The 144,179-nt window shown below is 42.7% G+C and overlaps 1 protein-coding gene across 1 annotated transcript; it reads right to left on the bottom strand.

Moving 5' to 3' along the window:
* Window positions 1-61,227: 61,227 nt before the first annotated feature.
* Window positions 61,228-141,715, bottom strand: SATB1 (SATB homeobox 1). The gene is made up of 10 exons (XM_075548954.1): window positions 141,505-141,715; window positions 137,562-137,738; window positions 136,600-136,726; window positions 135,699-135,822; window positions 117,212-117,323; window positions 114,464-114,918; window positions 105,706-105,918; window positions 95,751-95,906; window positions 65,759-65,962; window positions 61,228-63,207 (listed from the first exon to the last, which is right to left on the bottom strand). The coding sequence occupies exons 1-10, from the start codon at window positions 141,713-141,715 to the stop codon at window positions 62,695-62,697; spliced, it is 2,292 nt and encodes a 763-aa protein (XP_075405069.1). The 3' UTR covers window positions 61,228-62,694.
* Between the last annotated feature and the right edge of the window lie 2,464 nt (window positions 141,716-144,179).

Genomic DNA, 144,179 nt, shown 5'->3' with positions numbered 1-144,179 from the left:
CTTGGCCATTCAGCTCACCACTTCCTCAGGGGTTAACTGTTTCCTTTTTCTTGCAAGCTAGGAGGGTATTGCAGATTTTCATCATAAGCCCTTTTTCTGTTGTGTCCCAGTCTGTGGGTTCTCTTGTTACTCTCTTAATGAAGTCTTTCAGTGAATACAGGTGTTTTATCCTTAGTATATCCCACTTGTAGATTTCAGGTACACCTGTGTGTGTGCCCTTCCCTATTGCAGTTAGCCTATGTATTGCCTGAGCCAAGCTTCTTAGGTTTGTCTCGATTTCTTTGTTGATGGTCCTGATAGTTTAGGGTTTTATTTCTAGGTCTGTGATCCACCCTGAGTATGTTCTTGTGCATGGGGGGAGTTAGGGATCTTGTTTCACTCTTCTCCAAGTGGAGACCCATTGTTCCAGCACCACTTGTTAAAGGGGCATCCGCCTCCCATTTGATGCTTTGGGGGCCCTTGTCAAAGATCAGCTGTCTCTACGCAGATGGTATTATTTCTGGGTTTTCTCTTCTTTTCCATTGGTCTGAGTATCTGTCATTATTCCAGTACCACAACAGCTTGCGTTTTGAAAACTTTAATAAGAATATGGGGCTTCTTTTAAATCATTTAAGTGACTTTCCAAAGCCCTTAGGTTGTACCAAGAGTTGATATGCTTAGCTGCTCCCTGAAAAGTTGGACTTTTGATCCCATTCACAGAATCCTCGGGATACAGGCTTAGCAATCTACTCAAGACTTCACTATTGAAAATCGCTCTATGAATACAGTTCTTGTCTCGTACTCAGGGGGGGTTTGTATCAGAGTCTAAAAGTATGTTATTTATGTGGTTATTTATTGGTTTGACTGGTGGCTACCATAATGTCTCAACAGCTCTTCGGGACAGAAACCTTTGTCTGATTTGTCTGTTATTTAGCCAATGCTCAGAAAAGTGCCTAATTTGGGCAGTTGATCAGTACTATTTAATTAAAGAATTGGTGAATGGTTGATTTCATGCTGTGGTAAAATATTGGGGTGTGGGCATGGTTCATTCTCAGTGTGGCATGCCTTAGAAGCAGTACACCATGCTTCCAGAAATGCACCCAGACTATATCTTACTTTCCTGTTATCTTTAATTAGCATTCTACGAGAGGAGCCCAATATTATAAATTAAAATTTTGACCATGTTGAAAACATGCTTGATTATTTTGCTGTGTTTGGTTAACCGGTGATACAATTATAGTTTCTCTATCTATGGAGTTATCACACGCAATTAATGAATTAATCAATTTACTTAATTCACAGGCAGAAAGATATTCTATTTTTTAGGGTTGTCTACTCATTATGCAGTAAATCAAGGCTTTGAAGAGTTTCAACAGCCATTCATTTTTTAATGAACTAATCTTTCTTTGGCTTTCTTCTCTAGGGGTGAACAAACAATGCAAACACAGGCCCAAGGATACAGGAAATCCAAATGTGATGGGCATGCCGAAGATATGGCTGAATATTATAAATATATGGACTTTTCAGCTGATGCACTTACGTCGCTGACGTAGACAGGCTCAGCCTATTCCAAGCCTCTGGTGCAAGAACTCCCAAGTATTTGTTCTCCTATAAAATACCTCACTTTCCTAGAAAATGATGTCACGTTAAACATGCTATCCGTTTTTTTAAAAAAAGATGAAAAAGATTATGAAAGTAATATATGTTATAAAATGGGGGAAACAGAATCCATGACAAAAGCAGAACTTTGTCCAATTTGGCATGAATAATGCAAGCATACTGATCACAAATATTACCATAAGGCACCCTGGTGGTGTAGTGGGTTTCAAGTTGGGTTGCTAACCCCAAAGTCAGCCGTTTGAATCTACCAGTCAACCCACAGGAGAACGATGAGGCTATCTAATGCAACAAAGATTGTGCGGCTTGGGAACCCACAGGGCAGTCCTACTCTTTCCTGTGGCATAATGTTCTCGAACGTTTTTGACCGCACCCTCCTGACAATTAAGACCTTTGGCACTCTATCTAGCCCATAATCCAGGATCAAGTGTGGGTATCTGCTTTTGCAGCCTCCTCCCACTGCTGATAACTCAAGTTCCCCCAGGGGATGGCATCAACCATTTGGGGAAACTCTGTTTCACAGGGTTGCCGTAAGTCAGAATCAATTTTATGGCAGTATACAATACACTAGAATAGAAGATAACTACTAAGCGTGGCACAGTGGGTTACATGTGGGTCTGCTAACTGCATGGTCAGCAGTTGGAAACTGCCAGCCCTATGGGAAAAAGATGGTGAAGCTTTCTCCGTGCGTACAGAGCTACAGTCTTGGAAACTCACAGGGGCAGCTCTACTCTGTCCTACAAAGTCATTACGAGTCAGAATCACCCAATGATCATGAGATCAAAGGTGTCACCACTACAGCCATGTTTAAAACTCTTCCACATTCTAAGTGCTGTACTGACTATTTCATAACTCTTCATGCCCAGGTAGAGTTGGTTTTATTTAGTCATCTGGCCAATTCTATTGATGGAATTCTCTATTTTCTAGATGATGACGCACGCTTAGATTAGACTCAAAATTTGTCAGTTGTGGAGTTTCAGGCTGATCCTGTGTAAATCTGATTCCAAAGTTCATGGGCTCTTTCTTTTCTTCCTTCCTTCCTTCCTTCCTTTCATCAGTAAAGTTCAAATTCTAGTATTCTCTGTGACATTCACACATAGACACATGCAGTTTCTAGGCATGTGGAATATGTTATAGCTTTGAGTATGACATTTTTATAAAGTCGTTCCTCTTTTTTGATCCAATTGTCAGTTAATATTCATGGCCTAAATCAAAGGGAAGATATAGCAGTCATAAATAAAGCAAGTTAGAAATTAGATACAGGGTATTATGGAGTGCTGGTACCTTTAACAAAATAAAGAACACATGCCTATTTACAAGCATTTAAGTTTATTTTAAAATGCACTGGATGTACCATCCACTGTCTAGATAAATACATCAAATAGAGCTGAGCTGAACCAACTTACAGCCTTGACAGAATGCTCTACGGGACAAATATAGCAATTGAGTATGGATAAATACAAGTTTATTCTAAGGGATAGTTCTTAATTTCTCTGATTTTACAAACAACTTATATAACATTCACTATGTGCTAGATAAGAAGCCCTGTGGCATAGTGTGCTAAAAGTTGGACTATTATGGAGGGAGGGTGGGGTAGAAAGGGGGAACCGATTACAAGGATCAATATATAACCTCCTCCCTGGCGGGTGGACAACAGAAAAGTGGGTGAAGGGAGACGTTGACATGGCAAGATATGACAAAATAATTTGTAAATTATCAAGGGTTCTTGAGGGAGGGGAGGTGGGGAGGGAGGGAGAAAAATGAGGAGCTGATTCCAGGGGCTTAAGTGGAGAGCAAATGTTTTGAGAATGATGAGGGCAACAAATGTATAAATGTGCTTGACACAATTGATGTATGTATGGATTATGAAAGAGTTGTATGAGCCCCTAATAAAAAAGTTGTACTACTAGCCAGAGGGTTAGCAGTTCAAACCTACTAGCCCCTCTGGGAGAAAGATGAGACTTTCACTTCCTGTAAAGATTTCTATTCTCTAAAAAAAAAAAGATTTATATTCTCTGAAACTCACAGGGGCAGTTCTGTTCTGTCCTACAGAGTAACTCCAGGTCAGAATCAAATCTTTGGCAATGTTTGTTTTGTTTTTTTGGTTTTGTTTTTGAATGTGCTAGATACTGCTATAGGTGATTTGCAAATATTAATTTATTCAGTTCTCCTAAGAATTCTATTCATTATGTGTTATGATAACTTTGTCCATTTTACACAGGGAAACATTGAGACACAGCGAAGTTACATTGGCCACAAAGCTAGTAAGTAGCCAAGCTGGGAACAATCCCTGGTAGCCTAGATCCAGAGCCTATTCTCTTAACCACTGTGCCATGCCAAGGTATGTGAGGTGCACTTTCCCTCCATCTACCTAGCTCATCTATCATCTTTCTTGCCATCCTCAAGGTCAGCAGATCAAAACCACGAAATGCTTCTCGGGGAGAACATGGGGTTGTTTACTCCCATGAGCAGTTACAGTTTCAGAAACCGACAGGGGCAGTCCTGCCCTGTCTTGTCGGGGAGCTGTGAACCAGCATCAACTTGATGGCACTGAGTGTGGATTTTTATCTCACTCTTACCCGAGCCTCTGATTACTATGTTTCTTTCAGAGCTGCTCCAGTGCTTTTGATTTGCTACTTTGATGTAAAGAAGAACCAACATCAGCCCTAGAAATACTTCTGGATTGCCAGAGACATGTCTTCTAACTGTATAGGAGCGATCCCGGGAATGAATTCTTGGATCACTTCAAGATACTATTGAATCTACCAGAAGGTAGAATTGAGTCTAACTTTCCCTAAGTTATTTCTTTTCCCAGTGAACAGTTGTAGGCCACTTTGGGGTAGACCCCCACAGGAAGAAGATAATCAACACCACCAAGGTAACGGCCAAGGTTGTCTTTCAGCAGTTCCCCCATTCTTTGATGGTTGGAATTCACCTGTCAGGGATCTGGTGAGGGGGTGTGAGTCTCTAGTGTGAGGGCTCAAGTTGGACGCTTATTCGTTTGTTTTGTTTATCAAATTAATTATGAAAAACTTGAGGGTGTTGATTATTCATTTACATCTTGGCAAGCCCGTGTGTGAATCAGCATATCCAGAGAAACCCGTGAGTCAGGCTAGACCCCGCATTTTTGCTTATCTCACCAACTTTGGCGCGTATTCTGGTTTGCATACGATCCTTTAGACATGATCTCTTGATCATTGTGAGGATATGCCTACCAACATCTAGTCCTTTCCTCAAGACCTAACCCAACCAACCTCACTGCCATCAAGTTGAGGCCAACTCACAGTGACCCAATAGAACAGGGTAGAACTGTTCCCTGCGAGTTTCTGAGACTGTAGTTGTTTACAGGAGTAGAAAGCGCGTCTTTCTCGCTGGCGGCGGAGCAGGAGGTTTCAAACTACTGACCTCAAGGATTGCAGCCCATCTCACAACTGCTGTACCAACAGGGCATCTCCCTTGCCACAGCTGTAGTTATCTTCAAGGAAGTACCCACGCGAGTCCTTTGCATGGTCGTACCGGAGATCATCTCACAGTCTCTCTAGAAGGACTGAGTGGGCAGACAGAACTTAACGGAGAAAAGGCAGCGGCCCACGACCCTTGTCCTTTCATTTATTCCTCTACAGCTGTGCCTCTCAGATGTGAACATGCATCCGACTGACCTGGAAGACATTGAAATGCAGACGACTGTACGCCAACGAATTTCTGATTCAGATTTAATGCTGTGATAGAAACGAATGTAACCCTTGGGCTTAAGACCCTTTGACCTCTGTTAGGATTCAAACTTAACTCACCCCCGTGACTCAACTTCCAGCCAACTAGTAGTCAGGCCTACGAGATGCTCAGTAATCCTGGGGACACACACCTTCCTCAGACCCATCAACCATACTCAACCCAAAGGCAACGTTTGCCCAGGGATGAACTCAGAAAGCAGACGGGACCGAAAGCAGACATGGAAATGCAGGGAGCATGTGGGAAGTCTGTTATGTTGTAGGGATTGTATTCCAGGACATGGGTCGATATGCGCATGGATTGCTGCCTTTCCTCTGTGAAATTTCACCCAAGTCACAATAAGCTCTTTAAGTAGTTAATGAAAAACTAAGTTTTTGATTCAGTGGGTCTGGAGCGGAATGAGGGGGTCTTCATTTCCAAGAGTTCCCAGGTGACACTGACTTTGGCGGCCCAGGAACCACACTTAGAGAACTACAACGTCTTGTCTCTTTAAGGAAGGGCAAACCCAAACAAGCAACCATTGCTGGGAAATAGATTCCAATTCCCAGTGACGCCTATGAATTAGAGAATGGAACTGACCTATTTCATAGGATATCTAGCTTTTCGAATTAATGGAATGAGGAAAGCATGGGATTTTTGTTAATGTTACCCAGTCTAGAAAGTGTCTTGAAACCAAAGGCGACTAACTGTCTTAGCTAAACACATCTCACGCAGATAGTCTGACGGCGAAATACTATCAAATGATTCAAACCAATCCAAGATTTTTGGTCAAAAAAAAAAAATCAAACAAAACCTGTCATTGAGTTGATTCCAACACAGAAATCCTTTAGGACAGATTACAACTGCCCCATAGAGCTGCCAAGGCTATAGCCTCTTAGGGAAGCTGACTGCCAGTTTTCTCCCACAGAGCATTGGTGGGTTCAAGCCCCACCCTATCAATTGGCATTATAGTTTATAACATGGTGCCATGAGCACTCCTACTTGGTCAAAGAACCTCAAAATTCAGCCCCTTCAACAAACCACATTTACATGATCTACACTAGCAAATTTATGCAATGCTTTGTGGGGATTCTACGCCCAGGCCGTGTTCAGGTCAGATTCTGGACCGAGCCTACACTAAGGACGCAGTTAGCTTTCACTAGCTTTCTCGTGGCAGGCAAGAGCGGAGGAGGAGCGTATTTTCATGAAATGAGGGACTAGTTCATGAGCATTTTTCAGAAGCTGTTGGTGGTTCAGGATATTTCAAGCATTCTCAAGTCTTTCTAGCTATTCGTCTTCCTGTAGTTGGAAATCCAATGAGGACCTTTTGCTGTTATGGTGTACCGGGAGTTAATTCCGACTCATAGCAACCTTAGCGGCACCTAACCTCCAACACGAGTTGAAATCAACTCAGTGACAGTGAGCGTGGTTTGGTGGTTTTGAAACCTTAGCATAAAACACATGAAAGATTTTATGTGGCTGTGAATTCGGCTGACATCGCTGTTCAGCAACCTTGGGACTCTTACTCTGAGTTTTCACTTTGGGTTATCTTAGCGCAGGGGTGCTCATACTTTTTCAGCATGTGAGCTTCTTATGAAATGATCAAGTCAAAATGATCTACCAACTACTAAAATACAAAACATACATTTTAATTAATTAATTTATTTATTCCATTTATTCATAAATACATGGAAAATTCTTTATATGTACAATGTATGTTATGTACCTTGCATAACCGCATGAGTCCATATTGCACAACACAACACAATTAACTATGTACATTTTTTGTCACTAGCTGAGTTTACTCTGATGACTTGCATTGAATGGAATGAGCCAGGGATGCACAGTCCGGACAGTAGCTGCTGACAGTCAGCCTCACGCACACTTCCAAATGACCATCAGTCATGGTGGAACGGCACTTGGACTTAATGATCTTTATGTGGGAAAAGGCTGACTCACATAAATAAGTAGAGCCGAATAAGGCAGTCAAGGAGGTAGCACATTTTCTCATGTTTGGTTGCTTTCCCTATGCGAGTAAGTTCCAGAACAGTCCATGTGCTCTGGACTTTAGCTGAATGTCAGCTTGTAGTGTCAAAATCTCCCATTCCATATGAAAGTGACATGTTTTTGTCTTCTTACTTGGTCCAGCTCCCCCACTCATTTTAATACCCTTTCTTACGTTTAGGAGAAAAACCACAAGCTCTGAAAATTGGCGATCACTTAGCTTGTCAGTTTTGCTGCACTGTGTTTGACACCTAAGATTGCATCTGATTGGCTGCACTGGATATCAATTAAATGACGGGATTGATGATAGGATTACATCTAATTTTTTAATGGCATGCGATCTACCAACACTATCCGTGTGATCGACTAGTAGATGACAATCGATGTATTGCGCACCCCTGTCTCAACCTGTCAAGTTCTGAGTCCTTAGTCTGGCAGGAGCTGGGTGGGTGGGTAGTTCCTGAGAGGTACAGAGGGAGTATGCTTGCCTCCTAACTTAAAGGGCAGTGTTTCAACGGCCCCTCTTCCTACTAGTAGCACTGAGATGAAAAGGTTGGCCATTTGCTTTCACAACCATTACCGCCAAGAAAACCCTGCAGAGCTCAGTTCTGTAATACACGGTGGTCACTGTAAACTGGGGGACTTCACAGAAACCGTTCGCTCTGTATCGTGTTGCTTTGTCTTACTTTTTTCACGAGGCAAGAGATTCTTTCAGCAGTCAAGACAGCCTCTGAATTCATTTGGAGTTTTGAGACAAAAACATACAAATTGCAATTTAGCATCCTTTCACCTTAAAGATGACCAATATTGACTTCATTTAATTCCTTTAATGTGTGTCTCTTAAATTGTTTGAATGAAGCACGTGCCCCAGATTTTTCCCAATGGGCAGTATAATGACCCATATCCAGGAGCAATCGTTTGATTAGTTAGTTTACCAATTTTCCCAGTGTCTTGTTTGAAATGATCAATTTCAAATGTCCCATAGTGTCCTGAATGGGTCAGTTGCCCCAATTCCATATTCTCATTTTTGTACCACACTTTTTGACTTCAATAAAAAAAAATACTAAAAATGAAAAAGGACTGTTCTTACTAAACAACCAGTTCATCGAATTGAAGGCAAAGTTAAAAGACAAGCTTTGAAAGGAATTAGAACCACAAAAGCTCTTGATGGGGAGGGAGCAGAAATCAAAGGACGATCTCTTCAGGTGTATGCTCAGCGAGAACGGTCAGTAAGTCCATTGGTCTCTGACGCTTTATACTCAACACTCACGATCCAGGAAGGAGACCAATGTCTACTGGATCCTGTGCCCACTGATAGACCCGGAGAAATCAGGTCACCCTGGTAAACAATGCCACTAATATTACCCTCAGTTGTGGAGGGGGCACTTCTCAAAATCAGGATGCTTTTTCGGAGGACAGTGGGAAAAGGTCTGGACAAGTAGCGGCGTTCACTCCAATCCCTGTGCACATTAAATAGCTCCCTGGCGTGTGTGAGTGGGTTTTATAAATTGCAACAAATTCACATCTATTTTCACTTTGTGTTTTACTAATATTTCTTCATCTTTGGGTAGAGTTTAGTTTCTGGGCTGCCTTTGTTCTTTATTTTGGCTACTGTAAGTATAAAGTTACACGCTCCTTCTCAATAAAGCACAGCCACTTTTTCAGGACAGCAAATTAGGAAGGACACAAGTGAGTTTTAATATTCAAAAGTGTAATGGTGTAAATATCCCTTTAAACTTAAACCATATGGGTGGAGAGAGCAGTTGAAAATAAGTCTGAAAGGCATTAACAGCCCTGACTAAATAGAACCAGACATCAAGCTAAGCACACAAACAGCCAGAAAACCGGTGGGATGATAGAGATGTACAATAAATACAATCAAAAAGACTCAATCAGATGTAGAATGCAGCACATCAAAGGTAAAACCTTTACCTATTATTAATTATGACAGTAATTTCTATCTCATAACATTTCACATAGCAACTGTAACCAAGAACATCTGCATTTTAAACGGAAGCTGCCTCACCTGCTGCAGCGAAGCCGGATAGAAGCGCTTCTTGCAGGAGCTCGGGAAAATGGATGGCCGTGTCCCCAGCTAGCTTTCATGCAGACGGCCGCTTGGCTCGTTCCAGGGCTGGGAAAGTAGCATTTTCTCTGTTACAAAATGGTGTCTAATTCTAAAGAGAAGTTTTCAAAATAGGGAAAATAGCATCAGCCTCCTAAGTCTCTTTAGTCGAGTACTTTATTTTTTATATTTCAAATACAATTGAAAACTAATATGCTCTGTCCTGAGTTGCATTCAAGGGACAAATATTCTCAAACATTTGTGAATATTGTTATCTAGAAGTAAGTGGACAGGAAAGAGTCCCGAAAGGCAAAGCGTTCTTTGGTAAGTTGAGCTTTATTTCTAATTAAATGTCTCCCGATGTGTCTAATGCCTGTCCCTTCAGAGATGAACACCTTTCTGTTTCTATTGGTCTTATCGATTCCCATGAGTTGAAATTCTCCACACCTGCTCCTCAAGTCCTTAAATATGCTTATGATCCCTATATGCACTGATCCAGTCCTGCTTCTTGATCTCTTAAAAACCAATAGAACCAATATTGTGTGCATCAATGAGAGAGAGCTCTTAGCAATTTAGCTAGTTTCATTGGGCAAATCATCAGTTTGCACTCAGTTTGGGTGGTCAAATCTTCATAGGACAACTACTAATAAAATCTATTCTTGTTCAAGAAGCCCTGGTGGTGTGGGGGCTGTTCGTTGGGCTGCTAATTTTAAGGTTAGCAGTTCAAACCCACCAGTTGCTCTTCAGGAGAAAGATGGAGCTTTCAATTCCCATAAAGACAATCTCAGGAACTCACAAGGAGACTTCGACCCTGTTCTCTAGGGTCTCCCTAAGTCGGTATCCATTCAATGGCAGTGAGTGGTCCTTTCTCAGAACACTTAATATTACAGTGAATATTATGTATTGGTTTAGCTAGACCTTGGTTCTCAGCTGTCTGGCTGGTTTTCCAGAATGTAATATAATGGAATCACCTTCCGTGATGTGATCTGATGTGAGGAGCCAATCGGTTGAAAGGGAAGTTGAATTGGGAACACAACCTGCCTCCATAACATAAGTGGATAATTCTGGAAGAGCACCAGGTCTCTCTTGACTCTTCTCATTTCCTGACTTCCGGTTCCTGCAATGCAAGCCTGTCACTGGCCTACAGATTTTGGATCACCAGCCTCGTCGGTGCCAAGCGGCAGAGATTTCCAGCATGTTACGTAATGTGGGAGTTACTGGTCCTCACAACTTAGTGAACCATTTCCTTAAAGGAAATCAGTCGATAGATAGACAGATAGATAGATAGATGTCAAAAAGTACTGCTGTAAGATCATAGGAATATTTATTAAGCAAAAACATCACAGTGTGAAGCTATGTCCCACCAGAGCCTCCATCTAGGTCTGAGAAGTGTTTTCATCTGTCTAACCCTTTTCTGAATAATGCTACTCTCTTTGATTTACACCACATCAAAACGTAAATTTTAACATCCTCAATAGCTTTAAATCATGTTCCCTTTGAATGTTGTTTTGAGTTTGGGGCCAAAAAAACAATGTGAACGGCTGAGAGCAAGGCAGTAGCATGGATGGCGTAAGGTTTCCCACGGGAATCCTTGTAACACAATCAGCGGCACCGTCCAAGAATGAGGGGGTGCCCTGTCATAATGAAAACAAGTAAGTTCTCAGCACAAATGCCAAGGGCTTTTCTCACCGATGCCCTTTTCACTGTTCTTAAAACGTCTTCCTGATAAGCCGCTGTGATCTTCCTATACACTTCAAAAAATCTTCCAAGATTAACACTTTGGAATCTCACAAAAAGAAAGAAAGAAAGATGTCATACCTTTCTGAATTAATCTCTCTGCCTTGAATTTAATTGGCCCCACAGATTCCCTGAGGAACCACTGTTTTGATTGGACCCTGATCTCTGGATCATATTGGCAAACCCAAGACTCGTCCTCAGTTGCAACTCATTTCCTACAAGCTTCTTAATTAGCTTCAGTCTTGCTGTAAAGATTGATGGAAAGAGTCTGATGGAACAGATTTTCCCTTAACGCTTTGTGCATACAACCACACAGCCAAAAGCTTGCTGAGGCCACAGAGCCCACTTAAAACGGAAAGTTCTAAATTATGTGAGACCCTCACTTTAGTAGCTACCACATCAATGGTAGTTTATGCTCGTCCACCACCAGTCTCTTCATTCATTCAGGTTGATGGTCTTCCCTCTGAGATCTTCTCAACCTTCCTGAAAATGCTTGATCAGTCTCTAAACAATTGCTTCATGGAGCTCATTCCCCATCAAACTTGTTTCAATGAACTTGTTGCAATACTTCAATAATTTGGGAAGATGTCCACTTGAGTTTTGTTAAAATTCAGATATTAGCCCCAACCTCAAAATCATTGTTTTCCCTGGCACCCTTTTTTACTGGGGGCACCCTAATGAGATGAAGACAAGACTATTTTGAAGAAAATTGGTTGCAATAATTCACTGACCACCGAGACTTGTTTTAATGCATAGAAAAAAATTAAACCCGTGCATGTAATAACTGGAAACCTAGTAATGATACTTTTTTTTTTACTTAACCCTTGTAGATAGGGAGATAGATCGACCACTGGTAATGTTCCTCTGGAGAGCCCTGTTTTCATCACCTTCTATACATTTTTAGCACCTACTATTACTTGAGGACCCTGGTATTATTAATGGTTCGTGTTGGGCTGCTAACTGCAAGGTCAGCATTTTGAAACTACCAGGCTTTCTACTCCTGTAAAGAGTCACAGTCTATTAAACCCACCCGGGCAATTCTATTCTCTTCTATGGGGTCACTATGAGTCAGGATTGACTTGATGGCCAACGAGTTGTTTGTTTGTTTGAAGCATTATTTACTCCCATCTATAAGCAAAGGATCTACTGTGGGCATCTATTGTTCTGATCATTGCCTTTCTGTTGCAAACTTGACTTCCTCGGACTCCCTTGCAGCTGGGCAAAGATGTGTCATAAAGTAAACCTAGCCGATCCACCCTCAAACTTCACTCAGAAGCCAGTGAGAGACTTGGCCTGAGTGAAGAGGTGAATGCAAAAGCCCCCATCCACATGAACTCAGCAGGCAGCTGTTGCCTTTGGTCAGTGGTGGCTTCCTGTCCATCTACGTACTCATCTTGGTGAACGGCAATACTCCTTCAGAATTACGCACTTAAACCCACTGCTCCTGTTCACCCATAAGAGAAAAATAATTGAGAGAACTTAAAGGCTGTTTTCCAATTACCATACAGCAAATAAGTGTTGAAGTCAGAGTTGGACTCAGCACTATGGATGCTTTTAAGGCTTCTTCTTTTTGAGGTCTCTACTGAAAACATTCTGAATTATCAGCAACCACATATCCCTCACGATAGATTTGTGACGAATCCTCTCCCTAGTGGCAAGCATTTAGGCCATGAGAACATGGTATGTCGTGAGAAGGGAAAAGAAGTCACATGAGAGAAAGTGCTGTTGTAGGTCTCAGCAGTTAACACGTAGACGCCTGAGACGGAAAGAAAATCAGAAAGGAGTCTTGAAGGGCAAGCAGCGGGGAGACTATGTGGGCAGAGGTGAGTTTCCCAGGTCAAACTCTTCTCAGCTGAACTTCAATTTGAGGGGTATTCATTCTGGCCATGTCTTGGCAGAGCGTTGTCTGAGAAGCCGAGAACAGGTGAGATCAAAACCCCCCAGTACCCGTGTCTTTGTGAAACAGATGTCGGTGTGTGTTTTATGAGAGGGGAGACTTTTAAAAGAATGTGTCCTCTCATTCCTTTCCAGGGTTTTAACACCATTGTCCCTCCTCTCTGCTACTGTTGCTGTGTCCACTCTCAGAACACCCCGCCCTGCCCATTGTGAGGGGTGCTTCTGGCTCTTGTCGCTAGTGAAGTTTTGGGGTCCCTTCTTTCTCATCTCCTCTGCATATTATTTGTAGTTATAGAACTCTCTAGAAACTGTTTTGTTGTCTGTCATTTGACTTTGAACTTAGCCTATTCTCCCGCATCAGTGGAACGAGTCCTGAGAGGTTCATGTTCTTTGAATAGGCAAACATTCTTGGTTTCTAAGAAAGTTATTTTTGTTTGCTGCTCTGGGCTGAATCACTTCCCATTGAAAAACCTTCTGTTGCCCTTCCTGTTCTTTTATTAATTAGATACTTAAATGGGGCTCTTAAAAACTAAGCTTCCCATTATTATATTTAAATCACGCTTTCATTACTATTATGTGTGAATTATCCATCATTCTTCAACTTCAATTACTTCTTTCAATGGAGACTATGCACTGCATAGAACGCTTGAAGAGAGTGTGGGCCAATGAGTGGAGATGGATTTTCTCTTTCTTAGAGCAGATGACTCTCTAATGACCGTGGGCACCCCGGAATTCAAATGTAAAAGTTCCCAAGCTGATAACTCCCAGGGTATTGTAACCCTCACGATCTGCTCAGGATGAGAGAACTCACCGTGGAAGTTTGAGAAGAGGGAAGCTTATTTTAGGAAATAATCCCCAAGGGCAGGCCAGAGATTGGCGATCGCAGGCGGTCTCTTCGGTGGGGCTAGGGAGACAAATGAAACAGGCAGTGTGACTAGAGCCGGGGTACGGGGTTTGCCTCCAGAGAGTCTCCACTGCTGGAGCCATGGCCAATAGCAAGAAAGAGAGGAAGAAATGTGCTGCTTGTCTTCTCCCACGTCCAGTTTCCTGCCAGGACTTCCCAGTGGCAGAGACCAACGCCTTGGGGCTGTCCTTCTCTGCCCACTGGGTCACAGAGCAGAGCAAGGAATGGTGGAAATGGATCCAAGAGCAAACTGACAGAGGATGGCGGTAGCAACCTATGGACAAGTTGGAAACAAGAACACGGTTATGTCTAAATCTGCTTCCCCTTATTCTTCTGCACATACATTATTTAACAGGGTTTCCTATAGGCAACTGGCCTCCCTTAGTGTATGTACATATGTTATTTCTTTAAAAAGCTGTTCTGATAATACATGCAAACCATCCTCTTATGTCATCAGACTAGAGTTATTTCTTTAAAAATTCCTTTAGTTGCCTTGCCTTAGGATGCGCGATTTATTTTTTCTTCTATATATAGAACCCAAGATAGTATCAGTGCTAATGAAGTCTTATAATAACAATTATTATTAGCATGCTCTTATCCCATAAACTGGCAAGTTTCCGGTATTCCTTCAACTCTATTCCCATTATTATAATCATGTAATGTCTAGCAGGAGCACTGCATTAAAATTTTAAAGAATTTTCCTGCCTTGCCCGAGAAAAGAAAAGCCTCCTTGTTTACAGTTTACAGGGTCTATTTTTAGTCAATAAGATCAGGGAGCTATCAGGAATTTTCTGGATGATTTGGGTCAAATAGTATTGAAGGATCATGCTGAGGGATGGCCAGAGACCAAGGCAGGTCCAGACAAAGGGGGAGAAGGTGGAGGAGGCTGAGTGGAAGACGCAGCAGGTGACAGGGAGCTCGGAAGGGCATCGGCTGGCACTGAAGTGCGAGGGGGTGGGCGCTTCAGTTGTTCCACAAATATTTAACGAGCACCTACCACAGGCCAGGCACTGTTCCAGCCTTTGGCAATCGCGTGGAGGGCATAACAGCCATGCTCGATGCTTTCATAGATCTTTTATCACGAGTGCAATACTGTGAACATTTCAGGTAGCGACGTGATAAAGGGAAGCCAATGTTGGATAAGTGGGTAACCGATGAGGGTAGCCAGGCAGTTCCTCTCTGAGATGGTGACTTTGGTAGAGAGACCTGAATGATGACCTCTGGGGAGAGAAGAAGCATTCTAGACAGGCTGTGGTGCTCCCAGATGCCAGAGCAAACTTGGCGCGCGCGCGCGCGCGCGTGTGTGTGTGTGTGTGTGTGTGTGTAATCAATAGGCTGCTGCGTGGCTAGGACCTAGTGAGGGAGGGAGAGATACAGTGGGTTGGCTGTTGCAGCAGCTGCATTTTATTAAACCCACAAATTAGGGTAGCGCCATTATTCCAGGGTGACTGTTAAACAAATAACACTGGGATTATAAAGAAGGGATGCCTGTCTGTGCGGCATTGTGCTAGGTGCTTAAAGGATGCAAAGATGAATGAGGCATCATCCCTGCCTCAGGGGAGGCCCAGGCAAGTGAGACCAGAGTCAAACATGACTCACAACGAGAGCAATACATATGCAAGTCATGGAGAAGAAAACATATAGGTAAGGTAGCAAGTCACAAAATAAGACATTCTTTCCTGAAGAAAGGGAGGGAGGCTTCAAGTAGATAATTCGGGACAATATTAAAATTCAGTAGCCATCAAGGCCACTCCGATGCCTCCCTCTCCCCATGTCGATCCAAGTAGAACTGTGCTCCATGTGGTTTTCAAGGGCTGATTTCCCAAAATATGGCAGAACGCCAAGCTGTGCTGCCCAGGTGCCTCTGGGTGGACTTGAACCTCTAAAAAGCTTTTCGTTAACAACCAAGCACTTAACCATGTGCACCACCTAAGGAAGAATCATTTTGTACATCCTAGTCTCAGCTAAAGAGCAGTGACTAAGCCACAATTTGGATCACAGAGTTTTTGGAGCTAAAAGGGACCTCAGTTACTACTAAGTTCAAACTCTTCATTTTTCTAAATAGGGAAAAATAAATTAAAAAGGAAAAGATTAGACGCGAACTGAGTAGCTGACTTGCTCAAGCTTAATAAACTGCCACCCTGTCTGTGATTCTTTCTAGAACATTTCTTCCTCATTTCAGTCAGAGTGGACACACACGACCACACTATTATATGCAAAAAGAAAAATGAAACATCGACATACTATTGAACACTTTATGCTAATCATTACCATCTGAGACTATTACCCACTCCCTTGGAGTGAATTCAGACTCATAGTGACCTTAGGATAGAATCGAACTGGCCCATGGTCAACCCATTATTTTGCTGAAGCTGACTGACACCTATTTCTCCTACAGAGCAGCTGGTGGGCTCAAACCACCAACCTCATGGTTAGCTGCCACGTACTTAACCACTGCACCACCAATCCTACTGTGGGGTCGGGGGGAGGGAAGGAGGTGGATGCCCAACAAGCCAAAAACTTAGAGTTGTTATTTTCCCCTAGCCAAATGCAATGGAAAGCAAGAAGTCGTTATTATAAGCAGAACTATAATTTTCCGCAAGCATGGCAGTAATTTTGGTCTTCACGTCTATAAATAGGTTGGTCCACTTGAAATGGACCTCATTGCACTTCTTTAAATCACAATTACTAAGTAACCATCCGCAGACAGCTGATGCTGGAATTGCATGATCGAGATGAACAAACTTCATACTAAGACAGTTAAAGATATGTCTGCGGGATGACTAACAGCCTATAAGGAAAGTGAAAGACTCAGCTGCTCAGAATTCTTAGCAGGTCTCTGAATTCTGTCTAAAAATATTGGCAGCAACATCTGCCCTCATTGTCGACGCATGCTGCGAAGGCTTTCATGTTTACCCAGAACAGGTAGTCTCTGGGCTTTCAGGGAGCGGAATAAAGACCTAGCAATCTCTGTAGATTACATTTAAACTCCTGGAAGATACTGAAAAGTGCTGAAGATTTAAATTTGCCTTTCAAGAAGATTGGTACTTCTTAAAGAACTCATTCATCGGGCGTCAAGAGATGGATTCTAGCATCACCTGTGCTGTCAACAAGCTCCTGCCCTTGACTGGCCCCCTGCTGATCCTCTGGGTGCTAGTCCCCGTGCTCGGTGGACCCTCGGTGGCTTTTATTCTATAGCCCCAAGGCCTTTCCTCAAAAGGGTCCTGATGATTAAGAGCTCGGCCATAACCCAAAGGCCAGCAGTTCAAAACTCACCAGCCGATCCGCCAGAGAAGGTGTGGCAGCCTGCTTCCATACTGATTGACAGCCGTGGAAACACCGGGCAGCAGTCCTGCTCCACCCTTGCGGGTTTCTCTGAGTCACGCTGGTAGCACAGCAGTGGGTTTGCTTTCTTGATCTTCGCTCATGCTGTTCCCTCTGTCTAGAGGGCCCTTCCCTGGCTTCTGTGCCCCAAAGCAAACGAAACAACAACTTGGTCATCTACTGAGACCTAGCTCAAAATTTGTTTCCAAATTTTATCAAAAAATAAAAAGCACAGAACTCTTCAGTAGTCTATAACTTGATCACTCACAAGTCATTTGTTTTATAGGTATTTATTTACTTTAATATTTGCAACTATTTTCCTTCATTTATAATAGAGGGGAATGAGAGCAAAAGTCAAGTTTCTGGCAATAAATAGAGCTGAGATTTAAATCCATGACCATCTAAGCGGAAGAGACAGTGGCTTAATGATTTTATCTTTATCTGGTCTGTAATGGTCAAGTACATTGTAACTATGCCTGCAGCTCTCTCAGGATGCATCATGGAAGCGAATTCTTTGAAGGCAAAGACCAAAATCAAGTGGAATCGGGGTTGGAGGAAAGAGGTCTACAAACTTGAGCTTCGTGTTCTACCATGTTGGCAACAAGATTGAAATACTATATCATTAATAAGGATTAATTTAGCAGGCTTTTTTAACCAGGAGGTGCTGTTTGCAATGGGCACCAAAATATTGATGCCTCGATTCCGTAGGGTGTCTGTAGCCAGTCCAAACAAGAAACATGCCATTATGGGTCACTCTGCAGCAGGTCCGTGAATGATTCCCTCCCACTTTCTCGGGTGTATTAATGCATCCCCCAGCTCCCTGCGAGAAAGATGGGGTTTGCTACTACCATCAAGAATTACTCTCAGAAACTCCCAGGAGCAGTTCTGCGACACTACGAGTCAGCATCAAGCCGATGGCACTGGGTTTGGTTTGGGTCGTGTTCTATTCATTTATCCCACAAAGGCTTGTTGGACACCTGTTATGGACAGGGCACTATGGGAGTTCAATAGCTAAGCGAAGTATAACCCATGTCCTCAGAGGAAACGCAGGGTAGCACATGAGTTCAGACATGTACGTACGCCTGTAACTAAGACAGAGCTAGGAGCAAGACCATTTACATTTCATTAATTCCCGATTCACGGTTTCAAAAAATATCAGTTGGCAGTACATTTGCACTCTCATGTGTAAGGGGAAGTGAGTGGAAAGTGTAGGGAACAGGCAATAAAAGGGTGCAGACAGAGCCCAGACAGAGCCCAGACAGAGCCCAGACAGAGCCCAGAAGGGATGCTAATGTATATGCAGAAAAAGCAGGCAGGAGACACCAGGATAGCTTTGAATAAATGTCTCAGAAGCTCATTTTCACTTTTGTTGAAAATGACAAGTTCTAAGTCGGAATAGCTAATATCAGATGGTTCACCATCGAAAACACCCCACCCCACCCCGGTGGGAACGATATAAATTCATCACGTTGCCGCTTCCCACCTACCTACACAACCACAGCCGACACGTCTGTCATAGTTGAGGTCCTCTAGTCTCACCAGCTCGGGAGCTGTGTCTGTTCCTATGGTCCCCACTCTCATTTCCCTGGGCAAACACGCAGAGCTCCATCAAAATGCATCCTTAATTCATAAGCAGATAATACTTTGAGCTGGCAAGGCTCCTCGCTATGTACAGGCCTGGCATCCATGCCTTATCCAACACACCAGCAACTGCTCCCTAGCCAAATCCCCTGTTAAGTCCTTCACCGCACTGTTTACATCTCCTCTGGCATCCCCCAAACATATAGTCTGGGTATCTCATTTTTACCAGCCCAAAGAATAGAAGGCTGACAATATTGGGTAGGAAAAACAGCAGAGATTTGATGTCATCTTCATTGTCAGGTTCTGTTGGCACCCATTTTCAACACATCGTGACTCCGTGGGACAGAGCAGAATCCCCCAGAAGGTTTACTGAGTTACAATCTTTAGGGAACACATTTCCAGGTCTTTCCCTGGAAAAGCTGTGAGAGACCATTGTTGAGTGAAGTCCCAAATGGTCGTTTCCGCACCAGCAGTCACAGAATACAAAAAAATGAGACTTCTTTTCAGTATTTTTTAAAAGAAATTGATAAGGGAAGAACTGTAATTTCATGAAGGCTTCACTGTGTTTCTTTCTTGATGGTGCATGGCAGCATAGATTAGAAATGCTGATGATAGGAAATGTATGCATCTGACCATCAGGCCCCGGGGAGACTCACACCAAGCTTCCAGAAGGAGCGCCCGGAAAATCTCTTTTGAACCCACCTATCAGGTTGTTCAGGCTACAAGGGGAAATCTGCTCACAACCTTACCTGAGTTTAGGGGGGAAACTTGTGGCTTTTAAAGAACTTGGGCAGTGTGACCAGAAATATGTGGAATCCATTTGGGAGAGGTTTTTGTTTTGTTTTGTTTACGACGAGTCCCAAATTCATGAGAAATCCTCTATGCCCACTACTCAGTATAGGCGCCCTCCCGCTGCTATGGATTTTACCCAGTCTGAACACTTGCCTAAGACGTTGGTGCTTGGTGACTATCAGTATTAAAAACAAACAAAGAAACACACGCACTCACGGTGGAGAAGGCTGCAGCTTCATTCCCTCTCCTGGTCGCAGGGCCCTTGACCTTGTACCCACTTTCTTCCCAGTCTGGTGATTAAGGGCATGCTTTAAAGTTAACCTGTTCTGCCCAACGCATGACAAAGGCGGAGCGATAGAGCCACTGCGCAGGGTGGAGACGGGACGCTGTCTGCGGTTCCTTTCATGGTCACTTAGCAGCCAGAGGAGTACGTTTCCCCTGTGGCCCCCTTCAACTTGGGTGTCATTTTTCAGAGGTGAAACTTCCGTCAGCAGACAGCAGCTTCTCCCACAGACGAGAGAGGTGCTGCCGCTTTAAATTTTCAGCAGGCAACTGGCATTTTATTATTTACGTATTTCATGTCATTATGTTGGATCATATAACAAATGATGCAATCAGCTCCACAGGAAATTTAAAGTGGTGTACACCTGTTCTCACCTGGGAGAGGAGCAACAGCTCATGCACAACTTCCCCAGCTGAGACCAGCAGCACACAAAGCCGGCGCCCCCAGACTGACAAATAGGCCGCATTGGGGAACATGAAATAAATTCCTGTAGCCCTTCCTTGAGCTTCTGACTTCCCCTTTTTTAAATGACCCTCGCCTTTGATTGAAAACACCTGGGGAAGAGGGTTAGCAAAACCAGGAAAACTCCAAAGGTAATTTACCACCGTTTTTCGGAGCGCCTAGCTGACTTTTGACTGGCTGGCTGTTGTAGTCAAGCTGTTACTTGTGTTTTGAAATCACGGGCAGCCAAGGCCAAATCACTGTGTTTTCTGCCTTCAGTGTGGACCAGGCATGTATATTTCTCAACAGATATTAGTGATGGGACGTACAAAAGAATTAAGATCCTAACCCCTCCCCGTCTTTTTCACTTCTTTGAGAAACGTGGCAACTCTCCATGCAGTCGACCAGGTGTGGAGATGCTTGCTCTCTGTCGGTCGTATTGAGACCGCAGTTGGATGTCAGAGCTGCAGGAACATGGAGTACCCAAACTGTTAAGTCAATCCACCGATCACCAGACCAGATTCTCCATGGAGGATGGACGTTCTACTGTAAGTCTTCTTTTAACTGTAAAGCTTTTCTCCTTTCAGAAGCTAACAGAGCCCAGGTGGGGTAATGGGTAACACACTGGGCGGCTAACCACAAGGTCAGCAGTTTGAAACCACCAGCTGCTCCACGGGAGAAAGATGGGCTCTCTAATTAAGGAGTGACAGTCTCTGAGGCCTACAAGGGGGGTTTTACCCCATCCCACAGGGAAGCTAGGAGTCAGAATCCACTCAGTGGCGGTGAGAGTAAAAACACTGCTAGGTCAAAATACAGGATGGGGAGTTGAATTTGAATCTTAACGTTTTGGGTTTTTTTTAGTGTAAATATATCTCAAATACTGCATGCTAGACATATAGGGTATAACCCATGGAACGCCACCACCACCACACACAATCACAACCCCTCCAACTGACTGAGGAAAAGTATGTAGATATGCAAAACACTTCAAAACGTCCCTGGAAACTTTCCATCCTTATCTTTTAATTCCATTTTTTTCCAAGAATTGTTAAAGCCCCTTTATATTAGAAGAAAGTGAAAGTAGAAAGAGCCAAGCTGCTCAGGGTCTCCGATCTCCGTTACTTTCCCTTGTCCTTAGTGTTGTCTTCCGACATGGGAATCCCACTGTGCATACCGTTGTGTTCCATTTCTACCAAATGATACATCATGGGCATTTTCCAATGCCATTAAAAATGCTTCAGCAACGGGATTTCTGAAGACTACAAAGTGTTCCTTCACAAAGATGTGGCATCATTTATTTGTTTGTCCCTCGTTGTTCGGGCATTTGAAATATTACCCTCCGCCATACCCAATATAAGTAATGCCACGAGAGTTCTCCAGGTTAAAATGTCGTCTCGGATGGTTGCCACGACACAACTCCATCGACTCTCCCACTAAGATAATGGAAAATACATGAAAACTCACAGTCATTCTAAAAACTTTGATTTATGAATAATTTAATGCCAGAATCTGGAACTAACACTAAGAAAACTAGAACTGAGATAGAAATTGCTGAGTCGGCACGGTTCAATGGTGGTGGGGGGGGGTGGTGCAGTTTTACAGTCCGACAGTCCCTGCTTTCACTCCCATGAAGTGACAAGCATGTGAGAGAAAGACATGTCATGTTTTTCCACTGCCCGTCCCTTACTCGGGACCCCAAATCTTCACCGACCAGAAACTGGAAGCTGTCACTTGCTATGTGGCTGTAGCATGTTACAATGATCACAACACCCTTTCGATCATTCCCTCATTATCCTAAACCTTTACAGAAACAGGACTCTCCAGAAGGCAGCCAAATACTGGGTCAAAGGGAAAATCCAGTTCTGGGCTGCCAATGACTAACTTTGAAAACAAGGTGATAAGAACTTGTAAGATTAAACATTAGAAGGACAGGTGAAAGTATACTTAAGAAATACTAGACAAAGCAAACAAAGGAAGCAATGTTGTTCACATCAATATTAGAGGTCATTGAAATCAATGTGCTTATTCAACCTGTATGCTAAGCAAATACGCAGAGGGAGTGGACTCTCTGAAGAAGAATGTGGAATCAAGAGTGGGGAAACCTTATTAATAACCTGTGATACGCAGATGACACGACCGAGTTTGATAGACGCAGAGAGAACTTGAAATACTTAATGATAAAGATCGATGACTACAGTCTTTAGTACTGACTACAACTCACTGTAGAAAAAACTAAAATCCTCAAAACTAGACCAGTAAGCAACATTATGAAAAATGGGAAACGATCTAACTTGTCAAGGATTTCATTTTACTTGGATCCACTATTATCTCTCATAAAATCTCTAAACTTACTGCTAGCAAGTCAATTCTGACTCGAAACACACCTGTGGCAGTTACGTAATCTGGTGTCAATTTGGGACTAGAAAGGATTAAGAGTGAAGGGGTGGAATCTAGTCTGTCAATCAGGTCATAGCCAATGAGGCCTCTGTGTGGGCGTGGCCTTCTCCTAAGGATTCTGGGAACTCCTGTATTTCCTCTTTGGAGGCAGGAGACACACTCTCTCTCTGCTCACTCCCTGTGAGACATCCCTGTGGAGAAGACACATGGAGAGAGGCCAATGGAGCCAGACCTCTGGTGCCAGAGAAGCCACATGGAAACTCCTGCCAGCACTGAGATGCTTACAATGTCACTGGATCCACAAGACTTCCCACCCACTGACCTGTGATCTTCCTGCATTCAGCATCATTGCATGTGTTTCGTGAGTCTGAAGAGGAAGTTAAAATCAGATTTATGGACAATCTGGACTGGGCTGGGATTTTTTTTAAATGTACAATTCCTCTTGTTTATGAAGTTCTTTCTTATACACATAGGCATGCTTATGAATTTGTTTCATTACTCTCTCCTGACTAACACAACACCTATCAGACAGAGTAGAACTGGCCCCTGTTTGCTTCCAAGGCTGCACATCTATAACCAAAGCACAAAACAGATTTCTCTGGTGTAGCAGCTGGTGAGTTTGAACTGCTGACCTTTCAGTTAGCAGCCAAACTCTCACCTACTCTGTTACCAGGGTTCGTGGAAGCAAGAGCCAAGAAAACCATGACATTATTGGACAAATCCACCACAAATGATCTCTTTAAAGTATTGAAGAGCCAAAAAATCACTTTGATGACTAAGGTGCCTGGCTCAAGTCGTGGTATTTTCAGTTGCCTCATCTGCATGTGAAAACAGGACAATGAATAAGGAAGACTTGAGAAATATTGATGCACTTAAATTCATGTGTTTGAAAAGAATATTGAAAATACCATGAACTACAAGAGAATGAACAAAGCTGTCTTGGAACAAGTACAACCAGAATGTTTCTTAGAAGTAAAGAAGGCCAGGCTTTATCTCAGGGGCTCTGGACATGTCATCAAGAGGACCGATACCAGGAAGAGGACACCCTGTTCATTAGGTAGAAGGTGAGAAAGAAAAAGAAAAAGAGGAGAACCCTCAATGAAATGGATTAGCATAGTGAGCACAACAATGAGCTTTAAGATTTAAAAATATTTCTGTGTGAAAGGCTGGTACAGGACACACCATTATTTCTTTCAGCAGTACATAGTGTCGCTCAGAGGACTCCCTTCCCCCCAAACAACAACTAGTTGTAATGCAGCAAAGAATGTGATCCTTGAATAGGAAAGTCATTTTTATTCAGAAAGGATTTATTTGACCCCCCCAAAAAAGGAAATTATTATAAATAAAATTTGGATTTCAGGTATATCGAGTACAAATATTATACACCTTCTCTAAAGATGATCAATTAATGTGAAAGAAAATTAAGGAAAATATAGTTTAATTTTGAATTTCACAATAATGAGATACCTGGACACCGAGAAAATAACAAGAGAAAGAATTGACTTCTTGAAGATAAATCTTTGTATGAAAAAATACACAGTGGGCAAACTGACAAACTGTATAAAAGGTTGGAGTATATTTGACAACTGAAAAGCGTCCTACAAATTGAAATCTCAGAGATGAACATATCAATGATAAATGTATAAAAATAAGGAAAAACATATGCAGGCAATTAATTACAAGAAATATAAAGTAAAATAGTCAGGAAGTTCATTCGAACACTTTTGCTCAGTAAAATAGAAGACTTAAGTGCTCAATGAGTGTGAACTAAGAGGAGAAGTTTTATTTGCAAACACAGAAAGTCCATTACAGAGTTTAGGCTCTGGGGAGTAAGTTTCAGGGAAAGGAGATGAGCTGGGTCTTCCACGGGGAGGACATTGCACAAGTCTCTGACAGAGATTAAAAATGCAGTCTCTGAGTGTTGTCAGTTGACTACAAAGTGGACTTGGTCATATAAACACGGCTGGCTGAAGATGGTCTGAAGCACATGGATGCCCTGTAGGGATTACAGCATCCAGCTGCTTCTATTTCCTACTGAAAACACATACGGCCCCTTTTGAATTGGTTTTCTCTGACCCAGGAAGTAGGCGCGGAGATGGGAGATGTTTCTTGGGGCTTCTAACCCACTTGAGATCTCACAGCGTGAAGTCAACGTCACTGTGGACCCATGAAAGAAGAAGCTGATTAACTCAAACGAAACGTTTCCAAATCAAGGTATGAGTGTGCATCAAGGAAAAAAAGCTTAAAGAAAAAACACTGGACCTGAAATGTACATTGAACAGGAAATCCAGTATGACCCCAGCCTGGGTGCTAGTGCTCCACTAAACACAGATACACTGCGTGTGGCAGAAGGTTTATTGTACTAACTATATTCTCTCTCCTTGGTCACCACCCCACTTCGACTGATGACCAAGAAGCAGACCAAGAACACCCCATGTGTGTCCAGGTATCGCTGTGTTCCATTCGATTTTCCAAAGTGGAGTTTTTGAAAGTAATGTAACAGGTCTTTCATGTGAACTGCTTTCACCACCTGTTGTTATTGCTAGGTGCCTAACGTTGGTACTGGCTACGATTCCCATAATGATGCATTGCCCAGGGGTGTGCCATCTTTACAATCCTGCCTGAGTCCATTGTTGCCATCCCCGTATTGATCCATCCCTTTGGGAGTCTTCCCCTTTTTGGTAGACTCTCTATATGACTGGGCCCGCCTAATAACATATCCAAAGTGCATGCTCACTTCTAAGGCACATTCTAGCTACGCTTATTCCAATGTAGACTTTTTCCTTCTTCTCGCAGTCCCAGGCACATTTAATATTCTTTGCCAGTCCAATAATTCATGCATCAATTCTTCTTCAGTCGTCCTTCTTGATTGGCCAGCTTTCCCACGAATATGAAGCTTTGGAAATATTTCATAGCTTTGGTCAGGCACACTTTCGCCTTCAAAGTGATATATGTGCTGGGCTTGTTTTGCATTTAGATAGAACAAAAGGTAGAACGTAATAGGGATAGAGGTGTAAGACTGTGGTAACACTGGATTCTTGTTCAAAATATGTTGCTCTTCTCTATGGTCATATAATGCGTTCTCATTCGATTGAACTGCGCATGAGACATCAGAGAGTAGAAGACAAGCATGCCACCTCTGGACAGAGCTTGTAAGAGCCAAGTAGGTTCTTTCTCACTCGTTTTCTTCATGCTGTGAGCAGTCTCCCTAAGGTCCAACGCCTTCCGCCTGAATACTGTGGTGAAGGCAGCCAACGCTTGAGGAACATATGAAATTATTTCAAAAGCAATCGTTCTTAGTATGTATCAGTATTATCCTTGAGTCACTTGCTACTTCAATGTATCTTCACCTCAACTAATACAGGATGCAAGGCGAATAGTTTATGATAAAAAGTATTTAAGATAATTGATTCTTATACTCAAGTCACTAAATCCTGGAAAGTAACTTTTAGGCATGTTTTTTCTTTTGTAACATTCTCTCTTATTGAAAAATGAAAGTCTATCAATTTTACTCTGTCGATACCTTTGACTGCAATGCATGCTTACTAAGTTGTAGATACATGTTTGTCAAATTGTCACCAAGTGTTATTAACATTTTTCCTATCCATATTTTGTATTTGTCCATAAGTCCAGCAGTTTAGTTTTACCCTTCTTTGAGTAATTAGTCCTTTAAATTTTCATTTAAAATATGAACTTTTATTTTCTCTGTATTAAGGTCAGGGCCAACATAAATTTAGCTGTGGGGAACTAGTGGCATTCCTTGACAAATAGATGTTGTGCATGGTCTATAGCTGCTTAACTGATGTACTTTCTGAAATGACCCTAAACTGAACCACATAGAGCCTTGACTCTATTCATATAGAAATGAAATACAAATAGATATTCTCTGCATTCTTATTTGTCCACATTGCTGATAAACACAGAATAGACTAAGCAATTTAGTAAAATGGTGGTTTGTATATTATTTCTCATATTCTGAAGAGCTTTGCTCTCTTTATGTCGATGCAAAATTGTTCAATAATAGTATTCACACTAGTGATACCTGCTATTTCTTCAATATTATCAAAATATTAGGTATTGTGTTTTACATGAATTATCTTGTTTAATTTTTCGCAATTCAGTGAAAGTTATTCAATATATTTCCACTTTACACATGAGGACGTATGAAAATGTCCCCAATAAAGCAAACCTGTTGTTGTCAGCTGCCATCTGGCCAGTTGTGACTCATAACACCACCTTGTTCAGCAGAATGAAATGCTGCCCGATCCTGCACTCGCCTCAGAATTGTTCTTACGTTTGAATCCAATGTTGCAGCCATTGTGTCAACCATCTCCTTGAGAGCCATCCTCTGTCACGCTCCCCCTCAACTTTGGGCATGATGTCTTTCTCCCAGGATTGGTCTCTCCTGACACCATATCCAAAATATGTGAGACAAAGTCTCACTATCCTTCCCTCTAAAGAACATTCTGGCTCTGCTTCTTCCAAGGCAGATTTGGTTGTTTGTTTGTTTGACAGTCCATAGTACATTCAATATTCTTCACCAGCACTATAATTCAAATGCCTTGAAACTGGTCAAAACTTGTAGAAGCAGGGCGAGACTGTGAAAAGTTCATAAAAGTTAAGACCATAGAGGAACATTCGGCCATATATACAATCCTAACATATTTATGATGCTTAAATAGACACCCCTCTGAACAAGTGTGGGAGGGCGAGTGGAAGTTTACCAACGAATATATGTTTGACGAAAGACATTTTTATTATATTTGTATTTACCTTTGCTGCAGACAAATGAATGTGGTGGAACATAAATATGAAAACTCCTTAGATATAACTAAAAACCTTGAGAAAATGAGTCACTAGGCAGGTGTCATTGTTGCCCTGGAGACACTAAAGTCAATTAGTGTGGTAGTTACATAATCTGGTGTTAACTTGCAAAGGGGTGGAGTCTAGCTTGTCAATTAGGTCGCAGCTCAATGACCTCATTTGGGAGGCGCAAACGGAGACAGCTCACTGGAGGCCAGATATACACTCACTCCCTGCGATACATTCCTGTTGGCAAGTCACACGGAGCTACGGTGATGGAGCCAGATCCCTGGACCTGGAGGAGCCTAGTGGAGACCCACGCCACTGCTAAGATGCTTCCGAATCCACCACCATTGGATCCACAAGAATTTCCACCCACTGGTCAGTGATCTCCCTGCATTCAGCATCATGGTGTGTGTTCTGTGAGTCTGAAAAGGAATTTATAGATTGGTATCAGGCATATGGGCTAATATCAGACTGATGGACTTGACCTGGACTAGGATGTTTTCATAATATACAATTAGTCTTTATACAAAGCCCTTTCTTATCCATGTGTGAGTGTCTCTGGATTTGTTTCTGTGGGCAACCCGGATTAACAATGAGCATAACATAATTCACAAAGCTATTGTTCTACATACTAAATTGATGAATAAGCCCTAGAGTTTTAAAAGCTTGTGATTGACCATCTAAGCTACAACTATTGGTCTCTTCCCATGAGTAATAAAAAAAGAAGAAACATAGAAACAATCAGTCCAAACATCATTTTCCATAATCTGAAACCAGCAGAACTAGAGCTACTAGAGCAGAACTAGAACTACTCCTAACAAATGCTCTGAAAAGGATCACATTAGAACGTCCTGGATAGAGTGGGAGAAAAGCAAGGAACCAGACTCTAAATCAGAAAAGAGCCCAGGCATACTGGTCATATAGGGACTGAAGATGGAATTGCCAAGACCACGGTCCTCAGTCAGTTCAGTCCATCCTTTTGTTAGAAAAATCAACCATTTAGGGTCAAAGAGTAAAAGGGAGAGGCAAAACAAAATAAGAAATTAAAAATGATGAGGAAATTGAAAATGTTTGCGAATTTCTACAGTCGAAAATTGATGAAACATGTCATCGGGATAATAATTACTGGTGATTGGAATGTGAACGTTGGACACAAAGGAAGAACCCTAAAACGCCCCACACGCACATCTCTGAGTGGATTGCAACACATCGTGACTTTATAGGACAGAGTAGAACTGCTCCCTAGGGTGTCAGAGACAGTACATTCATACAGGGAGAGAGGCTAATACTTCTCCAGTGGAGTACCTGGTTAGTTTGAACAATTGAACTTGCAGTTCGCAGCTCAACACTTACCCCACTATGGAACCAGGGCTTGTTAAAGAGGATTGAAACCAAACCTAATGTCCTTGAGTAGATGCTGAGTCATAGCCCCCCTCCAGCAGGTTCCGAAGTTCTCAATCTGTGCAGAAGCAGATAACCTCAACTTTCACCCTCGGAGTCTCTGGAAGATGGCAGTTAGCAAGCCAACACTTACTCAATAGCACCACGAGAGTTTTGAACAAAGGATGGGCAGTTTGAAAATAATAGCAGTAGTAATAGATATGTTAGAATTGTATGCGTTACAGATACATTTTTCTATAAAACAAATAATATTCATGATCCCGGCTGGATGGAAGATGCAGATATCAAATGGACTACATCTAGGGGAAAAGATGATGGAGAAAGAAGCTCAATATCATCAGTCAGAACAAGGCCACGGACAAAGGTGGGACAGATAATGCTCATATGCAAATTAAGGTGGAGACTGAATGAAGAAAATTAAGACAAGTCCATGGGAGTCAAAATACGACCTTGAGTATGTCCCAGCAGAATTTATAAACTAGCTCAAAGACAGATTGGATGCACGGTATTGAGTCCAATGACCAAACACCGTATGGGTTGTGGGATCATGTAAAAGACATCATATCTGAATAAAGTCAAAGTTAATTTACAAGACAGAAAATAAAGGAAAAATTAAATCAATGGCAGATTTCAACATTTTCTCTTGAACCTGGAAGAGTTAAAGTCATGCACGAGATGATGTAGTCAAAGTGCTGAGCAGAAACTTCCAAGGATGACGAGAGACAACAAAGTGAACTCTTATAATGACATGCACAAAGACTTAGAGTTGGAAAATCAAAAGGGAAGAATGTGCTCCGTGTTTCTCAAATGGAAAGAAAGTGGAGGATTCTATGGGCACAATATTAAGGAATATAGAATACATCAAATGAAGCTGTAAAGAACACAGAGAGTCGCTGACACAAAGTGACAGTCAACCCTTTCAGGAGACAGTATGCAATCATGAAATGATGGTGTTGAAAGCAGAGGTCTATGTTGCACAGAATGCGCTGGAGGGAAATGGGGATCTGGGAATTGACAGAATGCCAGTCGAAATGTTTTAACCAACTGGTGCAACATTGGAAGTGCTTAATCCTCTTTGCCAAAACATTTGGAAAGCAGCTACTTGACCAATTGACTGGAAGAGATCCATATTCCAAGGAAAAGTGATCTAACAGAATGCAAAATTTACCAAACAATATCAGCAATATTATACACAAGCAAAATTATGCTGAAGATATTTTTTAAATGATTGAAGCAGTACACAGACAAGGAATTCTCAGAAATTCAAGCCAGACTCAGAAGAAGTACAATAAGGTATATCATTGCTGATATCAGATGAATGTTAGCTGAAAGCAGAGCATATAAGAAAGAACCCTGTGTTTCATTTACTATGCAAAGGCAACGGGTGTGCACATCATAACAAACTATGGATAACATTGCAAAGAATAAGGATTTAAGAACATTTTATTGTGTTCATGCAGAACTGTACAAAGACCAAGAAGCAGTTGTTTGAACCGAAAAAGGGAGTAGTGAAAGGTTAAAAATAAGAAAATGAGCTAGATGTGGTGAAGAAAGCTGATGGCGCCGAGCTATTAAAAGATATAGCATCTGGGGTCTTAAAAGTTTGACGGTAAATAAGCATCCATCTAGCTCAGAAGCAACAAGGCCCACATGGAAGAACACACCACCTGTGCGATCTTGAGGTGCCAAATGGATCAGTTATCAGGCATCAAAGAACAAAAAAATTATATCATTGGGAGCACACCTCCATGATACGATCACTATAGATAAATGGGTACATAAGCAAATGTGGCAAAGAAAGCTGATGGTGCCCGGCTATCAAAAGGTATAGTGTCTGGGGTCTTAAAGGCTTGAAGGTATACAAACAGCTATCTAGCTCAGAAGCAACAAAGCCCACATGGAGGAAGCACACCAGTCTGTGCGATCACGAGGTTTTGAAGGCATCAGGTATCAGGCATCATCAGTACAAAAAAATTTTACCATAGTGAATGAAGGGGGAAGTACAGAGTGGAGACCCAAAGCCCATTTGTCAGCCACTAGAGATCCCCTTGCAGAGGGGTCTCGGGGAGGAGACGAGCCAGACAGGGTGCGATGTAGCAACGATGAAAAATATAACTTTCCCTTAGTTCCTAAATGCTTCCCCACCACCACCCACTATCATGATCCGAATTCCACCTTGTTAAGTCTGGCTAGACCAGAATATGTACACTGGTACAGATAGGAACTGGAAACACAGGGAATCCAGGACAAATGATCCCTTCAGGACCAGTGGTGAGATAGCAATACTGGGAGGATCGAGGGAGGGTGGGTTCAAAAGGGGGAACTGATTACAAGGATCTACATGTGACCTCCTCCCTGGGGGATGGACAACAGAAAAGTGGGCGAAGGGAGACGTTGGACAGGGCAAGATATGACAAAATAATAATTTCTAAATTATCAAGGACTCATGAGGAAAAGGGAAGCGGGGAGGGAGGGGAAAAATGAGGACCTGATGCCAGGGGCTTAAGTGGAGAGCAAATGTTTTGAGAATGATGAGGGCAATCAATGTACAGGTGTGCTTTGCACAATTGATGTATATATGGATTGCGATAAGAGTTCTATGTGCCCCTATTAAAATGATTTTTAAAAAATAAGAAAATGTGTCTAACAGAGTTGTATCCTTTCACCACGTTTATTCAGTGTGAATGCTGAGTAAATAAGAATAGTACATCAGGATTGGAGGAAGGCTCATGAACAACTTATGGTATGCAGATGAAACAACTTTGCTTGCTGAAATGGAAGAGAACTTGAAGCAATTAAAGTTCTAAGACTCCATGCAGCCTTTTATAGTCTCAACTTCAACTTAAATAAATCATATATCCTCATAACTGGTTCAATAAGCAACATCATGAAAACATCTATATTTATCATATGTGGTTAAAATTGAAAGTAAAATCTTGAATATATACACAATCATATATAGATATACTCAAGATTTTTCATTTTAATTGGTTTCATAATCAGTGTTCATGGCAGTAGCAATCATGAGATAAAAAATGACGTATTTCATTAGGCAAACCTGCTGCACAAGACCACTTTAAAGTATTAAAATAAATAAATAAAAAGACGTTACTTTGAAGGCTAAGGTGAGCCTGACCCAAGTCGTGGTATTTTCAATCATCTCCCAGCCATGTGAAAAATGGGCAGTGAATAAGGAAGACTGCAGACTTAAAGTCTAAGAATATGAAATCTATTCTAGAATGCCAGAAGAAGGTACAAACCTGTGTGGGAGGAAGTACAGCCAGAAATTTCCTCAGGAGTGAAAATGGCAAGGCTTTGTTTCATGAACTTTGGACGTGTTATTGGGAGGGACCAGTCCCCGAAAAAGGATATCATTCTTGTTATAAGGTCAGTGAAGATGGGGAAGGCCCTCAACAAAACGGATTGACACGGTGGCCCCAATTATGGACTCAAATCATGGGAATAATTCCGAGAATGCTACAGGAGCAGACAGGGTTTAATTGTGTTGTGCACAAGGTCACTCGGAATTACAACCAGCTAGAACAGAACCTACCACCGATGCTGCATACTCTAATATAATTTGTAGTTCTTTTTTTTGTGAAATAGTGAATCAACAATGATAATTTCTAGAATGCATGGTGTTCAATCAACTTTACAACTTAAGTCTTGTTTAACATACCATTCCTAATTTACTTTTTCCTTTGGCCAGTATAACGTGCTGGTGGGAGCTACAATTCTGTGATAAAGTGGTCACTATAAAAAGAAATTGGTGCACAGAGGAGCAGATTTCTCCTCTCTTTTATCAGCAAAATTGTGTGTCAATGAGGTGGGATACAGAGTAGGAATGAGTGATTCCTTATACCTACCCACACTTTTCTTCCTTGGAAATTCACTCAAACTTTTAATATTGAAACTTTCTCCCAGTATCTGCCTATCTTTGATCAATTTACTGCAATTAATTGCAGTAAAATTCTGATCATGATGTATTTATTTTTGAGGGAAGAAGTTTTTCAGGAGCATTTCAATATATAACTGAGGATCAAATGGAATTTTACCTTCATAACCCCAGAGGTTAGAAAATAATTTAAACAAACAAAAGAAATATTCACTATCAATATTAGGAATAACAATAAACAACAGCAACATGTATCATTTGCTGAGTACTGGTTAATATGCTAAGAAGTTTTCATAATTATGTTCTGTAATCATTGTATCCAAGCAAGACAAAATCCTTGACAACTTCAACCTTCTCTCCATTTACCATGATGTTACCTACTGGTCCAATTGTGAGGATTTTGGTCTTATTTACTTTAATCCATAATCCATACTAAATGTTGCGATCCTCCGACAGCAAATGCTTCAAGTCTTCCCCCCTCCTGGAAGCTGCATAAGACCCTTTAGGGTACCGATAAGCCAGGATGCTGCTTCGAGAACAAAGGTGTGCCTGGCCCGAGCCATGGTATCTCCAGTTGCCTCATATGCATGTGAAAGTTGATCATTAAATCAGGAAGACCGAAGAAGAAGCAAAGCATGTGATTGGTGCTGAAGAAGACTATTGAAAGGACCATGGACTGCTAATAGGGTGAACAAACCTGTCTTGCAAGAAATCTGGCCAGGCAACAAATGTACATATGTTCTTGACACAACGGATGTATATATAGATTGTGATAAGAATTGTATAGGCCCCCAATAAAATGATAAGAAAAAAAAAGGAAATATGGCCAGAGTGTTCCTTAGAGGCAACGATGACAAGACTATGACTTGAATATTTGGGGTATGTTGTCAGGAGAGACCAGTCCCTGGAGAAGGACATCATGCTGGGGCAGCAAAAAGAAGGAGGCCTTCAGGGGATGGACGGACACAGTGGCTGCACCAATGGGCTCAAGCACAGGGACCATCCTGAGGATGGTGCAGGACCAGTCAGTGTTGCATCCTGCTGTGCAACCGACCCAATGGCACCTAACAACAACGACGGCAACAGCATCCATCACAGCAACTCTGTAATGTTAATGTGATCATCTCTACTTTCAAACGAGGAAAATGAGGCTCAGAAAGTTAGGGGTGTTTCCGCAAATCATGCACTATTAAGAGATTGCAGCAGGATTTGTACCAACATGTATATTACTTTTAGACAAGTGGTTTTAAGGCACTGAGCATCTATATTGAAAATACTGTATGACCTTGGCTGGGGGAAATTTAAGTAGCTGTGTTGTCATTATTTAAAGTGATGCATGACTGATGTGTCTAACCTAGAGGCCTCCGGAAGAAAATCTTACAGATTTATAATTCATCTTTATATGAACTGTTTCATAAAAATTACAGTTTTTTGTGAACTAGAATGACTAATGTGTATAACGCTCTCGGTGGCTCTCTAAGTACAAAACTTAAACATTCTTTCCTGAATCCTTTACCCAGCATTTTACCACCTGGTGGAACCACCAGCTCCTGAGTGAATATTCCTAGTTTTCACATGTGTGAGAATAACGTTAAAACGTTGGTGTAGTTGCTCATCTTGTTGTGCATCCCCCGCCCCACCTGCACTCACTTATCTTCCAGAAATAAATCTGAATTAAAAAGAAGATGATGATTTCCCCCTTTATTTATTTGGTAAGCTGTTTCACTACAAGGGTTTCACTTCAATCTTGTTGCCAAAAATAGATTTCCTTCCAGATTCTTCAAAATCCACGACATTGAAGTGCTGCCTACATGTGTCGCCATCAATGTCACCTTGCCTGCCCGTAAATCTAAAGGTTATTCCTCTTGCACTGGGGTCCCAGGATATTCGATGTGTGTCTCTGCTGACACAGCATTTCAGAAGACGATGTAAAACATAGTTCAGTATGATGTACCAGCAGAAATGGGTTCAACTTCCATGAACAGCTTACTACTCGCGGCTATCGAGTTGAGGGCACCTCATGGTGATCCTATCGGACAAAGTAGAACTGTCCCGTTAGGTTTGCAAGATCTTTATGGGAGCAGACCGCCTCATCTCTTTCCCTTGGAGCCACTGGTGGGTTTGAGCTACTGACCTTGGGGTTAGGAGCTCCATTTGTGGCCCACTGTGTTTGCAAGACTCCCATTCATAAACAGAGGCCCCCTCAAAGAAGTGGTTTAAACATTTGGGGATTTTAATTTTATTTTTCTCAATCACTTGATGCTTCAAGCTACCAGCAGCTCTGCTTCACGCAGAGGTCAGATACTCTCTTCAATCGTTTTTGCCTTCAGCAGCGTAGTCCATGGTTCACATTATCTCAGCGGAAAGAAGGTATAAGAAAAGGAGGCGCCCTCTTTTCAAGGGCACAACACGAAGGCAGAGCAAGTTTGCTGTCTTCTCACATGTCACTGTTCAGTCCTAGCTGCCAGGAAGTCTGGAAACGTAGATTTATTTTGGGTGGCCATGTGCCTAGCCAAATATCGCAGCCTTAGTGAGAGTCCTTTTACCATTAAAGAGAAGGAGGGAATAAATATTGTAGAAGGGATTCTCTTCTGTATTTAGTGTCTTTCACTCTATGTGGACTGTTTACCGAAAAACTGAATTTATTGGCAGAATACAGAGGAAACTGAAGATCAAGTGGCACAAGGAAACTCAGGAGAACTGTATGAAAGATCCACTGCGCCTCTCGGCTCACACTCCAAGTCCAGCCTTTTCCACACCGTGAGAAGCTCACACAACTGTTCTCCACTTTCTTGCCGCTTACCATCCAATCGAAAGTCAGAGCTGAGTCGCTGCCATTGTCCCAGTCTAGATCTGGATCAATCCAGAGCAGACGGAGGAGAGCCACAGCCGCTTCCCTTGGAAGAAGTCAGCAATGTGTCTTACCAGCACATGCTCAATGAAGGAAAGGAGCCAGGGGAGATGGGTGCCTGGCCGTCAAAGGCACCTTGCCCACTCTTCCTTCTCTTTACTGAAAATGCTCTCAGCGCACCTTTCAACACACCATTGCTCCCGACGGTGGCTTTTCAACGGTGGCCGAGTAGGTTCTAAGTCATGGGGACGATATGTGTGTACAGCAGAAAGACATATGCACTGTAGGGTTTTCTAGGCTGCGACCTTTCAGATGCGGATCTCCAGGCCTATCTTCAGCTTTGCCCTTGAACCTCTTTCCCTGACCCTGTACTCCGGGAGTTCACCAGGCTCATCCCAAAGTGGGGCCTTTTCTTTGTCAGTGTATTCTCAGATCTATCCTCACTATTTCAACGTCTGATTCTGACGATGACCCCCACATCTTCATCAGCTGCCGGACTTCTCTTGCAGTCTCGATGCCTATAGAGAACTGTCTACTAGCTCCACAACATCGTAGACTGATGATGTCCATCAGCGGAGCCTCAGCTTTCCTCCACTTTATGCTCCTTTGGTTTTGTTCCCTGGTCTTGGTAATTGGTATTCCGATCCACCCTGTGTTCAAGGATACAAACGAACAAGTAAACACACAAAGCGGGAATTAGCAGGAGAGGGATTTTTTCCTTTCACCATTATCCATATCCCTTTAATCACCAAGTCTATGGACACCACCCCCCTGAGTTATTCCCTGAATCCATCACTTGTCTTCTATCCACATGCTTCTGTTTTACAGGCAGTCTTTGCAATCTGTAGGAACGCGTTGACGTTACCTTCCGGGAGTCCTGCAGCCAATCCTCTAGAGTGTTGTTATCAACTTTCCTAAACTATGTGGTCATTGGGCTATTCCTTCCTTTAAAGCGCTTCTATTCCTCTAGGAGTAATGGAAACATTTGGAAAGCGTAATGAACATTTGATACGTGAAGGATGCTGAAATGGTGGTTGTTTGTGACATACATACCACGAGTCAAAAACAGAGAAAAGCACAAACTTTCATAGCTTCATAGTCTTTACACCATGGCATCCAATGTCACTGACTTACACATGTTAAAAATAGTGAAATGACACATTTTCTTACATATATGAGTATGCATGCATTTACCAAATTAAAACTTTTTTTTTAGAATTGTAACAAATACAGTTCTCCGTGGTCTAGACCAGCAGTTCTCAACCTTTGAGTCACGACCCCTTTGGGGTTGCTTAATTCATAACAGTAGCAAAATTACAGTGATGAAGTAGCAATGAAAACAATTTTATGGTTGGGGGGTCACCACAATATGAGGAACTGTATGAAAGGGGCACAGCATTAGGAAGGTTGAGGACCACTGATCTCGACTCTCCCCTAGATTTGTGCTGGATCCCTTACTTAGCACCGAGTGTAGTTTCTCTAGCACCGTGTAGTTCTCCATTATTGCCTCTCATTGTATTGCAATTGTTTACACATTTTCTGTGTCCACTGGCTTATGGGATCCTTTGGCACATCTTCTTATGGGATCCTTTGGCATCTTCTCATTAGCTGCCTTCACTCTGTGGAAAATACATGTGGAAGAAATAGAGTCACTTCTTGAAAGCTTGGTCCCAACAATGGTACTTCTTACATTCTAATAAGGATTGATCTGGTGGCCAAAGGGATCTGGGAAACAGAGCACAGTTTGTGCCCAAGAAGAAAAGACCAGATTTTGGTGAGCAGTCTCTGCCAGATCCAAGGAAACAGAATCCAGGGTTCAAATATTCTTAGCAGGAATGCCACCTTTCTTTCTCAATGGCCATGGCACTGGGCTTGCTCACAGACCCAGAAAACTTCTGACAGCGATGCTCAACAGGCTGTCAGCCCCAAACCATAGTAAATCTGAGCATAACTGCATTCACGTTCTCTTGTACATATTTATATAAAAACAATTCCTTACCAGGATTTTTATTAAGTCCTTGGGAGCTGTCAAAGGTTAACAAGCTCGGTAAGGCACCAAAGGTTTGCAATTCGAGTCCACTTAGTGGTGCCTTGGGAGAGAAGCCTGTGAGGATCAAAAACAAAAAAACAAAACAAAAACTACAGATGGGATTTTTGAAGGCTATAAGTCTTGATGGGAGCAGACAACCTCACCTTTCTCCTGTGAAGTAACTGGAAAGTTTGAACCACCAACCTTGCATTTATGAGTCCAATGCTTACCTACCAGAGCCACCGGAGCTCCTTGGTGGATGAGCTCCTTCTGGACCATAATCCATAGAACTCCCCTGGAGCACAGTTCTACTGTGACATCTATGGTGTCACCTTGAATTGTAGTTGACTCAACAGCAACTGACAACTGGTTTAGAATGCTTGTATGGTGATTTCTTCCTCGGTCTTTATGTTCAAAAGTTGAAGTGTAGCTAAGACAATATGACCACTCCACTACCATGACTTACCCAGATCTCTCTGGTCTGATCAGGTACATTCAGAAAAATGTGGTAGAATGGGGAAACCTCAACTTCGGGGTAGACTATTTGAGCTCTAATCCTGGCTTGGTAACCCTGAGTCCTTTGTTTTCTCAGATCCTTTGTTTTTTCTTCCATGAAATAACGCCCGACTCGAGGAGTAAAGGAATGACAAGCTTTTAAAAATCATACTACTGCCCACCTTTGACCCCAAACCAGCGGGTGGTTTTCAGAAAGCATGGCTTCATTGTAGTAATGTGCACCTATTGGAGCAAGACTTGAAATCAAAACAGAGATGATTGCTGCTTATAAAAGAAAAGATTTTGGAGCTGCCACCTAACATGAGTTCATATTGAAAAAATTCCCAACATAAAGTAAAATTATTTACTATATTACATGTGATGCTTTAGTTTTTGAGTAGTTAACATGGTGGCTCCAGAGAAGCAAGAACAAAGGTTACATTAGATGACCCAATTTTGTTGATCCATTGATTCAATATGCGAAATCAATTTTGGATTATTACCATTTTCAACTCTTGTAAATGGCCCATCTCTATTGATTGAGATTACACAACCAAGTTGAAAGACCACATCACACATTTCTGGCTGTTTAAAATAAATTTGGGGGGAATCAAATGGAAGCAGCGTCATTAAAGTTGCCACCTGATCATGGCAGTTCAACCATCAGCGTTTCCATTCTTTTACAGAATTCATGCTTTAAAACTGGAAACAGAAGTCAAATTATTGTTCAGTTCTACGTCTAGACATGTGAATCTCAGATTCATGTCACTTAAAAATAAAAGGACATAAGACAGCGGTGCCTTTTTGCCTATGTGGAATTAAGAAGGAGAAGTTACTAAGAAGGACGTCCTTTCCTGAGAGGGAAAGAAGATCTATGTTGTCAACAGGCTAAGCTTTCAATAAATATCCAAGAAGCAGCTATTTCAATATAAATGCTCCAGATGGCTGCATCTCAGCTTTCCCACCCTTCTGCACTCTCCCTTGTTACTTATGCAAATCTTTTTCTATAGACTACCAAGCACTTTTATCCCACTGAGGGATGATTCTTGTTAATAAGTATAAAAAGACATTCTTCTTACTTGACTTGGGATCCAGGTGGAACTGGTGAAACTAACTACTCCCACCCAACCCACCGCTACCAGCAGGTGGCATTCACAGGAATGTTGGTTTTGTGATTCGTCGAGAAGGCAGAGTCCATAAACTGTGGAGAGGAAAGGGGGGCTCTAGACAAGATAGTGAAACATCTAGGATTTGCACAGCTCTTTAGCCTGGCCGTCAGTCTATCTGGTTGAGTTTGCGGATCACACGCTGATAGGACTACTTTCATGGGACCTTAATCTGCATACAAACAAGCCAGCTTCAGGTGGAAGATGGCAAGAGATGGAATGGGTTTGTGGGAAGAATCCGTCTCCTTTTCTTGGCACAGTTCCCCGGGGCTCATCAGGGCAGTTTCAGGAGCACAGGACTTCTTCCCAAGGCACTTCCCTGATTACAGATTGAATAAAACTGGAGAGCAGATTTCTGAGCGACCAGTAGCTCCCCCAGGAAGTAACCAGGAGAAGGAATAGAGAACCACAGTTATCCACAGCACCTCCCCAACTTTATCAGCGAACACAGGCATGACTCATCAAATATTTTAACTCCGGTACAACGTGACATTGGAGCCCTGGAGTGGTGTAAACAACTACTCCACTCAGCTGCTCATTGAAAGGTTGAAGGCGCATATCCATCCAGAGCTCCTCAGCAAAAGGCCTGGCACCTACTTTCAAAAAAACCAGCTGTTGAAAACCTTATGGAGCACATTTGTACTCTGATGCCGAGGGGGTTGCCATGCCTCAGAACCCGCTTGAATGTAACTGGTAGTTGGTACCACAGGACACTGGCCAACCTTGCTCGCTAATGTTCAACAGGTTCCAACTGCTGAGCCCAGCAGCTGTGGCAGCATAATGAGTTCTATGTGTTGGGCTGCTAATCCCACTGTCAGCAGTTTGAAACTACTAGGTCGTCCGTGAGAGAGAGATGAGAGATTCTATTCCCATAAAGATTTACCTTCTCAGAAATCTCGAGGGGACAGGGAGTTGTGAGTCAAATTTGACTCAATGGCAGAGAGTTTGGTTGTTAGGAGCCCCGGTGGGTTATGCATTGGATTGCTACCCACTAGGTAAGCAGTTCAAAACCACCGGCTGCTCCGTGGAAGAAAGAGGAGGCTTTCTATTCCTGTGAAGAGTCGCAGTCTCAGAAACCCACCTGGACAGTTCGACTCCGTCCAGAGGTTTGTAAACCGTCAGAATGGGCTGGATAACAGTGAGTCTGATAAAGATCCATACTTTCAGGATGACCCAGACATTTTTTATTAGAGGAACTTATTAAAATCAGAGCAGATTTCTATTTGGGCAGAGATGAGGACAAGAACTTTGGGCTCTTGAAAATTCATTTGTATATATAAGCCAATGAGTTCTGTTATATTGGAACTGCATATGGAGCAAGTCTTAAATTGAAATACAAATTTCCCTTGAGGATATCAGATGCTGTCTTGAGAAGGAGGAGGATAATTTTTCCTTTTTTATAAGCAGAAGTAATCCTTAATCCATATCATGTATGGGTAGTGCCAAGGCATTATAATAAACGTACCCCTTAAATAACTATAGCATGTGTGATGTTAGAATACTTACTGAAGAGCTATGTGTGATACCAAGAATATAGCAGGATTTCATCAACCAGTTCTGGCAAGCAGACCACATATTTTGCTCCGCGTCAGAATCCTAAGAAGACACGAGATGACAAAAAGCCTTTATTTCACTAGGGAAGTTCTCTTCCTTGTGAGATATTGTATATAACAAAATTTTTCAGTAACTTATCTCTTAGAATATTTTGAAATGACAGCAACCTTGTTTTTTTCCTCACCAAGTTTTAAGTGTAATATCTCAATAATCATCTTGTTTTCCCCGTCTTCTGGCAAAAAACTAGGACTACCCTCCCTAGCTCTTCAGGTATCACTTAGTCAATATCTATCCTGAGATTAGTTGTCCAGACCTGGTCTTTTCTCTAAGGTACAAAAGTAAAGTTCTGTAGGTAATGTTTTCTCAACAGGCCACTATGAGATTGAATATGTTCATGAAGTTGTCAATTGCTGAGAATTTTGGGGGTGATGTAAGTCTTTTTCAAACAAAATGGTAAAGGAGATTTTGATAGAAGTTTTATATTTCTAAGGAATTTTTGGATTCTGGCGTGGGCTTTGTCATAACTTGGTTGTGTAACCTTGAATCTTAATTAATCTCTCTGAGTAAAACTTCACTATCATTTCTAAGGTACAGATTAAGCGATGCCTTTAAAACCTAAATGATGTGAAACACAAATCCTACGACAGGCTCCTTCAGAAGAGGTCTGCAAAGATACAGGTTTGAAAAATAAGCCACATCAACTCCTATTCAGCATACTTAATCACAGGATCCCCTTTTTCAGGTTAACACCTACCAAATTCCACAGAAAACACTACAAGGAAGCTTGAATTAGGTGAGCCACAGGGCTGTTTCCAGTTATAAAAATTCTTTTAAAAATATTATTTTAAGCCTATGAAAAATTGCTAAGCAACAAAAGCATAAAACAAAATGATGAGCAGAATAAGATTTCAACAATGTAAATAAAAATTTATTTTACTGACCAGTAGTGAAGAATCCACGAAATGAATAACAATAGTTGGATAATAACTTACATTTTTATCTTCCAAAACACTTTTTGTTAACATGTTTTTTTAATTAAAAATAATTTTGGCATAGAAATGAACATTCCCCCCTTGTCTCTAGAAAATGTCATTTTCTTAACTTCTAAGTCATTCCTTCGTCACCAAAAAATGAACTATTTCTTGATAGATTGTAACTAATATAAACAAATGGGTATTTCAAACTTTCAGTGACAATTGCTTCCAAAAGTAGTCATATGCGTGTAGTTGGAAACCATCACAGACACACACACACACACACACGCATGCATGTGTGTTTCATGCACTTGTACCAACTTCCTTGGAATATCGGATCAAATCATTCAACCACTTTTTGGCTTTGTCCACTGAACTAGGACAAAACACTATTGATGCTATCGTTGTGACCTAGCTTTCACAATCTGTTCTGACTTGCATGGCCAAATTTATTTGTGCACCCACACAGAAGAGCTAATATAATCTGAATGACTCCTCTCTGTTTTTGAAATTTTCAGATTGAATTATGGGCTCAAGACTGTCTTTCAGTACAATTTGTTGGAAAATGAAGATATAATTTACCTCGTGTTCATTTGTTTTAAATGATAATAAGAAATATCTTTAGATGAAGTCTGGGCTCTTTGTTGGATGGTCCTTAGAAGAACACTGATCTATGGTTAAAGAGAATAATAAGAAGGAAGGTAGTGGTCTCTATGAACCAAGAAGTAGTTTTCCCAAATGAAGGAATAATTCTTTGCTGAATTAAATATAAGAGGCTTCTATCAAGGAAATTGCTCACACATTTGGAAAGGCAGGTACATTCTAAGTCCACTCATCAGATGTCAGGCTGGAGGCTTCTCCTGACTCATATAAGGACTAATGAACCCAAACTCAGCAGGTCAGACAGCAGGCTTCTGACTGGAGGGCTGAATGAGTCCGAGGCTAGCAAATAAGATGTCAGACTACCAATGACTTCTAGAATTGGCAGGCAATCTAGCAAGCTGGTGGCTCAAGTCCAAAGAGCTGGAGGTCAGATGACAAGCCCAGTGCAAGGTCCAGACTCAGAAAAAGATAGCTAGTTTTTCCACAGTGTCCACGTACATTGGAATTGGGCCACAGCAATGCAGAAATTTCCTCCCAACTGATTGGCTGCTCGTTGCGGATCTCATTCTGGAGTAGATTACAATATGTTTACTCTCATGATGGGGGAATCCCTATGTTTTAACTGCCAAACCACCGAGAAGCCTGATCTCCCGAGTTGATACAAAACCTTAACAATGATATATCATAACTATATTCCAAATATTGCACACACCCCGCCCCTTTTAAAGCAAGAACTAAAATGTGAGACTGTGGCCAAAGTGCCCCAGAGGAGAACTCCGTTCTCATTTTCCTTCATGTTAGTGATGAGTACAAATCTAATATTAAGTGGGCGTGCTGCCTTGATTTTCGTCTTCGCTTTTAGGACAGGTCAAGCAGCATGGCCATCATTTTCCGTGCCATAAGTGGATTTTGATGCAAAATGCCGTTTTTTTTCTGACCAATGACTACCTTTGCCTCCAAATGTTCTCTTTTCCCTTGTGATGGTTGCCTAGCTCAAGAGCTTTTCTTTCTGCCAGCAGTGCTGCTGCCAACAGTCTGTCCACCATGTTTTTGTGTTCAATTTGAGCTTGCTGCACGCTTGCATGGACAGATCTCATTTATGTTTTCAGCCAGTTGGCTGCATATGTTTTCGTCACACTGAACTTCCAGTGTGCTAGCAAACGCCATGTTTTATTTTAGGGCGTGGTAGTTATATCATCTCTTATCAATTTGAAGATTAAGAATATAGGGGTGGAGTCTAGCCTGTCAATCAGATCATAGCCAATGAAGCCTCTCTGTGGGCACAGCCTGCTCCTGAGACTTCTGGGAAATCTGGTATTCCTTCTTGGAGGGAGGAGATACTACCTCTGTCTGCTGACTCCCTTCAAGACATCCATGAGGAGAAGCCACATGGACCTACCCTGATGCAGGCTTGGAAGCTGGAGAAGCCACCCCTATCTCTGCTGAGATGCTTACACTCCACTGGATCCAAAGACTTTCTACCCACTGGCCTGTGATCGGCCTGCACTTGGCATCATTGCATATGTTTTCTGAGTCTGAAGTGGACTTTACAGCTCGGGCATATGAGTTAATATACTTATGGGCTTGGACTGGACTGGACTGGGTTGGGATGCTTTCTTAATGTACAATTACCCTTTATATAAAACCCTCTCATACACATATGAGTTTCTGTGGATTTGCTTCTCTGATCTACCCAGGTGAGCACCGAGGGTATTATCTGATAGGGGCTGATTTCCGTCTTATTTTAGGGGTGCTCAAGTGCCTTTAGCTTGAAGATCACTTAAAAAAAAAAAGAAAAGATGATTCTAAGTCAGCTGATTGGTAGATGAGAACAATGACCAGTAGTTATCTTTTTTGTTTGCTATCTGAATGAAGAGTAAGGAGCTAAGACATAGATAAATTAAAATGTGTCAATTCTAAGTGAAATTAGTTGAAGGAGTCTCGACAAATTTGTTTTTTGGTGTATCCAATGCCACCATCATAGAACAGCTCCATCACGCCACTCAAAATATTCCTTCATGTCCATTGCGGTTAACTGCTACCAAACTTTAAACTTCCAACCTCTAATCTCCTCTAGACTTAGAGATAGAATTAGGGAGAAGTCATACAACCTACACTCTTTTATGTCTAGCTTCACCTACCCAGTTAAATGATTTTGGAATTCCTCCATGCTATGATATAGATCAGTCTACATCCCATTAAGCACAGATATATTACAGTTTGTTTATCCATTCACCTGTTGGTGGACATTTAGTTATTTTGCAGTTTGGAGCCACTATGAATAAAGCTACTATGACTACTGGCGTACATGTGTTCCTGTGGATGGAGCATCTCTTTTAGGTGAATGTCTACAGGTAAGATGACGGGACCACATGGTTCATGCATGGAAACAGTAAGTGACTACTTCCTAATCATTGGGTTTTATTCTGTTTTACATTATCCACTGAGCTGCTTCAGCTAACCAAAAGGTATCTATCTGTCCTCAAAGAACATGAAGATGTCTGTCTGAGGAAAGGAGAAGGGAAGCAAAGCCCACGTTTACTCCATCAGCAGCTTTTGTCTGCTTGCACCCGATTTGTCTGGTCCAGAGAAAGCCCCCTAATGTCTCAAAAAGCCCCTACCGATCTCCTCTACTTGTTACTCAGTACAGCAAGCCAATCCCCTTTTCATGCTTTCGACTACCTTAGCTCCCAAGCTTCTTGACCCTTGAGGGCAGGAAGATTACTGAGTTTATGTTCTCCCCAGTCATAAAAAACCCTTCTTATCTTCCACAGTGAAGTGCCGTCTATTTCATAAATAGTGTCATGATCTCCTCTGATCATAAGTGGAAACAGGTCCAGACTCTGGGATTTTCTTGTGAAAATGCCCTGCCTCTACTATAGCTTGTTGGATCAATTTTTTAAAATGAGAAATAAATTCACCATGTCCCAACATTCATACTACAGATTTTAAACCAATAAAGGATACCATAATAATTAAAAACACCTATGTGATAATTTTTGTGTGTATAAACTTTAAAAGCCAATAGCAAATGTTGACCCATGATTGTACATTGACTAACTCAGTAATGATAGAATGGGTCTTTTAACTTTTGCTTTAATTATAAAGTATGAGTAAGTTAATTTGGTGTGAATACTTCTAAGACTTGTAGGTTTCAAGTTGGTGCATTGTGGTGGACAGACTCAGGGAAGAGTTTAAAATAAATGGTCTTTATCACTACTTTACTTTGAAATTCTCACTTCATGGAAATGAAGAATGTTGACCTTTTCACCTCATTTGAAATCATTTCACAGTAAGTCAAAGTAAATGTGACGTTTTGGGAACAGACCCAGGATACAAGGAGATTTTATAAATACTTACAGACCTGTAAAGCACTGAGTGGTTGGTTTTTACAGACGGTCGTTGTGGATATTCAAGTTCATAATCAGAAGCCACCGGTTTGTATTTGTTCAACATAGGAAAAACTGTAGAACATAAGTTTTCCATGGTGATCAGAGCAACCAGACCTTCACGGAAATCTTCCTCATCTTTTGCTTTTTAACTTGTTTACATGTTAAATTATCATACAGTAAAATTAATTTTACATATAAAGATTCATTTCGCCACTACCATCATCAAGATACCATGACCCAAAACACTTGTAGTAGCAAGTTTTTGTTATTTCATCTGCCCACACCCCACTAAACTGCTCATCTATTTGCTATCCCTATACTTGTGAATTTTTCAAACTTTCAAATAAATGGAATCATACAGAATGTAACCTTTAGAGACTGACCTGATTTTTTTTAACTCAACATAAAGCCTTTCGATGTATCAAGTTTTTCTAAATATCAATAGTTGGGCATTGTATGGTTTTACCCCTCTTTGTTGATCCATTTGTTTGATGATTGTTTTTACACTTGGTGTTTTGTTTTGTTTTACATTATTAATAGAGTCACTATAAATATTGTGCATGGTTTTTAGGTGAAAATAGAGTTTCCTTAATTAGGTTAGATAGCCAGTAATAGGGTTGGTAGGTCATGAAGTTGTAAGAAAGCGATGAATCATTTTCCAGAGTAGCCTGGTGTTTTGCATTTCCATCAGCAATGTAGGAGAGTTGCAGTTGTTTGACATCGCATCAGCTCTGGTTATCGTCAATATTTTTTTATTTCCACCATTCTAACAGGTGGTGGAGTCTGAGTGGTGCAGTGGTTACACAGGGACTGCTGAACACAGGGTCAGCAGTTCAAGATCACCAGCAACTCCTTGGGAGTAAGACAAGGCTTTCAACTGGTGTAAGGAGTTACAATCCCAGACCGACAGGGGCAGTTCTACCCTGTTTTGTGGGGTCACGATGAGTTGGAATAGACTTAATGAGAGTGAGTTTGGTTTTGCAGTTTGATCAGTGGTACCATCATGGGTCTGGATTATCTTTACTCTAAAGGACTAAGGCCACCGCGAGACTGCTAACCAAAAAGGTCAGTGGTTGGCCGTCTCCCTTACAGAGTCCAAACTCAACCCTACTTCCAGGGCCATCTAGTCAGCTATGACTCAGCGAGACCCCATAGAACAGAATCAAATGTCCATAGGATCTCCAAGGGGGTACAGTTCACGGAAGTGACTGCTGTACATTTCCCCCACTGAGCTGCTTGTGGGCTCAAATAGGCAACGTTCTGAACCCTGAACCTTGCTCCACCTGGACGCCTCTGTAAAGATTCAACCAAACTAAATAAACTATCACCAAGCCAATGCTAACACTTCGTGACCTTAGAGGGCAGAACAAAACTGCTCCATAGGCTTGCCAAGGCTATAAAGATTTACAAAAGCAGCCTGCCTCCTCTTCCGCCCATCAAGAAGCTGGTGTATGCTAATCAGTGACTTTTCAATTAGCAGTCCTGACCTATAGTCCATTAATACAACCCTGCCAGCCATAATTTCTTACGTGCTACGTGACAAGTCTGAACTCGATATGTTCGTTCTCTATTATGTGAATGGACAGGATTGAGGTGGGATTTAGTAGAGGGTGTGAATCAACCCACACCCTTCTCCTTGGGCGTCTGGTGGGCTGAAAGGCAAATCACAACTCCATCAAAACCAGAGAGAAAAACCCAGGAGCATTGGGAAAAGTGTGTCCAAGATCTCTGTCTGATTTGGTGGGCGGGGGGTGGGGAGGACAACTGAGTCTCAGATGTATGAGACTGGTACAGAGATACAGAGGAAGAAGGTCCAAACCATGTGGCACCTTTTCCTCATCTGGCCTGAGCCTACGGGACTGGGAAGTAGAGTGACGGGCTGACTTCCCAGCCATGGAGGCAAAGGCCAAGGGCCCACGCGGCTGCAAGACTGCCCATGGGAGAGAGACGTGTCTGGCTGCTGGCTGAAGAGAGGTGTTGCTCTGGTCCATTGACTGCATCCGACCATATGGCTCCAAGCCTGAAGACCAAGGAGAGCCTTGGCTGCTGGCTGAGGAGATGTGTAGCTGAGACCAAGAACTGTATCCTTGCTGTTTGTTGATCCTGACTTGCAGCAACCTATTAGTTTTCCTAATAACCCCCCTCACTTGTGAGCATAGTCTGTTAGTTCAGTGTGGCCATTGCAATGAATTGTCCAACCTACCAGAGATGTAGAGCTGCGTGGACGGACTGCTTGGTGTCAGACTAGGTAAGGAAGGATGGAGCATGGAGTGTGGAGGCATGTCTGACTCCGACCTCATGGCCACTGGGAAGCCAGAGGAGGTCATATATGTACCCTCCCTTGCCATTACTGCCAGCCAATGCTTATCCAGCAGCACACCGGGGTCCTTCCATAAAGATTGCAGCCTAAGAAATCCCATGAGGCAGTCCTACCCTGTTCTAAAGGGTCATTGAAGTGGCACTGAGTTGAAGCAACTTTGTGTGTTTCTAATGTACAAACATACCATTATTTATATTTTGTTATTAATGGTCAATATAAATATATATATATATATTTAATATATGTACCTCTATTGTCTTTTTTTATTTCTCTCAATTCATGCTGATCCCATAGAAACTCATGATTACATAGACGTCTCTGAACAGACACATTCTAGTTTACATTCCTGGCAAGGGTGAGCTTACACTAACACTACTAGGACTATGGTCAAGGGGGTACAAAATTCTGCTCAATAAAATATTCTCCAGTTTCACTTTGGTGTGGCTCAGAGAGAACTGTGTCTTTCCACCTGCGATCTGTACCATCCAGGTGCTTGTTCCATGGAGGGCATTGTTCTCCCAGAACCAGATGCCAGGTTGATGGTCTGGGGTGATGTGAAAATAACGACTGTGGTGGACAAAGCATGTGGGCATTCTTAAAATAGGTTTTTATACTACACCTCACCTTCTTACATTTCCCCCAATATTTGAATCCAGGGGGTATTGTGATTGGTGCATTTTTAGCAAATATGAAATAAACAACTAAGTAAAATGAAAATAAACATTGGGTCTGATCCAGACAGAACTGGACTCTGCAGCTGTTTTCTCTGAGACGCCCTGACAACATGCCTCAGCGTCAGTGAAGAACTGAGAGGGAGTGAGGCACAATCCTCTACTCCTGAATTCCCCGCTGAGAAATGTCCAAGAGACTATTTCTCTAGCGCATGGCACCCAACCACTAGGTCTACAGAAATGGTATTAAAAAAATGATAGAGGTTCTCTGTGTAAAAGGAAATCCTTTACATCCCTCTGGTCTTGGTTGACTTCAACACAACTCTCCCTAGACTGCACTATTTCCCTGAGGGCCATTAAGCCCAAGTGCCAATTTACACTCAGTTCCTCAGAGGAAACACTTGCAGTTGTCGGTGGTGTGTCCTCCTCAAGACAGAAATAAGACCGAGCTAGCTTTTTGCCGGGCCAGGAAGCATTGATTGCAGGAGAGAGCAAATGCTCTCACAGTCTAATCAATCTCACGGAGCAGATGGATGCAGCAATTAGTGCAAAAACAATTTTGCCAAGAATATTAACACTTCTAGAGTTTATCAAGAAGGGGTGAAGTTACTAGACAATGATATTTCAAATTTATACAATATTTACTGGTGGGCAACAGGCTAGAGGAACTCTGCTCCTGTGCTCTTGTGTGTACCCCAATGAGGTAATTAGCAGAAACTAAAGAATTAAGGTCTCCATGCACATCAAATGTACTGTGGAATTGGAAACAAAACAGATTTTTTCTGAAGGATATTGAAATAGTTATTTTTCTTTGACAAAAATTATCCAAATAATTGCTTCAATGATTTAGTTGCACAGATCTAGGCATAGGTCAATGATCTGGGCTACGGGTCAGCAAATATTTCCTATAAGGGACAAGGCATTGAGGGCTGTGGGACCTCTTACACAAGCGCTCAGTTCTGTAACACAAAAGCAGACATAGAAAATGCATAAATGAATAGATGAAGCTATGTTTCACTCGATCTTAACGAACAGGCCGAGAAGCAATGGAGCTATGTTTCAATAAAACTTTATTTACCAAAACAGGTGAGGAACCAGATTTAGTTTGCTGACCCTTGATCTGGGGCATTAGGACTTTCATTTGTTGTCCTTTACTTTTTGTTTCAAAGAATTCATAGAAACATGATGTGATGATTAGAGATTATCTGAACTAGACACTCCTGGGTAAGGATAGGGGCAGAGCTCAATCTGTCGATTGGGTTGCAGCCGGAAGACATCTCCTTAGTGTCATAAAGCCTTTTTGTATAAGAGAGAGACTCAAATCAAGTCGAACCAAATGAAGTCCAATCTTCATCGGCCCTTTGTCTTCTGCCTGGGCTAGAACTTGCCTCAATCTCCTCTTGCACCAAGGAATCATCCGTACACTACTAATGGTGGATTCATTTGGCCAAATTCTGACTTCTGTATCCACCAGCCTGTGGCCTCCCGCCCCCCACTGTCTCTGCTTTGTTGTTCTGCTTCCTGTTCATCAGCTTAAACCAGGCTGGACTTACCTGTTTCTACAACGATGTAAGCCATTTCTTGATATAAAATTTTCTTCTGTACAACACATAAAAGCATCAGCAGTTTGTCTAGAGAACCCAATCTAATGCACACGAAATTAGAATTTTCCCACAAATGTTCCGAAGCCCTCTCATATGTAGAGCTACTGTATTTTCCTCAAATCAAGACTCTTATTTGCAGCACCGAACTTTTGATATGTAAGTTTCTAAAGCCATAAAATGCGGCTCATTTGCTCATAGCTCAGATAACGGTATTGCATTCAGAATGTGGGGCTATGTTTGCTCTTAAATAACCTCACATGCGAGTCAAAGCTTTCCTATACCCTTCCCAACATTTCCATTTTCCTTCTCTCCCTTGTCCTCGCTCTCTCCTCTTCCCCACTTAGTTTTCTTCCATCACACAATCTTCCTCCTCCTTCCCCCACCTCCATAGTTCAGCTTCATTTTGTTCAAATAAATTTGTTATTTTCTACTCTGAGTTGGGTGTTAAACTATATCCATGAAGGGAGATAGAGAAAAGGGTCGAAATACCAGTGAACAACAACAACGTCTTCAGGTATTCACTTCACACGGTTGGTGCCTAAACGAAGTGACTCCTTTCAGGGTAAATAAAGTAGTATTGCTACGGGGATTCCAAGGCATACCTGAAACAGGTTTATTGCAAGTGAAGTATGTCTAAATGGTATCGTTGCCATCAATGGATGGCTGCAGACATGTTCTCTTTGCTTATAGACTCGTCTTAGTCTCGCTAGGAAGCTTAGAACAAAAGATGCAATCAGTGGTTTCCAAGGGGATCTTCTGGGTCAGTTTAGAGTCACGGCGACATGTTTGAGGGACTACAGCAGTATAATCTTGATCTATTGTCTCCAAGGGCATAGGGGGATCGTGGGGCTGGTCAGGGAGAAGTTTTAAGGAAATTCAAAACTGCGTTAGGGAGATAAAGGTCAAGAAGGTTGGACCAAGGCTTCCCCTCTCCCCCAGCCCCTCAATCAACACAATGCCCCCGCTCAGTGTTTTGGTGGTAGTAAGGGCTGTCCTAGGAGAAATTCTTTGGGAATATTTTCCTCATTTACTTCTCCCTACAACCCTGCCATTGCCCCTTCAGCCCTCTTTTTGTTCACCAAACTCAAAGAACACTTAGAGGAACACAATCTGAATCGCACAAGGAGGCCCAAGCCCACGTTGTGACACGGGGCAGATCGAAGAGTGCAGGCTTCTTCCAGGAAGGGCTCGCCCTCTCACTCATGCCCTTCCAGCGTACAGTGGCCGGGTAAAGGGTGTTTGCAAGGGAGCAGCGAGCCTCATGGTTCTCCCAGGAAGGAACTGGTAGGTTTATAATGTCAACACTGCGGGCAGCAGACCAGCACCTCACCCTCCGTGTCATCAGGACTTGGAGAGGAGTTGCCGAGAAAGGTCACCTTCAAAAGCATCTAGACCTAGATGGAAGATAGGCTGACCACCGGGAGAGTCACATGTTGATATTTTTGTCTCACACATGTTTCTAGGAGTTTGAAGCAGTACTTACTTTTCTATGTGCTCTCTTACTTTGCAAGGATGTGGAGCAGTCCAAGGCTGTAAAAAAAAAAATCACTAGGTGGTAGGATGAGTTTATTGTTTTGTTTAGCCTATAAACAATTCAGAATTAAAGCCGCACCCATCAGGGTCTACTCCTTATAAAACTATATGCAAACTAGAAGCAGAAGGGAGCATCTTCAGTCTGATGCTGAACATCTGCCTCTGTGTCCCGACATCCCCAAAGGTTACATCCTGGATGCTTTTTTGATGTGCTGAGGAACAAAGAAAAGATACCTGCTTTCACCGCGTCTACTTAATGTTGTACTAGAAAACAATATAAAATAAAATAAATTAAGAAGACACTTAGACTGTAGAGAAGAAATAAACAAAATTGTCTCTATTTGTAGATGATAGAATTACCTAGGTGGAAATGTTATGGGCTCTATGAAGCAGCTACAAGAATTATTAAGTGATTTTGGGATAGTTTGAAAGGTAACAGATCAACACACAAAACATTCCATTGTATTTCTGGATAATAGCAGCAAACAGTTGGAAACTGAATGGAATTAAATAGATGAATTAATTTAGGAATACATTTCACTAAAAAATATGCTAGAAAAAAATGTGCTAGAGCCGCTCTCTTAAGTACAAAACATCGCTGAGATTAATTAAAGACTTTAATAAATAGAAAGCATAAAGCATTCATAGACCAGACGGCTCAAAATTTTCAAATATCCATTCTATCTTGTAATAATCAATTAAATCGAAGCAATGTTGGCAACCTGTAAACTTTTTGAAACTGACAAGATGAATCTACAGTTCATGGGAACATCAACAATATTGGAATATTCAAGGCAACTTTGAAAAACAAGTTAGAAGACAGGTTTCAGCTGGGGACACATAGAGTTATAGTACCCGAGTCTGTGAGCTCAGTGCACAAAACCAATGAGGCAAAGTGGAGTCCATAAGGACAAACAATGTACATGACCAACTGATTTTTGAGAAAGTTGTAAAGGCAATTGCCATGGAGAGGGGGGAGAAAAAGGCCTTTTTAATAGATGGTACTGGAGTTGGAGATGAATATGTGAAAAAGAAGAGGGAGGAAAGAAAAATAATGGGAAATAAAAATAATTAACTGGATTTTTGCCATATTTAAAGATGAACTCACGTGGATCATAAACTTAAATGTCAGTCCTAAAGCTGTCACATTTTAAAAACAAAACAGAAAAGTTTGGGGATCTTGGATTAGGCAAATACTACTTATATATGACAGAGATAGCAGCAGTTTTAAAAGAAAAATACTTGACAAATTAGATATCACAAAAATGAAAACTCCTTGCTCTTCTGTGGACCTGGTTAAGATAACAAAAAAAGACTAGATTGGAGGTAATATTTGCAAATAACATCTCTGTTAAAGAACTTGTAACCAGATTACGTCATGAACTCTCAAGACTTAATCAGAAAACAACCCCATTTTAAAATAGGCAAAAGACTTGCTTCAGGTTTGCAAGGAAACCATATGAACATACATTTAATTATGGAAACGACATTCAGTTGGGAAAGCAAGTTTAACCAATAATGAGATACCTCTATATGCCTATTGTTTTCAGCTTCCTTCTGTCAGTCTGGGACTCACAGTAATTCCATCTGTTACAATGTAGAATGGTTCAGTGGAGTTTTCTTGGCTGTACCCTTCACAGAAGCTGACCCACAGGCCTTTCTTCCGCGGAGCTGCTGAGGGGTTCCAACCCACCGACCGTTAGGTTATTTGTCATTCACAACAAGCTGTGCCCCTCAGGCTCCTAGGCAACTATTAGAACATCTTGCAGCTAGCAGATCACTCATCACGCCCTAAAAAGGTTGTCCCCACCATGGGTCAACACCCCATGTGGAGCCACAGGCCCGCTCTGCCTCAGTCGGTGGGAATGTACAGTAGGGCAGTTTCTAAAACCGTGCATCCGCTACAATAGGAGAAGTTGCTGTACTTCTAGGAATTTACCCAAGCGAAATGAAAGTCTATGTCAACGGGCATATACAATGTTCGTAATATAGTCCAAAATTGGAAACAACCCAAATATACATCAACAGGTTAGTGGATAAACACATGAAACAATGTCCACCAATGGGAAGACCGTGCAGGAAGGAAAAGGGACCCACTTGACCAGACTTTAAATGAATTAATCTGGTGGAAAGAAGCCAGATGATGTGAAAATATGTGAACGACACAACTGATATCAAACTCTAATAAAAAATAGAGGCCCCAGAGGCCAGATTAGGAGTGTGTACTAAACAGCAATGGAGGTGGATAAATCTGACCACCTCTGCTTGTTCTGTTTTCACAAGAGTCCGCCATGCCTCCTCTCCATCCGTCTTGACCGACCTCACGCCAACCATTCCTCCTTTCACCTCATTCTTTTTTTTTATGTTGGATGAGAAAAGTCGTTGCCATGGCCACTCAGAACTCATAGATAATATTACTATTCGCAATTAAGAGGGTTTATTAGGGAAGTGAATAGGTGACCACAAGTCAGGACAGCCATTTGTCCACAGCAACACATCTCTTCTACCAACCGCCAAGTCTATCTCCAGACTTCAGTCTCTCAGCCACGTGTGGGTCTCTTGGACTTTGCCTCCACAGGCCAGGAAATCTGCCAGCCTGTCACTCTGTCTCACGGTTCCAGTCTCAGGCCAGATGGGGAGCAGGTATCCCACAGTCTCAGCCCTGCTCATTGGAGCCTCCATGCCAGTCTCTGGGACATCTGGTCTTGGTGCCCTCGGTCACTTCCCATAGAGGTCTTGTATGTGTTCGTCCAAATAATCCTACAGTTTTTCTCGGCATCCAAAGCGGCTCTTATATACTGAGGAATGGCTTAGGTGGGTGTTTGGTTTGTCTTTTCGCTGACCACAGGGAAACAAACAATGATGTCTTATGTCTCACACTCAAGTAGTCTTGAAAATGTCCCCAAGTCTTGGTCCATGACCTCTGCTAAGGTCACTTAACCCCATGTAATCCTGGGATAGAGAACTCCCCCCAAAACGGGATAATACCCGCAGGCATAGAATGCAGAAGTATAATATAACACATAAGGAATTATGACGAGAAAGACCATAGGAACGGCAGGACAATATCTCATGCCTTTGGTTTCAAAGGCAGTAATCTATATGGGAGTAGAAAGTCTCAGATTTCCCTGCTGGCTATTTCAAACTGCTGACCTTGGTGTTAGGAGCACACCTCATCACTCACTACACTACCAGAACTCCCGATGAAACATTCTAGAAAATGCCAACTAATCTAAGTGACGGAAAGCAGCAGTGGAGGTGGCTTGATGGGGATGGTGGCAGGTGGGAGTGGGAAGGGCAGGAAGGAGATGCTACAAAGGGACACGAGGAAATTTGGGGAATGATGGGTATTTTCATCAGTCCCATGTGTGTTGAAAACTTATCAAATTTTTCAACTTAAATACGTGTGGTTTATTGTATGTCAATCGGCAAATAGATACCATGGAAGTGTTAATTTTGTTGTTGTTCCAGCTAAAGAATTCCATAAAGTTTTACGGTGTGCATTTCTGAATGTCAACTTTAACTTTTAAATTATGTATTTTCTCTCCAAATTGGGCATTGGTCCTGTTTTCTTGTTTTCTTTTGTATCATGCATTGTTGAAATACATATACATGAGTCGTACCAAATGATTTTTTATAACAAGAGGAGCTAAAAAACACACAAATACAGTAATGTCATATTTTTAACAGGGACATGAGATGTGATACTTAAAAATTAACCAAAAAGCCTCGGTACATATGTCAAGATAAAATGCAGCACGGAGAGGACTGTTCACAGGGTATGGATGCTCTTTGAAGGAAACAAGTCCTTTCACCCCGTACCATATGTTCAGCATTTCTTTTAGAGTATCTGATCTCATTCATTCATCAAACATATATTTCTCTGCCAAGATCTGAGCGATATAAGTACGTGATATTGGATTCACTTGGCCTCCTATGATTGATTATAGCTGTAGCTTAAATATCACATGAAAATCTGTAGACACTAGATAGAAAGACTCAATGATGTTAGATGCATTTCCTCTGACAGCGTTTTCTTCTTAGCTTATTTTCGGAATCACCTTCACATGTTCTCCTATCGGAGGAGCTTGATTTACTTGAGATATTACCTTTTTTTAAAAAAATAATAGGGTGCATGCCAGATGCCTCTATTAATGGCAATGATCAGATCACAGAAATATTCATTAATTTTAGTTTTCTACTTGAAAAGTAAGTTCGCTCACTGGACTCGATCAAATGGAGTGTGAATTAACTTAATGAAAATAGGGATTGTCAAGGAAACTAACTTTTTAGTTATGTTATCTCTGTTTCTTGAAGCTCCTGAAGCTGTTCGGTGATTGCTTTCTCCCCTCGCTTAGAAAGATCCTGTCCTTTCAAATTCAGCCTTCGTGGGCATGCTGCAAATATTCCATCTTGGTCTGTTTCTTCAGCCTATTGTAGTGGAGCCAATTCTTCATTTTCTTTGCCTCTCACCTGTTTCTGTCTATTTATTTGTGTATAAGATGTCAAAGGAAAATGAAAAGTAACACCTCAAAATACCACCTTGAAAAAGAAAATGCCAACAAATTCTTTTCTGCACCTGAAGTTTTTAATTCTTTAATCCACCATGGAATGTTGCTTAATTACATATTTTATTATGCATAACTGAAAATTATGTACTTTAGATTCAACAATGATATGAAAGAACGTATTGTTTATAAATAAAGAGAGGCTGGCTTGTCTCTCTTTTTTTAATGTAACAAATATTTGTGGAATTCTCACAGGCTCTCCTTCTAAAATTTGGCTTTTTAAATATTCTCAGAGAGCCTTCAAAAACAAAACAAAAAATCTCCAAACCCCTTCTTTTTGAGTTTTAATGTCCTCTCTAGAAACCAAAAAATTCCTTCCTTTGCAAAAAACATGATGTCAGAACATCACAATGGACAAAGGTCCATCCGCTATTAGGATACGTTGGTAGTCGTTTCATCTTAGGTTCAATGTTTCGTAAAGCATTTATCTATCTATCTATCTATCTATCTACCTACCTATATATTTAGGGATTCGTACAGATGTCAAATCATTCCATAGTTCAATCATGCCCAGCAGAATTGGACATTGGTTATCACAAATAAATCCCGTTGTTGACGCTGGGTGATAATTTCATGACAGTCCACTCAAGCCTTCTCTCAACTCTTTTTGAAAGCTGTAATTTCCCACGAGTACAGTGATTTTTTAAAAGGTATTTATCTTTCTGGATCTTCTACCCATGGAAAAGCTTTGGGGGTAACATGTTATGATGAAACAGTCTATTAATTTGTTTTGTTTCTTATTAGCATATTAAAAGATTGTTATACAACTGAAATATTTGAATGGCGGTGGATTTTCCCCCTGCAGGATCTGCATTTGCTGACGGCATCATTTAGGAGAAAAGAGAAGATGGAGACTTGAAGACAGAAGGATAAGGTTTGAGACCAAAGCGGCTATTAACAAGTGAATCAAAGAGTTGACTTGTTTGAGTTCCCTTCCCGTCTTTGAAGTGAGCGACCTCAGTCTCTTCTAAGCACCTCAGAGTGGAAATGACAGGTTTAAATGATTGCTTATAACACTCTTGTAAAACGCGTTCTACACATATTATTTCTATTGCCATTTTACATAGGTCTGTGGTCGGTGCAAAGGAGGGGGCCTCTGGGAAGTGTGAGTCCTTTGCTGCTCTATGCGGTCCAGCAGATATTTAAGAATGAAAGTAGGTGTCAAAGAAGGAGTTGGCAAACGTGTCTCCATCCTAAGATGTCTTTTTACAAGTTTGTGCTTACGTTGCATCTCATTGCCACAATTTAGTGAATTCACGGGTTGGTGATGTGTTGGGCTGAGAACCTCAAGGTCATCAGTTCAAAAGCACCAGCTGCTCCTCGGGATGGAGAGGAGGCTTTCTACTCCCCCAGCAAGTTGCGGTCATGGAAACCCACAGAGATGGTCCTACGCTGCCCTGTAGGGTCACCATGGCCTGGCTTTGATTTGAGGGCAGTGTGAAGGGTTGTTTGCGAGAAAGATGAGACTGTCTACTCCTGAAAACAGATGTCTCAGAAACCACAGGGACCGTTCTACCCTGTCTTCCAGGCTCGCTAGGAATTGGAATCCACTGGATGGCAGTGAACTTGAGTTCGAAACGTCACATTCTCATTGAGCAAGCACCGTCTGTTTTTTGGGGGGGTGGAAATCAGGGCGGCAGAGGAGGAGACATTTCTTTCTGAGGGCAGGGGATGAAAGGGTGGGTCAAAGGTCTGAAGGAGCCTGATTGGCACAATGGTTGAAGTGCCCGGTTACTAACCAAAGCGACTCCACGAGAGAAAGGTCCAGCAACCAGCTTCCGGAGAGATGTCCCGTCTTGGCAAGCCTACCGGGCAGCTCTCCTCTGCCCACCTCGGGTTGCTATGAGTCGAGTCAGCAGGATAGCAACGGTGTCTGCTCGATCCAGGGCCTGAAGGAAGCGACCATTGTCGTTGTTTTGCGACTGTCTTCCTGGTCGACCAAGGGTAACGAAATAAATGGTCAACACTGAACTTGGTGGAAAATAAGGGACTTGAGTGTTTTTCTGCACGTGCAGACACCTGTCATGAAATGCTCCGCGATGGTCCTTCCTCCACCGCTCTCTTCAAAGCACACGGCGCCAAGACATGCGCCTTAGATCACAAAGGAGCAGCGGAAATAACTGGCAGAAGAGGGCGACTTGCTGCACCAGTTTGGGGCCGAATGTTGGCGTTCGTTCAGTAAACTTAACGTGGAAGATGTACCGAGCTGATCCACATTAAGTATGGTGAGGTAAGAAAGGTGTAAAAAGGCTGCCCCTCCTTTAACTAGTAATTCCAAAGTATTTTTATTGAACACTTGGTATTGTTGAACAAGTAGGCGAGACAAACACCTCCCACCACATTTCTTTATGGGGGGTACTGTATAGCTTAGGCAAAATGTGCATGTTAACAGACCAGTGGATCCTGTCAAAAGACACGCAAGCATCTCGTATGTACACTAAAAGGATTGCCCTGGAAGGAATCCGGAGGCCCACCGTATTCCTCTTTCAAAAATATTTTCAAGGTACACTATTATGGTGTCGATATGTTCCTGTTTTAGATGAGTATTCTGGGGCCTCTGCTGGTTTCTAGTCTCTCATGCAAATTTCTGGCTTGCTTGAATACTGCTGGTTTGACTAACTCCATGACAAAATGTATGTACATTTTAAGTGCTCTTCTTGAAAGTATCACCAGGCAGTTCAGAACATTTCACTTACTGAGAATATTACTGTGTAGCAACCAAGGATCTTAATATCAGCCAGATGTTCACCAGAGGCAAAAGGGCAGAAGTCCTGGGTGGGAAATGGTTTGCCCTTACCCTGCTATCTTGGCCCATTGGAAAATGTGTTGTATTCAATCTATGTACTTTAAATAAGCACAATTAGATATCAAATCACTAGTCGAGGGAGCCCCCAACGGTTTCACGCCTCTTAATTCTTTAGAACTTAATGTTAACCCATACACACTTTATACATAAAACACACTTTATCAGCCGGTGACACACAACTAGGGCACACATATTAGTTACCTTGGTTTTCAACGGTTATGTGTCAACTCTGCATAGTGTGTGCCAAGATGATACTCTCAACGTTAACCGCATAACGTGCAAGTATTATATGGCCACAGGGTGTAATGCAAATTAGCAGCAAAGCGATGAGTGAAGGCACCTTTGGCAGATTCAGATGCACAAGGTTGGACGTGACCTGACTCGGCCGAAGGTGTTGACACCACCACAAAGGGCTCTGTCATGCCCAGCTTCTCAGAGTTATCTGAAATACTGTGAACTTTGTGGGGTTTCTTTAAAGCCACTGGCAACAAGAGGATTGTCAAAATGGTAAATGACATTGGGGAGCAACATGGAAGATTACAGGACAATCCATTTCCATCTTCCTTGAATGCAAGTCTTGCTCTGCTATCATGACCATCATTTATTAATGTGGATCCTTTTTTTTAAATAACAAATTGGTCAAGTCATACTGAAACAAACGGAAGGGCCTAGGAATTATATTCCCTCTGATAACTTCCAACACATTCATCAGCATTAAAAATGTTGATTTCAAAGATTCTAACCACAACCAATTTCTCCTTCCAGATTTTAAAAATTAAGTTTCATATCTACTTGACATATTAAATTTTGGACAAGTACAAAAAAAGAAAAATCAACTGTACTCATCTCGAGCCTTTTTCCTTAAATGTGGGGAAAAGAAGCAGGAAAATGTTAAGGCTATGGCAAGACTAGGGTCTACCTATTTCCCATTCATTTTTCCAACATGTGGAATCTAGTTCCTATTTTCTGAATTTAAATTCCTCTGGTGAGCAAGAATGCTTTAAAGTTATTTTCTCATTACAAAAAGGAAAACTTGTTCGATACAATTTTTTCCCCTTTTTCCTCAATACAATTTTAAGGGCAGCAAACCAGCCGCCTTCAGAACAGCTCAGCTAGACTTCAAAATTCAATGGTACTTTAAGGCTGCATTGGAATTTCTCAATGCTCCCAATTTCGTTTCATAAGTTCAAGATGAAAGCTGCCCAGTTGCCTACCAATGAGAACATTGGGGTCTGGGAAAATGGTAGGTGGAAAGAAAACTGGCGATCGTAGGAACCCAGAGACCCCTCCTAACTACATCCAGGAAACCTTAAAAAGCAGAGGCAAAGTTCAAAGCGACTACAAAACCCAAACCAAACAACTCCCCAGCACGGGCTCAATGCTTCCCCAGAGTGAGCACACCTCTTTGTACCTTGGTTCCCACTAAAGTCTAGGCTGTGTGAGCTACTGCCGTTCGAAGAATAATTGCATTTAGATTCCAGGTATGTTATTCTTAGTCTTTGTGTGGTTCCTCTAGTTATGACACACACAGCCGAACGAGCTTAGAGAGACTGACGTTCACTTACTATTTGCAAAATCCAAACCATTGCTTGTTAAAGGGTTTTTATACAGAAGATCCATCCCTGCCCCCCACCCCCTACTGATTTCATGTTCCTAGGAATGGCCGTTACGACTATTTATACATTCGCCGAAGGAAGAGTGCTGGGCAACTGAAGTTATTAAAATAAAAACACATGGATCTATTTTGAGTGCATCGCTTCCAGAGACAGGAATTATGATTTTTTTTGTTGGAGAGTCTTTTGACCATCCTGCTGTTTATTAAGCCAAATGTTCACCAGAAACAGATGATCACCTCCGCTGCTGACCTTACAGAGCGGGCATGGGCTTGGGACTTACATTTACAGGGTGACCGCCAAGTTCCCTTTGAAAAATCAGGGAAATCGCATCAAGGAAATACTACATGCACTTAAATGGGAAGGCCGTCTTTTGACTCTAAATTACTTCACACAAGCAGACAAGCCCTCCCGTGTCATACCATACAAACAAGTTTAATTGTGTAGTTACAGTCAATAACCACGCCTAAGCAGGACATTTCTGCATAAAGAAAATTGTGATACACTTATAAAAACAGCCAGCTGTAACAAAATAGCTGGTGTTTTCATAGCCATAAACTCATAAAAAAAGAAATACACCTTTATACAGAAATTTTATACAGATGTAGCTTTAAAATTGATTGTAAACCAAAGGAAGACACATTGCAAACATCGATTATTTTCACATTAATTGCATAATTTTCTAAGGTGACCTATTAGTTTTATTTACCTAAGCTTATTTGCATGATAGTAAAAATTGCATCCAACAGTAAGAGTGAAGCTTATAGTATGAATTGCTTGGATAACATAGAGCACTTTTTATAGGCAACTGTGTAAAGCACATTTTCTCTATTTAAAACTTTTAAGACACTTTGTTTTACTGCCCATCAAAATACATTTATAAATAGAAAAAACAAATCAGTATGGGTAACAAGAGAAGCAACAGTACACTTAACGGAAACTTCCAAAAAATTAATTACAACCTGATGCTGCAGGATCTACAAATAAATAATGAGGACTAAATCGTGTTTCACATTTTCTTTTCGTTTCCTTTTTTTTAAAATTGTTTAACGATGAGAATGGAAAAAAAATTACAGTGACCTGTTATTTCCAAAATAAAAACAAATTTGAATTACGGCAGAGCCATAGAACACAAGGCATTTGTTGGCATATGTCATTTTTAAACTGCATTCCAGTCTATAGTTCTTTTGTAACATACAATAGAGTAACAAACTCTTTTTTTTTTCCTTTTTTGTTTTTGTTTTTTTTTTTTAAATAGGGGGCGAGTTTCCAAAGATCAGTGTGGCGTGTGACAGAATTAAAGGAAAGGAAATAATCATCACAGAAGTTATAATGCTTGTTTGAAGGCTCCAGAATTAAAAAATAAAATAACGTATGAGAAAAACCATAGAATCACTGGGGTCATGCTTACGAGGCACACGCCGTGGTGCCTCCCGTGAGCACAATGTTGATACCAAACAATCCTGGATGCTTCACCCGGGCTGACCGGCAGTTTGTCCAACAGCCAGAGACACCGAGTCCAGTCTGTACTAGCCTTTCCCAGCTGTCCTGTTTGTGCAAGTTGCTCCAGAGTCATTGGCCAAACCAGGAGCCACCAAGGTTTTCGGAGAGAATACAGGGTGGCCTTTTCACGCTGTCCGGAAACACCAGTGGCACTGTCGAATGAAAAGGATACGGGGATCTCAGTCCTTCAAGTCCGCGTTACTGTCTGTGTTGCCTTCCACCGAGAGCTCCTCTTCCAGTTTCACGGAGAAAAGGGTGTTCGCGTTTTTATCTGGGATGCTCTCTTCCAAATCCTTCAGCAGCTCCTCTTCTTTGTACTCGGCCACATCCACCTCCAAGCCGGAGTGGTCCTTCAGCTTCCCGTGGTGCTTGAGATAATAGCGCTGGTTCTGAAAGAACTTGATGAGCGTGTACTTGGGCAGGTCGAGCTGCGCCGACAGCGTCTGGATGGCCTCCTCGTCGGGATACAGGCCCACGTCTTGGATGAAGCTCTGCAGGATGCCCAGCGCCTCCACGGAGATCTTGGTGCGCGGCCGGGCCTTCGGCCGGTTCTCCTCCTCGGCCTCGGCGGGCGAGGCCACCGGGGGCTGCCGCGGGGGCAGCCGCGGGCCGGCCTGCTGCGGGGGCTGCGGCGGCGGCGGGGGCGCTTGCGGCGGCTGCTGCTGCTGCTGCGGGGGCTGCGGCTGCTGCGGCTGCAAAGAAACCAGGAGACCATCAGCAGTCTGCTGCCTCGTCCTGTGACACTGAGCCGCCTAGGGTGGGGGAGCCCCACCCAGCTACTTGGAGAGGGACACCCATCGAGTGGGCACAGCCTCCGGGAAAAGAACTCGAAAGGCAATGAGCTAACAACACAGCCGCTGCACCCACGGACCAAGAGCTCGGGAGAGCCTCTCCGGACCAGATTCTGCAAACCGGAGCAGCACGCTGCGCCAGAGAGGGCAAGGGCGCATCAAAGGGAAGACAGCAGGGCAGACCGCCATGTAAGTAAGTAACTGAGCCTTCATGGGAAGATCCAGAAAAGTCAGGATTTCAAAGCTTAGAAAGGGGAGCAGCAGGGCCCGGTTTGCCCCACGGCGTCGGATGGCTACAACATGGTGCAAGAACAGGAAGGGAATCAAGTGCAAATTCCGAACAGAACCGCTATGCATCTGCTCTGATTCAGCATTTTCTGAGTCCAACGGATTGCTGAGATTGCCCGGTTGGTGCATTTCCCAGCAGGAAGTTTAACTAACACTAACACTAACACACACACACACACACACACACACACACACACACACACACACACACACAATTTCGAGATTGCCCGGTTGGTGCATTTCCCAGCAGGAAGTTTCGGTCTCTCTCTCTCTCTCTCTCTCTTTCTCACACACTCACACACACACACACACACACACACACACACAATTTCTTACCAAAATACACGAAGCAGATGCTTTCTTTACCCAAAAAAGAATGGTTCGACCCAGCCCAGGCAGGCTAGCAAATGGTTTTGTCTATAGGAAACTCAGATATGACTAGGATTTAAATTTAGTGCACACCGATGTTTTTTCCATAATTAGTATCTGAATATGCACTGTAATTGCCATACACAATTAGACTTAACAAATGTGACACACGCATGTACCGTACACGCTAGGTCCCAAATTCCTATCAGCAAAGCAACCTGAGTGTGTGGCAAAAGAGAAAGCTTACACTGTGTCTGAACACGCCTCTTTATCCCTCTAAGAAGTGATTTTATTAAAAACAATTTACATTTTCAAACAAGTACTACTTTTATTACTTAACATATATCTTTCTCTTTTTTGTTTGTGCTAAACAGTAAGTTTTTCAGGCGTTCATGATTATTTTAGTGCTTGATATCCTCAGGGATTCTCTTTTTCAATTTGCTTTATCTTTAATATACACTCAAGGATTTTTCCCCCTGCTGAATGGTAACTCTATTATTGTTTTTAACTATATCTATATATCTATATCTATATTATTTTTCCCCGTAACAGTATCAAGAAACAATGTAGGTGGTGCAAAGAGGAAAAAAAGACATTAAAATTTTAGGATTATGAAAGGCAATAGCATTTTTCCCTTAAGGAAGAAAAAACATTGCCATAGATTTAGCAGAAACAAGTTCTAGGGGGTGGGCTTCAGGAAGTTCGGGGGAGGGAGGTGAACGGAGTTAAAAAATTATATAGCATTTCCTCACAAACCGTTTGAAGTCCCTTCATATAGCACATGTTTAATTAAAACACCCTTCCTAAGCAGGCAGGGCCACCAGGCCACCAACAAATAACTTCATCCCAGAATTTTCCTCCAGTTAAAATTCCTTTCCCTGGGTAGATGCGTGGCGAGGCATGTGCCACGACAAGCTATGCATAAGATGGGAACTGCTGGCCCAGGAGTATCTGGTTAGATGGTTAGTTCTCTCAAATACGTAGCTTCTCAGCAAGGGAGCAGAGCAGGACTTTAAGCCACCCCATCTCCCTGTCTTTCTAGTATAGGTAACTTGTGCCCGCTCACCTGGGGAGCAGCACCGAGCCATGGTGCGGGGGTCGGCAGGCCTGGTAAGAAAGCGCCTCTAGACTCTCCTTTCCCCAGGGTGGTGGGAGAGGGGCTCTAAAGGAAAGACAAACAGACATGACTCACCCCTAACTTGTGTTCAGTGCGGGTACTGGGGGACGGGAGGGGGCGCTGAAGGGCTGCGCACCAGGAAATAAGATTCATGTAGGTTTCCCTCCCCTCCTCTTTGTGGGCAGAATTTAAGATGCAGGGAATATAATATATACATATATACATATATACATATACACATATACACATATATACATATATATAGATGTGATTCTACAAATTTCCTCTACAGAAACAGTCATTCTTCTACTTGGGGGGATAGCATTCATTGAGAAGAAGATGGTGTTTTCAATTCAGATTAAAAAAAAAAAAAAGAAGCTCTCAGACTGCACCAGGCCATGTTAACAAAGGCACACAAGGAGTGTTCGACAGGGGTCCTGCCCTGCTGTGGGAGAGCACGCGAGGGCGATGGAACTCATCTCTCATCTCTCAATACAAGCACTCAACAGTCAGTGAGGTTGGCTCCTCCCCTCGAGCCCCTGAGCAAGATGGCAGGGGAGGCTTGTCTCTTGCTAAAAAGCTTCTGTTTAGACTGGCAAGAAGAAGAGGAACATTTCCCTGCTAAGTTGAAAGCTTCATTTACATGGTGCTGCACTGAGTTGGCCAAGGTAAACGAACCTGAATCTGCTCTGCTGGAACATGGATGATGTGGGGCGGCCTGTCGCCATGGTGATGCACCGCGTTGCTCTCCTGTTCATAAATGGCATCACGCTCTGGCTGAGGAAGGCTGAGGAACCTTCGGATCATGGAGAGGTTCTCCCACAGAGTCCTGTTCTCTGGAGAAGGGTCTTCCTTCCAGCGTAACAGCTCACACAACCATCCCTAAGAGACAAAGGCATCACAGGTCAGCTCACGCCTGCCTACGGGGGATGGGCACCACACTGCTCCATTGGGAGCTTAGACGGGAGAGACCCCTTGCAGTTAATTTTCCATAAGCTTCAGAACGCTTCCCATTGCTTTGTTTTTACCTGTTACAAAAGGACAGGTGGTGCTGCCAGGGTGGCAGATTCTATTCCTAATAAAACTTCCGATTTCTCCCTTAAAGGAGGGACATTATTGTTCAGAATTCACACGGGCAAGAGAGCACACATCATGAACTTTGAATTATGTGGGATGGGGGAGAGCCAACGTGACTACCCTTCTGATCATTTCTGCTAAGAGGCCAACTGAGGAAGCAGCAGGGTATTTTTAAAGGCAGATTTTGTTTTCCTTTAGAAGGAATCAAAGCTTAATTTTTTATATGAGAACGTAAAATAAATATGAATGTATGATCCTGAAAAAGAGAGAAAGAGCAAGTTCGACGGGACGAACAAAAATGCTAGGCAAGGTAAGATGCACACTGGGGATTAAAAGACTTCTCCAAGGAAGAACTTTTCTTAAAACAAAAACACCCCAAAAATTTAAAACATACAACATTTCAGAGTCTTCATTTTTCTGCTCACTGCTGTGTGCATATACGACTTGCCAGGCAAGCATTTTCATAAAGGAAAGAAAAGGACATGCCCAACACATGCTAAAGCCTGAACCAATTTGGCTCCTCCGGAGGCCCAGTTTTTGGTCCTGGGATAATTTATCAAGGGCTGAGCGATCCAGCAGAGTACCTCTTCCAATCTCAAATCCTCCTCACCTTGACGGTCAGAAAGGTCACTAAGCAAAAGGGTGCAGGTGTCCCACCTGGATTCCCTTTCACCAACTTCCATGCCTCAGCCACCAAGACAGCTGCAAACTAACAACTCCATGGGAAGATGCCTTGAGGCCATCTTAGCCTGGAAAGGCTGGAGAGGTTACTCCACTGCTTTACTGACACCCTGAGCCCAGGGGGAGGCGCAAGGACCAAACCATTGTCAAAGGCTCTGCCCACTTGTCTCCAGGGACACTCTCATTTACGCTCCACCTTCTTTCCCTTCCCCTAGTCCACAGTCAGCCTGCCAGAGACAAGGAAAGGCTGTGTTCTTACCAGAGCCCTTCCCTCGCCCACGAGGCCTCAAACAAACAAAAATTAAAATAAATTAAAAAATTAATCACAAGCTCCTGATTCCCCATTTTAGACCCTCTTTTTTTTTGTTGTTAAATCTGACCTCGGACAATGAGCTCTCTTGGAAATGTCAATGACACTAGTTGGAAGGAAACACAAAGATCACGGTTTTATTCTATTTGAGTTGGGGGGAGTCCCCAAGAGAAGGCTTTTTTTTTCTTATTAATTTTATTAGGGGCTCATAGAACTCTTATCAGAATCCATACATACATCAATTGTGTAAAGCACATCTGTACATTCATTGCCCTCATCATTCTCAAAACATTTGCTCTCCACTTAAGCCGTTGGCATCAGGTCCTCATTTTTCCCCTCCCTCCCTGCTCTCCCTCCCCCATGAACCCTTGATAATTTATAAATTATTATTTTGTCACATCTTTCCCTGCCCGACGTCTCCCTTCACCCCCTTCTCTGTTGTCCGTCCCCCAGGGAGGAGGTCACATGTAGATCCTTGTAATCGGTTCCCTCTTTCCAACCCACTCACCCTCTACCCTCCTCCCAGTATCGCCACTCACGCGGCCGTACCTGGAAGGGTTTTATGTAGCTCCGCGTGACACCAGAAAATGCCATGACTTTTGACCCTTCTTTACAAATTGACCCACTGGAACCTTATCCTTTCTTGACCAGCCAAGGGTGAAAGCTGCGAAGCCGGACAAGATCCTCCGCTCTGGTTTCTCTTAAAGGGAGTTTCAATTCTCTAACTCAACCCCCAAACCAAACGCACTCTCCGCAGCTCAATCCTAGAAACCCACCCGCTGCCATTGAGTTGATGTTGACTCAGAGGGTTTCTGAGCTTTATCAATTTTTACAGGAGCAGGCGGTACAGCTGAAGGGCTTGAACGGCCAACCTTGCAGTTAGCAATCCAATCCCTCCCCCCAACAGTGCCACCAGGGTTCCCCCCTTAGTGACCTCAGAAGACACAGTCAACTGCTCCCTATGGTTTTTGAGGCTGTAAATCTTTATAAGAACTGCCTCATCTTTCTCCCATTGAGCTAGCTGCCAGTGGATTTGAACTATAGATCTTGCGGTTAGTGACCCAATACCTAACATACCAGGCTCCCCTTTTCTCCCAGTCCTTTATTTAAAACAAATAGATAGATATATTTGGGCCAATCACAGAGCCATTTGATGCCACTAAGTATGTAATTCAAGCTTAAAGAGCCAATTTTATATTATTAAGTGATGTCATTGTTAAATAATAACATATTACTAAATTATTATTATAAAATGATAATAGCAATAAATTAGTTGTGATTACATGGTCACTAAATACATTTCTTTTCAGACTACAGTGAGGGTGTGTATTTCAGCCCCATTCATATGAACTTTATAGCTGAACATCCGGGCAGTATTTGTGGTTCACTTGTACACAATGTCTTAGAGATGTTTATTTGGTACTTACAGTATTTTATCTTCCTACATCTAAGCTATTTCTTTATACTTTAACTTGGTCTCGCGGCCATGCTAGTTTTAGAGGGAAATCTCCCCGTAGGCTGGACTACGAACCGTGGTTGAAATCAGTCCCCTTCCGTCTGGGCTTTGGTCTGTTGTGGCAATTGACAGGCCCCCTGGACCCAAACCCAGCAAACCCAACCATTTGATTTACTTGCAAGAGGATTTAAGAAGTTTCATAAAGAACAGTGAGGGGTTTTTTTTTTCCTAAAAAAAAAAACACGTTGTAAGTATTCTACTAGAACAAGTAGAGCTAAAACATTTGAGTATCTAAAAAATTATTTTAGAAATAAATGCTTGGAACTAAAAATTGTTAAAAGTTAAATTACAAATGATTAGAGCGAGCCTAAAATTTGCAATGATTTTTCAAATCCTTTAGAAACTTAAAAAGTAACACAGAGATCAGTTAGCACTTGGATATATGTGGGGAAAAAAACATGTGGATCACAGATGTTCTTTGGAAACGAAAATCATTAGTTCTTTTAAAATGGCTAATAATGATCGCTAATTCCTAAACAATCACACTCATGCTGGTTTAACAAATATTTCAGCAAAAGAGCCCTGACTCATTCAACAAATATTTTGCTCATATTGTCCCTTCTGTGTCTCTGTACTTACGAGACAGATCCTTATTTTTATTAATTGCCCATGACTAACATAACATTTCCAGTAGTTTGCTATTAACCTCTGCCCTTAAATAATACTTCTAATTCCTTATCTAAAAATAATCTGATGAATTATAAGTTGAAGCATGTCTCCGCTAGCCTTTCAAGACACACGATGATTTTTAAGAGACTGAAATCAGATGCTTCTTAGAAAAATCTTTGATGGTGCAGCTGGGAACTGTTAGCTCTAGCAGGGTATTCCAAAAAAACAAAAAGGGGGAGTGTGTTCTTTTCTTGATGTGCGTATCTCAGAAAAAAAATAATGGGAAACAGACAGTTTGACACAGCAGGTCTTTGTCGGCAGAGAAGTAAATTGGCCTGTTCCCAATTTACAATGGCAAAAATAAGGTTAATTTATTCAAGGGCTATTTAAATACTTTGTACTATCTTGGCTATTGAAAATTCGATCAACTGAGCCCACTGGTAATGGCGGTGAGCCGATCTCTGCTTTGCAGGAAGCAACCAGGGGAGTCAACTGCTTGTAAGTTCCTGCTACCTTCGCCGGGTCAGTTTTCGTGTGTGTTATTGGGAGAGCAAAGAAACTTGGGAAGGAACGGAACGTGTCGGCCTACTGGCGACTCTTTGACAAAAATATTGCTCTCCCAAGAGCTGGGCGGTTTTGAAAGGATCAAGGCGAGCATTGCCTTAGGAGACACGAAGTGAGCGACAGCATGCAGCAAGGTGTCGCAAAACGTGAACAGAATTCCCTCTTTAGGCACAATGTCTGGAACTTGAAATATTATAAAACCATATGCAGCGAGTGGGGGAGGTCGACTCTCTTCATTAGATCGCAACTTTTCTGGACAGTCGAAGAGACGCACGACTGTCGTGAGCTCAAGAGGCGGATCCATTCTCAGTTTAGTTAAAATGGCACAAGCAACCACCAACACTGTAAACGGAGTAAGTTTGCCAAGCAACATGACGCTGCATATAAAGAGGGCAAAATATAAACAGTAGCCACATGTAAATAAATTAGTCAAACTTTCAGGATGTTACTACTTTTCAAACTGACAAAGTTTAATTTGTCACCTTCTGTTCTAAACCTTTTGTTTCTATTCAAAATCACGCCTTGAGCTGTTGCCATCAATCACAGTGCTCCCCCTATTACTTAAAGAAAAGAAAAAAAACTGGCATGGACCCCGAATAAGCTGAAAATGCCATGCAGATGAATTCTGAGATAATATGTTCAGACCTGTTATATACAACACAAATCCTGTAAAGTTATGTATTGTAAACCTACATTTATTGAGAACTAAAAGTCTTAAATCCATCTGCTACAAAGGAAATACCGTTATGTACTTTATAGTAACCAAGAGCCATCAGCAAATGCCTTGCTATGGTAAGCAGGAAAACGGTGCAAAGATGCTAAACCTGAGGCTGTATGAAAGGACATTCTTTTGACTGCTTTGGGTTAGGGAGTCTGCTAAAGAAACACACACTATTGGTGGGGAGAACGGGGCAGAAAGGAGAGTAAATACCGAATGACTGCCAAACCCGTACTGAAAAAAGGGGGGTGCATGGGGGAACAAATGCAATGGCAATACAATAGCAATTTATTAAGGCCTATGAAACACATGACGGTATGCTCATTTAAAAGGAAAAACTAGCTGTTCTAAACTCAACATTCTAACGACGTGCTTTAGTGACAGAATCTTGCTGTTCCACATTTAAATAAAAATCCTGGCACCTCCATCTCTCAGCTACTAATTTCCAACCAAACTCAATCTCTGATTTCCACTCCACTCTTTTTAGAGCAGTTCATTCATGTCAATTCACTTCTAACATTTTAATGGATTAAGGGGGGGGGCACACAATGATTTTAATTGAATCAGGAAACTAACCTCCCTTCAAGAAGGAATTGATTGCACCTCCAAAGCCCCGAGCACAAAACAAGGGGATTCTTACAGGGCCTGGTTTGTGGCAAAGCTGGGTGCATTTAACACAACTGGTCTGCCAGAGCAGCGAAGACTTCTGTCTTACTGGAGAAAAAAGTCATTGAATGCTATATACATACATGTATATATTATCATTAAGCGTACACATTTTAAAACCAAGAGCTTTAAAAAAAGAAGGGAAATGGCAAATAAGTCTTGCTGCAACGAAGATGGAAAAACACATTTTTAAAAAAAGCAGAATGGTAATTTGAATTCTAAAAAGCAAAACATCTTATAGTCTGCATGTTATTCCGCCTCATCCCTCATCTTTTATGTGTTATTTGCAGGAGTATTTTGTTCCAATCTCTGGGGCATATAGTAGAATATATGATATTAAAAGAAATCAATCTAAATAGGGGGTGTTTGATACAAACATTTTAGTCAAAAGCATGAATTACATTTTAGCAACTAGTAGGAACAAGGATTAAGTACATAATCCATTAAATAGTACTTCTACCACAAAAAATTCACTATTGCAGACTAAACTACACCAGGCATTTTGAATGAGTACATTTTCAACAGCAACTAGCGATAAAGCTAGCAATTTATCATTCATCAAATAATTTTCTACTTTTAAAAGAATCTGTAAGTGTTACTTATGCTAATGAAGACAGTTTTTAATCTGCCCACAAACATGCTAACAGAGGACAAGTTTCATATTTTTTATTTATTTTAATGCAAAGCTGCCAGCGCTCGAGGGTCATTTCATGTCAGTGTTCTATGAGCCACGGGGGAGGGGGACGTGAGTTCGAATCATCAGCGCTCCCCAAACCTTCACCCTCAGCACAACATTTTTGAAGGCAGCCCATAAAAATGCCCAGTGACTCACAATGTGTTAAAGCACCCCTTTAAACATTCCGGAGGGGTTCCGTTTTCCTTCCTTTGATGATGCTCCATCCACACTGAGCCTCAAATACAGCTATTAAAACACATGACATCTTGGGGAGCCTTAACACAGGCACACACAAAACTGAGGAGGGGAGGTACGACCCAGCTACCAGGTGTCAGGCATGCAAGTGTGTTTCAGACACCGGCTTCCAGCCTTTCTTTTGGGAAGAATCGTAGCACTTTCGAACAGTGAGAAACAAACCAGTAGCAAAGCAATACCGAAAGCATTTTAAATTATTTACTAGGTTAAGAGGGTGAAACGATACTTTAAATACATCCAATTTCATCATCTAGGCCATTTTTTGGTGGCAAAGTGGTATTGATCCTTCTAAATGCTTAAAATTAACTATTTTCCACAAGGTCATTATTTGATTAAAGGCATTAAAGTTGAGGGCAAGAAGAGAAGCAGTTTTTCTTCTTCCTCGTTCAAATCATCAGATAATTTAATCAAAACCATCCCATCATGTCCTGTAATAAAAACGCTTGTCTTAAGATATTGTTCTTTACCTAACATATCAACCTTTAAATGTTATGAAGTTCTTTAGAAGCAAACCTTTGCTAAAGCAGATTATTCCATAAGATAATGAGAGGCCCCCGCCACTAACATTCATAAAGATACATGTTCTCCTGTATGGAATTAGTAGAAACTGGATTAATCTTTCTCCCGAGTTTAATAACATCTACTTTGTATAAAGTAAAAAGAATCTGAGGCACTGTGAGTACCTTTTCCTGCTAAGTTAACATTCGTCTTATTAAAGAAAATATGGAAAATGAATTTGAACACGAGCATACCATTAAATTCACTTTCTATTTTAAAAGTAGCACATTATACCCACTTTATTTAAATAGTTTTAAATAAATAATACGTGTTTTATATATATATTAAATGGCATATATAGGTATATGAATGTATAAGTAGATATATATCTCCCTGTCTCTATTCATGCTCAATATATGTATTTTCTAGATGTGATTTCTGATGGGTATTCTGCTTAAAAGATATAATCACAATAACCTTTTAAATTGTTACTATTTTTAAGCTCCCAAATGGTTGCTGTTTTTAAATTCTCTCCAGACTCTACAGTTTAAGGAGCTTAGCCAAAAATCAGTGGGTTTCCATATTGTACAAACAATGGTTACCCAGAAATTTCTCACTTGAGCAAATTTCTGTTACTTTTCCTAGCAAAGCTAAACAAACAGTTTCTGGACATTTCTTCCTGGCAAAAATGTTTATAATGCTTCTGAGGAATGTTTATATAACTTGAGGAAGAGCTGCCAGTAAAGCTTAGTGAATCTAGAAGGAATATTCAAAATCACTAGCATACTGTTTTCATTTTTCGATTTTGCTTAGAATTTAATCATGTAAAAAGTGATCATTTGTTTCCTGTAATTTTTAAGTGCACGTCATTTCGGCCTTCTCGAATCCATTGATTTAGGATGCCCATAAATATGATAGTTTTTCTCCTTTGCTAGAGACTGTTTGGTTCCTAAAATCTGGGGGAGTTGAGAAAAACAGTTCCCACTTTAAAAGGTTTTCAAATAAGGAAAATTCAGATATTAAATATTTGTTAAAGGGGAAGAACAACGTAAGAAAGGATAGGAGAAGAAAGTACAAGCATGAAGTCCTTCAGAAGTCATTAAACTAGCCAGCACGAAGGTCATCTCTTAATATGATGGGTATAGATAACTGCCAAAGAAATTTTATTTAAAAAAAAATTAGATTTGGGAGACATCTAATTTAAAAAAATTATACTTCACAACAGACAGAGAAATAATTTTCATTAATCTCTCTCGAATTCCTTTAACCACCTTTGAGATGCTGTTGGGAAAGGGTTGCTAGGGTGAGAATCTATGCCCGAGGGTCCCAGTGCCCAACCCTATACTGCCCCAGTATCCACGCTAGTGAGGAGCCGCTTCCACCCCCGAGGGGCAGTCGAACAGGGTAGAACTGCTCAGCCCGTGAATCTTTATCAAAGTAAATAAACTGATATTCGGGTGGGCTTATACCCGAGTATGTAACCGCACTGCCTGCACTCATTTTCAAACCACCCATCCTCCACTCATACTAACCTTCCCTGCCTCTCCAATACAGACAGAGTAAGGTCATGCTCCCTAGGGGCAGCATCAAGACTCCTCCCAAATCCACCACCCCAGGGCTATCACGCGTTGCCCACCACTGCCCCGTATTCCGCTCTCTATGCCTCCTGCCATTCTCAAGCCGGTCCTCTCGCGTTTGTTCTGCCCAGTTTAACACAACTTCTCTTTCAAGCCAAGTTTAAGCACCTATATATAGCACTAAAAATTGACATCCTATCTGGGCATTTATCTATGTGAACTTGAGCCTCGGATTCCTCCTCTACAAAATGCGGAGGATAGCAGTATGAATCTCACAGACTTGAGCTGAATCACATGGAATAGCACATAGTAAAGGCCAGTACATGAGCCATGATATCTTCAAACGCCTGATGGGCTTACCTGAAATGATTGGTCTTAAATGGCTCAGCGTGTGCTTGGGAAGATGGGGCACTCGAACGTAACGATTAATGTAAGGCAGCGAGTGCTAGAACAGGTCAATGCTGGGCCACGGCCAAGTGCAGGAGGAGGAGTTGCGTTGGCTGGTAAGGAAGTCATCCGTGATGAAGACTTATTGGGGCTTGACTCTGGAGGATGAGCAATATTTAAAGAGGGGAGGAAGCGGGAGTGAGAGGAACTTAAGAGCGCGCTGGGAAGAACAGATAGACCAGCTGCTTCCAGGGTGGCCACAACTGCGACCCTTTTGTTAGTGCTGTGCCTTTAATATACTTTCTTACAACCAGCCTAGTAATTAGCGGGCAAGGTCTCAGTCTATTCACCGCAGGTGAGTCAGAATGGACGGCACAGCAGGTAACGATCTGACGCATTTACTCTCTACTGTACTTCTGAGAGCTAGATAGTCAGAAATTTCATCCACTCAAATCCCTAGTCTATCTCTTACTTGTGGTGGGCGGGGCATGCTACTGAAGTTCTGCAGAACACAGTTTTCTCCTCTATAAAATGGTACCACTTTTAGCACCCGATTCATGGGATATAATACGTCAGGGTGTGAGAATTAAACGAGACTGAGAGCAGATACAAGAACAGTACGACTAGTATCAACAATTACTAATCTTTTTGTTATTGTTTTCATAATCACACTTGTGTCCTCAGAAATTATCTATGGAGCTGGTGAAAATAATTAATTTTCCAGATCCCAATCCAAATTCGGTGTCTTCTCCCCAAACTAGGTTCTCCTGGAGCTTAAACTCACTTAATAGCATTACCCATGCACCCGGCTCCGGAAGCCGAAATACTGTTAATCAACGCATAAATTGGGATACTCTTTCTGAGAGGCAATGTAACACTTCTACCAACAGGCTTTGACACACACCTCTTTTTTGATTCATAACTTTACTTCTGGGTAATCCCAAGGACATGGTCATCAAGGATGAGTACAAAGACTCAACCATTCACATCAGCACTTGTGTATGATGGCAGACGCTGAACAGCACCTAAATACCCTGGGACAGGGAATTAGTTTAGCAAACTTGAAAATTATGAGACACTCATAATGGTGTGCTATGGAAAAGTGTATGATAAATGGGAAACAAAAAAAATCCCAGCGGGTTAATAAATTGCATGGGCAGCATTAAACTGAATGCAAGGTGAATACACACACACACATGCATAGCTAAGGGAGCGTCCAAACATTCCTGAAAAAATTCCCAAACCTTTCAATTCCACTTGTCCATGAATGTTTGGGGGTTCCCTCGTGTGCATATAGACATGAGTCTGACCATAAAGAGCCTAAAGCTGAGTGTTACAAGGCTCCATCTCTGGGGTGCCTGGGGGTATGAGCACTCTGTTTCTCTCTGCTTACGGTATCTGGGTTTCCTATGATGGCCACTTGTGGCTTTGTAATAAAAAAAGCAAAGCACATTTAAAGTCTCATTTCTCTGATCTGCTGCCTCCACAACCAAGCTATCAAAAATTCCTATCGAGCACACCACCACAAATGTCTCTTGAATGTGCTCCTTCCTTCCCGGACCCACCGCTCGGGCCCAGCCCTCCCGGCATTGCCACCGGGCCCCACGCTGGCAGACAGCTCACTCGGGTCCATGCCCCTCCCGGCCGAGGTAAGTTTACCACAAACACAGGTCAAGGTGCCAATCCCTTTGGCAAACCTTTGACTTTTCTTCCCCTGAGGGAGCCTGGAGACAACCGGCAGGCTCACACCGACGTGAATGAGTGTAGGCAGGATGCAAGGGATTCTCTCCCACACACCGAAATGGCAGTACATTGGGAGGGCAGAGACCGCTTACAGAAGTGGCATAAACGGGGCCATTTAGCTAGTGGCAAAAAATACAAAGCCCAAACGACACATCTCTGTAACTCCTGAGGGCATCATGTTTCCTAGCAAAGGCAATAATTAACCATCACCATGGCCTTGCTGCGTTGTAAAGAAAAAGTGAAATTAAGCATGGTATAGGAGGTTATCTGATGGACAGCAAAATGCCATCACAGGTCTTGGTCAATGGCAAGTAAACATATTTGGCTGAGTTGGGAAAATTCACTATTCCCATTTGGTTCAACCAAAATAAATATGCTCTTGTGCTGTTATGTAATGAAGTAAATGTCATACCAGGTCACTTCCTAAAGTCACGAGCTTAAGTTTACCTGTTTATTTTCCTAGTCAAGATGATAAAGATCATTAACAAATAAGTTTTTTTTAAGATGGCACAGCCAAAGCAAGCAAGCAAATAAATAAGTTCCAAAATAAAAACTTGTAAAAAGTCTCAACTCACATCTAATCAATCATTTTCAGGTAGGTGACAACCTGATGGGCGAGCTTGCGTGCTTGACAAACTGACTACCAGGTTGTTTTAAATAACCATCTTTGCCACTGCATCTTTAATTGAGATCTATCACACTTTTCAGGGCTGCGGATCTCTCCTCAAATGAGATCTACTCCCCATTATGCATATTTAGGAGCTGGGAATTAAAAATTTAAATCTTCTCTCTCTGGTGTTCTAGGAGAGATGACAAAAGAATTTGTAAGACCAAGGGAAGGCAATTTGGATGGCAGAAGTTATGGGAATCATGTCCTAAGAGGAACCATCAAGCTGCCAGGGTCATTATGAGCTCCCAACTTGCTTGTGATTTTGCAGATAAAGTAACACCCGTTTTCGTGGCCAAAACCACATCATTTTATCCATTATGCAAACCTACTAGTCAGAAGCTGGCTTAATGTGGGGGACTCTGATCTTGTGATTCACAAGTAGGCATTAAGGGAAAAAAAAAAAGATGGCCTAAAGAGTTCCCGATCATCATGGGGGGGCATCAAGGGGGGGCCCAGTGAGATGGGTTGGAGACTCTGGACAATCAATCGCTGGGCTATCACTCTGCCAATGAAAGCAGGTGAGGAGGCTGCTGGTCCTGCGTGGGGCCCACTGAGTTACCTCTCGCAGCTCCTCATGCAGCTTCAACCAGTTTCTGCGGCGTCATTTCCAACTCAGGGAGACCGCCCTGTGTTTTAGAGCTGAAGCGTGCACCCCGGGGTCTTTAAGGTCTTTCAGACGTCAATCTCCAGGTCTCTTGTCCTAAGTGGCCTTGGAGCTGGTTTGAACCACCAACCTTTTGCACCACCCCATAGGCGCTCACGGAGGGGAGGACCACCTCCCCGGGGGGCAAGAAGAAGGACAAGAGTGGAATGGGACCCAGCTCTGTCTCCGGTGCACAGCCCCACACTGGCCCCCTCCGGGAACCCACTGGCTTCTGCAAAGACGGTATCACCAGCAGGTACAAATTTGCTTCTGATTCCTGTCACCCTTCCACATCCAGGGCCAGCTATTACGCAGGTTAAGGGGAGGTGTGGGGGCAGATAAAACGGGAGATCAATTCTCAAAACCCTGACCAGCGAGGCACGACTCAAAACATCCGCATTTTCACATTTCAAGCTGCATGCATAGGGTCCACCGGCAAACAATGTCTGGTCCAGGAAGAACGCCCCCCTCTCTCACCTGCTTTGGCTTAACACAAGGCCCAACACGGGATGATGGTCACGACTACTGGAGAGGAAAGGCTGTCAGGGTGGTTTTTGTTTTTGCTGTTGTTTTACATGTTACCGCAAAGCACACAGTCCAGGGAACTTGGAAAATAAGCTACTGATAACGTTACCAAGAGGCCATTGAAGAACAAATACATGTTTCCTAGGTAAATCCCAAAATTCCTCGGCTACCATATTAAAAATATGATTTTTTTTCTTGTTCTGTGTACAGTGTAATCATTCATTTCGGCTTTCTTTTGTACCATAAACTCTTCTGGAAATCTGGTGAAGCCTTCAGAATCATGTAATTAGATGCCTGAAATCAAATCCAAAGGATTACAAAGAAGCCCCACTGCTCTCATGTGCATGTCCTTCCTGATGAAGACACAACATAGACATCTAACTGCTACTACTATAATTCAGAGTGATGAACAAAAGTGATTAACTGGAGCCATTTCTAACACCTTCCTGTGATAGGAATATTATTGATTCACAGATGACAAAGTCATACAATACTAATACTATTCTTGGGATTTTTTTTTGCCTCAATTGACCACTGAACAAAATGCCAAATTTCATGAAGAGTTAAATTAAAAGTAACGATGTGTACCCTCCCTCCCCCCCTGGTTACATATCCTTGACCGTGAAGCCTCACAAGCACGCATGTGAGAACATACGCGGGCTCCTGCTGTGGTGGTGGCTGGTGGGTGTCCGTGTCCGTGAGTTGGTTCGGACCCACAGCTACCTTATGCACAAAAGAAGGACACACTGCGTGGTCCTGTGGCATCCTCACAACTGAGCTCACGCTTGAGCTCACTGCTGCAGCTGTGTGTGTGTGTGTGTGTGTGTGTGTGTGTGCGTGTGTGTGCTGTCTATGTAAGACAGACGATGCTAGTGCTTATGGATTCATGAAACAAATGTCCTATCTTAACCACTACAAGATCAAGTCTCTTAGAGACGAGTTGGAGGAAAACAGCTCATCCTCCATCTACTGGCTCCCAGATTGTGTTCTGAGGAGCCTCAGGTTTCTGAAGACTCTGGCAGTACGCTGGCTGAGTGGGGATGAGCGTGTGGGTCTGTGAGCTTATGGTGTGCAACAGTGTAGTCAACTGAACCTGAGGAAGGTTTCTACCTGATGTACACATTTCACTTATAGATGAGAGTTCATTTATAAAGCAATGGTCCTACTGCATCAAAGAGATTGACCATTGGATTGCTTCCTAAAGATCTTAGGATGTCTTCCCAGTCCTGTTACAAATGTAGAGAATGAATATATATTGTTTAAATAACACACCCATATTCCAACTCTGAGTCCCAGAGTGTATTCATTTCTCCCATCCACATATATGCACCACTTCCCAGGTTAATAAGTATCTCTGTATAGCTGCCTGGGAGATGCAAATGGTTATGGTGCTCAGCTGCCAACTGGTGTTGAAGATTCAAGTCCACTAAGAGGCACCTTGAGAGAAAAGTCTGGTGATTTCTCCTAGACTACAGACTACCTACAGACTACAGTTCCACTCGGATGCACACACAGGGCCACCACAAGTTAGGGGATCACTGGACAGAAACAGGTTTTCAACTGGTTTGTTCTTAAGCTTCATTATTAACCTAGTTACTATGAAGAAAAACAAAATCAGCAGAGCATCCTTTAAGAAAGGCTTTAGCCCAGCTATCAAAAAATATAGCATCTGGGGTCTTAAAGGCTTGAAGGTAAACAAGCGGCCATCTAGCTCAGAAGCAACAAAGTCCACAAGGAAGAATCACACCAGCCTGTGCCATCAAGAGGTGTCAAAGGGATCAGGTATCAGGCATCATCAGACGAACCACATCATTGTGAATAAGGTGGGGAGTGCTGAGTGGGGGCCCAAAGCCCATTTGTCGGCCACTGGAGATCCCCTTACAGAAGGGTCTCAGGGAGGAGAAAAGCCAGTCAGGGTGCGATGTAGCAACAATGAAACATATAACTTTCCTCTAGTTCCTAAATGCTTCCTCCCACCCCCTACTATCATGATCTAAAATCTACCTTAAAAATATGGCTAGACCAGAGGATGGACACTGGTACAGATAGGAACTGGAAACACGGGGAATCCAGGGTGGATGATCCCTTCAGGACCAGTGGTGAGAGTGGCAATACAAGGAGGGTGGAGGGTGAGTGAATTAGAAAGGGGGAACCGGTAACAAGGGATCTACACATAACCACTTCCCTGGGGGACAGACAACAGAAAAGTGGGTGAAGTGAGACGTTGTACGGTCTAAGACATGAAAAAATAATTATTTATTTATAAATTATTAAGGGTTCATGGGGGAGGGGGAAGCGGGGAGGGAGGGCAAAATGAGGAGCTAATACCAAGGGCTCAAGTAGAAAGCAAATCATTTTGAGAAGGATGAGGGCAACAAATGTACAAAAGTACTTGACACCATGGATGTACGTGTGGATTGTGATAGTTGTACAAGCCCCAATAATATGATTTTAATTATTCTTTTAAAAAGGGACATTCCTTGCTCTCACCACCATGTCTTAAGGAGAAAAGAGCTGTAAATTATTTGTCTTTCAGACGTGAAGACAAGCAGAAGGACACTGATCAGAGGGAGCATAAAAAAGTGAGCGCATGAGACTAGGGGGAAGGGGACACAGATATACGAATGCAAACTTTCTGACTAGAAATTAGATCGATGGATAAGTCCTGAGACCTAATGGCTCTATTATGATCTCTAGTCTCTCTAATCAAAATAGTAAAATAAAAGTAGTACCTTTTAGGCTATTAACCTTCCCCGTCATCTCCAAATATGCAAGCAAAAATTAGCTGCAGGCCAGGAAGTACAACAGTCAATTCAGACAGGAACAACTTGGCATGGACTGAACGGGAGTTCCTAATGGCATTTGTCTATTTGTAAATTTGTCTATCTGTAAATGTATGTTTTATTTACAGCCTTCACTTCTCTGACCTTATGGGAAGTAATTTATTCCTTCTTAATCTGCATCTCATTTAAACCGCCAAAGAGGTCAGCAACGAACCTCCCCACCCACCAAGCAATGACAAGCAGCTCATGCGCTGGTACCACTGAAAGGGGACTCTGGGGAAGGAATGTTCTCGGTCGCTATTAGATGCTATGAACTTGTAAATATTTGTCGCAAGGTAGCCCCTCAAACAGGATGGCACTCTCTGACTCCTACTTTGTGTTGATTCCCCTTTTCAGTTACCCTTACCACCTATCTGGGGTTTGCCCTCTTTCGTGTGCTACCTTTTTAGCAGAATGTAGAGCAATACAAAAATCTTAAAAAGGTAATGCCTCTCTTTCAGGTATCGGTTAAAAAACACAAGAAAAGGTGTACGCTTCAAGCAGGAGGTCCTTGCTTTCTGTTGGTGTCAGTTACCACTGAGCTGAATCCAAGGAAGGGCACCACCCTCTCCCGAAGCACTTGCAGGGAGATTCAAACCAGTGACCGTTTGGGAAGTTCAAAACCACACCCACCACCTTCCCATCAATTCTGACAGTGTTGATGCTGCTGTCCGGGTCCGGTTCAGTCAGTTCCGGCTCAGAGACCTTCTGTACAAAAGAAAAAAGTTACCCGTCCCCATAACTGTCCTTATGTTCAGGCCCGTTGTTACGGCCACCGCGTCAAGGCATCTCATTGCAGGCCTTCCTCTTTTTTGGCTACCTGTCCACTCTACCAAGCATGATGTCCTTCTAGAGGGGCTGCTATCTGTCTCCTAGTAATATGCCCAAAGACGGTGAGCCAGTCTCACCATCCTTCCCCTGAGGAGCATTCTGGCTGTACGTCTTCCAGCAAAGACCTGTCTGTGCTTTTGGCATCCGTGGCACTTTCAATAGCAGCTGCCCACCCCAAGGCCTGGAGTTTTCATTGGTCTTCCTTATTCAATGCCCAACTTTCATGGGCATCTGAGGCGACTGAAAATGCCATGACCTGGGCCGGGTGCACTTTGGTCCTCCAAGTTAATAGCCTTGCTTTTCAACACGTTAAGGCGGTCTCGTGATGCACATTCACGTCACGCAGGGTCCTTTGTGCTTCTGACCGCTGCACCGTGGGCACTGATCTTCTGACGCACGGCAGTCCTCAATAAGCTTCGGAGACTGTGGCTCTTTCTGAGAGCCGCTGGCCCCATCTTCCACCCACAAGCGGGCGAGGCAGGTAGGCTTGAACCGCTGACCTTGTGGTGCCACCAGAGCCTGAGTACTTTACCATTTGTGCTAATCAGAGACTGGAGACCGTGGTGCCCTTCAAACTGAACCACGAAGGCAACCATCGCTCTACCTGCATGTAAGCCGAAGCAGACGGCGTTCTTCTCACGCTCTATCCACTCCTGACTCTGCTGGTTCTGGGTGGCGTAGTGCGTTACAGACACACTGGGTCCCTAACCACCAGCCGCTCTGAGGGAGACAGAGAAAGCTCTCTTGTCTCATAAAGAGCTCTCTATAGTCTCAGGAACCCACCGAGCAGTTCCAGTCTGCCCTACTGCTGGCAGTTGTGCTGTGTCCTATGGGGTGTATGTGACTGGGGCTTGAATCCATGGCAGTACGTTTGGTGGTGGTGGTGGTGTTTTTTGTTTTAAGCTTGCTGGATGATAAAGGGAGATCTCCATGCATCCATTAACAGGCACAGATGGAGAGTGTATCAATCTTGAGCTTACCTCAAAGCACACGGAATACATACTCTGGATTCCCAATCATCAATTCTACGCACTAGATGCCACTCATAAATAATCCTTTTTGGCTACAGTTCCAAGAATAGCACCTTTCTCCCACAAATTAAACCCTTCCATTATTCAAAACCGTACCTCTCTGTGACTCATTCCCAGACGAATACACCTGTCGGCAGTGCCTTCAATCAAAATAGCTTCCTCTTTCACACTTGTGCACCTGTCTCAGTCACAAACTCACAGAAAACTCTAATACTGACTGCCAATACATAATCTGACCCAACTTATCTCCCTTTCCTCCAGGCCTGAGACATTAAGTGGCTTATCTAAGGCTACCATCGTGTCAGCTAGGGCACTGAGACCCTCGCACTTTGCAATTCTAAGTGAGAAGTTCTATGTGTGTTGTTACATACGCCATCTGTGAGTCTGCATATCCCAGAACCACATCCCTGGATTCCTTTCACAACATAGATGGCGCACTGTATTGACAATTTCAACGATGGTGATGGAGGCTGGAGTTGAAAGTGAGAGTGAAGTCTCCCTTTTTTGCTTTCCTGCGGATCTGAGAGTTCTGGGGACGCACCTGGTCAGAAGTGCCTGAGGACGGTGAACAAACTGCTAGAGCCGAGCTCGGAGAATGCAGCTGTTGATCTTCCATGTTACAAGGCCCATGGAAACAGTCCTCTGATTACAGGGTCCGAGCAGGGTCAATCAGGGAACCGTTACAATATTTCCTGAGAAGGGCTTTTCTGTGGTCTTCTACCATGTCATACAGAAAAGCGTGCTCTTCGATCGTACCACCCAAAATGAAACATTCTCCAACTCCCTGCGCACCATAGGATTTCTATATGTTTTCACTCTCTTTTTAACCCTTCATGCTTAAAAAAAAAAAGAAAGATAGAAAACCCAGGACCCAAAAAGAAACTTTTGTGACAGGCCTTCAATACCAGGGGATGCTCTCTCCCCCTCCAGATCGGGAGAGGCATCTTTCATTTGCACTGAAACCAGCTAAGGAGCCTGTATCTAGAAGCTCCACCAGTGATGGCAAAAACGGATTCAGTGTGCAGGCTGGTTTATCCTGAACACAACCTCAGGTAGGTCCAAAAAATGTTTTCATTATTAAAACAGGAATAGTAGTAATGAAATCCCTGGTATAATATGTTTACATCCTTTTTTTTTTTTTTAACGGCTTGAACCTTCCCCTACACAACTAAGCTATGGATAGCAAACGCCTTCACACGGGCCATCACATGCGCGTGACTGCGCCGTCTCACTGTGTCGCTGCCAGGTGCCTTCACCTCTGGAGGAGGGAAGAGTGTGAAACTATCACCAGGGATCGACCAGGGATGTAGGTACTGCACCCCCTCTTCGACATGTACTGGCTGCATCATAATCGGTGGAAGAATACGATTAAGATTTAGGTTTCAATGTGCAAAGAAAATTATGCTCGTGCTTGGACATTCATACGTGAGCGTGCTAGGTGCTGAGATGGTCCAGCGGTTCCACGTCTGTGGAAGATCGCTTTCTTTTCCTCCGAGGTAACATTTGGGTCGGAAGAACGGACGAGTTGGGAGAAGGTCAGAGATGTCAAAGCAGAAAGACATCAGGGTGCACACACCAAAGAGGACAAAGCCAAGTGAACAGGAAAAGAAAGTTCCAGAGGAAAATTGGGAAGTGAAGATTAAAAGAAAAAAGGAAATAACTGAGAGAGAAAATGGTTTTAAAAAAAATAAGGGAACAAAGCAGGGGAAGTATTCTTATGGGAAAATGAACCTCTTATTATTCAGATAACAAGAAGTTAGCACAGAATCCTGAGAAGCTTCTACAGCAGGTTCGTAACTGAAGTAGTAAAACAAAAATAAAGATAAAAAGAAAGAGGGTGTATTTTATTTGGCATTAAAAGACATTTAACTAGGCGATGTCTACGTTTAAAATGTTCTCTAAAGTGGATTGTTGTAAACCTTCTCTGGAGGTATAAATTCTAAATCACCCCTGACCTCTTCCTTCCTCTTCTGTAGTTTTCCACCCGCTATTTGCCGCCTTCTGTCTGGCTCCACGACTTTAATTCTTTGATGGCTGGAGTCTTTAGACCAGTGGTTCTCATCCCTCCTTCCTACTGACGCAGCCCTTTCATACAGTTCCTCATGTTGTGGTGAGCCCCCAACCATAACATTACTTTTGTTGTTACTTCATCACTGTTATTTTGCTACTGGGATGAATCGGCGACCCCTGTGAAAGGGTCGCTCGACCCCCCCCCCAAAGGGGTCGTGACCCACAGGCTGAGAACCACGGCTTACGACCCTGGTGATCACTCTGCCCTACGTGGTTACCTTCCCCACCTACTCATTCTACCAAGCAGTCCCAACGGTTCTTTAAAAAAAAGGCTAGTTTTCGGATTTCCTTTTCAAAATGATGCTGTTAATTCTGCAAACCCACAAGCATCTCCCATGACATAAAGTGCTAACTGGGGCCATGTTTGGTTTTTGATTCTTTAGGACCTGAGGAGGCGGGTCTGGTGGTGCAGTGGGCTTTGTGTTGGGCTGCTAACCCGAAAGTTTGCAATTCAAGGCCACCAGCCACTCCAGGAGAGAAAGAGAAGGCTCCTCCCCAGTAAAGATTTCCTGTCGCGGAGGCTCAGAGGGGCGTTGGCCACTAGGAGTTGGAATGAACTCAATGGCAGCAAGTTGCTGCTGGGTTTTTGGAGTGGGGGGGGGGGGGGGGTAGAGGTAGGGGGCGGGGTGATGGTCTGACCCGAGAGTAGTAAGTTTTCATTAAAAAAAAAAAGATTCTTCATAAAACCACAGATGCCCAATCCTAGAAATTCTTTCAGAATTTATATTCAAATAAAAAGTAGACCCTGAAGAGATAAACAGGTACAGACCAAACGGATCATCTTCCTCTCGTATTCGCCCCTCTCAATCTGCCCCCCCCCTCAAAAAACATTCCTACACTATCAAATGGAGAGCCCAATAGAAAAAGCTGTCTTTCCCTCATCTGAGTTTTGGTGAGAGTAGTAGGATGGGATTTGAAGGTTTGGACATAATCAGTCTGGAAAAGAATTAGGCAATGCCTCTAGTTCTTCTAGATACTTAACTTCTTCTGCTTGTATTTTATTTTTAAGCACATCTGAAACACACATGCACACATACATACCCCAACCCTTAAAAAAAAAAAAGGCCTGAAATTTTAGTTACACCACATGTGGTTTTCATTTGTGAAAAATGAACAAGCTGTTTGTGGTTAAACTGTCTAATCGCCTGTTATCAATCTAGCACTGCATTCAAGATTTACAGGATACATCAGCTTCTGTGCCACATTAGCTGTGAGGGGGGGGGCCGAGGGGGGGAGCAAAGAGGAGGAGGAGGGAGTTTATCCTGAGGAATAATATTTCCAATGCAGCCACACTCGCACTACATCTGGTGGTGCTGGTAGCGGCAGTTAAATTGAAATATTTCACAGCGTGTGTCAGAAACATGCAGAATGGTAATTATGACAGATCTGATTAAGCCGGAGTGCCACAAGCTCCCTGGCCAGCGCCGGTTGTGCAGGTGTGACCTTGTGCGTGCCTGCGTGTGTAAATAAAATTAATTACAAGCGAGAGGGTGAAGGCTTCGGTGACATCACAAAGCGGAGAAACTCCCAAGGGGGAGACCTAATGGAATATTTTCCCTCAGTCTAATAATACAGTTCATATTGACTTGAGGTAATTAGTGGGATCATTAAAGCAGTTTTCCCGGCGTATTTGGCTGCCTGATCAGATTAGTGAAAATGTTCTTCAGAACAAGCCCTGTGTGGTCTGCCAGAGAGGAGGAAATAAAAAGCAACAAAGCATATTTTGGAATGATAAGCAGCGCTGGACTTTTCACTCCAGCAAGAACAAAAACCAACAACAACAAAATCCCCACTCTCTCTCCCTCTGGAGTTCACGGATCGCACGGTCCTGTCCGTTCTAATTCTTCGATTCCACTTGCCTAACCCCGTTCGCACGCTCACTCTTTCCGCACCCCCACCCACCCCCACCGCTTGCTCCTCCGTTCAATCACACTGCTTTCCAAAGAGCAGCCTTCCCCAGCTCCCCAACAAATTTTCTTTTAAATAAGACAAATTTAAAATTGGGGGGAGAGGGTTTTCGATGACAGCTCTCCCTGCTAACTGACAATCTGGGACACTTGGAAGACGGGCGGGGGAGAAATGCCACTTAAAATTCACCTGCTAAACAAAAGAGCCCTTCCTCTCCCAGGGAGCATGCAGCAGAGCTTTGCCTGTCTATTCCCACTTGGATGGCCGAACGGGCTCTGCGGAGGACCACGTTGGGGCAAACACTCTTCCCAACTGAATGGAACACAGAGCCCTCGTCAAGAGAAGGGCCGTTTGTTTGAAAATACCCTATTGAGCAGGCGCTACCTTTGCCGCTGGAATACGCCAAGCGCTGTCACAGATGGCAGGCTCTGACAGTTCCCATCCGTAGTGTCGATAGTCGACAGTTCAGCACAAGATCAGTGACATTCTGTCTCATTAGAACCATGCTAATTATCACAGCTAGTTTCAGGGGAGACCATGTGTTGCAATGGTCAATTTGAAGGAGTCTGCGCATCAACAAACTGGTAATAAGGATCAGACACCTTATTATATGACAGCATGTTGCCTATGATCTGATTTACAGAATCAGAGGCACCGAGGCGGCCGAGGAGGCTGGCAGTTTATGAAAACAGTGTGTTTAAACCCAATTCCTGAAGCATACCGGTGGAAAGGGGAATTGTTTAAAAGAAAAATGGACAGAAGCAACTGGAATTGTTGAATCAAGAAATCAAAGGAGAATAGCTTTTTTGTTAACAAACACAGAAGCAGATCACGATTCACAATTCAGACAACTCTGCCCATTTGGCCATTGAAGGTCAACCCCACGAGCCCTTCAAAGGCTGTATATCTGCAAGGTAATTAATGATAAATTATAGATGGTTTATTTCTACTAAGCGCGCCCTCTCTCATACACACACAGAGCTTCCCACAAACTTTCGTAAGGTCCTCATGCAGAAGTGAATGTGCGTATGGACATTTTATGTTTAAGTGGGTGGTCTGCTATTTGGTTATGTCAGTGTGTCGTGCAAAAGACTTGACTGTGTAAAAGCATTAACAACTATATACTGAGACCTTTAAGAAACCGAAGGCACTCTTTTTTGGCAAGGCAGGAAACATCTACATTAGGTTCATATGATCAATCTAAGCTCTTCCCTTCCTTTCTTCACGCCTTCCATTGATGTGAAATTTTAATGGTGCCGTTTCTTTCAGAGATATTTTTCTATTGTCATTTTACACAAATGCATTTTCATAGCTCATTCATTTCACAGTGCCTTTATTTTCATTTCTCATACGAGGGGAAAAGAAGATAAAAGCTAAAATAAAGCCCACCTTCACAATCAAAACCAGAAAAGACAACTTGAGATACCTGAGAAAACACTGCCTTTCGCATGGTAGCTTGTTAAAGCTGCCACTGTTATCTGATAACTGAATGGCATTCAGCTTTAAGAGAAATCCTGCAAGGGTTAAACGCCACTGCTTTCTCCTCTCCCTACTCCCATTTCCGTACTTCTGATCAGGGTTGTGCAGTGGCTGAGTGCTGGGCTGCCAACATCAAGGTCAGCAGATCAAACCCAGGAGCCACCCCTCAGGAGGCACAGGCTGCTGTCTGCTTCCAAGAAGATTCACAGCCTCAGAAACCCAGGACGCAGTTCTACTCGGTCCCGATGAGTTGGCATCGACCCAACAGCAATGGTTTGGCTTGGATCCTGTCCCTGAAGAAGCCATCCATCAACTGTCAGAGTGGCTTAGAGAGGAGCGTAAAAAAAGAGGAACTCTTCTTAGTCCACACCTTTGAACTTCTACTACGATCTTTGAGGCAGAGGTGGCCTCAGATGAAGGTAGACTCTAAAAATATTTCATTCACTGAGCCTTGCCCTTCAGGTAATGCACACTGAACCACTTTCAAGGGGACCGCTGCTGCAGAAGCAACCTTGCTCGTCCATGCTCACCTGCCGTGACGCTCAGACTTAGTCTAATACGCACCAGTTAGTTCTCTTTCAATCTGGTCTCCAATTTTTGTTGAGGATGAACAAACTAAACTGGCTTTACTGAATTATAGCTGTACTTATGAAGTTGTGTCTACATGACTTTTGGTTAATTGACGTTAAATTTAGGGAGAAAGGGGGTAATTGGAAGCTGTTTGAAAGTATCAGTGAGACAAGCGAGGGAGCTTCTGTTCAATTCCTTATCGGAATTAGCACCGAGTATCTACACACTTCTTTATATGACCTCCTTTTTAGTGGAAACCACATGATTGGCTTAAGGAAGTGCTCTCCTTAATAACTGTGAACATCCTTGACCAAACTCTACCAGCACTGACAGAGAGGGTTGTTTTGATCACGCTGAATGTGAAATGGGTGCATCTCCAGATTTATTCATTTGACAAGCCCTTCAAAGACAGCATTATACTAGCAATCATGTGCCCCGAAACAGTTTGAGCATATTTCTGACTTTGAGACACTCACGGCACAGTGCTATGGAATCATTAGTTGACTAGATACATAAAGGATGGGGGGGCATCGTTTGTAAAAGAATTCACTGTGGGTTCCCCACGTAGAAGCCCAGTGAGCGCCACATCCTCCTCACTCAGCGCCGCGGCACGGCCTCCACACACGTGTACGAAACCGAACACGGGCAGGTGGCCGAGACGTGTGGGCCACTCACTGGCTGTCTGACTTGTCTCCCTGCCTTCCCTACAAGCGTTCCTCTTACCAACCGCTTCCCTCGGACTAACCGAGTTCCGGGTAACCTCGACTCTGATCTTCGAGCCAAGGTCCATCCTACCCAGCAAACAAGCATGGACCAGGCAGGGAATGAGAGAAGAGATGGTTGTCTGCTCTCCTCACGGCTGCAGAAAATTCAGCTGGGCCCAGAGAAGGGGCTGCAGGGGACCAATGGCCTGGATCTTGCCAGATTGCTAGAGAAGTGTGTGGCGCCAGCAAGGACACAAACTGGGACGCGCTCTGCACGCAGGCAACCGAGGCCACGCAGGTCAAACGCTGTTGCAGCCACATCTGTGACATGAACATGCCAGGTGACGGGCTGTCCTCTCTGGGAAGCGTAATGGAGCGCTAACCAAGTCAAAAGGACACTCGCTACACGTCGATGACAGCACCCAGGATGCGGTCTCGTGGCCTCCATCCTCTTATCCCTGGGCCCAGCCTTGAAAATGACATTTTTAGCCCGACTCCTAGCCCTTTGCACTTCATGTCTTACTTGTATTGGACATAATCTAAGAATTTCCAAATCGAAAGGTCAAAAGGATGTTTTTTGCTTTCCATCTGAGAACCAAAGGCAACGAAAGCCACCTCGCTTTGCCCTCCCCTCACCGCTCCCTCTCCTGCTATCTTATCCTCCAGGTCGTGGATCTCAATGACAAAAGTCCGTCAAGAGTCAGCGAAGAAAACTAGAGGTCTCAGATGGGTTGGTGTGTCCTACTGGCGGAGCCCTCTCACAGGGGCCAACCTTGTCTTTTCTTGGGTAGGGGCTAAAGACGCTCATGGCTCTACAGGACTGCTGGGTGAAGGTGGTAGAAGATGACAGAGAAAGCACATTCAAACAGAATTCTCACTGTCTGGCTGCTTTACTTGAAAGACACACCTTGCTCAATAAAGCACTGGAGAGAAATAATTTTCTAAACACAAGTGGTGAGAGACACTGCTCGGTAAAAGCCCTTTCCTCGCTCCCTGCCCCGCTGTATCCGCAAACCCCACCTCTGCAAACATCAAAATCAATGTAACCACTCGATGTTCAGGCGAGGCCTTCGGCGCTGCTAATGTCCCCTTGCTGGACATACACCTTTAAGTCTCAGAGCTCTCAAGGGGTTTGCTGTGGAATGAAATTAGATTCCAACATCTGCCACCATTAAGGAAAAAATTCCATTTCCATCTCCCATATGAAAACACTATAACCAATGAACAGTAACTGAACCTTGATACCGTAATGGTTATTGCCCAAATCAACTATTTTTTTTTCCAAACAGTAAAATTAGCAAATTCTGCTCTCATAATTATTTGAATGGTATCAGACTAAATGTCTGATAAAATTCCAATGTGATGCTCTTCGAAAAAACTGCTGCTTATTTGAATACGTAGGATATAAAGTGTGTTCGCTTGTGGCGATTCCCATTACGTTGAAAGCACATCATCTTTTTTCAAGTTTGCAGTTGCCCGCTTTCCTACCCAAGCACAAAAAAGCAGCCTACCTCCTGGGTTGGCTGGCATAGCTCATGCAGACATTACAGCTAGAAACAATCTCCTGTCTGCGGCTCAAAGAGGAGGGGGATCGAATGCACGTGAAATGGGGGACTCTCCATGAGTTGGTCCCTGATACTGGACAGAGTTGGTGCATCAGTCCCTGCAGAGGGCAGCTGTGACGTGCCTGGGCCCACTGAAGTCCCGGCCTGGAATAATTTTAAAACAAGCATGCGGTCTTCCACGCAGGGCGCTACCCAACACTGAACCTTCCGACATGAGAGGCACAAAGAACTCTTGATCACTGTAAGGGGCGAAGACTCTTGAGGAGTCCTGTTGGGGTCAAGGTTACTTGCTGAGCTGTGATCCTGCCAGGCCGGCAGCTTGAAACCCTGAGCCACTCTCCACTGGAGAGATGGGGTTCTCTACTCCTATAAAGAGTTAGTCTCGGAACCTCACCGGGCAGTGCCACCCTGTCATCCAGAGTGGGAATCGCCTGGTTTGGGAGTGGGAAGTCTTTTAGGTAGTGCCTCATAATACCTTGACCACCTGTGTATTAAAACAAACAAAACAGACCCACTGCCACTGGCTTGCGCTGACTCAGCGCTCAGTGACCCTGGAGGGTGAAGCAGAACTCCTCCTTTGGGTTTCCCAGGCGGTCACTGTTTATGGGCGCAGGCAACCTCAGGTTTCTCGGTGAGTGGCTAGCAGCTCCCCCACCTTGCTGTTAGCAGCCCAGTGAGCGCCCCGCTATGGCCCCAGGGCTCCCATCTGGAAAATCTACCGAAGCCCTTTGCATACAGGATCAACTGTAACCTCCTCCCAGTGAAAACGAGCACTGCCTCCGAAAGGTTAAACAGAATCCCCAACATGATGGGACGCAGGACCCAGTCTATCCCATCACCTCCCTTGCCCTCCTCCACGGCGAGGCCCGCCCCCCTCCCGCCCCCAGGCCATTCAGAAAGAAGGTGGATTCCAAAGATCCTACAATGGTGACTGTGGAGGAATACGCTTTAGAAGGAAAGCCCTCACTGGTTCTCCGTGCATGATCCAGCAGCTCGATCTCCCTAATTCCTCTTTCTGGAGCAGGGGGTAACTTCAGTCCCGAACGCATTACCCATGTACCCCGAGGAGATCTTAAAATACTGGGAGAGAGGCGGAGGAGCCGGGGTTAGCTATTTATCAGGTATAGGACCCCGTGCAAAATGAGGAATGCTGGCTCACGGGGTCCCCCCCCGAGAACTGAATGTGGACAGTCTATCATGTAAGACGGGGTGTAGCACAGAAGAGGTGATGGATGTCCGTTTCCAGCCAACCCAGAGATAAAGGTGGGAACCGGAAACAGATGGGCCCAGACAGAAGCGACGCCGTGCTTCCCCGTGTGCGCAGTTCATCTGGGGACCCCTGCCTCCTCTGAGAAGCCTTGGCATGCACCACTGAGGCAAAATAACTCGTTGGAAAGTTAAAAACTGCAATCATGGACCAGGTCAGTCTGCTTGGACGGTTTGAGGTGCTTATGTTTATCATTTTTGTTTCCTTTGCGCGCGCGCGCACACACACACACACACACACACACCATTCCTAGAACAGAATTCAGGTAATCAACTACCACACACACACACACACACACACACACACACACACACACACACACACACACACACCATTCCTAGAACAGAATTCAGGTAATCAACTACCTTTCTTTGCACTGAAGTAATTCACTGCTGTTCCTTGCTAAGTCCAATCGTCCTGACAGAAACCGTTTGGAACTGTCCTACTTCAGGAGTCTTTTGTCTTTGCACCTGCATTCGTACAAAGGGGAACAGGGCCAAGGAAAGGAACAATTCGGGGAGAGCGACAGAGATCGGCCTCCAGAGGAAATCCCTAGCTCTGAACGTGAGCACGTTGCTTGACCCTAGCCAGGTGTTGCTGGCCCCTTGGGCTCCCTCCCAACCAGCAGTGGGGTTAGCCAGGCCCAGGAGACGCAGCACAGTACCCCATGGGCAGGGACTCACAGAAGTTGCCAACTGACATGGCTGAAACAGATTCGAGGGGTCAAGAGAAAGGCCTTTAAAAAATTCCCCCAAAGAGCTCACGGCACACGGAATCCAGGTCAGATACACCCCTCAGGAACAGAAATGGGAGTAGCTATCCCAGGAGGGTAGGGTGGGGATCTATCGCAATGATCCACATATAACCACACCCCACCACCCATGAAGGGGATGAACTACAGAAACCATGGGGGAAGGGAGACAGCGGTTGGTGAAAGATATAAAAATAATGTATCATTTACCACGGGGTCACGAGGGTGGGAGGAGGGCAGGGAGGGAAGAGAGAGGAGCTGATACCAAGGGCTCTGATAGAAAGTAAATGTTTAGAAAATAATGATGGCGACACAGGTACAATATGCTTGACAGAGCTGATCAATTGATGTATGGATTGACAAGGGAAAAACATGGGACCCCAAATGGTAGAGAAGGGGGAGTGGCAGGCCTGGTGGGAAACGATCAAGGGTAAGGTTGCTTAGAGAAGAGGTATACTCTAGCCTAGGTGGCGACCAAGCATGGTAGTAGGGCAGGAGGAAAGTCAAGGGAGATGGAGGAAAGAGCTAGGGGTCAAAGGGCATTCTTGATGCATGGATTGTTGTAAGAGCTGTAAGAGCCCCCTCTAAAATGATCTCAAAACAAAAAAAAAGTTCCTCAAATATTACTCACATGCTACACTCGGAAAAGTAGCCCTGTCCCTGGGGGAGAGGTTGGCATGTCACTCTTTAAAATGGGAGGCAGAGTACGGTAGTAAGGGGCCTGCGAAACACAGGGAGCTTTGCAATAGTTGGGAGAGGAAGCCGGGACCGAGAAGAGCGGTGGGTCAAATGGAAGAGCACAGGCCCCAAGTGAGCGCAGCTCAAGGTTGTAGCGTTTGGTCCGGTTGGTTCTGTTTTCCAGCTGGTCCTTAATAGCGATACCGCCGGTCTAGCTTCTCTCCTATTCTGTTTTGGAGATTTGGGGGAAGCATTGGCGCTGTCAAGCATACCAGTCTGTTAGGCTTGGTAATTTAATTGTGCAGGTCAGAAAAAAAGACGTGGGATCAGTAAGAAAGGCGAGATAATATACATTTAAATCTGAGATCCTCATCGTAATTAGGCTAAATAGCCCAAACAAGACTGTGCAGGGCGGGTGGGTGAGGGGCAAAGTGAGAACAGGACATTTCTCCTTAATGCATCGTCTTGGCGTGTAAATGAAGACATCTGAAGGAACACACAGGTTTGAAGCGGCTCTAACATTCTATCATAATTAGAAACATTTCAAGAGCCCTGTAATTTCCAATCAAAATTACAGTAATTTCCGATATACAAGCCATGATTCATGACAGAATTTTACATTCCATGAGAGATTACAGTGGCCTGATGTATGACACGCTGGGTACAGCACTAACATAAACAATTCAGTTTAATGTTTAAACAGCACTTGATGTTTAGAATCTCACAATAAAAGAAACATATTATTGCAGAAATTATCACTTTGACAGTGATTGAAGGGTAGATAGGCATGTGGCCTATAAAGCTGTAATTTTTACAGTCCACAGCTTGAGTTTTATCATCTTTACAGCACAGCTCCAAGATACCCCTTAAGTATTTCGTCCAGCCTATGACTTAGACTACCACCTTTCCTAAGGCAAAACTTGCAGCAAGTCCCATGACTGATGTTGATAGAGTGTAACACTTTCAGAGAAACGGAAACGATACATTGTAACATCAAAAGATGAAGACTGAGGGCGGTGTCGATTGTTAATAGCCTGGCTGTTTTACATAGGGCTGGGTATTAGTGGTCATGGGTGTTTTAAAAGGCCAGGGTGTTAAAATTCTCACCTCCAGGGCCCAACTTGCCTGTAAGTTTCACTTCCGTAGTGTCCTCAAATGCTTCCGCTCAGTTTTCTTCTGGGCTTTTAAACATACCCATGGATTCAAGGACAACATCCTAGGCAGTTCTGAGTTTGTTCACATACAACCATTCTACTTTGGATGAACGTGCGCTATCGATATAGTCAGACGATCAAATCCGCGCTGGGTTTTGACCTTTTTTTGTTATCAATGTATAACCTTTCCAATTTAATTCTATTCATTTATACTTTATCTGGTTTGGATCACTTTTCCCATTGTAATTCAATTTGTGCGCTCTGGAAATGTGTATAGAAAAGCTAAAATCATTAATATGCACAGATATATGGGTGCTGACGCGTGAACTTGCCCGCGCCAGTTTGTTTCCAAGTGTATACAATCCTTGTACAGGCCTAAGTTAGGAGAATCCATGGAACATGTGTAGCACTCCAGGGTGGAAATCAAGGCCAGATTAAGTTATAATGAAAGGACAGTTATGCAAGTTATTTTTCTCACTAAAATAAGCCGCAGAGAGAAGATTCCCATGCGTGACTCTATTCTTGTGGCCACTGCCATTCACTGAGCCAAGATTCACGGGGGAAGGCTGTTGGGGAAAACGAAGCCACGTGTCTTTGACACGAATCTGAACCTTGGGCTTCACCCTCGGTGATGCAAGTCCGCCCTGAAAGCAGACAGCTCTTCTTCATGAACATTCTACAAGCCTCGCGGGCCACCACGCGCAGTGTCCAACGGAAGCTCTTACCTGGCTTTTGGTTGCCGCCACCTTTGCAAACAGTGCTTGGGACACTTTCGCGCGCTTCATTTCCTGCTGAATCTCGTCATAAATGGAAGCATTAATGTTCATGGTATTGTTCTCTGGTTTCCCATTCCTCTCCGTCGCAATAGTGGCTGTTTTCACCTAGAAAACATTTTGAACACGACTGTCAGCTTTCATTCATCAAATGATTTTGAAGCTTTCCAGGCTCCGCATCCAAGCTGGACATGGTTGCTCCTTTGGACAATCTAGGTGGTCAACAGTGCAGTCATTCGGCATTAGTGATACCCTCCAGATCAGACTGCTGAAGTTAAGGAAGACACAGCGTCACGGCATCTCTAATACAGCAGCCGCTGCCAGCTGACAACCGGAGATTTTAATGCCATAAAGTAAGCTTTCTGGAAAACAGAATAGTTTCGAAGACTTGAAAACCCTAAATGAATTGTTTCCCAATTGCCTTCCATTGCAATTCTAACCAAAGACATTCACAATTCAAACTGTAATGTACAGCGCTGTATCACTGTCGGTGTCCTGTGCCTAATACAGACAATTATATCACTAATCGCTATTACGTACTAGGGCCTTTTTCATTTTATACTCTTTTTTTATGCCTTTTCCTCTCACATTTCATTTTTAAAATCTTCCATAACAAAGCCATTTGCAGAGCTGCATATTTAAATCTTCTATCCATCCATGAAACAGGTAGAGTGCCTTGCTTAATTATCATAAAGGCTGGTTGCATTTTACATGTGCCTGTCCAAGCTGTTCTGTATAATTATTTCATCTTTCCCTGGCATCCCCGTACCTAACTGGTTCCTTTGGACTTGTGGAACCAGACAAAAAGAAAATGTTTCACAATATTTGAAAGAATGCTACTGTAAGTTACACAAAATATATAGCCAGCGACTTTGCAAATATATTCCAAATATATAAGGTTGAAGGAAAAAGAAATCAGTACCCATCATTTAGTAAAAATGACAAGCAGCTATCAGCAGGAAATGCAATAAACTTCCGGGAGAAAAAAAAAATCAAATCTCAACCTCAAATTTTACTGATAACCATTATTAATGTTTAAAACTCTTAATTTAATTTCTAATTATATAGTTTTGGGAACAAGGTTGGAAGAATTTCATGGGAACCATATAATTGCTCATTTATTGAAAAACTGACCAAAAAATGGAAAACGGCTACCGATATGTGGTGATCCATATCTCTGCACCTCAAATTTTGAGGTTGAGATTTGATTTTTTCCCCCTCCCTAAATTTTATTGCATTTTCCTACTCATATCTGCTTGTTATTTTAGTAAATAAAATGTTACCAATAAGTGCAGTCAAGGACTAAATAAGACCCCTTCAAAAATGTTACCTTCTGAATCCTTCTAAATCTAGTCAGTTACTCAATTGGCCTCTTCTTGATCTCGAGGAAGCAGCTATCCCCTGCCAATGTGGCATGAGCCTTCTAAACACTAAACCAGCAACACTGTAAAATGGTCACACCATAGGCAGAGGATGCCAGACAACTGACAAACTTCCTGGGCCTCATCTGCCTCTCTTAAACTATACAGTGGGGATGGGAACAGTAAGAGACTAGGCCAGGAGATTCCCTCTCTAGCTCTGTGCCTCTGGTTAGCGATTAGCAGGGCCCTTGCAGAAGTATGAGTATATTAACGACTGGAGGCCACTAAGAACCCACACAGGGCTTTGAAACAATAATCTGCTAAACACCGCTTTAAGAGCCAGACGAGTTAACGCATTACCATAAATTGCCTACAAAGTTGCTTTGGTGAGATCCGCAACTTTGCTCTGGGGTGGTCTTGCTTTGAGGCAGAGGGATAGATTTGATCACCCCATGGGGTCCCTTTTAATACCTATTTTTCTCACTGTTTAAATGAAAGAGAAAAGAAAAACCATTGCAATCGCTTTGAAAATTGAATGTGATGGAAACGGGGGCATGAAGTCCAGTGCACTGGAGGACACTGTTCCCTAGCTTAGCAATACTTAAGAGAACTAGGCTTTGAAAACTTTATGTTTTGGTATGTTCTGACATTAAGTCCTATTCTTTTGTTTAAAAAAATTAATATATATATGCGCTTAAAATTTACCTTCAAGGTAGGCTGTAATCATTTGTTTGAACCCTATGGTATTTTTATGAAAAAAACCCAAAAAACTGGTTTACTTGTTCTCTCTTTTATATAAAGCCTTTATAGCTTTAACTAAAAATCAGGACTTTAAGTCATAAAAACATGAAAGAAATGATCTTTTCCTGGCAGCGAACCCAGAGCAGCCAGTCCACAGAGAGGACAACATGGCTGGCCCCACTATGAGACATGATGCCCCTCAGTGACTAAGGGTGATACAGGGGACAGCACGGGAAACACAGTGTGGGAATTGGACCTGACCTGATCCCACCACACCAAGGCAAATCACTGGGAGAGTGCAGCGGAACAGCAAGGGAATGGAGTGGCAAGGTCCCCAGGGAATGCTGAAAGTGGACTTTGGGGCCAGGGCGTGGTGCCCCAACAGACTGGACTGGAAAACACTCCTAAGGGCCAACAAACGATCCTTGAACTAACAAAAAAAGAAAGAGTAAAAACAAAAACTAAGCATACACGAACCATTTGTTTAAATATGAAAAGAACTTTTATTAAACAAAGTAAGAAACGTGCAATGCTCAATGAAAATGTATCTAGAGAAACTCCTTGTCCATCTCATTGGGCCAGGTTGGCGGCATCCTATCAAAAATACAGCTATATGAACTCTGGATTCGCGTTTTTACCAAAACACAAACTAATGCTTATGGGGAACTGACTTGGACAGTTTTTCAAAACTATGAAAGCTGAAATTTTCCCCTGGTAAAAATAGAAATAAAAATCTTTTATACCTCTTTCTACTAAGTACTATTTTAGCTTAGAACCAAAAAAAAGCCTTCTTTAATCCTGGTTTAGCTTTTAATATTATATCACACATTAAAATTCATAAAGTAGTTCATTCCAGTCAAAACAAACTACTCTTCAGCTCTTTTCCGCAAATAGCACAGGAGGTAAAACAAATGCAGTTGCTTTGGGAATAGCTTTTATCAAGGTATGGTCTTCTACTCCATCATTACACCGGCGCCAGGAAGTAGTTCAGAATGGGAGTTTCTGGGGCCTGTTTTTTTGATTAAATAAAATTGAGCAGTCGAGCATATATTTTTTCCCATGAAAATTCTATTTTTTCATGAACTACTGAATGCATCCAAGCATATTCTAGAAAAAAATGGGCTTTCAGGTGATATAAACTGGATTCTACTATTATCTTGATTGGTCAAAGCATGTATCACGTGATGCTGGGAGAACTGCTGAATAAAACAAAAAACAAATTTTATAGAGTCTCCATAATAAGTCTTATTGTCATCATAAAGCTTGACACCTAATAGTTTTTTGTCTTTTTTTTTTTTTGGGGGGGGGGGGGTCCTGGGCACTGTGCTAATATACACTATTCTTTTTAATATCCACAATAGCTCTAAATAGTGACTATCAATTGTCCATTGCAAAATTGAGAAAATCTCAGGCTAAGTAATTTGTCCAAAGGACAAAGTTGAGGTCTGCACTTAGCATTTGTCTGACGCCAGTGTTTACCTCTGAAGTCACTGTGCTGTATACCCCCCATGAGGTGATGAGGTTATTTGGGACATAGTGCTAAAATGGAAAAGTTCTTATTCTTTAAAATATGCTACACCTGTTTTTTGGTTTGGGTTTGCTATAACTTCCTTGTTCTGTTTTTAGTAGCTAATGGCTTTATCATTATTTGTCAAAATATTCAAACAGCAAATTTTTACTTAGTAATGCTACGTAACAAATGTATGTTCTTATTAGTGATGAAAATAGTTCCCACTCTTCAATAATTACATACTGATACTGTCAGAAGTACTGGGGTCCTCTCATCATATCTTTTTCCATTTGAAGAACAAAATTAATTTTTTTCTATCTGGACCTTAAAGAATTCTCTAGCTTTTAGAAAGTGGCAATTAATAGGAAGCACTGTATAGGTATATTAAGAAATTTTTTAAAATGTTATTTAGGGTATCCTTAGCAAACAGAACTTCGATCAAATAAGTCCTTGCCTATATCTGAATCTGAAATCAAAATGAATATATGTCTCACCATATTATAGAAGAATTTGGTTTAAGGAGACACAGATTAATCATATATTTCTTGCATGAACTTAATACATTTTCTATAGCACTGTTTCGAAATATCACACCTTCCTTTAGAAGAAACCCCAAGAGTTCGAGATAAAAATGAAAAAAAAATTACATAATTCATTTAAAAGTTATAACTTGATAATTATAGATTTCTGAAAGCATTAGAAACTCTTAAGTACAAAAGACGCACAATACTGGAACACACAAATCCAGCATAAGCGCACACACCTAAGGCAAAAATCAATTTAAAACCAATCTAGTCTATGTAAAAGAAAGTAATCAGAAATGCAGTAAATGTTATTAATAAAATCCCACTTGTGAAATCATCTGGAGAATTTGCTAAGCATGTACAGAAAAGCACTGCTTAAAATCAAGACACGTTAGGGGGATCAGGTTCACGGCTGGATCTTAATACAGAGTGTGGCGCAGGTCATTTTCTGCAGAGCCCCAAAGACACCGGACTGTCTGCAACTGTCCAATGGGGACCGTTGGTTAAGGAATTAGTGTCTCCTCTTAGAGAGAACAGTCCCTGAAAAAGGGCATGGTGCTTGGTGGAAAAAAAAATAGGAGGTCAGCAAAAAGGAGGAAGACTGCCGCCAACCAAAGCGACCAATACAATGGTTTCACTGATGGAATTCACCAATAACAACTGTGAGGACCGTGCAGGGTTTTATCACAAGGTCACTAGGAGTAGAAATCAACTCAATGGTATCTAAAAACCACAACAACAACATCAGGAGAATAAGGATCCCTAATGGCACAGTGAATTTATGGTTGGGCTACCAACTGCAAGGTGATTGGTTCAAACCCACCGGCTGTAGTTTCTGTAAGGCAGTGGTTCTCAACCTTCCTCATGCTGTGACCCTTTAATATAATTCCTCATGTTGTAGTGAACCGCCCCCCAACCACAAAATTATTTTCGTTGCTACTTCATCACTGTAATTCTGCTACTGTTAGGAATCGATTGGGTGATTCCTGTGAAAGGGCCGTTCAACCCCCAAAGGGGTCGTGACCCACAGGTTGAGAACCACTGTAAGGATTTACAGCTTCCAAAATCCTGCAGAGTTCTACTTTGTCCTATACAGAAACTTTAAGTTGGAATTCATTGGTGGGATCAGGAGAATATTCTTACATATGTTCTTCTCCTTAATTTAACAATAAAACTTGCTATCTTCCAGGACACACAGAAAAGGCTCCAAAGTTTCATTGGCCTGTCTCTAAAATAAGTTTGTTTGCATTCTGAATTGGTGGCTTGACATAGAAGAACTCAATGAATTAATGTATGTGAAGGTGCTTAGCAAACTGTGAATCATTATCAAATGCAAGGTAGTCTTATTTCTTGCATTGAAGCATGTAACTTGTGAAGATGTGCTTTCAGCAAACCGGTCTGGCTCAGAGCCTAGCCCAAACAAAAAGCAAAGGCGAGTTACCTCTTTAGGAGTAAGAGGGGTGCATTTACAAGCAAGAGTTCTCTCACTTGGGACTGCCCCAGACTGTGCTAACTCTTGAGGCTGGACTAGTCTGATTCATTCTCGGGTCCAGGTAAGGCATTCTTAGAAGCTATACCTGAGGCTGGACTAAAATCAGGGAAATTGCTTCGTGAAGATGAATGCACTGTTCAATTCAGACCCTTGGTCTGGTGTATCGTGGGGACATTCCACAGCGTCTTAGTGTGTAGCCCAAACCCCACAGGAAAGCCAGTGACAAGAACTCAATCTCTCCCATTGAAAGGTGAACAGGGTCTTCTATGAGATAGCAATCAGCCTCTACCTACAACATGCAGGTCTTTACAAAGAAAAGTCAGGGTTCCGCAGACAGAGAAATGAGGTTCATCTAAAACAAGGATGTTTTAAGTTCTCCTCTCTTTGAAAGGATGAACCGTGCAATAGCATATAACCTCTTACTGATAAAATTAGGAAGGTCAAAATTCCACAGCCTCTTGCCATACCCATGACTTCCTCCAGTTTTATTCTTCTTTTTGGTCATGTGTCCTAAAGCCTTATTATGTGCAGCGAGTGACAGCATCTGATGTCATCCACTGCAAAAGGGCGCTGGTTCAACTGCTCTAGAATGTTTTCTTCCATCTACAGTACCTTGCTTTGCCCCTATAATACTTCCAATACATTAAGAATTTCTTAAAATCTAATGCATCATGGTCATAAGAAGGGGGAAATGCGAACAAACTGGCTGCGAGCTCTCATGCGTAACGCAAAGGGACCCTTGGTGAGGCAACGGGGGCACTTGCAAAGGTTGATGGTGGAGCAGTTAAACACCGTCATACACACATGCATCAGAAAATCACCCTAGAATTTGTCTAGATGACCTGCAATACTACATTCAGAGGAGATCTATTTTTGCCAAATTCACTAAGAATATCCACCTTCTACGTTCACCCTTGACTTACTCCCCCAGGTAAGGGTTTAGTTCTCAACCCTGCTGGAGATGATGAGCGAAGCGTGGCTCAGTTAGTACATCAGGAAATAAGGTCAAAACAAATTGTGTCCATCTATCAACAGACATGACCTCTGAATATGTATATGCTTCCCAACTGTTATCTTCCCAGTCTATGAAAAGATAGATCGCTTAATAACCAGCATGCATAATACTCGGCCTAGACAAAAACTTGATGAATCAAGACAGCAGAGGAACAAACACAAGCATTTGAAGAACAAACACAAGCATTAACATCCTGGGGGGGGCGGGAGGGGGGAATCAAAAACAACAGCCGCAACAAGGAACAACTCAATCAGGCATTTGACGGATTTTCTTTTTTAAAAAATGGAGGAGCAGCTCAATGCTGAAGTCCACACTGGTCTTACGCAAGCCGTTCTTTTGTTCCTGTTGCAGATAATGTGATGAGCAAAATACTTCTCCGCCCAGAGGCCCTTTAGTGATGACTACAAGCGTGAGCGTGCCTAGCGATGATGTGTGTGTGTGGGTTACCTCTAAGCTCCCCACATTGCAAGCCAAGTGGTAATTTTGTTAAAAGCCCAAAGCGGAGTTGGTATGTAGGTATTTCCAATCAAATCACTCCAACGAAAGTCACACGGACTCAAATAATTCTGTCCTAGCTGGCCGGTCGTGCTACAACACAAATCTCACTAGCGGACAGCTCTGACCAAGAGAGAGGTCCTTCCCTCGCAGTTCAGACAGCTGGAATTCTGAACGGAGCGTGCTAGTTCTAAACAGAGAAGGGTCTCCTCTCTTTCCCTCCACAGTGAACCTCCCATCCGCAGGGGCTCAGCTCTCTCTCTCCATGGGTCAACTCCCATGCTAATCTCCTGGTTCTGTTGCCATCACTGTGTGGGCACCGACCAGTGTTAGCGCTCCGAGCTAGAATCCCTTCGGAGCCTTCACCAGAATTGTCTCTGGCATTCATAATCCCACCAACGGTCTCTTCAAGGCAAAATCTAGGCTCTGTCCGTACCTGAAAACACTTCTAGCTTGGGCTCATGACCAAGTTCAAAAATCACTGCCACATTTTAAGTATCTGTTGGTACAGCACCTCAATGTCAGGACCCAAATCTGTCTTAGCTATCTATTGCTTCAGTATCAGAAATACCACAAATTTCAACAGAGAGAAATGTATTCTCTCGCAGGTTAGGAGGCTAGAAGTCTGAATTGAATATGGCCGTTCTAAAAAATACCAGCTCTGGAAGAAGGTCCCTTTACTCTTAGGGCTTAGCATTCCCTGCAGAACTTCGTGTGTCTTGGCATCAATAGGCCCCTGAGTGTAAAAGGCTCTCAGGGCATTGAACCTGGATCCGAGAGAAAAGATCAGCTTCCAGCTGTCCTTTCTTAGTCCTGAAGTTACCCCCTCTCTGTTCACCTCTTTCTCCTTGTATCCCCATTTTGCACACAGAAGATGATGCAGGCCACTCTCGAGGGAAACCCCCCTTACCTTGGGACAAGGTTGTGACCTGAGTAAGGATTTTACATCCCACCCAATCCCCTCACGACTGACTGGCTGATCATACCAGATCATCGGATCATGTGATGAGGGATGATTACATCATGATGTTAGCTGCCATATGTGATGAGACAAGATGCAACCGGTGACATGTATTCCTGTGTGTGTCCGTGTGCAGGTGTGTGTGCGTGTACAGGTGTGTGTCCGTGTGCAGGTGTGTGTCCGTGTGCAGGTGTGTGTCCATGTGCAGGTGTATGTCCGTGTGCAGGTGTGTGTCCATGTGCAGGTGTGTGTCCATGTGCAGGTGTGTGTCCCTGTGCAGGTGTGTGTCCATGTGCAGGTGTGTGTCCGTGTGCATGAAAGTAGCACGGTTGTTAACTGCTCAACAGCCAACTGAAAGGTTGGCAGTTGGAAGCCACCAGCTACTCTGTAGGAGAAAGGTGTGGTAGCGTCCTTCCAGAAAGACTGCAGCCTTGCAAATCCTCTGGGACAGTTCTGCTCTTTCCTATTGGGTCTCAATGGGTTAGAATGTGCTTCTCAGCAAGATGTTTGAAAACACACACACACACACACACACACACACACACGTTCCTCGTTCCTTGTCCTAAGTGAAATTTTATCAAACTCAAGAATTGTATGTGTAGGAGGTGAATCTGGGTTTATTGACGCTATTGTTTTCTACCAGAGAAACATAACTTTCTTATTCTGAATTATAGAGGATTTCCTGACAGTCTAGTATAAACAGCAAGACCTGAACAATTTTCATTATAAATTATGATGAATTGTGACATTTCTTTAAAAAAAATGATTTCGGAACATTTTAATAAGCAGCTTACAATATGCAACCGGTTGCTGGATGTTTTAAGTCTATTTCTTATCTCTCAGTTTCATCTTCAGTGCTGAATGAGCGGTTTCTGCATTTCCACACTTAAAAATGTCCTTTTTATTACTACTAAAAAGAAATTAACAGCAAAATCATTTTATTATGAAACTGTGATGTAAGAACAATGGTATTTTAAATTTGTCTTCTGCATCCAACTTTCATCCACTCTTAGCTGGCCTTACTTGTAAGAGTGGTGCACGCCACAAGGTAAGTGTCTAAGTTCAACCTGCTCTAAAACCTCAATCCAATAGTTTTCACTGAAAAGGAGTTTATTGGCTTCTCCAAATAGTTATACTACATTTTAAATGGTGGCTTAAAATATTAAGAACACAGATGTACAAGCACAACACCACCTGGAAGGTGATTTTCCTTACTTCCCAAAGGTGCAGAACATGGCAAAACAGAGTGTGTGCCCATTGTTGGGAATATGGACAGAATTCCTTATCCGTCCTATTTTAAATTGCCTTCAAGGATTGTATTAAACTTAATTATGAAAGATTACAAACGAGATGATGTGTAATTGGTACCAGCTGCAGTTCGTATTGGAAAGCATAAATACAAATGGAATTACTTATTTTTTGTTTTATTTATTTACTATTCAAATGACAGTTCTAAACTGGTAGGAACAAAATTGACTTTCCTTTTTTTTTTCCTATTGAGTTTCAAATATTCCTTTACTTAATCACAGCAGCACCAACAGCCCCAATTAAAGACTACTAGCTCCATCCAAAGAACCTATGCAATTAAGAAACGCAAAGTCATTTTCTTTCCTCTAAGTAACAGTGTCTTGTTTCTCTACCCAAATTAGCGACCTGAGATGGGTGGGATCATTTCTTTCAAACCCTTATCTGTACATCAAGCTATGCATCCATCCATCCATCCATCCATCCGACTGGGAGATTCTGCCACAAGCATTAAAGAAGAAGCAGACAGACCGCGGAGAGCAAGCTGGAGAAGGCGACTTCACCTGGGGAGGCCGGCTGGGAGGTGTGCTTATCAGGGGGGCAGGGCCCATAGCGGAGGCAGCATTCAAACTCCTCTCCCTTTCATCCTGGTAAATGCGGTCCCTTTCGGCTTCCGGTAACTGCAGGAAGTTCTGCATGGCCCGCAGGTTTACCAGCAGAGACTGGGATGCGGTTTTGGGGTCCTCTTCCTTCCGGAGGATTTCTGAAAGCAAGCCCTGCGGGGAAAGAAACGCACGGAGTCAGCCTCTGCCGGGGCTTGGGCAAGCCCTCGGTGGTCCTTCCCTCTGCTTAGGACCTGAACAGTCAGAGGCATTAATTCTGCACAGGCATAGATGAGTTACAACTGAGGCCGTGCAGAAGAGAGCCTCGGCTGTGTTCTTAATTTTATTAAGCATCTGCTTTGCATATAGCTTCAACTGAAACTGCCTTGTTGGGTGCCTTCCGTTGAGTAGCTTATCTTGCCATGAAGCCTTTCGATATTAGGGGGAAGCTAGGAGTCAATGAACTCCCCCACGTAGCAGTGCTCCACTGTCTATGTCCCAAGCTCGCTGGACAGAAGACAGCGGAACGCCAGCATCCCAATCTCTAAAGATGCAAAAGCCTTCTCTGGAGATGTTCTCGAACTTTCAAAGCAAGTGAATTGACACAGTACATTAAAGACAACGATTAAAGCATTGACAGAGATGCATGCTGTATGTTCACACGCAACATCCGAAGCTTGCCTTAATATTAAATCTCAGTAAAAACCCCACAGAAGCTGCAAGCTGAGTAAGGCAGAAGGGATGGGGAAATGGCCTCTGCTGACATACAATGATGAAAATGTGGTAAGACGGCACCCAAAGGTGGAAAATTTGGGAGACATTTAAATAAGCAAACAAACAAACCCAACAACAAGGCAGTCCCACAGAGTCCCAGCACTGGCCATCTCACAGTAGAAAAGCCAGTAATACTGGTGACTCTAAGTAACCCTTAAAGGGACCCACATGAAATCCCCCCCCCCAATGTTGCTGAACCTCACAGATCCTAGGTGAAGTTTCAGATATAGACCCGCTTTTCCTATCTCTCTCCAAGCACTTGGTTGTGAGAACTATACACGAATCATGATGAGTGAATGGAAAAATTTATACACACACCCCCCAAAAAGAAAACTACATATTCTCAATAGTCAACAGAACCTTCATCTACAACCGATTTCGTTTTGACTTTCGGAAGAAGGCCCTTTTAAAACTTGATGTGTTTCCCTGCTGCGTTCAAAGAATTACAAGCAAGAGGAAGATAAGCTCTTCGATTCATTTTATAAGGGTTAAGCCATCTTCGTCTCTTTAGCCTGACTGCTGAACCAATGCCTACGATCTGACATTTGCTTTCTGTCACTTGCCAGACTATCGGTTTCCTAATTGACATCGGAAGCACACTCTACTACGTTTTCGATATCATTTGAAAACCTCAATTTTCAATACTCTCAAGTACTTGGGGCCGAAAAGTATGCATGCCCAAAGAAGTCCCAAGGTAGTAACATTCAGGTTCTCTGTCTCCTAGAAGGGCAAACTCAGCTTCGTTTCCATTGCCTCGGCACTCGTGGTCCACGCTGGCCACACAGAAACATTGGGCACAGACAGTATCACATCCCTGTCGTTTTTAAAGCCATTTGCCGCCGCTCCTGGGCGCCATGGAGTTTGAGCTGACTCGTGCTACCTCCTAGGACAGGACAGAATCGCACCAGAGGGTTTGCTTGGTTGCAGCTTCGCAAGGAAGCAGATTGCTGGGTTCGTCTCCCATAGAGACACTGGGTGGGTTTGACCTACCAATCTTCTGGTTCACAGCCACGCCCTTAAATTACTCTATCACCGGGGCGCCTTCCAATAATGGGTCAGCTTCTATTTAAAACAAAACAAAAACCCTCCAGAAATATTAAAAAGAACCTCTGACAGGTTCGTGGACTTTGAGAGTATAGTTTACAGAACATTTTATAGTCTCACTCAGTCTATTGAAATTTTAAAAAATTGGAAAACACTATGAACTTTCAGTTTCATCAGGAAGAAATATGTTAGTGATATTTATGATATGATAGTCACATGTAGTAATGCTACAATTATGTCTAACTAAAAACCAAACTCCCTGCCATCAAGTTAATGACTGGTTTTTCTTCCTAGGAGCAAACTGGTGGTTTCAAACTGCTGACCTTGCGGTTGGCAGCCCAGTATGTGACCTACACCAACATGGCTTCTCCAGTCATGTTTCTACAAGAGCAACACATCCAACTAATTTAACTAAAATTAGTCAAACATGCAATCATCCAGGTTTAATTTGCACAAGACCAACTAACTAGAGTGATTGCGTTTTGATGTGCCTTATCCAAACTGAAAAATACAGGTAAAAAAAAAACAAACTGACGAGAAGTATAGATTCCCTACCCCTGAAATATACTGAAAATGAACTTTAAAATTTGCATGCCCAAGCAAAATCTACCAACTCCATGGAAATAGAGCGACACAAACACACATTATCCACTGTACTATAAACACGTTGTGTGTCTTCAGTTGATCCTAACTCGCAGTGATCGTGTAGGACAGAGCAGAACTTCTCCAGAGGGTTTCACCGTCTATAATCTTCACAGGAGGGAGTCGATCGTCATGTTTTTTTTTTAATCTCAAGGCATGGCTGATGGGTTCCAACACTGGGGTGAGCAGCTAAGCACTGCAGCATCAGGCCAGCAGGGCTTCTTTGTTCCACAGTGCGTTATCAATCTCTTGAGCATGATAATCTAACATTGATTGTTGCCATGCCAGCCCAAGATGTTTGAGAATCACTCACTAAATGGGTGAATTCTGTACATGCATACTACAAAAAAGAAAGAAAAAAATGTGCAAACCAGTGATACAAACTGAAGAACAAGATATGCTACCCCTGGGTGACGTCTGATGGGGATCCATCATCAGCGCCCAGGAAGGGTCTCCAGAGAAAAGATGAGGGCTAGTGGACTAGATACTTATCTTTGTTCATCGGTAAGAAGAAATGAAAGCAAGAGGCCTTCCACCACAGGCAGAGTACCTTTGAATTTGAAACACTTGAAATGAGACACTCAAGAGTCTGAAATAACAAAATAATATATAGCTCTAGGAGGCATGGTTTCTCGGAGAATAGAAAACTAGTGTGAAAAGCAAACACATGAAGGAAAAAAAAAACCCAGAACATGGCTCTCTCTGAAGTCTCACACGCATGAGACTAAATCACCACCGCATGCCTTGAAACTGAAGGCAGCGCGTCATCGCCTAGAGAATGTAGAACTCTCTCTACCCATATTTTGACGTTGCTATGACTTCCCATTTGATAATACCAGTGTTTTAGGGGCAAGGCATTTTAGTTCCACTTAAATAAATTATTCTAATGGAGCAATGCGGTTTTTCTGCCTTGATTATCCTGGCGCTCTGAAGCAGGGCATCAAGCCCCTGGATCCTCAATAACTGTCAGACAACCCGTGTTGACCGTCTCAGGTGTTTCAGCACCTTCGGGGGTTTGGGGTTTTTGTTTTTGTTTTTTTGGCCCGGAGCTTTCAATGAGGGGAGTGCCCCCTGGTGGAAACGCTTGAAAAGATTGTTTTAAAAAAACCTATTTAATTAGAGTGTTTAATTACTATATATATAGTACTCTAGAATATTTGGGGTACAAAATGATTGCTAACAGGACCCAAACACGGGAGTGCACATTTCAGTTGTATCCCGGTCAGGCTTACTTGAATTTGGTGCGTTTATGGATTTCAGAGCTACACGGCTTTCTCTTCCAGTCCCCATTGCAGGAAAGAAAGCCTTGCCACTTAGGGCCAGCTTATCGCTTGTAACCCGCCCCGTAAGTGGGTACCAAAAGAAATCAAGTTCTTCTTTATGCTGAAAAAGAACAAAAAAATAGTACTGCATGATCCTCCCATACCCTGTCATCTCATAGGGAAGGCTCTAAGGCCTAACCAATACTGGTGCCCTATGGGCAACCCATTAGTCATCCTGTTTCTGAAGAGAACTGGATTAACTTGCATGTTACATAGGAAGTTACCGGTACATCATGAACATGACTGTATTGAAAAAGAAGCTGCCTTTCTTTGGGACTTGCTGTCTTATAAAGAATGAGGTGTGTGCTCTCTCTAATAAGACATTAAATGACCCAGCAGTATTGTAGTTACACTGTGGGGCAAGGAGAATTTTTGCACCCCCCCCCCACCAGGAAAGAATGTACTGATGATTTTTTTTTCTTACTGATGAATTTCTAAATCTTTTCTTTTTACATTCCCAAAACCTTACACGTTATTACAAGTAAAACGCATTCGTAATTGTAAAAGAATGAAGAAAACAAGAAACCACCTTCCATAAGTATTATCAGTACTTTCAAAAGCTAATTTTGAATTCTTTAAGACAGCAGATAAGTGAGAGAGACTGCCAATCTGAACAAAAAGCCTGTCTGGCCTCCTCTTTGTCTCCTCTTTGAACATAATCACTGATTCAAATAGATTTTATCAGCATTGTGGAACTTCAAAGTTCTCAGAAGGAAAATATGATTTGATGAAAACCTCCACCCCCAAAAGGGCAAATACATAAAATAGTCTTCCAAGGCTACCTGCCTTGTTTGGTGAATTTTTAATCACATGTCCAGGTGAAAGTTATTTCCAAACTCCACCTACTACCTTGGATTCATGCCAAATAAGGTATCAGCAGACACATTTATCTCTGTCGTTTGGTACACTACATGAGCGCTGTCGCAATGGGGTAATAGCACCTTTTTTTTTTTACCTTTTATTCAATAGTGATATGGACAGTGGACTTTTCTTAAATTACACTGTGAAGAATTATAGGAACACAGTAGCAATTTCTGTTATACTTAAGCAGGCAAATTTCTCTCCACCACATAATTTACAGAACTCAAATTCAATAAAACATTACATGATGGTCCATTACTGTTATCAGTTTTGAATAATCCATCTTCATTCTTCATTTTACTGGAAAATAAAGTGTGCCAAAGACAAGAGGAAGGGGGAGAAGAGGAAAAAAAAAACACTGAATGGGATCAGAGTTAAACTCTTTTTTTTTAAACCAAAGGCACTAAAGAATATATTTTCTTCTATCACAACCTAAAAATAGCAATATGAGAGAGGTGAACTGAAAAAGTATAAATCCCAGAAGCTTCGGCAATTATTTTCAGCCATAGGTTTCCATTAAAAGGCAATCAAACAGGAATAACTGAATGAATGGCAGACGCTAAAAGCCGTTGTCTTCATTAGCAATTAAGCAGCATATGCCCATCCATTCAGAGGAGAATCAAAATCAAAAGGAAAAACATATAATTACCTCAGCTTTACCTTAAAGTTTTCAGAAAAGGTTGGTTTAATCATTTTTAAAGAGTCCTGTGTGAAAGTTGTGAGGAGGGTTATGTTTTAATTCAGGGGACCTTGCTGAGACAATGAGAAAAATCTCCAATTTAAAATTAAAACATCAAACGTGGGATTTTCTAGTTATACGGAGCTGTCAATGACTTAAAAAAAATTCCTTGACTCACATCATCGTCCTCTATTAATGTTTTAACATACTGTTTATGGGATCCAATGCCTTTATCCAATTATATCATAGAATGATTTGTATGTACATATTTTACATTAATTTTTTTAGGTTGGGGTTGGAACTGCACATTGTACTAAGTGCACACAAATGTGTGATGTGTTATTTAACTCTGCAGAGCACCCTGTCTATACATATGCATTAGCATGCGTATTTTCGTGAGCTACACTCACACCATACACTCTCTCTGCACCTGCTTTTATTGAAATGCATACACTTCGAAATAAACACACTACATGCATTCATATGAATGTATAATCATTAAAATAAATGCAGCTGTGTGTGTGTGCCTGTGTGTGCGCGTGTGTGCGCGTGTGTGTATGTGTGTCTGTGTGTGTGCGTGTGTGTGCGTGTTGGATTTTAAGTATGACCACCCGAAACACATGCATGCTTGCGTGTGCAAAGGCTACTTTTCAAAAAGCCGCACGCTTTAAAATACATACATACTCTCCATTTAAAGCCACATAGCTGGGCCCAGCGCCCACTTTTACTGAAGAGTGGCACATATCAAAAGAAAGATGTCAAGTCCAATGCCTTTACCACCCAGGACCCAGGACACACTGGTTTGGACGTGACTTTTTCTAAATGGGCTCTTCTTAGGAGGCTCTGTAACCAACGGTGCCAAGTTTTCATTCTACCCTCCTTAGAAAGGGTCACACTATTTGATGCTAACCACAGACATGGCCATCTTTTCAATATGATTAATAGAGAATCTTGCCTTTCTTCTGGTAAAAAATCCTACAGATATTCCTGGACTCTCTCAAGGTGTGGGCCACAGGCAGAACAGATGTTTCGTCCTCAGAGTCATGACTCGGGCACAACCCAAGAGAAGAAATGTCCTGCAGGGCGGTGACAATCACCCAAGCTTTAGGAAATAACGATTGGCTCAATTTTTAGTGATTATCAGTCAATCTGTATCTAGGTCAATGTTGTCTTTGTAGGCTGTCAAGTCACTGTCTCTTTGTTGAATTTTGGAGTAGAGACTTGCTGGTCTATTCTTTGGAGGCAGTACAAATATCTAATTGATAGCCAGAAAATAATGAAAAATACGACCAGTAACAGGGGCATCTTGAGGGTTGATTTTGATCCATTTGTTCTATTATTTTCTCATACAGTTATCCCCTTACTGGGAGAAAAACTGGGCTGGCTACTCCTGTAAAGAGTTACCATCTGGAAACCCACGGGGCAGTTCTACCCTGTCCTATAGGGTCGCTGTGAGTCAGCATCAACTCCATGGCAGTGACTTTGGCTTTTTGGTATATCCCCTAACTAAAAGTAGGTGTTATATAAATCAACCAAAAATGAGCACTCTGTTTTAAAGCTGTAAAAATATCTTAGTTGCTAAAGATATTTTTATTGAATATTAACTTGACCCCTAACCTACTGCAATTACCCTCTTTAAAATAGATAAATAATGTACACACACACACACACACACACACAAATGTAGAACCTGAAAACAACACTAAGTTAAGGGTTTTGTCAGGTCTCCAAACTCCCAATCTAGTTAAGGCAAGCCAAAAATAAATCACAGCTGGGATTCTCCTAGGTACAGAAACTCTGCCAACTAGGAATTAATACTAGATTATTTTTGTACCCAGATTTTATTCTATAATCATATAATATATAAAAAATAGAAAAGGATGAGTTAAACAAAGAAAAACAACCAAAAAACCAACAGACTTGACAAAAAAGTGGTAAGCCAGCAGAGTTGAAAGGATACAACGTCTTCCTTCTAATCAAAGTTACATGGCCTTTCAGTTTTTGAATGTGCTTGGACTAAAAATAAACACCAATATATATCATGCTTGTTTCCAAAAATAACAAAAACGCACAGTCTGATTCACATTCAAATATAATCAAGATCTGGTTAGGGCTCTCAAGTATCTTTATCTGATGACTTCTCATATATCATATTTTCTCCATGCCGCTTAAAAACATCTTCTCTGCTGATCATTATCTTCACAGGAATTTGCCCAGGAGGACAAAGGTGTGAATACCAGGGGTATATACAGATCTCAGTGAGAGGACCAAAACAGTGGCCTGCAAACTAAGGTCCGGGGGGCCAAACCGAGCCCATGAGCTACTTTCTACGTCAGTGTATTTAAACAGGACAATGTGTGAAAGAGATCCTTTGGCCCCGAGAGCCTTCCATAGTCATTCTCTGGCCTTTTACAGAGAAAGTCTGCCGATGCTTGCTCTAGATCGAGACGACGAGAAGCCCTTATGCAAAGAGGGGAGAGGATGAAGCTATGAAACACTGTATGTGAACAAGTCATGGTTTGGTTCTCTCAAAAGGGCCACGTGAGGTCAAATGCCAGGCCTCGCTCTCAAGTCCCCAAGATGTGATTTTCTTTAAGTTATACAGTAACTTCCTTAAAGCACATGTACACTCTCACATATGATATGGGTGTTATCGTGTATTCAATGGAGCAGCCCTGTCCCAAAATCGTGCGTTTAAGTCTTAACCTGGTAATTTATAAATATGATTGGAAATTGGGTTTTTCTTTCAGAGTGTCAATGAGGGCAGACCAGGGTAGATTGGGTTTTAAACAGAATCGGGCCTACATGTTATGTTGGGAGGAGCGTGCAGGGGCGGACACACACACACAAGACACTGTTGGGAAGACCAAAGCCGATGAATCTGCAAACCTAGAGGGATCAACAGTCAAGACCTTGACTTGGATGATAGCCTCCAAAATTGCGAGAAAATACATTTCTTTCCTTTGAAGGTCCCACTTGAAATGGTCAATGTGTCTGGAGAGCGCACCGAGCTTGGCGCTAGATGCCCACCAATCACCTTGAGCAAGCCTCGAGTCTTGTCTCAACCTCCTGAAACAAACGGTCTGGGATTCAATGATCCAGGAGCATGTGTAACGCCAGGGTAGCTTACGGTTGACACTCATTTATTCGCTGCGGCCCTGGAATCGAGCTCTCTCTGAACCGTAGCTCTCCCCTTGGAAAACAAGGTCGGGGAGAGTGAGACCATGTAAGCTCCACCAGCAACAGCCAAGAGACTCCGATGAAGAAAAAGAAAACAAGCCGTCGCAACGCTAGCAAACAGTAAACATGCAGGCACACAAGAAACGCATGCGCAGGAGCATAAAAGGCACCAAGAGCAGGAGGGGAAGAAACCGTTCAGAAGCATCACAAGACTAACCTGAGTTCTGTTAAAAGCCACACGTGCAAACACTGCCTGGGAGATTCCTGCTCGTTTCAGTTCATCGCGTACCCACTGGTAGATTTCGGAAGACACCTCTGTGTTGGTTGAAACCTGCTGCTCCAAAGGCTTGTTCATAGATCGGCTGACGGGGGGAGGGTGGTTCAAGTACTGCTGGTTTAAGGACTGCTGGGCTAAAAGTCTATTCACGGCATACTGCTGGTTCAGCAGCTGAGCCATCACCAGCTGCTGGTTGACCAACTGAGGACTGATGGGCGTTGATACAAGCCCAGGGTGCAGGTTGGGAAGAGGGGTCCGGACCGAGGGCTGGCTGCCGTGGGAGAGCTGTGCGGGGGACGGAGGCTGCTCGGCTGTGTTCCCTGGGACCGGCTGCTGGCCAAAGTTGACATGGTTGGCGCTTTGCTGGGATAGTTCCGAAAGGCTATCCATTTCAACTACAGCGGGCAGAAAGTAAAAGCAGGTTAAGGCACTGGTGACAAACACTGATACCCGGGTCTGCCCCTCTTCTGGGTAAAAAGAGAGTAGGTCGCGGGTGAAACCAAGATCCCATTAACCCGAGGGAATTTCAAGATGGAATTCACTAGCTGCGTTTTGCCTTTCCTCTTCTGCAAATTCCACCTCCTTTGGGAGAAGATAAATACTCTTGTCCTTGTTTTCTTTTCTTTTTTTAATGTGGCTTAGATCCAAGACGCCAAATCCAGGAAGCTCAGTTTGGGGTTCAGATTGAACTGATAGATCCCTACCCTCACAGATGACTCCTAGAAGCCTTGTCAGCAATGATGTTTATGAGAACTGTCCTCTGCCTAATGGCAACCAGAACCATTGGCGGAGCTAAGAAAAAAGTTGCAACTAAAGTCAGTCGAAATTTATAAAGATTTTCTCGTGATAAATATTAACTGTTATTACTCTAGGCAAAAGATTTGGAAGACCAAAAAAGGCATAAGGTATAGTTATCTATGTTCAATTTTTTACCTTGCCGTGAATATACAAAAGGAGCCAACATAATGAAAAAGACTAGATATAACCACGGTCAGTCATCAGTAACGATACTGGGCCCTGTGCTGAGCACTTCTACATGGCTTATTTAGTTTGACCCACCCTGGAACGGTTGTGGATCTGCAAGGATTCATAGACTGAAGTTCACACTTGACTGTGTGGCTTGCCAGCATGGTCAGTACTGCTGAGGACCGAACCTTCCTTAAGAAGCCAGGGCAGCTTCCAGATGCGAAGAACAATCTTGCAAGAAAGGGGCGGGAGTGGCTCTAGCAGTGGTGGTGATGCCACAATTTTGCCATTTATTCCCCCCTATGCCAGCCTCTCTGTGGACTGGCTGAGTGTCCGCTCCAAGGGTGTCAAGTTCTTTGCTGCTGCAGTGAGGAGACTGGTTGGAGGCTCTTCACCGGAACAGTTAGGCACGGAACTTAGAAAGGTCACGCTCTCCAAATACCATGCCACGCTTCCCGGGTACCGACCCTGGCTCTCTTTTCAATCATTATTTCTCATTTCATTAGACATTCAGGTTTTATATTTAGAAGAACTTATCACGTTAGTATAGTCATGGAAATCTGAAAAATATTAACTAAAAATTAGGGGAATAATCCTTGGGTTGCCACCACTGGTATCAGCCCTAGTGGGCCATTCAGAGAGAATAGTAATTCAAGCAATTATTCCAAAAATGATGCATTATATTCATTACAGCCTGAGGCTATAAAAGGCAAGGAATCTGTTTAGGTAGATGGATGGTTTCTGTTCAAATATTAAAAGCTAAGACACGCTCAAGTTTCGGGTTCTCTTGCCTCTGAAAACCTTGAGGAAAATTTATTGTTGTTGTTGCTGTTGATATTAAATGGAAGTAACGGAGATAAACTGAAATACTGCTGTGCATATTAAATACCCTATTCTGACATTATTTTAAAAGACAATAATTGGAAAGGGCAAATATAGGAAAGGACACATTAATAGAAATGAAAACATTGAACTTAATCACAGCGTCTCTCTTTTGTAAGCACTGACAAACTCACCTGGGGGAAGATAGGCTGATCCAAAAGCCGTAAAACATACAACTTTCACCCATCATTTACACTACCGTTAACTGTAATGCACTTCCTAGGTTAACAACTATTGACCCCAAATGACAGGTTAAAGGCGGCCCATTACAGGGGATAATATTGGGATGACATGGTTACATATCACGCGGTGATTTTTCCTTTCCCTTTTTGTATGGTCGATAAAAGCCAAGCAACATCTGTGTGGATGCAGGAGCGGGAGGTTAGTGTTCCAGAAATCCCATCATTGCATCTGTGCAAACTGCAGCTTTCCTTAAAAATCAGGTGCAAACACAGGCACTTTCTCTGTCTCTCAAAAATAAAAAACCTAGATGGATGATATACCTCTGCAAGAGATCACAGCTAATATTAGTTATTCATTCAAGGCCTGGTTAGGTCTTCACTGAGATGTTAAAAAATGACAGCTCCCCTCCTCACGCCTGGATTTCCTGCATGTCTGACAACCAAGTCAGTTTGGCTGATTTAAACACAAACATTTATTGAATTTAATTATCTCATTATACTCATACCCACCCCCACCCCCCAAAGAAACATTCTAAATTGATCTCTAATTGGGCAATCAAAAGACCTGGCTTTAGATGTGACTTTGATAAACCCCCAAATGACATGTAATGGTATGTAGCCACCACTGCAAGGATTTTTTGTTGTTGTTGTTGCTTACCCATCATATCTTTTGTCTTCTTGAAATGTTTGTACCACCTTCCAAATTCTTGACATTTTGCTGCTGAGACATTTGCATAGTAAGTGCTGTTCACAATGGAAGAAATCATACTCTGCAGGAAAGGGGGGCGAGAGAACATTTGTAATACATAGCAACACAAGATGGAATCCAGAAATTATTTCAATTGGAGAAACTGGGGGTATTTTTGTTGTTTTTTTTTTAATCAAAGGAGCACCGATGCATTTTGCTTTCACACTCTAGCCTGAAGCCTCAACTTCTGAAACTCCACTAAGTAGATCATCAAATGCTTATTTAAGTAGAAAGCCCACGGAGACCAGCACACAGCGATCAGCCCACTGACTGCTCTAGCATTTACAGAATCGCTGTTAGTCTCTCCAAAGACTGACAGACTTCCACTAATTCCAACAGATCAACGTGTGTGAAGACGACTTTATGCTTGCAATTATAAATCGATGCAACTTCAAGCTTCAGCAACTGTACTCGCATTCTTGCTACTCACAGGTGTGGTCCAGAGACCTACGATCCCTAGATTCTTGTTAGAAATGCAGAATCCTGGGCCTCACCCCAGACTTATTCATTCAAGGCTAGCTTACTGTCGAGACCCCCGGGGGACACACGGGCACATTAAATTGGGGACACAGCTTGCACTTTCCATTGATCTTTTTTGGACATGCCTTGGAGGGAGGACTCCTACCATCATCAACACGTGACTGCCCAATTTTAAGTAGAAACAAACTACCCACAGAGATCCTCTATCAGAGGGGGGAAAAATACTCCAGCAACTTCAATGCTAGCTTCATCGATCGTAAAGGTTGGATTCTGAACTCCAAACGACCCCCGACAACCTCAAATACAGACATCTCCTGCACGTAGATTTCTCTGGCCTACCATAAAACCCCAAGCAGCCCACCCACTCGCCCGTTGAAACAAAAGCTCTGCAAAGGAAAACTGCCTACAGGTTAGCGAATATAGATGTAGCTTTTACACAAGCTCAGAAGCTCACTGCCATCGAGCTGATCTGGATGCACAGACACACTCTGGGTCAAGTCAGTATAGGGCTTTCCTAGTCTCTGGCCTTGACAGAGGGGGGGGCCTTGTCTTGAGGCGTGGCTGCTCGCTCCAAGCTGCTGGCCCTGTGGTCAGTAGTCCAACGCATGATGCCAGCAGGGAGGGGTCCTTTCCGGGATCTGAATTATATAAAAGAATTCAAGCGATTTTAGTTCACCTTCAGTAAGGTGAAGGTTTTCTCCTCAGCAAACTGATTTTGATCGTTTGTGTCTGGTTTGTTTTAACTCGAATGCCCACATTCTCCACTGACAGTTAAATAATATTCCTATTGAGTCTTAGAAATAACTACGCTTTGAAATATCGGTCTATCCCCACTCATATGTGAAGAAACACAAACTTTCTGGTTCCAGCCTCAGCGGGTCTACAGTGAAAAGGTCTACAGAAGAAGGCTGGTTCTCAGAGGAGGTGAACAAGCAGAAAAGCCAGTGTTGGGGCAAAAGTGTTGTTTTATCATTCTCTCTCTTAAGCGGCTCCATAACCAATGTTAATTTTGTAACATGCACCCACTTCATTAATACTGGGGAGAACCGATGAAAAACTTCCAGTGCAGAATCTGCTAGGAGGCTAGCTTTATGCAAAGTGCAACTATCGCTGCAAAGAAGCACTGGGATTTTTTTTTTTTTTGGACACTCTCTTCTTGACAGTCATTTTCACATTTTATTTCTCTAAAAAGACATCTTTAATGTGCTCGCAATGCTCTGCCATTAATCCAACTGGCAATTTCACTAAGAGCTTCTCCCAGTCCACAGTGCAAAAGGTACTTAGCAAGGTTGCCAAAACCAGAGCCAGAAGATTACCTGATCCAGTTAACAATCCGTCAGCTTCCATCACACTGACGCTATTGTAATAAGGAATCAATAAAGTTGGATACTCATAAGCAACCGAGATTGCTGATGGATACTGGTGATTCTGCAAATGGATGGCAGATCACGTTCTTCCACTTGGGCTCAATATTTCAAGAATTACTATTATTCTTCTATCTAGACATTCTGGCAGTTCCTTCATGCCAAGAGAAAAGTCCGTGTACATTTCAGATATCAAAAGGTGTTGAGGATCAAGATTTTGTTGCGGTTTTTGCCTAACATTCGCTTGACTTCAGTTTTGCCAAAAGCCTAATATGTGATGTTTGTTCTTGCTGCACAGCTACTGTGAATGAATGAGACATAGCCTCTGTCCATAAGAAGCTTACTCAGAAGCAGACAGCTCTATTTAATGTGACTCAGTACACCGGCAATGAAAAAGCTCCGAGGAGAAAGAAGGGAGAAGAAACCATAGTGGGTTAAAAAAAAAAAAAGAATATTTAGTAAGGCTGAAATACTTCTTCAAAATTAGAGCCCATATGTAATAGTGCTATGCAGTTCATCATTATCCATATGTGGAAAATAATATCCATATGTGCATAATCAGCAAAGCTTCCCAATACCCTGGTTTAACCCTAAACTGGTGGGCTTGGTCCTTCAGTGACGGATGCTTTCCACGCAGCGTGTGCCTAAGAGCCCCGATTAACGTAAACATTAGCCGAGCAAGACACAGCTCAAAAGACAATCTACAGGAACCAGGCATGCCCACTGACTTCTTACAGTCCCCGTCTTTCTGTGTTTGGGGAGATGGGTGGGAAATGGTCCATACATCAGGGTCCCCTCTATTGTTATGTTCTCATTGAGCCTTTGCATGAATCTCTCTGCACGTCCTGGTGGTGAAGTTTGAGGTGTGAATCAGACTGATGAGTTTCAAGGGCAAAAGAGAGAGATTTTCGGATCCTGTGAAGCCGTGGCATCTGAAAGTTCAAATTCACTACTGTCGTATTCAATCTGGAAAATCAGAAAGAAACACTTGGACCTTTGCTAATAAAACGAGCAGACGTTCGAATCCGTCAACAATGTCCCAGGCGGAGGGGAGCTGCCGAGGGGAACGGAAGTCATGGCAGGATGTTCAAATGAGAGGCTTGAGGTGATGAACGCGAAGCCACAACCAACAAAAAGGGCCAGACGTTTGTTTAGAAAGAAAGCATGCGTTTAGGCGTTCGTGCAAGCCCTGGGATCCATACTGCTTTCCAACCCAACGCCTGGCACGTAATAAATATGAACTAAATCTTCATGTGATGAATCGGCATCAAATACGTCTGCATTCAAGCCTACGACTGTCACACAGTGATGGTGCGATGTTGGGCAAATTAAATCATCATCCAGTCCACAGTCCCCCAAGCTAGAGGGGAAGGACAGCAGCACTCACCTCGTCCTCTGTTCCCAGACTCCATCTGTCTGGTCCTTTTCAATCTCTAGGCATTTTTGCGGGTTTTTTTTTTTTTAATATTACTGATCTGCTACTATGTGCCATGCACTAGGCTGGTCACTAGATTAACGCTGACTTGAAGAGACACACTACCCATGCTCTTGGCAATTAAAGTCCACCAAGAGAGGCAGATAGTGAACGAAGGACAGTGACGCAGCGAGCTCAGTGCCTGGAATCTACCGAGCATGGGCTCAAGAGGTGTTCGTTACTCGGCCGACTCTCCGCCTCCTCTTACCCCTTAATTTTTATTTCATGATTACCTTTCAGACCAGTCAAACGACTGTGCTTTAAGTTAACAGCAAAGTATCAGACAAAATTGTCAAGGGATAGAGGAGAACTCAAACCAAAATCCTTATGGCGAACCAAGAGCATCCTAAGTTAGTAAGTTTCAAGTTGGGTCAAGTGATAATAAGGGACTACCACCAGGGAAAAAGAGTATTTGTCCCAGGTGTTCCAAAATTCCTCCTGCTGGCAAGCTCCGGAGCTGGCACACATCTGGTAGCTGAAATTAAAGGAGACACATGCCACTCTTCTGAGTTAAATGCCTGACCCCTGCCCCGTCCCATGGCACTCGAACAAGTTCTCCTCCTTCTGGATACAGCCCGGTATCGCTCATTCTGCTAGACCTTTCCTGACTCCCCAAATATCCTGCATATGCACTATGGCTTAGTGCATCCTTCGTGTGTCACACCTCACAGAGCGCCCTGGAGGCAGCACACCACCGCATTCACTGTGGACTGTGAGAACCTGGTGTCTTATCTCAGTGAAGCACACACTCATCACAGGGCTGGGCACATATTAGATCAAGAACGAGTCACTGAATTAAGTCATTACTGCAGTTCACCAGGAAAAAAGGAAAAAGAAATGCCTTTTCTTTTTCCCCCCTCCTTACAGGTCAATGGCAGGCATCGCTTAAGTGTCCATGAATCTTTTTGAACGCACCACTTTCAGTTGCCGCAATAGAAATCAGAGCTTCAAGAACCTTTGTTCATTAATTTTCAAGAGATCCCTTCCCAGGTTTTTCAAAATACATCCACACAGATGTCTCGGAAGTCTCCGTGCTTGGTGGTTATGTTATTCCTGTTCTTTCTCCCACCAGCCCCCTCCCGCCACCACTGTGTGCGTGTGTGAGTGAGTGAGTGAGTGAGTGAGTGAGTGAGTGAGTGAGTGAGTGTGTGTGTGTGTGTGTGTAGATACGTGTCTATTTATACAAGCTCTCCAGAGCACTTTGCAAAAGGTACAACTTGCATCAAATGTTTTCCTATTCCATGGCCAGTCTGCATAAAACATCAATGAAATAATCAGGCTGAAAAAAACTCAAGTAGGCCAAAATCCCAAGTTCAAGTGCTACACAGCGTCCTGCTCTATCAGTAGGCCGTTGCTCGTCAGTGTTGGGAAAGAGAATTTAAAGTCGGCAGAGATCGTCTGTGGATCTCAGAACCCCAGTGTGACACAATATTCTCATCCCAGGGGCCAAGTTGTAAGCGTCTCTAAGATTCATAAAGCACATGTCTACTCCCTATGAGGAGCTCCGGCTCTTTCTGAGAGTCTGCTGAAGTTCCGAGTTGAAAGAATGCCATCTTCACAGAAACCCCAGTACTCTAGAAGGAGACCATCTGCCACAGGCTGAGCTTCCTTTTCAGCCAAATACATTATTTATAACCTTTCTAATTGTGAAAAGGTAAGGGTGGAATATTTGTAAAGCCTGCCTCGGATATACTTAAGAACATTCTGAACTTGGAATCCAAAACACGGCAAGGTCTCTCGTTTGGAATTTTAAAACACAAAACAAAAACATTTTCCAAAATATTGTACTCCTTTCAAATGCCTGATGGAAAAGTGCATACACTGTAGGTGCCCATTTATAACACATTTAGGGACTGGAAGGAAACAGTTCCAATTGTTGGTCACTTGGTCATCATAGTAGGCAATGAAGTAGTTTGGGGAGAGGTAAGACCTTTTTGAAAAAAAGGTCCATCAACCAGGGAAAAATCAATGATCAGATTAACCTTAAAATTGCTTTGTTGTGCCTTTAACAACAACAGAGAGAAAAAAATCCACCCCAAAACAATGCTAATCAGGTTATTCAATCATTTAAACCAAAACTGTTCATGCTTTTCTGCCAAATCAACCAACCACAGCAAAATCTGTTATCTCTGATTGCTCAGCTTCCAGTCAAAAAACAGTTAACCCCCACTGTACCAAAAGTTTTCCAAAATACCCTCCAAGCTCTGTAAGCTCAGAGAGAGCAGAGTGCCATGCCATCTTTACAGGGTAATTGGAGTGCTGGACCATATTTGCATATTACAATACCCTCTAATAAACTAAACCGCCTATGCTGGAAGCCAGCAGCTCCCCAGCCTTTCACAGGATCTCCATAGTGGCTTTTTGTGCACTCTGGTTTTTTGGAAGGGGGGGGGTTGTTTCAATGGCGCTGCGGTCTCATGATCAAACTTACTAAGGACTTGCTGACTGTCTCCCTGAGGTGGGAGGTGGGAGGAAATGCGGCGACGAAATGGTGGCTGGCCCACGTTGACGGCTTTCTAGCTCCATCAGTAGAGAGGGCAAGGGCGACCACATCTTATTTACACAATTATCTAAATACGATTAAACAGCTGATGGACAAATATTAAACTGGAAAATGTATAGTCATTTCAGCTTAATGTAATCCTCTTTCTGTAAACACCCAAGATGATTTTTTTCAACCAGAACAGTCCTGCCATCTCATAAGCCTAAGGGTGAATAACAAGAAATTGTTTTTGATAGTTATAAATATTCAAAAGACACACAGACCATCTGCTTTCATAATACAGGTAAAGCAAGACTGAAATGGTGACTGCTGTATCAAAACGATTCTTTTAACAAAGTCTTCCTCTCCTCGAAAACTATAAAGACAGATGTCAAAAACTGTTTATACACAGCAATCAGGAGCGTGCAAAATGTAATATTCCTTTTACACACAGTGCTTGCTAAAGAGATTTTTTTTTCTTTTTCTTCCCATCTGTGTGTTGCAACACATTTCTACAAGTTAAAAACATTTTTTTCAAACAGAGATCTCATGAATACCCAAAAACATGCTATCTGGTTTCTGAATGCTAATTAATTTCAACTAAGGAATCTGAATATCTTTTTCTGTAGGAAGGAATGTATGTTTTGAATTGGAATACTCTTTAAGAGACAGCAAGGGAAATAGCCTAGCCCAGGTTTAATTCTGTAAGGCTACTTTCACAGATCTACTCTATTTATAGTTACATATCTATACACACACACACACACATATGCAGATACACACATATGCATGCATGCATGTTTACATATGTAATACGTAGATACAATGCCCGTATTTTAAAATGATACCACCTTTGGTGTAAACTCTAAATTAATTGTTTCTGAAATGAATGTCTACACGTCATATAATACCTTTGACTTCCTAGCCTATGAAGAGTGGAGAATAAAGCCCTCAAGTTAATTATCAGGACAGGAGCATGAATTTTGACAGTAACCTTTTAATGTATTGTATTAATGGCACTGAAGCATTAAGCACCTTTTGGGGGGGTAATTTTCAAAAAAAATAAGCATTAACTGAACAATCTGTCAAACTACTGGCTTGTTATTTCTTTTATATTTTTATTTTGGGGGGAGAAGTACAACTTCATATACTCTTGTGTGCCTCCCACACCATCCCACCCCTTTTTTCAATTTTTTATATTCTACCAATAGCCTAAATTTTTACAGCACTGAGTAGCTAGCTATGGTATGGATCTTTCTCATAGGTGTGTGGAAAATTCAAAGGTGCAGCCTCAGTTTTTCTATCAAATGGAATCAACTCCTCATCCAAGTGCAAAGCTAGGGGGGCTCCAGAGGAAACAGGGTTATCTTTAATCCCAAAAGCATCAGGTACTGAATAAACGATCAGTGGGGACATGGAACACCTGGGCTGAAAATTAACAGGGAGGTCCCCACCCTTTTCCTCTTCTATTTGGGGGCAGGATTGAAAGGAAATGGGTTTCAGCCTATTGAGAAGCAAATGGCAGGATATCGAAGTATAATCTTCTATTGGTGCTGATTGGCTTATGTTCCCAGTTCTTTTCCTCTGGATCCTCTGGTGGTTTCTAAGCTATTCTCGCAGGAGATACAACCGGGCCAATATTGGAATCTCAACATGTTGAGAAGAGACTGATCCCTTCTAAATTGCAGCGGTGGCTCTCGCCCTCTTCATCAATCCCGGTGCCTGCAAATGGCATTCTCACACCGAGTTGCCCTAGAACAGCTAAAAATGGAACCTCAGAACAAAGCGCCCAAGGGATCCAAGAGGAAGCAGAGAGAGCCCCTCTACTTCGGTTTGAATTTTCTTCCCACATTTCCTAAAAGATGAAAACGTGATCACTTCAAAGCACACAGATTTTATTTAATTACTTAAATAAAATACCCAGTTCTTAATTTCTAAAGAAAATGTTGGTCCATACTTCATCTGACTTTTCCCTATAATTAAAGTAATTTCACATAAGGCCCAGATAATATCTTTGACAGACTCTATTCTGTCCTTTGGTAGGATTACCTATCTAGAGCTTTTGCTATATTGAAACCTTCTTATTCAACCCAATTGAATAGGTCAGTAAAAGAGCTTAAATTATAAAATATTTGTTAAAAGGTGTATGATTCTTGATGTCACACAAGCTATCAAATGAACTGCACGGTGGCTTCGATTGGTTCATTTGCAGGATGATGGAAAATTGAGCAAGATAATCTCCAATGTCCTTTCTAACATTTACAGACTCTTTGAAATCTATACATCTTCCTAAATAGAGGTTCTATAGGGTCTTCTTTAAGGGCTACAGAAGCGTCATCTGAGTATGCCTTGCCCACGTGCAGGCAGTCATGGGAACACGTGTTCAAAGAAAATGGTCTCTTCAGGAAGGTCTGAAGCCCTTGGCGTTTCACTTGCGATATGGTGATTAAAATTATACTCATCATCAAATTAAACATGAAGCTACTCCAAATAGAATTATCACAAATTTTACATTAAGGAAAATCTGAAAAGAAATCAGTTTTATCTGATGTCATGGAAAAATCTGTCCTGAATCCGAAGGCACTCTGGACCAATCTGCATGTTTAGGAAGTAGCTGCAATTCTTTCCAAGGTCCTTGTGTACACACATGAACTCTACCGGTATCTGTGCTTAGGAACAGAAAGAAAATAAAATAAAAAGATACCAAGTGTATCTTTAGTTCTGAAAGTTCTAAATAGGAATTCTGGAAGGAAAAAACCCCACAGACCAAGAGTAAACGAGAACTAACGTCTGCACATTACCAAAAACCGACATAAAGATTATGGACTGCAAAGGATTAGGCTCTCTCTCTTTGCAGTCTACAATTCCTTGTTAAATTGCTTCTTTATGCGAACATGACGAGATTTTACCCTACATTCCCGCCCCCAAACGTGGAAGAATCCTGGCTCTCCGCTGTCTAAGGGGCCGCGGAGCCTCCGATGTCCCGCCCTGGAGAGTCACCTCAGGGACCACGCAAACTCCTACTGGGCAAGGTGCTTGCTGTACACCAGGTGTTCTCAACCTTCCTACGGCCGTGACCCTTTCATACAGTTCCTCAGAGCGTGGCGACCCCCAACCGTAAGCTTATTTTTGTTGCTGTTTCATCACTGTCATTTTGCTACTGTTAAGAATCGGGCAGCCGTTGTGAAAGGGTCGTTTGACCCCCAAAAGGGTCGCGACCCACAGGTTGAGTACCACTGCTCTAGAGGATTAGGACCCCCACTCCGATCTGATCCCAGGCTCCGTGGGACAGCCGGATTTTGGTTTCACTAGTTCAGTTAGTCTTTTGCCTAAACGACTCCACATTGCCACCGAAGAGCTAAACCAATGCCACTTTGAGATCAGGCCATGGTGGAAAATGAACCGATCCGGCTTCATCTCTATCGAGCTTATGAAAATCCTTTGGAGTGTAGGAAAAGGTGGGTGCTGTGGCGAGCCGGCAGGCATGTGCAGGGTGGGTGCCCACCAGGAGAGCAGCAGCTGTACCCCACAGGAGCGGTGTGTGCTCGCAGCGTGGGCACCCGACCCCCTCAGGCCTGTGCTGGAAAGGCGGACCCTTGTCTCTAACCACAGTGCTCTCTAAAGTCAGTGATTGAGGACCTATAGGCGTTTGACTCGTAAACACTCAGTGTCTAGCCCGAGACGTGTTTCCTACGCCAGGGGGTCCTCAGCACATCAACTGAGGACCCGACACTGCGAGCTAGAGCGCGGGGTGGCATGGACTGTGTGCCAGCCCTGTTAGTTTTATTTAGCCATGTGCCTCTGTTACTGAATCGTCCCCTTGTTTTTATATGGCGGAGAAATGGAAGGGATGGAGTAACAGACTGTAGCTCTCAAATGATGTGCCACCGACCCAAGATGCAACGCATCTGCCGGTGGGCAACAGTATGTTTGTCTGTGTCTGGTGAGGAGCTCGGCGGGCTGGAGCACGTCTTAGATCTCCAAGCCCTCCGCTACTGTCCTGCTGACCCAGTGCACGCCTGACGCTTCTGCTCCAAGACGACTGCAGGACAGGCAAGAACACGGCACAGCGTCAGCAAAAGAGCTGGAAAAATTCCGAAGTGACTTTGTCTCGAGTAAGTCGACATAGCACGTCCGGGCCATTACTTTATAAAGGAATGGGAACAATCCTTTATAAAGGAGGAAAATATAGATTAGAGTTCCTATAGAGTACGACTAATAAAACAACTCGTACGGCTTCTTGGCTCATGAAATAAAGATGGCGTGGCTCCTCTGAGGCTTTTTAATAAATATTGCGGGGAGACTACTACTGTCTGCCAGGATTGAGGACTGTCTCTTGGGGACAGTCGGTTCCGGTGCACACAGAGGACCAAGTCAGGGCACAGGTGATCTCAGAGGCCTGAGTGGCCAGTCCCACCAGGCATCTTTGTCCTCATGCCATGGTCTACTCTGAAGCCTCACGGTGGCTTCGCTTGCAAATGGCTTTGGTAAAGGGCATACCTGAGTCTCCCACACTTAAGACTTTACAACCCACTGAAAGCACGGTCATTTTAAGGGAGGGCCTGACAGCGTCCCCTACAGGTGAGGATGAGTTAGAATGCCGTCTTTTTAATGCTTTCGGCAAGCGAAAAGTTCTCAATGGTTTCCATTTTAAAAAAAATAGAAAGTAAGGGTGGCATCTAACGCTTTCGTTCGGTGAAGAAGTTTCTCAGACTGTGCGGGCTGAGTGCAGTTTTAAACCTGCAAACTTCATGCCGCAGAACAGCAATTAAAATCCGGTGCGCGCTAAAGATGGGCACTACACTATCCTAGCGTGAAATGCGACACAAGAATTGCCCCCGTTAAGTCTCAGCCTAATCCTGAGAAAGCGACATGACAGCTATTCTACCTTCGGAGATGAAGAGACGTGAGGCACGGAGGACGAGTGGCTGGAAATGCGTGAGTTCACCCTCAAAACCCCACGGTCATACCACCAGCTCCGGCACTGAGCTGAGGCCCGCCTGCCGCCAGCAGCAGCACCCGGGGAGAAAGGCTGGGGCCCGGCTGTACTGCTTTGCAAGAAGCAGGTCCACTGAGAGAGAAGAAATCCGAGCCAGGGGTCGCCGCCCATGAGAAACAACCACTGTACTGGCTCTTCAGGCTTCCGTGTAGTCCCAACTTGTTTTATGGAACCACCTCAGAACAAACGCCGGCATGTCAGTAAAAGGGACCAGGCTATGCCATGTGGTCCCCCAGGAGGAAGCCCGATCTCTGGCTATGCTGATAAGAATGTGACCTCCGACGATGCCGGCAATAAAAGCTTACAACCTGTGATCTGGGTGCCACCTGCCAGTCACCGCAAAGTCCTGTGCTGCCCCCCACCACACACACACACACACACACACACACACACACACACACACACACACACACACACACACACACCGGGGCAAATGCTGCTATTTCAAAAAGAGGAGCAAGAAGACAAAGAGGAGAAAGGGTAAGAAAGAAAATCAAGCTACAAGTATTCCAGGAAGTCAGCCACCTTCCCTACCAGGAGGAACTCTGGTCCAGGCTGGCCCTGTGGCCCCTCCAAGGACTGCCTGCTGGTCAGAAACACAATGCCATCTGAGGTTTTGGTAGCGCCCTTCACGCAAGCATACCAGGGTGCTTTACAATCATTGTGAGTTAAAATTAAAACTGAAGCACATCCAATTCCTAATAGAATCATTTTTAAAATGCTAAACAGAACAAATAACTTTTAAGTCTAGATTTAAAAGTCCCAACAGCCAGAACGTTCCTTCCTTCTATTGGCAGTGAGCTGTAGTGCAGGGGAATAAAGGGGCTGAAGGCTCTCTCCTGTTATGTTAAAGGCTCTCTCCTGTTGTTGATTTTTTCCTCCCCATGCTCAGAGTAGGTTACAATCAACCAGCTTCCAATGCAGGGGCGTCTGTGTGTGGGGACGGCAGGATTGCAGATGGGGTATCCCTTTGTTTTGATGACTCCATGCTTAGGCGTTTTGTTTGTGCGTGTGTTTGGGGCCCGAAGCTGGCAACAAGTAAAGTGGGTTTAGAAAACACATACAGACAGCCCAGCCTGAAACTGAAATAGTTAATAACTGCTTTTTCCCTTAAGCCTGCAAAATGCACTCTCTAACTAGTTCTCTTTGAGCAAGTCATTCCGATTGATTAGCCCACATCGGATGACTTTTCTTTGACAATTAGAAAATAGCATCTAACAGGTTTTCTCTCAGACCATGTCTACTCCTAATACTTGGCAAGTATTTATTATTCTGTGCGTCAGAGAAAAAAAAGAGGGGAAATGCTTTCATGATATGGTAATTTGCCTTGCATTAGTGATTTTGAGGTCAAAGGAAACCTGTTCAGATCTAAAACAAAGCACAGGTAAAAATCTATTAAGGGAGAATAAAGTACTTACAACATGTTAAGCACTCTCTAAAAGGGCATGGCTTAACCCCTTCCCTGCTTCCACTGTGAAAGGATGGCGGCTATAAAATACTTGGGATCAATCCATTTTAAGTTAGATGCTTTATTAAGCTTGGCTTTTTTGATTAATGCCTTTGAGAGGTGAGACAAAGCTCACAGCAAACTACAGTAAAACCCTTATGGATAAAATCAGCTACAAAGGAGTCTGAAATAGGAGGTAAAAAGTGAACGGGTGTGGCACAGCGGCTAAAGCACTTGGCTGCGAACCAAAAGCGGTTTGAATCCACAGTTAACTGCATGGGAGGACGATGTGGTCCTCTGCTTACTTAAAGATTACAGCCCTGGAAATCCCAAGGGGTAGTTCTATTCTGTCCCAGGGGGTCCCTATGAGTTGGAATTTACTTGACAAGTGATGAGATTGAATTTTTATTAGAAACAAAAATGAAAACATTAACTTACACCAGAATTTAATATTAACACAGAGCAAACATCCCAAAGTCAATGTGGAAAGAGGGACTAGGATGAGGTCCCATTAAAATCGATTCCAACAGGAGGGAAGAGGGAAAAAAGTTGGTGTTAAGTTTAGCAATTTGCCCAACTGCCCCTATAAGACTGGGTTCACCATTTCCTCTTTTGGATCTTGCCATTAACACAGCTGCTGAGTCATAATAAAACAATGATACCTGAAAAACATCAAGTGTCATTGAGTGCCTGGCAACGTAGATATTCACAACCTCAGAATGCCATGGAGTGAGGAAAGTATTGTACTTTTGTAAAACAAAATGATTCAATGTTTCACAAGAAGAACATAAACTTATACTGGGGAAGGGCAAGTATAAAATCCTACAAATATATCCCACATGGAAAAACTCTCTATTTTCAAACGGTGTCGCCAGTTACCATTTATACTAGAGGATAAGCCAAGTTTCTCCAGCACTTTAGCGCATTTTTGTGGTAAAATTAGGTGCCTCGGCTGACATTCGGGTTGGTATATACGGTCTATCCATCAGATCAGGCCAGTCCTATGACTACAGTATGTACTTTCAAGTAGATGGAAGAATTCCACGGCTCACTATCCCTGGTGCCTAGCATTCGCTAGGGTTTAAACAACGGGCTGTTGGCATGGGTGCACCTCAGGATCTTCATGATTGGTTCCCTGAAGGCAGGAGAGAGCAGTGAACTCCCCGCACTGCACAGGCAGACCTTTTGGATCCTTCCAGAGGGTAGATAATGCCAGAAGCCAGATCTACATCACTCCTCGAGTCTTAACTGAGGGGCATGAGACGGCAGCAGATTTTGAAACAAGTCAACCTACAAAGGACAGGGTCAGAGCCATAACAATCCCACCACGCCTGTCAAAAGAAAATGCCTAGCATCAAAAGTAACTATACCTGGAAAGCTACAAATCCCCCTGGAAAACACATTATTTTATAAAAGACATTAAAATTAATTTGTAAAGATTGCCTTTTTAAAACTTCCATTAAAAAATAGTTAGTCGAGCTCACAGGCTGTAGGGATGAAAGCTGGCCCTTTACTTTCTCTAGCAACATAACCAGGAACACTCAATTAACTATTTCATGCCTCAAGTGCCTCATTTGGAAATGAGGAGGGAGAGCGAGCTTCCATTCAGTGTGATTGGGGAGTTCACAGTACATCAAAAGCACTAACTGAAAGTTAACTATCGATACTCCAAATCTTAAGAGGCGGGGCATTCGTATTACTACACAGAACATAGGATGTCTGGCTAACAACAGACTGTCAAGGCATAGTTTTGAATACATACAGATGTATTCAACATGTGCCAGGCAGGGCTCTCACATGAGTTACAGGAATACTGGTGCTGATCATTGTCCTGAGAGCATGTGATGACTAAAGACCTGGTTTCAATACCAAAAGTAGGGAGAAAAGTATTACTAAGTGGCAGTGATTAAAAATTTAATCGATAAGAGAATTGACAGGAATATTAAAACTATTGCTGAGAATTAACTGAGCACGTAAGTTTATAAGTGCCTACAAGAGGAATCAAGTTTCAAAGAAGGGAAAAGCAATTTCCTTTTTTTTTTTTCAATTTGCTCTATCAACATCTAATAATGAGTACAGCATGTTAGGTACACAAAGTTATCAGGAAAAGAAAGTCTGAAAACTCATTTTTTCCCCAAAATTCTAAACATAATGTTTAAATTAAAGTCTTATTTTTCATACATTCTGCTATTTGAAATGAAAGTGATGATTGTTGCTCCCTTTTTATGGGATTTGGGCTTGGAGATACTTTTTCCTAAGTGGGAAATGAAAACAGAACATAATCGGTGCCTTAAAAACATGACAGCTGATGCATGTTCATGTGTGCATACGTGCTTGTGGATGCTTGTTGTGTGACTGTGTTGTTAAAATGCACATATCAGATTAAAATCTCTCAGGCATATTTTACCTACACAGTGCTGGAAGGAAGACATTATGTCGGAAAACGTTCTGACTGACCTTTAACTTATCGTATTTTTTAACAAAATCAGATGGAATATATATCTATCCAGTATTTAAATTCCATTTTTCAAACTTCAGCATCAAAACAAAACTGCTGTAGTATAGAGGGGGAAAAAAAATTTTGTTTTCCACTCTCAAATTTATCTCCGAAATGCCCCTTCAAGGTTTCAGGACTGCAAGCTCACTTGTCTGCAAGCCCGACTTTCTTCTCTCCTTAGAATACGATAGCCAACTCATGTAACCACATCCACTCAAAAATGCAAAAATAACAACCAAACCGCCAGCGTCCAATCTATAATGAGCTAAGCATTTCTTATGTCTTGGAGCATTTTGCAAAAATAAACATTACAAAAATAAACAAACACGTGGTACAAAGAAGTTAATAAATGCATGTTGATCCATTTGAGGAGATTTATGATAGGAGAGCAGTAACAGACATCAAGGTATGAGTTGTAAATCAAACCACATGCTCACTTATGGAATTTCTGCAGCTGGGGAAAAAATCTTGCAAATATTATCAGAGAAAACATTAGTGCGCACACAAAAAAGGAGGAGGTTCATTTCAAAACTTAGCATTAGCAAAGGGCTAGTCTTTCACTTATCAGGACTCTGGGGTCAGCCGCTTCACTAGTATTTTGATATGAATTTCAATAGATGTCAGCTCCTTCATCTGTCAAAGGAGGAGTCCACGAAGGATAAGCCTTCCTCAATCTATGAAATCAAGTTCAAGTGGACATCTGTGTGGCAGGTGATGGACAAACTTCCTAAGGGCTTTGGAGGCTGACTTAGCCAAATGCCCAACCACACGCCCGGGGGTCTCTTCCTGGCCTCTACTCAGTAGTCATCAGCACACAAAGTGTGCTTTTCTGCTAAACATAATATTTAGGAGCCCGATAGCCATGGCTTGCTACCAGACTCCTTCACTGTACTAAACAAAACCTTAATGTACACCAAAATCCCGACAGTAGATCCTACGCTCAAAATTCTCCCATCGCCCAATCAGAACTATACAGAGGAAAGGAAAAAGGGCTTTTGGCATTTACACTTCCTTGGTGTCAGGTCCCGTTTTGCATATGGCTAAAGAAATATTTATTTGCTAGGCACTTTTCACCACAGCGTGTTTGTCACCAAACCTTAACCACAGGAGAAAGAGTATTTCTGTCATGCTCAGCATATATTTTGGGGTTAGGCCTTAGGGAGCCTGCATTTCTCATCTTTAACTAATAACATTAGAGGGAAGTAAAAATAATAAAGAAGCAAATGGAAAATAGTCCATAATTAAAACATTCTGAGCCGACTATGAAATTTATGGATTCATTCTAAAGAAAGAAACGGGGGGAGATGACGCAGCAACATACAACTCCCTCGTTTAGAGAAGAGCTGAACTTTTCCCCCCTTATAATGTTAAATCTTCTATTAATTTCAAATAATTCCTGCTACCGCTAAACTATGTATAACTTTTCCCCAAAGATTTTTTTAAGCAAAAACAAGCTCATTGCCCTTGAGTCAATTCTGACCCATAATGACCCTATAGAACAGGGTAGAAGTGCCCCTGTGGGTTTCTGAGATGATAACTCTTTACAGGAGTAGAAAGCCTCATCTTTCTCCTGAGGAGCGGCTTGTGGTTTTGAACTGCTGACCTTGCAGTTAGCAGCCCAACACGTAACCAGTTCACCACCAAGGCTTCTGTCTTAAGCAAAGGAAGATAATTCCGACTGATGTTCACGTCACAGCCCAGCTCCATCACTTACATCATTACAGCGGGGTCTCCAGCTACATATGGCCTCCCGTTGCTTCTGAAGGCCTCTCTACAGAAATACAACAAGGCATGACTCCAAAATCAAGTCCCGGGTTTTCTATTTTACCATTTTGTTTAAAGTTCTAATTGTCTGTACTCCGCTCATTTCCCAAGATACCAATAAGCACAATCACAATAATGCAGATAAGCAAAGAATGAGCTAGCGTTGAATGGTGATGCTGCTGTCACGGAACACTTCGTTCTTACTGCCTAGATCAACAAGTGTTCCTACTAAGACCCCTTTCTCCAACTCACAGTAAATTTTTTTAAGTCTTTGCTTAAATTTATTTTCAAATTCGATGGGATATTTAGGAGCATGAAGATTTGTGAGATCCTTGTGTTGGGTGCATATATATGTTTCAACTCTTGTGTCTATCTAAAAAAAAAAAAAGCGTATTTCTAGGACAATCCAAAAGCCATGTAACCAAGTAACACATTCTCTGGAGTTATCTGCAAAACCCAAAATATCAATTCTAAGAGTCACTCTGCTTCATTATATCAACCTACTGGTTTAACTGTGATTAATTAATGTATATTACTTTTATTCGATGGTTATACATCCACACCCTCTCTACCAGGAGGATGAGAAAGAGGCTAAAAAGAGCTGGCTGGTGGTAGAATTGAAATAAAAAGGAAAATATTTGCTCTAGGCTTCAAGAAATGGATTCTTAACCACACAAGGAATATCCTACCTGTGACCTACTGCAGTTTTCCTCAGGAAAACACAGAAGTCACCATTAATTCTAAACTTAATCACTTGCTTCACTCATGAAACTGCCAGCAAATTCCAAAGCAGGCTTGCAGGACTGCAATCTAACAAACCTCAAATGCACTGCGCATCCATGACGCAGGAGCACAGAGGCCCACGCGCAGTCAGTATCACCTTTAGAAATACATGCTGAGAAAAGGGCCTTATCTCAACTGCAGACAACTGTTTACAACAGAGCCATACAGTTCAAGTTCAAATGACTGCCAAACACTCAGAATTACATGCGAAACTCCCAGTTAAAAGAAACACTTTAAAATTCAGTAAAAATTGAACTGCTCCTGGGCTTTCCCCTGCCATGGAAATGTACCATCGATGAGACTTGGGGGCTGGGGGGACAGTAGAACAATACGCTCGCAGGATGGCCACACAAGCAGTCCATGAAGAGCAGGGTCACAGGACCCTCTTTCTTTCTTCTTTCTTCACAACCAGCTGAGTGTTCTCAAAATAATGCTTGGTTTTAAACTGAGAAACAATGGCGGTCGCTACCTAGAGTTCCGGTTGCTACCAAAATTCACTCTAAGACAATCAAATAGAATCTATGGCTCATTGGGAAAAAAAATCTGATGGTCTAACGTGTTTCAGCAAACAATTATGATTTCACCTTAAATAAGACCTTGCTCCAGAAATGGTTTCAAAATCCTGAACCAATAGCTACTATTCCAATCTTTAGTTACAGTATTCCTCTTTTTAAGATGATTTTTTTTAATTAAATGCTTCAGTTCCCTTTTGGGTAAGAAACACAGTCTCCTAGCTTGGCGGTCTTTATTCAGCTAGCAAGCATGAAGCTTTACACCTTCACACTTATTTCGTCATTCTCGTGGAAGAAGCTGTGTGGCTTCCCCTTTGCTGTTTCCTAACGTCATGGTGCAGAGACCACTTAGAAAGATGAGCAGAGCTAGAACCGCCGGCTGCTGTACTGCGTCTTTCCTGCAGACAGTTCGTCCTTCTTCTGCCAAGGGAGAATCCAAGCTGAATAGAGCCTACTTTAAAAGGTCACCAGTGGTCAAGTCACTTTGCACTGGGGGCAGATTCTTGCTTCACCGACCAGTTGCTTCCCACCACACACCCCTCACACCAGGGCTTCCCCAGCTGTTCTTGGACTGACTGCATGCGATGCTCAGTACCTGTGAAAGGGGACACTCCTTGGCCAGCGAACTCTGGTTCATATCTTTCAGTAAGTCCTTCAGAGCATTCCTCACGGTGGTGTGCGACCACTGTTCGGGAGGCAAGTCTTCTAGTTTGGGGCAACTATTTGAGACACAGATTAGAAAGAGGATTATTACGAGATTGTATCCCCCCGCAGAACATTCCTTTAAGACAGACAGATTTCATTTTGCGCATCAAACAGATGCATCTGGAGATTGCTCTCGGTCTCCTGATTGTTCCGATTAGTTAATTACTTTATACAACACATCTGCTGTATCGATGCATGAATTATACATCAGCTGCCTGTGGTGGCTATTTTTTCATGTTACTTCTACCTTCCTGCTCTGATGCGCTTGGGAAGGCAATTTAAGGTGTACCGCTCTCTCACGATCCACACTGAAAAGATTTAACGGATTCACCATTTTCCCTTCATTCCTCTGTTCAGACGAACCAAAAGGTTGAAAATGTATACATGTAAAAATAAATAAGAGCCAGGCAATGGTGAAGAAGGCATTCTTTCACAAAATGTACACAGATGGCACTGTTCACGATATGCAAAAATATTTTTCTCTTAAGTAAACTTTATGTAAAATGCCTTCTTGTAATGCATCATTTAATTGACTGAATGTACAAAGTGTTGTCTTGTGATAACCTTCGTGAGCCTACAAATTTATTTTCGGGGGAGGGGGAGGCCGTTGCCTTTCACTGAAGTTAGGGTGAAAAAAAATAGCAAAAAGGAATAATGAGATAAAACCAACTTGAATCAGCCAGTCTGCAACAGAGAGTGAATGGAAGTTTAAGGTTGCCCAGGGAAGCTTTATTTCAAACCATCATCAGGGAAGCAGATTCGTTCACCCTGGGGCTGCTGTCTTGACTCACCTGTGCAGCTGAATTTTCAATGTGACCACATGATACACGTCTTGAAGCATATCTGCTACTGTAGCATCAGGGGCATCTGTCACGTAGGATAGTGGCACTGGGTTCCACTTTCCAACCTGGATTAACCCTATTCCAGATAAAGAGACTATGTCACTAAATGTGTGACCCTCTAAGAGGTCATTATCAAGGTAAGTTGGAGTTTTCTTTTTTTTTTTTTTTGGGGGGGGGGATATGTGTACATTGTTTTTTCCCACAGCCCCCACAGCAAGTCATATTGAGTCATATTGTTATTTCTGTTTAAATGATTCTGTTCCCTCTAAAAGGCGGGTCAATGAAAATATTCACAGTTTAGCTCTCCAAATTGTGAAATTATGCAAATGACTGTAGGGTTGTTTATTATTTTGGAAATCAAACCCCATCAATAAAGCCTATGCATGAGGCCACATTTTCCTGACTTACAGGAAGTTCTAATAAGACATCGCTGAACCAGTTCTAAATGGCTTTACGATTTAGATAAGATTCTCTATTTCAGTGGGAATCAGCATTGAAAAATACTTTACAGCCCATAAAACCATCAGAAACAGAATAAAAGAAACAGAACTAGATATTCAGTCATAAATGCAAATCGACTCTCGACAGTCCATCTGCTCAAACACGCTCCTCACTTCCTTGTGGGTCCTCAGTGGAGCAGATTATTAAGGTCAATAAGCATACTAATGATTCAGCTGAAGTAATTTAAAAAAAAATCTACCTCGACATTCCACATGAGCAAAATGTGTGTTAACTAAACCAAACTGAATGAAGCCAATGTTTTAAAGCCACAGTCTATAAGGACCCCATGGAAAACAAAACATGGGCAACAGTGCTTTGAATCAAAATACTCAAGTGCTTTCTCGGGGAGAAGGTAAACAAAGGATGCCAAGCAAAAAAATGTTTTCCACCTGCACACATGCACTCTTTACCTTTGGCCTGGGCAGCAGAGCTATGCGAGTAACCCAGAGACAGCAGTGCCATTTCTATCAGCTGGTTGAAGAGCATGTCCTTTCTCACCAGCACAAACTCCGCATGCTCCTCCTTACAGTCGTACTCGATGGCGTTTTCATAATGTTCCACTACGCAGAACACCGGTAGCATCGTTCCTGTCCACACGACGGAGGAGGGGAGAAGAGAGAGATGCAAACCAACAGTCTTCAGAGATAACAGTCTGGGGTGGGGGAAACTAAGCCATGAAAATAAATCTTCCCAACAGGGAGAGAGGAGAGGGAGACTGCTTCCAAGGCAGACGGGGCCCAGAAATAGACACACACACACGCACACACGGAGAATACATACATCCTCTCCCTCCTCCGTTTTATTTGCTTCTTGTAAGTTAAAGGAGAAATATAACATTTTTAAAATGTGAACTTGTTCCTCAGGTAACTCAGACACTGCCTCTAACTAGCAGGGCATTTGCCCAAATGGAGGGATGCTGAATTACCTTTTGGACCAAAGAGAACGCTGATGGGAGGCAAGTGTGTCTCGTCTGCCCAGCTCTCGGTGAGTGGCACACACACGTTACCCGCTCCAGGGCTCTTCAGAAGAAGGCACCTTCGGGCACCCTGCGCATCGGTGTTAAACAGTCAACGTTTCCTGTTTGGGTCCCATCCTCAAATTACCTTTGCGGGGAAACTGACGGCCGCCCTCTTCCCTTCTTTCTCAAGAGATCTGCTCTTGCTGGTTCCAGAAAAGACAGGCAAAACTGAACCCAACTGATCCGAAAGCGAGGTGCCCTCGCTACGTGCAGAAAGCGCATCGGTGGGCTTTCATTTTACGGCTACTCGTTTAATGTGACGACCCCAAAAGATCTCATGGTCGCCCTATGTCCTTAAAATGAACCACCCTGGATATCGTCAGTGGGAGGAAAATGAGGGAGAGAAAAGGGGCCTGGCCGCGTCAGGACGTGGTGGGAGAAAGGAACCCTGCGTTGCATGGCTACGCTCTCTCGCTATTTACTTTACTCCAATGCAGGAACCCGGGGTCTGGCCGATTAATAAGCACAGGCCACGCACCAGCAGGAAAAGAGGCTGCTTCTAGAGCAGGGCATCGCAGAACGCTGCGGCGCTCAAGGTGTGCACAGCACACTGTCAGCCTTCCAATGAGAAACGGAAAAAGGGTTAAAAGCAGATGCATCTGAGCTATACCGTGGCAACCTGCCAGGACGGTATCATCTTTAGCATAAATGATGGCAAGGGTTACTTTAACAGGGCACCCAGGATCCCCAATCAGTCCTACAACCTTAATGCCTCCGCAGGCTCTGCCCGCTGGACTTCGAGACACCCTCGGCAAAAACCGGATTTCCTACTGACACTGGAGATGCCCTTTCAAAATTCTCTATCTGCTTGGTTCTGCTGAACAAAAGCCGGCAATAAAGCAGCTACATTTTGCTAGCTCCACCAGAGCTTTAGCGAACCGTTCACAAGAGACCCCAGCCCTCACAAATAAACCCCTCTAGGCTGACTAAGAGGCGCTCACAAACTCATTCGGAGGTACCCAGCAGGCACGGCATAGAAGACACGCGGCAGAGCTTGCCAATCTGCTTGTCATTCATTCAGCTGTTTTATACCAGAGAGAGAACCTGTCAGGGATCAGAAGACGACTTGGGGAGGACACAGCAAAAACAGCAAGATGCACACTGCTGCTCTCTCCCTTGGCTGGAAGGTACTTTGGCAAAATCTCCTACACAGATCAACAAGAATACTGGCCCCTTTTTCTTAGGCGGGCTCTCCCTTCTCAGCCGCTCCCCATTTGTATCTCGCACCTGTCAAACAGAAGCCCCGCATGTGAAAAAATAAGATTGGGGGGGGGGGTGTTAGGGGAGGGGGTGCCCCACCCAAATGCTTTTAAGCAGTTTTGCTGCTTGGCATGAGCAGAGGATGCCTTCCAGGGTCACACTGCATTTTACAAATAAGTCACTATGAAAGCAATACTTGGTGAGGAGGGGAAAAAAAAAAGGCATTCGAGCAGGAAGTGAAATTACTGTACTCTGGTTTCTCTTCTCTCTGTCCTGATGTCTTCAAAGAGTTGGGTGTGCGCAACAAAAACACAGGCATTGATTTTCCCTCTTATAAGGATGTACAGGCGTGCTCACTACACACGGCGCCTTGGCCCTGTGAAATCATTGTAGGCTCTCTGAACTAATGAAATACATTGGATTTATTTTGGACCTTTTATTGATCAAGCTTAGAGGTACCCTGTAGATAATAAAGGTGTCCACAGATAAAGTGACAATAGGATCATCTAATTACAAATCTAGCTCCTAAATCTTCTCCCCAACTGTCACCACTGCCGCCCCCTCCCCCCCGCCGCCGCCTCTCCCCCCTCTCCCAATTACTGGGAGTCCTGCTAAACGGGAGGCTGCTCTGCACTGTCTTCGTGTGTTCTTCGTGCTGGTGTTTGGTGAGACTTCCAACTATAGCAGACTTCATAGCCTTCCAGCATTTAAAGGGGAGTTCACCGGTCACTGCCGAATGCTAAAAATACCACATGATTTAAACCTGAAGGCAGTCTTAGAAGCTTTTGCTGAAGGTTTATGAGCTTCTGTAAACAGCACGTCTGCCATAAGGAGCAGTGAAGTCTGTAGAATCCTTGTCTAAAACTGTCCTGGCATTAAAGTTTGCTGTGCAAATAGCACATAATACCAGAGACAGCTGAAATCTCCTATTTAGGAATTTATGGAACTTATATGTTTGCAGGCGTCAGAAAGTCTTTTTTATAGAGCCCCAGTGCTTCACAGTACAATATTAATGCACTCTGTTTGAAAAGCCGTAATAAATTATATTTTTAATGCTCTTACCCTGGCTTTCTTAAGATGCATACATTCTTGGCAAACAATCAATAAATAGGGTAATCATGAGTAGAGGCCAAAGAATTTGCTGAAGTGCTGTTTTTCCATTTTTAATAGATAAAGATCTAACAATACGGACTGCTGTGTCTGTTCATTTCAGGATCAATATATTCTTTGTTTTCGCCAAACCAAGGAAAAAATAAATGATTGTATGATAAATGTTATGCATCAAGCACAATGAAATTCCTCTGCCTTCTAACTTTATCTACTTAATATTCTTGGTGGCTGAAAGATGGTATTTTTATCCTTCGCTTCGTAAATGTACAAAAGAACCAAACTGCACACAAGTTAGAGACAAAGTCAAGACCGTGAGGAGGAACACACACAATCAGCCAGAAATCTACACTCACAATGTCACACCCAACTTCTCCCATGTCACATAACATTGATGGAAAGCAGTCAGATTGTTTTATACTCTCCCTTTTTAAGCTTGCCTGAATTTGACCTTCCTTTATCAAAAAAGCACCCAGCTACAGCAAAAATAATGATAATTAAAAAAAGAAAACAGAAGGTAAGGGCTTGGCTGCCAACCCATGCATTTGCTCTGGAGACCGAACCACTAAGACAGACACCACAAAGTAACATGATATCACAGATGCTTTCCATTCCCTCAGAAACTGCCTTACACCTAGTAATCTTCTTAAAAATGAAAAGAGAGGGTGGTACTTAAGCCACCTGCATTTTAATCAAGGCACGTTTAAGCCACAGCCACCTACCGCTCCTCTACTCCACCGTTACCGTATCAAAGGAAAACTGGTCTAAGACCATTTTGTTGACCGCAGTCTGTGTCACCCCAAACGTCCAGGGATTCCAGAGGATGGAGGGGCCAGGTGCTCCATCCATGCACCGGGCCTCCAATGTTCAAAGCCTGACTGGCATTGCAGCCGGGGACGCGACTAAGTCCCCTCAGAGCAGAAAGAACATCCAAGCAAAGAATCATACGAAGCTACGTGCCGCCTCTCCACTCCCACCCACAGTTGCCTTGGGTAAACTGAGGGCTTGCGGTCACTGTGGGCATTTACCTTTCCTCAGGTTGGTTTTCATCAGATGGCCCGAGTGTTTGAAAGGCACTCCCTGCATTTTGGCGCCTGTGCTCCCAAGCCTGCCTCTTCCTAGTGGGCTCCCATTCTGCTCCAGGCGGGCAATCTTGGCCGGTGGACCCTTCGGATCGCTCACATTGTTAGACATTTCTGAATGTTCTTTCCCCTGAGTTGCCTCGTTCAAATGATCCATGCTCAGTTACTCTCTAAAGATCACCTGCCAGGATTTAAAAAGAAGACATGTTATAATTGGGTGGGTGGGAGGGTGGGGGTATATATATATATCCCATGTAAGAGGTTTACCCCTAGTTACCTAGCTCCACAAATATACCATATTCATAAAACTGCTTATTGAGAAATAATATAATGCAGATGTTACTATAGTTCTAGATAGCAGCATTACGTTTCCACTCAAATTAACACAGTAATTGGTAGAAACTGTACTAACACATATGACTAAAAAGGTAAATTGTCACCTACAAACCACACAAAGTGGAGGGAAATGGACTGTTTAAAAAATTGAAGCATGGATAGCTAAAAAGGAAATAAATTAATTTACGTATGTAATCTTAATTTTTTTAAATTAAAAATTCATTACAGAATATAATCACAGTATTTTAATCAAGGGCAGTACGATTAGCAGTCTAAAGTATTAATTAAATCTAATACATGTGTACATTTTTTAATGTTTTAACTTTATGAGAAAAAAAAATGTATATACCGTCTCCTAAGAAGGCAGCAAATTCGTAAGTACTTTTTCTATAACCCATTCATTTTACAGGTTCATTCATAGAAAAAGTTTCCCACTGTCAAAGTTTGAAGAGTTATGTGACCTAGTAAAGATCTAGTCAAGTCTTAGGTCAAGCAAACAAGCAGGACAGACAAAAATAATATCCCAGGCACTAGCTTCAGAGTTAATATGTAGGTGTTTATTGATAATAAAATGCTGCTACCAAGGTAAATTGCAGAAATATTTAAAATATCTTGTGTCTTTTATATTAAACTGAAGTCCTAGCTTCACTTTGTAAATTTAAAATCTTGATAATACTGGTAAAACACAATCTCATATTTTGTAAAAATAACCTCAGCATGGACCAAATCAACATATTTATCAACTTCAAAAAAAAGCAGGTAATTTTTTGTTATATATTAGACATAAATGTTCATGCTGTTCCTAAGAAAGCAATTATTACCCTACCAATCTCACTTCCAAATGCATTTTAACTACAGTTGATGGAAGAAATGAATATAATTTAGTAACTTTTGTGGGTCTACAGTACCAAGTTAGCTAATACTAAGGGGATCCTATTTGGGCAAACCAGAAGGATGTTGATACAATTGCCACTCCTCTGCAGTTGTGTAGTAATTCCACTTATCCTCTACTTTGGGGGGTGGGGAGTATCATTTAAGTCTGGATTTGTGGAATGGCCGTTACATTAAAAGGACCTTTATGTCAACACTTTCCCTTACTGTTGTAACTATAGACTACTTGCCCCACATATCCAAGAAAGGAGGGTGAATGGAGGAGGAGGAGAATTGCTCATCCGGAGGTTTAAATGTAGCTTAAAGAACTCCAACTCGAAGACCATAAAGTTTGGGGAAATCCTGGCCGTTTACCCCTGTGTTCCAGGGTGGCATACTAGGAACTGACGGTTTACCGCTGCTAGAGGTCCCATCTGGTTTTGGTTATGAGGTTCATTAACAATAAATGTGCCTCTTTTAACCACTTTTTATCAAGATTATTCTTTTCCATTATATTAAACTGCAATCTAAAGCCAAAATTAGAGAGCGATGATCATTAATTCATTCAACACGCTCTTTATGATGTTTCGAGTACATTAAAATGGGGGGCTGCTTTTTCTGAAATTGGTTGCCTTACCCTAGATCAGAAGATGAATGTTAAAACATATGATTTGAAAAAGTCTTAATCTTCGGGCAATTTAAGAGGGGGGAAAAAGTGTGTATGGGGAGGGGGTGAGAGGTAAACTACAGCATCAGAGCTAATGTTACAAAACATGAAGTAGACAAGGGATGTCACAGCGTTAAAGAAACTACACAGCAAAGGGAAGCCGGCGATTATAATTTAGTTCATGTATTGACGATCAAAACATCACATAGGTCATGCAAAATTGTCCCTTGAATATCCCAATAAGCATCTATTAAACATCCAGTCGTCTTGTAAAAAGCTTTACAGTACAAAGCAAAATTACATGCACATAAAACACCTAATTTACTCATTGAAACTCTATGCCCAAGGCTAAAGTTCACCAAACCTTGGTTTGGAATTCCAAAGAGGAGCTTCCACCAGGCCTGCCTGGGCTCAGGGCAGAGGGTTAAAGTAACTAAGGTCTCAATGGATGACAGGCTGAAGAGTTTGAGTTACACCTTTTAAAACCCCTTTCAGTGTGATGTCTGGCTGACACACAGCAAGCGGGCCACTTTCTCCAAACCCCAAATCCCGGCTCATCAACTAAGTCCAAGTATGAAAATTACTAAATAAAACAGGAAACTCGGTCACAGCAATGATTTCCTTTTAAAAAGACATTAAAGGAAGAAAGAAAATCACGAAATCCCGGTCTTGAGAACCTAATTTTTGCAATGTGGGATCCTGTTCAATGAGTTCCTGGCTGGTTCACCACCCTTGCCCCACAGAACCC

Source organism: Tenrec ecaudatus, chromosome 4 (assembly GCF_050624435.1).
Source record: "Tenrec ecaudatus isolate mTenEca1 chromosome 4, mTenEca1.hap1, whole genome shotgun sequence".
In the NCBI taxonomy this organism is placed as follows: Eukaryota; Metazoa; Chordata; class Mammalia; order Afrosoricida; family Tenrecidae; genus Tenrec; species Tenrec ecaudatus.
This window is presented reverse-complemented; position numbering and strand designations above follow the sequence as displayed.

Coding starts and splice junctions, on each gene's coding strand:
- SATB1 (XM_075548954.1), bottom strand. CDS start 141,715: ATGGATCATTTGAACGAGGCAACTCAGGGGAAAGAACATTCAGAAATG. Junction 137,739..141,504: donor GAAAACCAACCTGAGGAAAG/GTAAATGCCCAC, acceptor TCGTGTGGACAG/GAACGATGCTACCGGTGTTC. Junction 95,907..105,705: donor CTCCCAGCCGGCCTCCCCAG/GTGAAGTCGCCT, acceptor AATGTTTTCTAG/GTGAAAACAGCCACTATTGC.